Genomic DNA, 121,896 nt, shown 5'->3' with positions numbered 1-121,896 from the left:
CCTAACCACAGTCTGGATAAATAAACTTGTCTCTCCAATATCTTGTTAAATTGATCAACAATCTCTCACATTGGACTTTTCCTCAGAACAATGTCTTGGGAGATCAAAAGCTGCCTCAGAGTTTATGGATTGCCCTTCACTCCATCCAGAAACATAGGAACAGAAGTAGGTTATTCAGCCCCTTGAGCTGTTCTGCCAATTACAGTAATGAGATCATGGCTGATCTGTAGCCCAACTACATCTACCTGTCTTTGGCCCATACTCCTTAACGCGTTTGCTTAACAAAAAACATCTATCTCAGATTTAAAATTAACAACTGATTTAGATTCAGTTGCTGTTTGCAGAAGGAAGTTCCAAACTTTTATCACCCTTTGTGTGTAGAACTGCTATGTAACATCTCTCCTGAACTAAAACCCTTGCTCAGTCTTAAAGAAAGCTTCATTGTGTAAGTTATTTTTTCCACAACCCGGATAGCATACAAAGTAGAGTTATACACAGGACAGGGACAATTCTATCAATAGTGTTATTGCTAATCACCCTGTACAGATGCACCTCAGCTAGGACACTAACTCCGAGGAAGGGTCTAGGGCACTGCACAGTTTTAAAAGTTTGCAGTTCCAAATAAACCTAAAAATCTCACAACACCAGGTTATAGTCTAACAGGTTTAAGTGGAAGCACTAACTTTCGGAACGACGCTCCTTCATCAGGTGATTGTCCTGATGAAGGAGCGTCGCTCCGAAAGCTAGTGTGCTCCCACTTAAACCTGTTGGACTATAATTTGGTGTTGTGTGATTTTTAACTTTGTACACCCCATTCCAACACTGGCATCTCCGAATCATGCCAAATAAACCTGTTGGACTAGAACCCGGTGTCGTGTGATTTTTAACTTTGTACACCCCACTCCAACACCTCCACATCTTAAATTCCCGTGTTTGGGCTTTATACTTATGGCTCACTCCTTGATTCGTTGTGCTCTTTTGTTCGGCTTCCTGGTCAACGTCACAAGGGCTTATCTGCTCCTTTCGGGTTGACTGGGAAAAGGCATGGCGTTTTGGTTTCAGTCTCAGGGCAGAGTCCCGGGTTGAGCGCCGTGAGCTGGCATTCGGCTGAGCCCAGGGCGATTGGAATAGAGCAGCGTGCCCTCTGAAGTATGAAAGAGTGTGTCAGTTAAAGTCAGTGAGCGGGGGGGATTTAATGAGTCTTTGGAGGATTGGAGGCTGTGTTGACAAGTTCATTGGGAAGCTGTTCATGCCAGCAGCGGGACAGAGCGCCGCACTTAGAGCGGTAAGAAACGTGCGTTGTGGTTCTGAATACATATTTACATGATCATGTCGAGTTGGAGTGCGCGATAAGAAAATGCCCTCGACACAATTACTTCTTTATCTCGAAAACGACATGAAAAGCACAGGAATGACATTTGCCCAGTGCTTTAAGATAGCGAATGAAAAGAATAGGCCAGAGGTGGGAAGTGATTGATTAAAGCAAGCCAGCAGAGTTAATACACGGGGGTGGGAAGCTACCGACTGAGTTTGGGTTCCGAGAGAGAGTGTAGAGAAAAGGATTTCACCAGAGATTCTGCTTCATGTGTTCAGAACCCCCTTCTGGTTGTGATTCAGCAACACAAAGAGCGTAGGCAGCCGAGGCTAATTCTAATATGAGTATTAAGTAGCTGGAATATGGATTTCTAGGCTGAAGGTTATGCTAGCGGCTCTCCCAGCCCCACCACTCCGAGCAATGATTTAAAGAGGAATGTGTTTCCCCTGAGATTTTTATCCGCGACATTTTCAGCTTCCCCCCCTCCCTTATTTACAACCTGGTTTTAAATGTTCAATGAAAATGTGTTAAATTTGTGTAGGTTGCCAAGTGATTAAGTGAGGAGGAGGCGGTGATGACGGCAGCAACAATTGAAACTAGGATTTGTAAAACGAATCGGATAAAATCAGTGAGAACAGGCTTTGTTATTATTGACAGAATTCAACATCGGGTTAGCTCAATAACAAAATGGGCGAGAGGCCCTCTTTGAAGGTTGCCAAAATACGGGAAGGTGAATTTGAAATGTATTGGAAGGTGTCGGTGAACTCAGCAGAATCAACAAAGCAAGCTTGGTTATCTTGCCAAGTTGAAGTAAAAGTCAAAGTCTTGTTCAGTTCCGGCCTTGTTAGATTGCATCTCACATACTCCTCTCAGTTTGAAAACCTAAGTGCTGGAGAGACACAAAAGAGACCCACAAAGCCTGCTGATTTAGTTTTCTGATGTTAGTCAGCGTCAAACATAAGGTTTTTTTTCGGGGCGGGAGGAGGAATCTAAAAGGCAGGTTGAGTGAGTAAAGAGAATAGAAAAACTTAAGTTTAAATAGGGCATTAAAGTGGAACGGGTTTAAACTGATAAGACAAATTTGTAAATTGTGTTGGAACTTGTCAGCCTTGGTTTAGTCGGTAATATTTCCAGTTCTGACTGAGAAGTTAGGTTTAAGTTTCATTCCAAGTTTAACAGATTAGGTTGATATCTTAGTGCTGCGTTTTGGGTGGGTCATTTAAACTGAAGCCCCACCTACCCTACCAACTGGATCGAAGAGAAAATACGAGTACAATTTTTCAAGATCACAAAAACATTTCTCATTTGCTGCTGGAACAAGTGGGATTCTTTGAGGAAAAGTGGAATGCTATGATGGTGGAAGAGTTGGGACATGTCCTACCTTTGAATGGAAGTACTGAACTTTTATTTCTATTTACCTTATTGTTAAGCCTTTTGGTGCATGTGATTTTTAGGCATGTGCAAAGTGTGTGTGTGTAAGTACATTTGGTTAGCTGACATTGTGGTGGACTGCCTGCCAATTTGTAATTTATATTTGAGTTGAAAGCTTCCCATACAGTGAGCATTGGTATTCAAAATAGTCTTTCTGAATGAGAATCTGATCAGTGAAAGGAGCAGTTGTCATGTAATCTAACAGAAGAATTAACCTGCCCATCTGACCTTGAAGGTTTTAGTCTTTCTGAAGCTATTGCAAACAAATTGACATAACTGAGCCAAAGATGTTCCTGCTTTTACATGACTGCTTAGAATGTGTAGGCCTGTGACCAGAATGTGCCACAAGGATTGGTGTTGGGTCTGCTGCTTTTTGGCATTTATATAAATGATTTGAATGTGAACATAGGAGGTATAGTTAGTAGATTTGCAGGTGATAGTAAAATTGGTGGTGTAGTTTGTAGCGAAGAAGGTTACTTGATCAGATGGAGTTTAAGTTAGATAAATGTGAGATGCTGCATTTTGGTAGGGCAAATCAGGGCAGGACTTAATGGTAAGGTCCCAGGGAGTGTTGCCGAAGAGACCTTAGTGTGACGATTCATAGTTCGTTGAAAGTTGCACATAGACAGGATAGTGACGTGGTATGCTTGCCTTAATTGTCAGTGCTTTGATTACAGGAGTTGAGGTCATATTGCAGCTATACAGGACATTGGTTAGGCTATTATTGGAATGCTGTGTTCAATTCTAGTCTCACTGCTAGAGCAAAGATGTTGTGAAACTTGACAGGATTTAGAAAAGATTAATGAAGATGTTGCCAGGGTTTGAGGGTATGAGTTATAGGGATAGGCTGGGGCTATTTTCCCTGGAGTGTCAGAGGCTGAGGGGTGACCTTATGAAAAATGCATAAAGTCATAAGGAACATGGATAGGGTGAATAGCTCATGTTTTTTTCCCCCAGGGTAGTGGAGTCCAAAACTAAGGACATAGTTTAAGATGAAAGGATAAAGATGTTAAAAGGGGCAACTTTTAATGCAGAGGGAGGTTCATGTATGGAATAAACTACCAGAGTAAGTGGAGGTTGGTACGGTTATAACATTTTATATGGCATCTGAATGAGTACATGAATAGGAATGGTTTTGTGGGATATGGGCTAAATGCTGGCAAACGGGACTAGATTAATTTAGAATATGCGGTCGACATGGACAAGTTGGACCGTACATTTCTATGACTCTATGTAACTTGATATTTTTTAGCTTCAGTCAATATACAGTACAGAACTACATTAGACATTAAAGTTGTTAATATACTGGTTCCTGCATTCAAACTACACATTAGGAGGCCCTAGTGTCCATTCAGCACTAAATAGATTTGCAAACTTTGGCATAGATAAGATGTAAGATTGCAGGTGTTCACTTTTATCTGTTTGGTTACCCTTGTTATGGTTAGGGGCTTTGTGTTTATTCAACTTCAGTTGTCATCCTACTCTTTTTTTTGTAACATGGGCTAAGGCTCTGAATTGCAATGTTGTTGTTCCAAAGAAAGAAAAAAAGACTTGCGTTCGACAAGTTGTCAAATGGTGTCCCAAAATGATTTACATCCAATTAAGTTTTTTTTTGAAAAAGTGGTATAATCTCTGCAGTAGGAAACACAATTTAGGTACACGATCCTTTATCCGAAATCTGAATTTTTTTCTTGGAGAGGTCCTAGGGAGTGTTGCTGAACAAAGAGACAATGGAGTACAGGTTCATAGCTCCTTGAAAGTAGAGTTGCAGGTAGATAGGATAGTGAAGAAAGCATTTGGTATGTTTTCCATTATTGGTCAGAGTACTGAGTACAGGTGCTGGGAGGTCATGTTGTGGCTGTACAAGACATTGGTTAGGCCACTTTTGGAATATTGCGTGCAATTCTGGTCTCCATCTATTGGAAGAATGCTGTGAAATTTGAAAGGGTTCAGAAAAGATTTACAAGGATGTTGCCAGGGTTGGAGGATTTGAGCTATAGGGAGAGGTTGAATAGACTGGGGCTGTTTTCCCTGGAGCTCAGAGGCTGAGGAGTGATCTTTATAGAGGTTTATAAAATCATAAGGGGCATGGATAGGGTAAATAGACAAGTTTTTTTTTTCCCCCTGGGATGGGGGAGTCCAGAACTAGAGGGCATAGGTTTAAGGTGAGAGAGGAAAGGTATAAAAGAGACCTAAGGGGCAACGTTTTCACGCAGAGGATGGTGTGTGTGTGTGAATTGGGCTGCCAGAGGAAGTGGTGGAGGCTAGTACAATTGCAACATTTAAAAGGCATCTGGGTGGTATGGAAGTGTTTGGAGGGATATGGGCTGGGTGCTGGCAAGTGAGACTAGATTGGGTTGGGATATCTGATCAGCATGGGAAGAAAGTGAGGTCTGCAGATGCTGGAGATCAGAGCTGAAAATGTGTTGCTGGAAAAGCGCAGCAGGTCAGGCAGCATCCAGGGAACAGGAGAATCGACGTTTCGGGCATAAGCCCTTCTTCAGGAAACATGGACTCTGAGTGTGGAAGCGTCATTTTGGCATGAAAATAGGTGACCCAACTCCATACCTACTCAAACCAGTTACTCAGACGTGGCGTGGTGACACAGCCCAGCACTGGCAGACGCCAACTGTGTCTCGGTGCTCGTACTATTCACACGTGGATCTGTTGTTAGGTAATATTTTTTATTTCATTGTGAAAATGTCATTTATTCCAAAATCTGAAAAATTCCAAATTCTGAAAAATAACTGGCCCCATGGAGTTCGGATAAAGGATTGCGTGCCTGTAGCCAGTTTGTGCACAGTATATTTCTATATGATCTGAGAAACAAATTGCTAGCTAACATGTTTTAAGCATTCGTTGAGGGACAAGGATTGGGGTAAGCTCCCTGCTCTTCTTTAGATAGTGTCATTGGATCTTTAATGTCCACATGATATGGCAGGTCAAGTTTTGACTTAGTCTTATTTGAAAGATGAATGTTTATAGATTTTCTAAAAATATATTCGTTGATTTATCTTTTGAGTTTTACCCACACCCATCAAAATGTTTTTAAAAATGAGAGGTATTATTCTTTGAGTAAAAATGGAAAATACTCAAAATACTTTGCAGGTCTGTCAGCATTGTAAATATTTCAGGTCTCTGATTTTTTTTTCATGGCTTTTCTCAGTTGACATGGAAATTATGTTTTTTCTGATCTCTTGATTTGCCTCTGCTAACAGATATTAAATTAATTTTAACTTGACTTAATATCAATAAGTACATTTTAGTAGCTTTAAGGATACGCACTGCTTAAATATTTCTCCACCTTAGCAACAGAATAATAATCCACAGTGAAAGGTTACTTCCATGACCAGATCTGCTGAAGAGACTGATCACCACCAAGAAAATAAAGTTATTCAGTCCCCACTACGCCTGTCTGGATCATAAATTCATCTGGATGGAAAATATATTATTGGAAGTGTTTGGCCTGATCTCTCTTGATCAACTGACTGAAACTGCTGACATTATTAATGATTAACAACTGGTGGAGGCAGTCAAAAAGTTTAATGTGAGATTGGGTCAGTCTCTACTATGAGGGACTCCTTCTGGTAGTGTCCCTACCTCTGGACTAAGAGACACAGGTTCAAGTCCTCCTTACTCCAGAGGTGTATAATAGCACATCTTAACAGGTGAATTAGAAAAGTAGATTTTAAAAATGCTTCAACCTCTACCACAATATTGATTCTTGCATCTGCCTTATTTATTTGCAAATGGAGACTTTGGATGTCGCAGTCAGAAAGTTGCAAAGTATTATTTGATCTTAGATTTATTTAAGAAACTTATTTGCATTTCCAACACTTATCATGACAGTAAGTGCAGGAGTAACCTAAGCACTTGACGTTGCCATCCAATTTTTAATGCTGCTATCATTTTAGAACCGACCTTCTTAAATCAATATTAATCAGTTGCCAATGTAACTTTTGGGGTGCTTCATTGAATTTATATTTATAAAACTCTCATTGGAATAAAGTGTTCACAGCTAAAATTGCTTATTATGTTTGAAATAAAAATGTTAAGAGAAAAATTAGTGAAAGCATCACATCAATGATGCTACAATGAATTTGGGTGCTGCAGACATGAAGTCAGTGCACCCTGGCTCTGATTTTTGAACTGGAACTAAAATAAATATTTTTCAATTTGGATTTTTTTTGAAGTGGAGCTGTAGTGTTTTCTGTCTCTTCTTACTGTAACAAAAAAACTGTAATGAGTAAATGTCCGGTCCCCCTTCCGTAGGGAGTTGAGGTGTCCTAGTTAAGTTAGTTGGCCAGGTGGATGAGCATGTGGGTCAGATTAATAACAGCAGTGGGAATTTTGATAGTCATTTCAACTGAGGTAGAATAGGGATTGGCCACTTATCCTACCTGTATTTAGGGGGTAGGAGGGGGAATAAAGAATACTTTATGGGAGTCAATGAACAATCACTGGAGACAGGTGCACTATTGCAGTTACTGTAATAGTTCCTGATGAATGAAATCATCAAGGATTGATACTGGTAGCACACTAGGCATCAAATCAGGTTTTCCTATAGTAAGTTTTCTAATGGTGTCTACTGTTATTTGGATTTACTCCAACTGCCCTTCAGTTCAAATATTATTGCCTCCTAATTAGCTGAATTTGCAGGTTGATAAGTGAAGTAAGGTAAGCTGGGCATCTGGATCTTTATAAAGAGGGCAATCAATAAACTGTCTCTTTAACCAAGAGATCATTATTGGCTAATTATGGGCGGCACGGTGGCACGTTCTCCCCGTGTCTGCATGGGTTTCCTCCAGGTGCTCCGGTTTCCTCCCACAGTCCAAAAATGTGCAGGTTAGGTGAATTGGCCATGCTAAGTTGCCCGTAGTGTTAGGGGCAGGGGTAAATGTAGGGGAATGGGTCTGGGTGGGTTGCGCTTCGGCGGGTCGGTGTGGACTTGTTGGGCCGAAGGGCCTGTTTCCACACTGTAAGTAATCTAGTAAGTAATCTAATCTAGTAATTTGAAGATTGGAACATAAGCATCTCAAAGACACAGAAACAAATGTAAATTATACTGGGTGAATTTGACCAAAAACAAAACAAGTACAAACATAAAAAGAAACTTTGGATCCAGAGCAAGAGCAAAAAGATTCGGTGAAAATGATTTTTTAAAAACATTTGTAAAATTTCCAAAAATAGTTAATACCTGAAGAAATGAGATACTTGTCATTAATTTTCAGCCTGAGGCTGATTGGCAGTAATTGACTATGATGAAGGGCTTTTGCCCGAAACGTCGATTTTGCCGGTCCTCGGATGCTGCCTGAATTGCTGTGCTCTTCCAGCACCACTAATCCAGTAATTGACTATTATCATTCCTCTTTCTTTTAAAAAAAAGTGCAAATGTTCATAATAATCTGACTATTTTTTCCAGCAGGTTTAACATCTATCTGTTGTGCAACTGAGATTGTGTAAATCCAAACTACTTGAGTCAATGCGTAACACTGGTGTGAGATAAAAAGCAAAGTTTTTTTTCAGCTCAGTTTGAACAACAAATTTTGACCATTGGCGTTTGTTCCTCGCCTAAAGTTGTGATACAGATTATGCAGGAGCAGCATTGTTCATTTGACTGAATGTACAAATTAGAATCACAAGTAGCCGTTTGGCCCCTCAAACCAGCTGTGCCATTCAATCAGATTGTGGCTGATCGGTTCATGTTGTTGAATTTCACATTCTCATTACCTTTGATTCCCTTTCCAAACAAGAATCTGTCTAACTCTGCCTTAAAAATATTCAGTAATCTTGCCTCTGCTGAATTCTAAGGCACAGTTCCAAAGTCCTGAGAAAATTCTTCATATCTCTGTCTTGAATTTTGAAACAGTGTTCCCTGGTTCTGGACTTATCCACAAGAGGAAACATCCTTTCCATATCCACCTTGTCAAGACTATTCAGGATCTTATACACTTCAAGTATATCCCCATTGCTGTTGTAAACTCTGGCAGAAACTAGATAAAGCCTGCCCAACCTAGTCACCTAAAACAGCCCACTTATTCCAGGAAGCATTGAGCAAATGTCTTCTGAGCCACCACTAACATATGCAAACAATATGGCCCTTCATTCATTAGAATCACCCACTCCCTATGCATATTCGCCAAATGTCTTTAATATTTCACTGTTGTAGTGGCAGGAAAATGAATGGAGTCTGAGAGCAAAGAGTCTGGGCCCCACTAAACTCCCAACTGCACCACAGAAGACTTGTAATCCAAAACCAATCAACCCAGTCCAGTGCAGTTATAACACCGGCATCTACTTGACAATGTGGAAAATTGTCCTGTCCACTAAAAGTAGGACAAGTCAAATCCAGACAGTTACTCTCCCATCAATGTTCTCAAAATCCTCAGAAGCAACTGAATGTGCTTACTCAGCAACAAGTTGCTCACTGCTCAGTTGTATTCCACCAGGACCATAAAGTCTAAACAGGAACAAAAGAGCTGAATTACAGAGAAGTGAGAATGAGTTCCCCATATGTTAATACAGTAGCTGACCACTGTAGCATCAAATAGACTTTGTAAAATTGAAGTTAGTGGGAATAGGGGAGAAAAACTCTCTTTTCCTTGGTTGAAGTCATACCTAACAGAAAGGACAATAGTTGTGGTTTAGTCATGATTTGGAGATGCCGGTGTTGGACTGGGGTGTACAAAGTTAAAAATCATACAACACCAGGTTATAGTCCAACAGGTTTAATTAGAAGCACACTAGCTTTCGGAGCAACGCTCCTTCATCAGGTGATTGACCTGATGAAGGAGCGTCACTCCGAAAGCTAGTGTGCTTCCAATTAAACCTGTTGGACTATAACCTGATGTTGTGATTTTTAACTTTGTGGTTATAGTCACCTCTAAATCAGGTTATCACAGGATTTCTTCAGAGCAGTGTCTGTCACTCAACAATCTTTATTATTTGTTCTTTTGATGTGAGAGTCATTGGCAAGGTGGGCAGAATTCCCCGTTCCTAATAGCCATAGTGATAAATTGTCGACCTAAGTGAGTGATCAGGCTGTTTGAAAGGCATTGAAAAATCAACCATATTGATCTGTGTCTGGAGTCACATGTGTACCATTCTGACAGACTTCTTCCTGTGAAGGAGATATAGGTATTTATGAGAATATGTTAGTTTTGTAATCACCATTCATGAGACAAGTCTGCTATTCCAAATTTATTAATCCTTTAAATTTAAATTTCTTCAATCTGGTTTGAACTTCTGTCTCTGGAGCAGTGATCTTAACTTCAGGGTTGCTAGTTGAGCAATATTATAATTAGTACAGTCCATATCTTCAGCTGCTACGATAACTGCCTTCTCTCTACCATAAGGTGATAAATCTGTTGATGATTGCAAAGCTTCAGTTCTTCTCATAATGAAGCAGTACATACCTGCATGCAGCAAGATGTGAATAACATTCAGGCTTGAGCTGAGCCAACAAATTGCAAGTAACATTTGCTCCAGACAAATGCTAGGCAATGACTGTCTCCAACAAAATAGTATGTAACCATTGTCCCTTGATGTTCAATAATATTACCATTGCTGAATTCCCCAACGTCAGCATTTCGAAACTAATCTGGACTGGCCACGTTAAGTACGAGCAATTCTCACTTAACTCCTCATTGCTGTAAGGCGCAACTCAGGAATGAGCACTCTCCACTTGCTTGGATGAACGCCGCTTCAGTATTCAAAGCTTCACACCATTCATGACAGGTTGCTCCCAGGTTTAAGCATTCACTTCTTCCACAGCCTATATCTATCACCCGTAACATGATCTCCAGTGTTTTTTTAACTTGGGAATAAAAGTCAACTTTAAGAATTACTCCTTTTTCTGTTTGGATCCTGCAGGTATAAATGTAGGTATAGATATAAAACCGTCAGTTAAAGGCAGCATTTGTTTCTTTAAATATTATACTCAGCTGTTAAGCTAAAATTGTAAAGTAATTTTTGAAGTATTTCTACCATGTTTAGTCTGTTTTGATTTCCTAAAGTCAAATTCTTTGGGAAGTTAACATGCTATCTTAAAGCAAACCTTGTTTAAACAGACCCAACACAATTGCTACAAATATATTGTAGACCACTTTTTCACTTGAGTCTGATAACTTAATGATCACCACAGATTGTGTGATTCAGTTCAAAATGCAATTGCTATGCTGATTCACTTAATCACATATCTCTTCACATATTAACGAAATTGTGTTTTAATTGGTGTCTCTGGTAGAGTTACTGATTTTTGATTTTTGCCACTAGCAGTATGCCAACGTAACAACTGGTTAGGTTATCTGTCCTAACGTGTGGTTTTGTGCCCATGTGAAGGGACTTCGAATGATTTTTTTAATTGCAGCAAATTTGCTACAGTAATGCAAGTTGATTTTATTTTAAAGAAATAAGTTGAACAAGAATAGTTACCATGTGATATTTTAGGGCTATATATGTGAGCAAACTAAGTAAGAGTAGCAGCATATTTCACATTCACTTGCAACCTGATCCAATTTCCTGAGTAGTGTATCCTGCAACATAAGGTAGTAGAATCCACATATGCCAATTTCCTTTAGTTGTCTGTTTGGCAACGTAGATGCATTTGGAATCAACTGGAGGAGTATCTTTATCCTTAATTTAAAGTTTTAAAAACAAAGCTGATATACTTTAATGAGGATGAATTAAATTTAAAACAAATGTCGCCTTTTTTTAATATGGCTTTGGTTGCCATAGTGCTTTTTTAAAGAATTCTTTTGCAGGAAGCTATCTAATTAACAGAATTAAGTGTGAACATATTTAAATGCTCTATATTGCATCTTTTGACTGATATATAACATTTGTGAACTGAGAGGTGTTGAATAGGAAGCAGTTTTGCTAACATAGCATAGTTGCAAAAGAGTGGTTAATACTGTATTTAAATTTTGTGGTTAGAAGTAGACCAGATTTCTGCTAAATTGTCTTGACATTTAAGAACAGAGTGACTCAGATGTCTTGATTACATATCTGCAAAGATTAATACAATGGAAATTCTCAATGAATCATATACATTTCATATCTTTGGTATTTTCAAGATGTTTTTAGGAAATACAGGTGTAACTGGGAGTGGTTGTGCCAAGACTTGATTAGTGGTTGGGTTGGAGGGGTAGGGTCCAAAAAACATTTAAGTGCACTGAGATTGAAAATTTCTGGTTAAGTTAAAATTGAAAGAACTATAAGAACAAGGAGCAAGAGTAGGCGATTTGGTCTTCCTAGCCTGTTCAGCCATTCAGTAAGATCATGACAGATCTGATTGTTAACTTTTGAATTTGCATTTCCGCCTACTCTGGTCTTTGCTTAACAAGATTTTGCTCACATCTGCCTTTAAAAATATGAAAGGGCACAACTCCTACCACCTTCACAGGATAAGAGTTCTAAATACTCATGATCCTCTCGAGTGAGAGAAAGACTGTTGCATCCCAGTTATAACAATTTTTTAAATAGTAGCCCCTATTTCTTTCTTGATTCTCCTGCAAGAGGAAACATCATATCTTCATCCAACCTGACAAAATCCATGAGGACCAATCTTGTTTCAATCAAGTCACAGGCGGAAGTGGGTACTGTAGATGCTGGAGATTAGAGTCAAGATTAGAATGGTGCTGATGAAGGGCTTTTGCCCAAAACGTCAATTTTCCTGCTCCTCAGATGTTGCCTGACCTGCTGTACTTTTCCAGCACTACTCTAATCTTGACCTCAATCAAGTCATAACTAACTTGTTTCAATTTCAGTAGATATAAACCTAGCCTGTCCAACATTTGGCAAAAGACAACCTGTTCATACCAGGTATTGGTCTGGTGAACTTTTAGATCCTTCCTTTAAATAAGGTAATCAATACTGTACATAGTACACAAGATGGAGCTTTGCTATTCTGGCCACTATTTAGTCCAGCAATATGACATTAAATCCGCACAAGAAAGGTATTAAGACAGCTGACCAAAAGTTGGTCAAAGTGGCTGGTTTTAAGGAGAGTGTTACATGAGGAAACTGGTTAGAGATGACTAGATTGAAGGAGAGAATTCCAGGCCTAAACAGCTGAAATCTTGACTGCTACTGCTGGGTGGATTAAAATAGGCAACATAAAGAAAGGACATTGCAGGTCATTCATATTAAGTGTTGTATCCAGGGTATGGGAGAGGTCGGGGGTGTGGGAGGAGGGGAGCAGGTGGGGGGCAAGTGTTGAACCTTATTGGAAAGGCTTATATGTGGAGTTGTGGGGAAAAAGGGGATATATGATGTGACCACACATTCAATGACTTTAGAGAGCATAGGGAGGCTGGTGATAGTAGTTTTCCAGGGCAGAGAATTCAAGTTTCCTTTTGAAGGATGTGTACAACTTTGAAAGAATTTGAAGTATAGTGCCGAAGGACAGAAGAGAGAACTGTTCACAACGTTGGGCATCATGGTGGTCCAGTAAAGGAGATTAACTACTTCATGGGAATAGCAGGGGATTGATTGGTCTAGTGTGACCTTGGAGAGACGATGGGGAGAGAGAGTCATGCAACACGGAAACAGACCCTTTGGTCCGACTCGTCCATGCCAACCAGATATCCTAACCTAATCTAGTCTCATTTGCCAGCACGTGGCCCACATCGCACTAAACCCTTCCTATTCATGCATCCATCCAGATACTTTAAATGTTGTAATTGTACCAGCCTCCACCACTTTCTTATAATCACGCCACCATTTGCATGAAAACGTTGCTCCTTAGGTTCCTTTTTAAATTTTTCCCCTCTCACCCTAAACCTATGCCCTCTAGTTCTGGACTCCCCCACACTAGGGAAAAGGCCTTGCCTATTTACCCGATGTGTGCCCCTCATGATTTTATAAACCTCTATAAGGTCACCCCACAGCCTCTGATGTTCCAGAGATAAGAAAAACTCGAGTAAGATACTGTTGCAGTGCGAGAGCTTGGACATATCTGAACGTGGACTTTTAAAATTAGTTTCTCAGGCAATTTTTTAAACTTTTTTAGTTGCTGTGTGGGAAAGCTACATTTCAATAATCTTATAGTTAGAGAATAGTGTTTCAAAATGGAAGGTATGAGATGTTGTGGGGAGGACTGATCTTTAATGATTGTACAGTATAATTATGAAACTAATGAATGCACATTTATGCACAAGGATTTAGTTGATGAAGTATTTCTTGACACTTGGCAGTGGAGCAGTTAAAACCAGGAAATTCAATTGATTGCTTCTGTGTTTTTAGAAACAGGTACATAGCCAACCAGAAATGGGGAACTATGGCAGTCATTCTCTTGGGATTCCTGCTGGGAAAGGACCAAATCTTGTCGGATGTATTGATTTGATGGATGATCATACAATTCGGGTAAGGAGCTAGAAGTATACATAATAAAAACGTGCACAACTTACGTAACACGGTAAGGTTATACAGATTGGAAGAAATAGCAGCCAAAAGTATGCAAGCTTTCTCAGTTACTGAAGTGGCAGTCTACATATTAGAAATGAACAAAATAAATGTGAACAATGTCGGATAAAGTATATGCATATGAAAGGATTTTTACTTGAAACTACGTTAATAAAATATAATCTTTAAAAATGTGCCTTAATACTCCATACTGTTTCAACAATTCAGTCACATCTGATGAAAAGGAGGTAGCTTTTGGATTCGATTTCAGTAGAACAATACTTATAATTGCGTCACTCCATAGGAGTCAGGAAAGGGAGCCTTTTGGTTGACATTTTTTTCTTTCATTTCTCTCAAGCAGAGCATAGTAACCAGTTTGACAGCTCTACTGTCATCCTGACTTATTGGCTACCTTACCACAATATTGGAATAAAGCCCAGGATAATTTCACACCGTATAGCTCAGACCAATGCAAAGTATTGTATTTGGGGAGTCTAAGTCTTAGTTACTTAAACCTATTTCAACAAGAAACTACCATTTGGCTGCTCGAGGGGCCTTGCACATTTAAGTCCACCACTCAATTTGTAATCTACATTTGTAAGAACATCTTCACATACCTCATCAAATGTTTGTGTTTCCCTAATATTCTAAATTATTCAGTACTGCTGAAAAATACACATTTTGTTGAAGCTTTAGATCTTGCACTCATCAGGGTAATTCATAAAAAGTACTAAAGTAAAGAAAAGCTTGTTTATGAAGTCATGACATGGGGAAATAAAGAAGGATTTACTCTACAGAAGAGGTCAACTATCCATACTGAGGCCATATACGTGCTTTCGCATGAGACAAAATGCACTGTTCCCTTCAATTAGAGTCAGTATGGATGCTGTGGTGATCTTATTAACGCATTAAAGATTTGAAGGGGCTTGGTGGAGTAGTTGCTGAAAGCTTATTTCTCCTGGGGAAATCTAGAACTAAGGAAGACAGTTTCAATATAAAGAGCTCTCCTCTAATAAAGAACTGAGGAGTTTTTTTTCCCTGTGGGTTGTTAACCTTTGGAATTCACTACCCCAGAGTGCACTGGATTCTGGGTCTTTGGATATCTACAAGAATGAGTTAAAATTTTTTGATTGATGTGGGCGTCGAGGGATATGGAGATCATATTAAAGAGAGGAGTTAAGGCCACAATTGGATTGGATGATCTTATTGGACAGAAAGGCAGGCTTGAGAGACTGAATTGCCTACTCTACCTCCTATTTATTATGGCCTTATTATGCATTTATGAGCCTGCTATAATACCTACATTATCTGCACTAAAAATATTTAATTTGTGTTTTTAAGTAATTAGTTTACTTTCAGACTCCCTAGCTCATAGCTTTTTATATTTTACATATGCATTTTTCCAACAGGGGAATTTTTTACGCTTGTACTACCCATGTGAACCAAGTGGAAAGCAACAAGAGCCACTGTGGATTCCTAATCATGAATATTACTATGGGCTTGCTGATTTTCTTAAACATAATAGAAAATTTGTTGACTATATTTTAAACCATTTATATGGTAAGAAAAGATCTCCTCTGCTTCTTGCTTTGACCTTTTTTAAACAACCATAAAATGATGTTGCATATAAAGCTTCAATATTTGTTCACTTTACATTTTGTTGAAGTTTGTAATGACTTTTCTCACCAAACTGCATTGAGAAAATATCAACATTTGTGTCTGAAAAATGATTGACTGATCACAGTTTTGAGCTATTTCACCAAACTATGAACTTTTCAAACATCTAGACTTGAAACCACAAATTGCACGTCGAATGTTAGTACAGCAAACTTTTTATTTAAACAAGCACTCTTGATAAACCGGCAAAATTATATACCTGAAAAACTACAATCTACTACAAAGTCTGAGTATTCCTTCTGGAAATAAAGTATAATATGATGTGCATAACCCCTGTATTATGTTTCTATTACTGACATTTTTTTACATTTGATTTTAAAGGGGTGTGTTGATGTTTTTACATTTTATTTTGAAGCTTCACTTGGTCAGGTTTATTGTGGTTATGCGTACTCTTGATTATCCAGAATATTTGATCCATTGGCACACTCCTGGTCCCATAGATGTTGGTTCATAAAATGTTTGCTGTACTACTTTGAACTAATCTTTCACTGTTCAGAAAATAGAGTTCAGACTGCCAGTGAGGCTAGTAAAGATAGATTGATGTAGATTTAATCCACTATAAATGTTTCACAGTAGTGAACTGAAAACACCATCAAAAATCAAATGATTTGATATGTTGGCTTGAAGGGAGATGATTAGTTTCTTTAAAAGTACTATTCATCTTACCAATAGCACTTCCTCCTGTATTTGTCAAATTCTGAAGAGGAGTCACTGGACTTGAAACGTTAATTTCTCTCAACAGGTGTTGTCAGACCTGCTGAGTTTCTCCTGCACTTTGTACGATCATCCCTTTTGGAACAGCCTGTCTTTGTTTGTGGAGTAAAACAATGTACATGTCTGTTCAGAGTATGCAGTGTCAGCTCCTAATATTATCTCAGACATCCAGTACATGCATCCTTAAAGGTTAAAACAACCTACAAAACTCTCACTGCTGCATCTAATGTCAAAATAATTACAGCGTATCCATGCCTGTGTGTGGCCATAGGCTTGTTGCATTTTCAAAAAGTTTTCATAAAGTTTTCAAAAAATGAGCCTTTTTAAAGCACAGCTATTTCTTTTAGTAAAAGCCATTTTTAGTTCAAGCGTTTTCACGTGTAAGCTACGTTTTACATGAGCTTGAACCGTAAAACCATAAACCTATGACCTTACTTGTGCCCAGATTTGTGGAAAGCAAAGGAAGTGTTTACAACTAATCGCCCATGAACACAATATAACTTAAACCCCCATTTGCTTAATCAAGACAAAATTATTGAAAAATAACACAACCCTACAATGAAGTAGAGCTGGGTGTTGTCATCATGGATGTGAAGACAAATGCTGTACTTATCAGATGCTGCTTGTCAAGGGACAATACTTGGATGAGAAATAGGAGGATTTAAAGATGAATCCTTTTTTCATTTTTCCTATAAATTTGACCTCCATAGCATTGCTGTCATATGGTAAAATCTTGCACAGTTTGTTTTTGCAGGAAGTCTTGTGGCCTCTGAGCCAACTTCCCAAGATCTCACTGCAGGATTTGTTGGTAAAGGCAGGCCCACTCATTTACATGACCAAATTGATCAAGTATTCAAATTACATTAATGGCAAATAGTAAGAGGCAGGGACATTGATAGTCAGCCATGAAAATTGACACCTCTATCATCACCATTCCTAGCTGCAGACTGTGACCTGTATGTAAAAGTGTTATAGTGCCATAGCAATGTGGACTCCTTAGCAGCCAGTTGGCTCAATTGTTGAATGACCAACAGCTGTTGGATTTCCCCACTCCAGTTGGAGTGGATTTAGGACCTAGGTAAAAACAATGACTGCAGATGCTGGAAACCAGATTCTGGATTAGTGGTGGAGAGATAAGTTAGGCCTCCTCTAGTTTATCTCTCCATGCTTCAGGTTCTCTGCCTTTATTCCTGATGAAGGGCTTTTGCCCGCAATGTCGATTTTGCTGCTCCTTGGATGCTGCCTGAACTGCTGTGCATTTAGGACCTGCCTCTTTGTGTTACCTCTGGTGGAGATCATTGTGCTGTTAGTCAGACCTGGCTCTGAGATGAGAACTGAAGAATCCTTCTATATAGTGATGCAATAATTTTTGATCGCCATTGAGGAAAAGACTTTGAAATTTAATTGTGATTATTAACATTACATACTGCAGTGTGACATGTTCATTTGTTTTACTTCAGTGCTATGTGCAGAAAGTAGAATGTCAACTTCCTGCTTCAACTATGCCCCTACCCAAGTGGAGGCTCTCCCCTGTTTTATTTTTCCCTTGAAAAAATTTATAAATTCCTTTTCAGAAACCATGATTGTTGGAGCAGAAATCATTATAATGACAGATTGTTCTTGGAAAGGCTTCAGTGAATTTTCCTTTTCTGGTAATTGCTTTTGTGCTGCACTCCTTGATAAAAATGTTTTTTTTTTGTCTGTCAAAAGCTGCTCTGCAACTCATTAAATAGTTATCTGAGTGTAAGCACGTCTGTGGCTTTAACTGAAATTCTGTCTCTAGTGTATTATGGACTAGGCCAGACCATTCAAAACATTCTTAAGCAGGCAGCCCAGTCTATAACTTTGCAATTTGCTTCGGTAAATGTACAGTGAAAATTACCTGGACTAAGTTAGCTAGGTTGACTACCAGGTTTTAAAACAGACAAAAATTTATTCACAAAATTTCAGAATGAAACACAAAGAACAGAACAAAGAATGTCCACGGAACCCAGTCTATCCAAACTAGATTAATTATGATGTTCCGAAAATACACAACAATCCCAATACACAAACCCCTTAAACATAGAGTAAAACTGAAACAGAGGCTTTACAGGTCGATGTTAAAAAGTCTGAAGAAAGAGTTTAGCAGTCTTCACACAGTCCACTGCTGAACTCCTAACTAAAGTTCTGACCTGAAGTGCTCAGCTGGAAAGCTGGCCACACCCCCTTGACTTATACAGGCTATTTCTAAAACCATAAAAGCTTTGGCCTAAGGTCTCACCTGTTTACGTATAAACAAAAAGAGCTTTCATCTCTGTGCCAACCCAGCCATTTTGGAGCTTGGAGTATTTTACGACCCCCCTGAAAAGAATCAAGGACACAGTATCCTTGAGGAAAGGAGTAGCTTTTAAAAAACAGGACCAGTTTTGTGACAAGGATAAATACAGAAACATTCATTACCTATGTCATCCTAGCTCTTATCAAGTGTCCACAGTGTGGAAACGGGCCATTCGACCCACTGAGTTCACACCAGCCCTCTGAAGATCATCCCATTCAGACCTACCCTGTCCTGAAATTCGACTTTTCCCATACTTGATTCAACTAACTTGCACATCCCTGGACACTATGGCAATTTAGCATGACCAATCCATCTAACCTACACATCTTTGGACTGTGGCAGGATACTGGAGTACCTGGAGGAAACCCACGCAGACACTGATAGATTGCACAAACTCCAGAAACAGTCGCCTGAGGGTGAAATCGAGCCTGGGTCCCTGGCACTGTGAGGAGTGCCAACTTAAATTTTTCAAAAGAGCTTTGATAAGATTGCATGGTGTTCAAATATTTGGTCCAGTTAGCTAACAGTAGACCAAGAATCAGGATGCAGGTTGTTTTGGGTCGGCAAGCTGTAACTTGTGTTGTACCTTTGGGTTCAGTGCAGTTGTTTGCAATCTATTATTAATGTCTTGGATGAAGGGTAGCTAAATTTGTCAATGAAGCCAAGATAGGTAGGAAAGTATGTTAGGACAAGGAAGTAGAGTCTGTGAAGGGATATAAATAGGTCAAGTGTTTGTGGACTAATTGCCCCTTTGAAAGTAATGTGAGACAATATGAACTTCTTAATTTTGACAGGTGGAATTTAAAAAAAAAGTAGCATTTAAGTGGAGAGAGATTACAGAACTCTGCAATACTGCAGTATTTGGGTATCTTGTTAACGAATCACAAATTTTGCATGCAGGATGACAACTGGGATGTTGGCATTTATTGTGAGGGGAGTGGAATATAAAAGTAGGGGCATCTTACTGAATGTAATTTTGCTCGATAAGCTGGAAGGTTCATTTTTCAGACATCCAAAACTTACATCCAAAATCTCTACCTGAGCTACAAATCTTCTCCAAACTCACTAACATCTTACTGAAGTGATACAAGGCCTTGCAGAAACCACTTCCTGCGTGCTGTTTACAGCTTTCTGCCCATGATTTGGTAAAGGAGATAATGCTGAAAATGTGTTGCTGGAAAAGCGCAGCAGGTCAGGCAGCATCCAAGGAACAGGAGAATCGACGTTTCGGGCATAAGCCCTTCATTCCTGAAGAAGGGCTTATGCCCGAAACGTCGATTCTCCTGTTCCTTGGATGCTGCCTGACCTGCTGCGCTTTTCCAGCAACACACTTTCAGCTCTGATCTCCAGCATCTGCAGTCCTCACTTTCTCCTAAAGGAGATAATGCTCAAGCAATTCATTTTATTTTCCTATTAAGGTAGGTTGATTAGATTGGGCCTTTCTGCTAAATGCCAGATGAGAAGTGAGCTTACTGAAATCTGTAAGGTCTTGGAAGAACTTGATAGAGTGGATACCAGGAAAATGCTACTTGTGGGCCAGGCTAGAACGATAGATTGCACGTTAAAAATAATATCGCTATCTTTCTAAGACCGATCAGGATACTTTTTTTTTCCTGTGTAACCCTAAACGAGCTCTTCAGAAAACAGTGAGGCTCAGTGATTTGGGCTTATTCAAGACTAAGTTGAATGATTTTTGATAGAGAACGAAGTCTGGATGCATGGGCAGAGCAGACAAAAAGTGGATTGCAATCTCCAATCTAATCAGCTGTGATCTTATCAAATGGCCATTCTCCTTCCATTCTTATTCACTGTTTTCACTTTAAAACCAAAACTGAAGATTCTGTAGTTTGTTTCATCTTGTCTGCTCCAAGGACAAAATTAATAATCTGAATTGTTGACGTTGATGCTCAAATATTTCTTATTTGTCACTGTTTTATACAACAATGTGCTTGGAGTTATCTATAGCATGTATACTGTATCACAGAATACCAAATTTGTGAAGCTGTATTGAACCAGTTGGAAAATTTGAAAGTTAGTACGGGATTCAGTGGAAGCCCACAGAACAAGAAAGTGTTAAATTAGACTTAGTTAGATCAGGGAAGACAAAATTGGATTTAATTGGATCAGGGAAAACATATTGGGACTTGATTAGATCAGGATGAGTTCTTAGCAGTTTCTTACAAGGCAAGAATAGTAGTTTTGTGTTTCTAAAAGGGGAACTGGTTATAGAGGGAACATGTGACCTTTAAAATGATTGAATCATTTAAGTGAACAGCAGTGGGTAACCACAGTATTGGTTCCATGTGATGTGAAGTACTTCATTGAACAATCGCTGTTAACCACAGATCAGTTTCAAGTGCCATTGCCATAGAAATTAACAAATACAGTTATACCCAAACCGCACAAAACAAAGGTGTAAGAATGTGAGCCGTGATTGGGCAAGTGAAGCTGCTTTATAACATCTATGAATCTATCTTATGACGTCTATACAGATGCTGCCTTATGAAGCTGTCATGTCTTTGCAGTAGTACCATCCATGTAACTACCATGCTTCTGCAATAAGGACTTAAGAAGACATTGTGTACAGTAATTCCCATGCCTGGTTATTCCTAATATTGGGAAAGCTGAGTACCCAACACTTGACGGTGAAAGAACAAGTTTCATTAAGGCGGCCTTTGTGTGGAGCCGCAGGAGATGGGGGAGAATCTAAATGAGTACTTTGCATCAGTATTTACTGTGGAGAAGGACATGGAAGATATAGAATGTGGGGAAATAGATGGTGACATCTTGAAAAATGTCCATATTACAGAGGAGGAAGTGCAGGATGTCTTGAAATGCATAAAAGTGGAAAAATCCCCAGGACCTGATCAGGTGTACCCTAGAACTCTGGGAAGCAAGGGAAGTGATTGCTGGGCCCCTTGCTGAGAGATTTGTATCATCAATAGTCACAAGTGAGGCGCTGAAAGACTGGAGGTTGACTAACGTGGTGCCACTATTTAAGAAAAGTGGTAAGGGCAAGCCAGGAAACTATATAGACCATTGAGCCTGATGTCAGTGGTGGGCAAGTTGTTGGAGATGGTCCTGAGGGACAGGATGTACATGTATTTGGAAAAGCAAGGACTGATTAGCGATAGTCAACATGGCTTTGTGCATGGGATATCATGTCTCTCAAACCTGATTGAGTTTTTTTTGAATAAGTAACAAAGAGGATTGATGAGGGCAGAGTGGTAGATGTGGTCTATATGGACTTCAGTAAGGCATTCGACAAGGTTGCCTATGGGAGACTGGTTAGCAAGGTTAGATCTTATGGAATACAGGGAGAACTAGCCATTTGGAAACTGAACTGGCTCACAGGTTGAAGACAGAGAGTGGTGATAAAGGGTTATTTTTTTCAGACTAGAAGGTCTGTGACCAGTGGAGTGCTATGAGGGTCGGTGCTGAGTCCACTACTTTTTGTCATTTATATAAATTATTTGGATGTGAGCATAAGCGTTATAGTTAGTAAGTTTGCAGATTACACCAAAATTGGAGGTGCAGTGGGCAGCAAAGAAGATTACCTCAGATTACAATATCTTGATCAGATGGGCCAATAGGCAGAGAAGTGGCAGATGGAGTTTCATTTAGATTATTGTGAGGTGCTGCATTTTGGGAAAGCAAATCTTAGCAGGACTCAGACACTTAATGGTAAGGTCCTCGGGAATGTTGCTGAACAGAGACCTTCCAGTGCAGTTTCATAGCTCCTTGCAAGTGGAGTTGTGGGTAGGTAGGCTAGTGAAGAAAGCGTTTGGTATGCTTTCCTTTATTAGTCAGAGTATTGAGTACAGGAGTTGGGAGGTCATGTTGTGGCTGTACAGGGCATTGGTTAGGCTACTTTTAGAATATTGCATGCAATTCTGGTCTCCTTCCAATTGGAAGGATGTTGTGAAACTTGAAAGGGTTCAGAAAAGATTTACAAGGATGTTGCCAGGGTTGGAGGATTTGAGCTATAGGGAGAGGTTGAATAGGCTGGGACTGTTTTCCCTGGACTATCTGAGGCTGAGGGGTGACCTTTTATAAGGTTTATAAAATCATGAGGGGCATGGGTAGGATAAATAGACAAAGTCTTTTCCCTGGGGTGGGGGAGTCCAGAACTAGAGGGCATAAGTTTAGGGTGAGAGGGAAAGATATAAAAGAGACCTAAGGGGCAACTTTTTCACACAGAGTGTGGTACATGTATGGAATGAGCTGCCAGAGGAAGTGGTGGAAGCTGGTAAAATTGCAACATTTTAAAAGGCATCTGGATGGGCATATGAATAGGAAGAGTTTGGAGGAATATGGGCCGGGTGCTGGCAGGTGGGGCTAGATTGGGTTGGGATATCTGGTCGGCATGGACAAGTTGGACTGAAGAGTTTGTTTCCGTGCTGTACATCTTTGTAACTCTATATATAACATCACCAAGTTACTGGCATTATGTTATTGTTTTTGGTGAGCTACTTTAACCAAGTCCGTTGAGTTTGTTCATTGGAAATGAGGATTACAAAGTACCTGAGTGTAAGTTAAAGCAAGGGACTTTAAAACAAAAATAATTTCTCAAATTGAATGATTATGTTTTGCTCTGTTACATTAAACAACAAGGAATATATGATCAAACATTGCTGCGTGAACAGTAAAGTTGAATTATTTGTTTTCTTGACAGGGTCATACAGCATTCCTGCAGAATGGGATGCCCCATTTAAAACTGGAAGATATCCTTTAGTCATTTTCTCTCATGGCCTTGGAGCTTTCAGGTAAAGCTATTGTATTATAAGATCATTAATAAATGCACCATTAATTTCTAAAAAGCTTCATCCATTCATGAATAGGGAGAAACATAATCTGGGCACACAACAGTTAGACCAGTAACTTCTGATAAAAATTCAAGGTCAAAATAATGAGGTCTCGTGGATGGAAGGACAGTTTGCCACCTTCCATCTAAGTACACACTATTGTGAGAAACGCTTCATAATTTCTCCTGTCCTTGCCCCTCCCCATCCAGTCTCTATCTTGTTTCATTTGTATTCTGCAACTTCCAATTATGAATGAGAGATCTTCTTCTAAATTGTATGACATTATTGAATGGCTGATTAAAGATGTATCCAAGCAACCTGGAGTATCTAACCCACATCAATTTACAGTTCATCTTGCCACCGTAGCCTCTCCATGTGACTGAAATAATGAACTGAGTGTGAGGATTATTGGAAGAAACACACTTATTATTACCCTAATTCATCAGGATGCGAAGTCCTGATGGATTGGTGGGTATTACATAGAAATGTACAGCACAGAACAGGCCCTTTGGCCCACGATGTTGTGCCGAGGATTAATCCTAATGTAACATAAAATAACCTAACCTATGAACCCCTCAATTCACTGCTATCCATGTGCATGTCCAGCAGTTGCTTAAATGTCCCTAATGACTCTGCTTCCACCACCACCGCTGGCAACTCATTCCGTGCATTCACAACTCTCTGCGTAAAGAACCGTCCTCTGACGTACCTCTCTCCTAATGTCTTAAAACTATGACCCCCTTGTGCCAGTCAATCCTGCCCTGGGGAAAAGTCTCTGACTAACTCTTGACTCTGTCCATGTCTCTCATTACCCCGTATACCTCTATCAGGTCACCTCTCTTCCACCTTCTATCCAGAGAGAAAAGTCTGAGCTTAGTCAACCTTTCTTCATCAGGCAAGCCCTCCAGTCCAGACAGCATCATGGTAAACCTTGTTTGCACCCTCTCCAAAGCCCCTCTATCTTTCCTATCGTAGGGCGACCAGAACTGGACACAATATTCCAAGTGTGGTCTCACCAAGGTTTTGTAGAGCTGCAGCAAAACCTCGCAGCTCTTAAACTCGATCACCTTGTTAATTAAAGCCAAAACAACATATGCTTTCTTAACAACCCTATCCACTTTGGTGGCAACTTTGAGGGATCTATGTACTTGAACACCAAGATCCCTCTGTTCCTTCACACTGCCAAGAATCCTATCTTTAGTCCTATATTCAGCATTCGAGTTCGACTTCCAAAATGCATCACTTTGCATTTATCCAGGTTGAACTCCATCTGCCATTTCTCAGCCCAGCTCTGCATCCTGCCTATATCGCGCTGCAGCCTGCAATAGCCCTCGGTACTATCGACAACACCTCCAACCTTTGTCTCCTTGTATGACAAGAAGAAATTCTTTTAGCTGGCTGATCCTGTCCAAATCTGATATCTACTTGTGTGCATCCTTTCAGAGGAAAGAGTATGTGACCCAAATGTTAGAAATTTTGGATTCGATAAAAACAGTTTTTCTCAATTGGGAGGAGTTCTGAAGCATTCTATATTGATTTTAATAACTAATGAGTGAATTGATGCAATTCAAGAACTGAATTGCACTTGCTCAATGTAATCGATTAGATTTGAAGCTTCTTTGTGATGCTTCTTGATGCATGGCAGGGTATGATTATTCATTTCGCTTCATGGCGGGGTATGATATTCATGCACCAGACCTTTCTTTCAAGAAAACAGGCCTCCCAGTGCTACATGCTGAGGTCCAACTACTAGTCTATCAATTGGTCTGACCTTGGGTACAGAAAAGTGCTAAAACAGTGCTGTTAGGAAGGGAGTTCCATTTTGAGATGTGGCCAGATTTTGTAGCTGGAAAATTACAAATGGTTGGATTTGTGAAATGCACTGTACTTAAAACTTGTTTGACAGATAATACTTTGTAGTCACCCCATTTTAGAAAAGGGAGGATTTCAGCATTGGATTTTGAAACACAACCATAATTGCTACACAGTTATTCACTTCCTGAGTTTTTAAAAATATACGTCAATTACCATTGATTTCCCTTGTTAAGCAGGTAATGTCAATAACACGCATATGTTTCCATGTTTGTGATGCATAAAGAATCTGTTAACGGTCTATGGCTTATATCATCCTTCAACATCCGAACAGAGGCCAAATAACATTTTAATGTAAAAAGTATTGATGTAAATAATGGAAAAGCTTGGATTTCCATGGTTTATCCTCAAATACAGGAAGCATTTCACTGCACTGAGTTAAAGCATCCTAAACTAAGGAGGTAAGGATATATTGATCATCAAGAAAACAGTTTTAACCTTTTTCAACAATCCATCTCCCACATTTGACTTTCCACCAAATCCACATGGAAAGACATTCCAGGCCTATTTGTTTTAATATTCGGTCATGAGATGGGATCATCACTGGCAAGGCCAGCATTGTCATTGTGGATATAGTCAGCAGCACCAAAAGGAACAGGAGAGAGAGGAAGATCCATAGACAGTCACAAGCACCAAAGAACATGAGACAGGGGGAGTAGAAACCAGGTTAAATAACATGAAGAGAAGTGATAAACGTCTGAGTGCCACAAAAAAAATGTGAATTGATAGCCTGTTGAATAGTCTTGGGAATAGATCAACTCCAGTAATTTTAGAAAAACATTAATTTCTAAACCAACATAGGGAAAGAGAAATAATTTGCAGACACAAGAAAGGACATTGAGGGTGAACAATTCCCACTTCCAAGTAATATTCAGTGGGCACTGCTGGCTGGGCAAGTACTTATTGTCCATCCTACTTGTAAAGATGGTGGGGATCTGCCTTCTTGAGGCACAGCAGTCCATATGCTGTAGTTTGACCCATAATGCTGTTACGGAGAGTGTTACTGGATTTTAACCTAGCGACACTTCTGGTATGATTTATATTTCCATATATCTGCTGCCCTTGTCCTTCTAGATGGCAGTGGTCATGGGTTTGGAAGGAACTGTCTGAAAAGCCATGGTGCATTTCTGTCATGATTGATAGTTGATAGTATACTGCTGCTATTGAGTATCAGGTAAGGTAGGGAGGGGAATGAATGTTAGTGGATGTGAAGTGAAGAAAGCAGATTGCTTTGTCATCGATGGTGTTACGTTTCTTGAGTGTTATTGGAGCTGCACCCATCCAGACAAGTGGGAAAAATTCTATCACAGACCTGACTTATATCTTGAAGATGGTGGACAGGTTTTGGGAAGACAGGAAGTGAGTTACTTGCGACAAGATTCTTGGATTCTGACCTGCTTATGTAGCCATAGTATTTATATGGCTAGTCTAGTTCAGTTTCTCCTCAATGGTAACCTCCGAGTACATTGATAGTGGGGAAATTCAGCAATGTTAATGCCATTGAACATCAAGAAGTGATGGTTAGGGTCATTGATATTACAGATGGTCATTGCCTAGCATTTGCAAGGCACAAATGTTACTTGTCAACTTGATGGCAAACCTAGATCTTGTCCAGATTTCTCTATATTTAGGCATGGACTGCTTCATGATCTGGGGAGTCATGAATGGTTCTGATATTGTGTAATCTTCAGCATGCATCCCCACTTCTGACCTGATGACAGAGGGAAGGTTATTGATCAAGTACCTGAAAATGTTTGGGCCGAGGACAGTACACTGAAGATTTCATGCCGTGATATCCTAGAACTGAAATGACTGATCACCAACAACCATCACTATCTTCCTATTGGCCAGGGATGACACTAACCAGTGTTTAGTTTTTCCCCTTTATTCCAGTATTGCGCATGCGCTCTCTCTCTCTCTCTCTCTCTCTCTCTTTCTGTCTTGCTGAAAAAAGAGACCTTGGAGTACAGGTTCATAGCTCCTTGAACATAGAGTCCTGAAGCAGGTGTTTGGTATACTTTCCCTGATTGGTTGGAGCATTGAGTATAGGTGTTGGGTGGTCATGTTGCGGCAGTACAGGACATTAGTTCGGCCATTGTTGGAATATTGTGTGCAATTCTGGAAGGATGTTGTGAAACTTGAAAGGGTTCAGAAAAGACTTAAAAGAATGTTGCCAAGGTTAGTAGGTTTAAGCTATAGGGAGAGGCTGAATAGTCTGGGGCTGTTTTCCCTGGAGTGTCAGAGGCAGACAGGTGACCTTACAGAGGTATATAAAATCATGAGGCCCATGGATAGGGTAAATAGACAAATTCTTTTCCCTGGGGTCGGGGAGTCCAGAACTAGAGGGCTTAGGTTTAGGGTGAGAGGGGAAAGATTTAAAAGGGACCTAAGGGGCAACTTCTTCATTGAGAGGGTAGTGCGAGTATGGAATGAGCTGCCAAAGAAAGTGGTGGAGGCTGGTACAATTACAACATTTAGAATATAGAACATTACAGTGCAGTACAGGCCCTTCAGCCCTCCATGTGCACCACTCTGTGTAACCAATCTGAAGCCCATCTAACCTACACTACTCCATTTTCATCCATATATTTATCCAATGACCATTTAAATGCCCTTAAAGTTGGCATGTCTACTACTGTTGAAGGCAGTGCATTCCACGCCCCTACTACTGAGTAAAGAAACTACCTCTCACATCTGTCCTATATCTATCACCCCTCACTTTAAAGCTATGTCCCCTCATGGTAGCCATCGCCATCTGAGGAAAAAGGCTCTCACTGTTCACTCTATCTAACCCTGTGATTATCTTGTATGTCTCAATTAAGTCTCCTCTCAACCACCTTCTAACGAAAACAGCCTCAAGTACCGCAGCCTTTCCTCGTAAGACCTTCCCTCCATACCAGGCAACATCCTAGTAAATCTCTTTTAAGCCCTTTCCAAAGCTTCCACATCCTTCCTATATTGCTGTGACTATATGCACTACTCCCAAGTATGGCCACATCAGAGTTTTGTACAGCTGCAGCATGACCTCATGGTTCCGAAACTCAATCCCTCTACCAATAAAAGCTAACACATCGAATGCCGCCTTAACAACCCTATCAACCTGGGTGGCAACTTTCAAGGATCTATATACCTGGACACCGAAATCTCTCTGCTCATCTACACTAACAAGAATCTTACCATTAGCCCAGTACTCTGTATTCCTGTTACCCCTTCCAAAGTGAATTACCTCACCCTTTCCACATTAAAATCCATTTTCCACCTCTCAGCCCAGCTCTGCAGCTTATCTATGTCTCTCTGTAACCTACAACATCCTTCGTCACTATCCACAACTCTGCCGGCCTTAGTGTCATCTGCAAATTTACTAACCCATCCTTCTATGCCCTCATCTAGGTCATTTATATAAATGACCAACAACAGTGGACCCCAAACAGATCCTTGTGGTACCCCACTAGTAACTGAAGTCCCAGAATGAATATTTCCCACCAACCACCACCCTCTGTCTTCTTTCAGCTAGCAAATTTCTGATCCAAACTGCTAAATCACCCTCAATCCCATGCCACCCTATTTTTGCAATAGCCTACAATGGGGAACCTTATCAAATGCCTTGCCAAAATCCATATATGCCACATCAACCACTTTACCCTCATCCACCTGTTTGGTCACCTTCTCAAAGAACCGAATAAGGATTGCAAGGCATGACCTACCCTTCACAAAACCGTGTTCAGTGTCCCTAATCAACTTATTCCTCTCTAGATGATTTATAAATCCTATCTCTTATAACCCTCTCCAACACTTTACCCACAACTGAAGTAAGGCTCACAGGTCTATAATTTTCAGGGTTGTCTCTACTCCCCTTGAACAAGGGAACAACATTCGCTATCCTTCAGTCTTCTAGCACTATTTAAAAGGCTTCTGGATGGGTGTATAAATAAGAAAGGTCCAGAGGAATATGGGCCAAGTGCTGGCAAATGAGACTAGATTAATTTAGGATATCTGGTCGACATGGACGAGTTGGACCAAAGGGTCTGTTTACATGCTGTGACTTTGCCTTTGCCAAGGTGTGTTTTTGATATATTACTATATTGGAACAGCTGCTGTTTAGTAGTTAAATAATCTATTACTCTGATAAGCTTTCCATAGAGTTAAGTTATTCCAGTTTCTTTCTTCCTTTTGTATATATTTTATCTGGGGTTGAATAAAATATATTTTGCTTAAAGCCGAGTAGTGTGACCAATTGAATTACATATGGAACTTAGCCTGTTTCACTTGCCTTCAAATAAGATAAATGTTAGAATCGAGGCTATCTCCTTGATATATTTGTCGGGGGTTTGGTCTGGAACATAACACTGAGGCTCCTCAATGTCATATCTTAGTCAAATGCAGCATTAATATCAAAGGCTGTCAGTCTTGTCTCCCCTCTGGAATTCAGTTTGTTTGTCCATGTTTAAACCGAAGGTGTAATGAAGTCAGGAGCTGAGTAGTCCTGGCAGAACTCAAACTGGTGTCAGTGAGCAGGTTATTGCTGAGCAAGTGCTCCTTTATTGGCGTTGTTGATGACCCCTTCCATCACTTTACTGAGTAGACTGATGGGGTGGCAATTGGCCAGTTTGGATTTGTCTTGCTTTTTGTGTACAGGACATGCCTGAGCAACTATCATTGTTGTCAGGTTAAGGTTGTAGCTGCATTAAAACAGCTCGGCTAGAGCCCTGCTGATGGTATTGTGGTGGTATTGTCTGGGACATTTCTATGTGTGTGGTCTGATTTACATGAGCATGATTATATCAGGCTATTGCTTGAATAATCTGAAAGACAGCTCTCCCAATTTTGGTGCTAGCCCCTAGATGTTGGTAAGGGGACCATGCAAAGTCAAGAGGGCAGAGTATGCCATTGTCATTTGTAGCTAAGGCCACACATTCATCCAGTTTTGTTCCTTTTTTGATACTTGTTGATTTAAAACAACTGAGTGGCTTGCCTGCCATTTCAGAGGATGGTTGTGGGTCTAGAGTCACATGTAGGTGAAACCAGGTAAGGACAGCAGTTTTCCTTCAGTAAAGGATATTAGTGAATCAGATCAATTTTCACAACAATCTTCAATGGCATCATTTGCGTTTTAATTCCAAGTTTCTAAAATTGAAATTCAGTTCAAATTCTGCCATCTTCCATGGTAGGATTCAAACCCAGTTGTCCAAGACATTATCCAGTTCTCTGGATTAATCGTACAATGACGCATTCCACTACATCACAATCTCTGTGATACAACTGTTATGACTGAACATAGAAGTACCATAGAAGTGGATTATTAGGAGGAGGATTGGTCAGAGATGATGAAATACAGTCAGCCACTACATTTTTTAGATTACATTAGATTAGATTACATTACAGTGTGGAAACAGGCCCTTCGGCCCAACAAGTCCGCACCGACCCGCCGAAGCGAACCCACCCATACCCCTACATTTACCCCTTACCTAACACTAAGGGCAATTTAGCATGGCCAATTCGCCTGACCCTGCACATCTTTGGACTGTGGGAGGAAACCGGAGCACCCGGAGGAAACCCACGCCGACATGGGGAGAACGTGCAAACTCCACACAGTCAGTCGCCTGAGGCGGGAATTGAACCCGGGTCTCAGGCGCTGTGAGGCAGCAGTGCTAACCACTGTGCCACCGTGCCGCCCACCAAGGAAATCACTTTTTATTTTAACAGCATTGTCTCGGCACTGGGGTAAGTTGGAAACTAGATTTGAGGATTAAATAGTTTTGAAGAGAAAGCTGTGCAAGAGAACTCTTCGTAAATATCTGAGCATATTATGAAATAACATTGTCCTGTGGTCAGACGTGGGTGAGTATATGTTTGTGTGTAATTTGACTGAGTTGGCTGGATGGCTGGTTTGGGATGCAGAGTGGGGCCAACAGAATGGCTTCAGTTCCCACACTGGCTGAGGTTCGTATGAAGGACGCCCCTTCTCCATCTCTCCCCTTGCCTGAGGTGTGATGACCCTAAATCATTACCAGTCATCTCCCTCTGAGAGCAGCCTCATGATCTGCTGAGACTATGGTGTCTTTACCTTTTTACATGCGGATATGGGATTGGGTTTCTTGTATGAGCAGAGAAATTTGGAATCTATTGTGAATGTTTATCAAAGCAGACAACCTCATTCACAAACACACAAATAGTTATTCTTCCTTATTCAATTTTCACAAATAGTCAAAAGTCCTCAACCCATTGGACGAAAGGTTGCTTACCAGTGATACTTTACTGAATATCTTGAATCTGTTTTATTTTGGGGTGGATTCTGTTTTGCCATTATCCCATGTTGACTCTCTCCTTCAGACAATAATTAACTTCTGTGAAGATTAGTTTAGAAGATGGAGTACTCTTTAACTTAACCAATTCACCCTTTCATTCTCAAAAGTATCAAAATATCAAAAAAATCTAATTATCAAAATATTCCCAAATACAAATAGTAAATAGTCAAAGGAAACCATACTAATCAACTTTCTGCTACCTCAATACTGCACTTAAAATCAAAACACATTACCCAGGAATGCTTAGCTAGCCAGGCTTCACAGTTCTCTTGTTCATTGTTCACCTCTCACATCTTGGCAAAGGGTTGCTCATGTGCTCTTGCTCTCTGGGAGTTACGCTAGAGGGCTTTGACGACGCTTGGTTTTGTTCCTGAACTCTTATCGGCTTCAGTCCAATCAGACATCCACATCGTGTTGCAAAGCACCAATCTTCCTAGTGAGGTACCAGAACTACTTCCCTTCTCCTTGATTGGCCTGAGTCACCGCCACTGTGTTTGTGATTGTTAGCACATCGACTTGAGCAACTTTGAGTCTTCATTCGAGCTTTATCCCTTTCCAGCCCTAGCTAACAACCAGTTACCGGTGCCATCTACTTCTCACATTCTGAAGAAAAAAAGGATGCCAAATGACTAGGTTGTCCCCTCCAGACAATATTCTTTTTTAATCATTGAGATATTCAGATAACTCATTACTTTTTATCTAGACATCTGAGTTATTGGTCAATGCTATTATGAATCATGAAGCCTGACCATGCAGACTAATTTACGTCAGTATTTTGTTTTTGCACCTGTTGTGAAATGCTGTCACCTGGCTTGTCCAGAATATCCAAGTTTCTCCCTGGGGTAGATGGTCACAACTCTTGTCAATATCACTGATTCTCCAGAGATTAAGAACAGTACCAATTTCTTGAAGGAAATTTGTGTTGCACTATAATTAGAACATTCATACATGTCGTAATCATGACTAAATTACATTGGCTCTTTCTCTGTTCCCAACACCTGAAACTCCCTCCTTCCCCACCCCACCTCCGGCTCAAAGAAAGACTACCTGGAAGGTTCATCAATGAAACTGAGTCACTGTTCAGCAACAACTATTGTAATCGCTAGTTTTTTTTAACATTTAAAAAAAAAGCCAATTCATTGGACGGGAACTACAGAAGTCTTGAATTAACAGTACAGCCTGTCATATTCATTTCTAACATTTATACACTACTGACTGAACATTGCTGCTATGTGAGATGCATTTCCAAAATGTTGCTATTTACCTAACCTCTGGTTAATTACAAAGTGGGTTCAAGGTTCCTTTTTCATTCCACACAAATCAAACAAGTGAAAAGTAAGGAATGCTGCTGATGCCCCTCAGCCGGAATAATTTGCTGATGTGGACATGTTCTATTGTTAAGGAAAAAGACAAATTTCATGGGTCACTGCTAAACCAGTTAGGTAAGGGCATTAAACCTCAACAGTGCTTAAGCTAGTTGCCTTATATGTGTTGTCAGTTCTGGTATAATGAATGGCATGTAGACATGGTCAATAGTAGAATTGCAGAATCATCAACATGAAGCTGAGTTCAAGTTGAAAACAACGGTTAAAATTCTGTCTGTTCCCTGGCTGATGTATGTAATATTTTGCAGCAAACTGTAACTTTCCATATTCTGGTTTTAGTCATTGTCAATATGATTCTTAACTTAGTCATTTCAACATTTTACTTTCTGTAGTCTTTGCAATTCTATTATGAAATTGTGATCAACTGTGGTACCTGCCTCCTCCACTGATCAGCTAATTTAATTGTGGATGCAGTAGATTTTTGATTACAAAATCCGACATTATATGATTTGCCTTGTATGGGAAACACTTTGCTTTTATTGCATGAAGCATCTTGTTTGCACAATATCCAGTGGATAGGTATGAATTGGGTTGCTCATGAGTTGTTAAAAATTTTGTCAAGTGGATGAAAGCTGTGTCTTTTGTTATTATTAAGAACTGTTGTTTCTAGCCTTAACTATGGATTATGTTCCTCAGCTACATTATGTCTTTGGCTATTTTCTGTTTGCAATAATATCATGCAATACACTAATTAGGTGATTATCTTTTAATCTCGGTTTGCAAAGCACTATATGAATGTGTGCGTTTAGTCACAGGTAACTTAGCAGATCATTTGTTTTAAAATAAGATTGAACTGTTTTCTTAATTAACATGTATACACAAAAAAAAAGTCTTAATGACTGTTTAAAGATTTTCACCACACCCAAGTAGTAGGAGCAGAAATGTGAAAATGTATTAGAGATACATAAAGTGTACAGGTAATACTTTGTGCTTCCAACACCAAAGGAATAATGTTATAAACTTCATTTTCTCTAGATTAAGTAAATGTTGTGTTTATCAATGAATTATGCAATAAGGGTGGATAAAATATAATTCTCCTCTGGGTTTTAAAGTAGAGGATAAATAGATGTTTGGCTTCAATTCTGAAAAGGCAACTTCCCTTTTTTTAAAAAAGATAAGTCAGAAGTCACAGGACACCAGGTTATGGTCTAACAGGTTTATTTGAAATCTCAAGCTTTCGGAGCGATGCTGCTTCATCAGATGAAGTGAAGAGAAGCACACAGGCACAGAACTTATAGGCAGAGACTATAACCTGGTATCATGTGACTTCTGATCTTGTCCAATTCCGTCCAACACTGGCACCTCCACATCATGGCTTTCTTTTGCTGAAGTGTCAAAGAAAAGGATCAAATTAATTTGGTGGACTGAAGAAAGAATGTATGAAATTAAGCTAAGAGCTTTACAAGATACCTGTACTGTTACTTGATGTGGTGTTTACAAAATTGAAGTTTAATGACATACATATAACAAGACTGGGAGCCACTAGTGGTTTGAGTTCAGTTCAGAAGAACAGCTTCATATCATCATGAGATTAGATTAGTTTATGAAGTTTCCAAGCAGAGACATCGTGTAATTTTTATTCAAACTTTCAGAACTGAGTAGTATCTAGGTCATCAAAACTGAACAGAATCTGTTAAATAAGAAATTTAAAGAATTAAGACAGTACCACCTCACTGGGATTGAGTATTCATAAACTATATTGCAGGGGGAAAATTAACTTTTGTGTAATAAATTTAGGTTCTTCTGTAAAAGAGCTTTGGCAGTTTTGTACGAATATATTCAGTGACTAGCAACGGTAACTAACTTCAAAAAGTGATCTTGTGATCCATCAATTCAGTTTCACTCTGGGATCTGACTCATTCAGTATTCCCATCAGCTGTGATCATAACAATTGTCATCTTCAATGATCGTGATTGCCTGTTCACAATCTAAACACATGGTCCAAAAGCTTCTTACTGGAGGAAATATAAAGGATGCAGTTAACCCTGTATGTAAAAATAAAAATCTTCCAAGCTAAGTATTTGTTACTTTTCCACTCTTGGTCATTCTGAAGGGATGGGAATGTATATGTAGTCATTGCACATCACAAGTTGGAGGTTCAAACTTCTTATCATAGTTTTCATGTCAGCTGATTTGTAAATTGTTCCCTATCCTAACTGTAAAGTGTGATAACTAGACGGTACCTATTTCATGTTTATTTTTAAAAGTACATAATTGTGGAAAAATTACTGTTATTACATCAAGTGATAAACACAGATTGGCCACTGGGCTATGCTACTGTTGATGCTCTGGAAGATTTTCCCAACCTACGTTCTCCAATTGCAGCAGCATATTTGCCCGAGGGGTAGTTGACTAATTACTTCTTCAAGGAACCAAAACATTTTTCCAGCAGTTTTTCTTTTTTTTTGTTTATAATTTGAGGTTTAGTAATAATGAGCTGTAGATAATTTTGACTTGAAATGAATTAGTAATTGCCGATTATGAATTACAGGAACATGCACATATTAATGCAAATTCAAAGTATTTAATTGTTTCTTCCATTTAGTTTATTTTGGTCATGTGTACCTAAATATGTTTAACTTTCTGTGCCTATTTATTCCCCAATAACCTGCATAGCTATGATTCCTCAGCCTTATTGCTGTGTACTGTCAATTATGCCACTTTTTTCTCCAGAGCTTGATGTCAGGTGCTGTTTATTTCTGTCACTGTTATAAGACTAATGTTTCCAAAATAAAAATAATGTTTGTTTTTCCGTGGGCCTTCTGATGTTACTGTGAGTGAGAAGGAGAATCTCCCGAAATGTCATTCAGCATGTTTTAATGTGGCAGCAGCTGACATGGGTCACATGGATTGCAATGTTGTTTTACAGTCCTATGCTCCTGTGTGTATTCTTAAGAGCTATGAAACTGTAACTTCAGTTCAAACAAGTTGTTGCTGGAATGGCAAATCTTACAGCAAGCATCCTGTTCTGGATTTTTTTTAACCTCCCCTTTCAGATAACAAATTGCAAGGCCGCAAGTTTATCATGGCAAGGTAATGTTAATATTTCATTTCACTAATCTAGCCAATAACTTATCTTAATCAAAAGATTTTAAAGATAGAAATTAGTGTACCTAAGTTTTAATTGGATGCAGAAAGAGAAATTGGAGGAGGAACGAGAAAAAGGTAAGAAACAAAATTGAAAAGTTCAAACAAAGAGGAGACTGTAATTAAGTTGTATTTGGGAATCATTGCAAAAGCAATGAGTGAAAAGTGTGTGAAATATACGAACATTTTTGCTCCGATCCCAAAATTACTGAGTGAAATCCAGATATCAAAATAGCAATTTCTTATTTGAATTAAAGTTGCAATTTCATAGCTCTTCAGAATACACATAGGAGCATAGGACTGTAAAATACCATTGCAATCCATCTGACCCATGTCAGTTACTGCCACATTAAAACCTACTGAATAAATGTAAGTTTCCCCACTGAGCTGGAAGGTTCATTTTGAGGCATTTCATCGCCATACTAGGTAACATCATCAGTGAGCCTCTGGTGAAGCTTCTACCTAGTATGGTGATGTTACCTAGTATGGTGACAAAACATCTGAAAATGAACCTTCCAGCTCAGCGAGCAAATCTACATCCAGAACCTCAACCTGATCTACAAATCTACTCAAAACTCGCTATGCTGAATGAAATTTGTGAAGATTCTCCTGCTCAGTCTCACAGTAACATCAGAAGGCTCACAGACTTGCATCCTGAACTTCCAACATAAATATGAAATATGGATGACAAGACCAGATCAAAAATACTGAAAAGATGCATAACAAGTTTTGAAAAACTCTAGGAATAATTTACTACCTCAGAAAGAGATACTCCTCATTCCCTTTGAGCTTTAAAGTTGTTTCATCCAGGTCTCTAATCATTAACAAGATCGTTACAACATGAGCCAGCAGCAACTGAACTAAGTTCGATTTGCAACACAAGTCCAGCCAACACACATGATGCATTTCATTTTGATGGAGGGGCTCATGGTGAAGTTGGCATTTTTTGTTTTGTTTGGTTTTGTTGAAATAAACTGTGGAATAGCATGAATTTTCCAGCACTTTATGGAAAATTGGAACTCGTATTGTATCTGCGCTTCACCACTAATTGATGAGTGATTTATGAGAATTGTTAATAGATACTATAAATTTGGCAAAATTCTATCCAGTAATTTATGGGTCCATGTTTCTTGATGATCCACTATACAATACCAGCAACTTGTATTTTTTTATACCGCCTGTGATGTAATCAAACCTCTCGAGGTGCTTTATTTATATTACATGATTTGGTAATGAGCCACACAGAGAAATATCGGGGAGATGGTCAAGGAGTTGTTAGTCTTAAAGGGAAACTGAAAGGTACGGAGATTTGAGGAGGAATTCCCAGAACCAGAAAAGGTTAAAGCTGCAAGCTGGAGGAAGGAGGAGGAGGAAAAGTTCAAAAGGAAAGCGCTGTGATAGGATAGAAGACAGCTGAGATTGTATTACTTTGTCATAAGGAGAAAGTGAGGATGCAAATGCTGGAGATCAGAGCTGAAAATGTGTTGCTGGAAAAGCAGGTCCTTCAGGTATTCCTGAAGAAGGGCTCATGCCCGAAATGTCGATTCTCCTGCTCCTTGGATGCTGCCTGACCTGCTGCGCTTTTCCAGCAATACATTTTCAGCGCTTATTTTGTCATAAGACAGGAGCAGATGTAGGTCATTCAAACCATTGAGTCTGCCAAGTCATTCAATGAGATCATGGCTAATCTAGTAATCCTCAACTCCACTTCCCTGCCTTTTCCCCAGACCCCTTGATTCTTTGGTGTAATGAAAGAAGGTATAGTAATGGTAAAGAACAGGATTCAGCTAATAATTTTACCAGCTTCCCCAGATACTAACTTGTAGAGTCATAGAGACGTACAGCATGGAAACAGACCCTTCGGTCCAACCATTCCATGCCAACCAGATATTCCAACACAATCTAGTCCCACTTGCCAGCACCCGGCCCATATCCCTCCAAACCCTTCCTATTCATATACCCATCCAAATGCCTCTTAAATGTTGCAATTGTACCAGCCTCCTCCGCATCCTCTGGCAGCTCATTCCATATACGTACCACCCTCTGCGTGAAAACGTTGCCCCTTAGGTCTCTTTTATATCTTTCCCCTCTCACCCTAAACCTATGCCCTCTAGTTTTGGACTCGCAGACCGCAGGGAAAAGACTTTGTCTGTTTATTCTATCTATGCCCCTCATAATTTTGTAAACCTCTATAAGGTCACCCTTAAGCCTCCGACGCTCCAGGGAAAACAGCCCGAGCCTGTTCAGCCTCTCCCTGTAGCTCAGTTCCTCCAACCCTGGCAACATCCTTGTAAATCTTTTCTGAACCCTTTCAAGTTTTACAACATCTTTCTGATAGGAAGGAGACCAGAATTGCACGCAATATTCCAACAGTGGCCTAACCAGTGTCCTGTACAGCCGCAACATGACCTCCCAACTCCAGTACTCAATACTCTGGCCAATAAAGGAAAGCATACCAAATGCCGCCTTCGCCATCCTATCTACCTGCGACGCCACTTTCAAGGAGCTATGAACCTGCACTCCAAAGTCTCTTTGTCTTATGATTAACCTCATATTAGCAAACCAACAGAAGATATTAGAGTTGAGGGAGCAATATGAATTTTATCTTCAATTCAGCCTATTTTTTCCCTATCTTTTATCTCTAGGCACAGAGCAGACTATGCAGTCCTTCACGTTTGCTCCACGCAAATGAAATTACAACTGAGCTTTTAACCAATTCATTGATTCTAAAATTAATCTTATTTTTACTTTCTAAGAAAATTGCTGAGGAAAAATCTACTTTGTTCATTTCTCAGGGATGGGTCGGCTTCAGCCACCTACTACTATGAAGAGAAAGCGAAAGCAGTCAATAAAGTAGGAGAATCAACCTCCACTAGCAGTTCAGCACTTCCTTTAGATCAGTTACAGAGGAAATGGCTTTATTATAAGCCACTTAAAGAGGGAGAACAAGAATTTCCACTACGGAATGACCAGGTAAGGCATTGGGAAACTATTCTTGCATGTTGTACAAGATTACCTCTGTTGTGGAGATAGTAAACACACATCATGGCGATCCAGAGCACAACTACCTTTTTCATTTGGTAAAAAAAAGGTAACTACTTCATGGGTGTCTTGAAAGTCAAATTTTTCATTCGTGATTTTCTGAATTAAACCTATTACAGGTGGTTCTGGTATAACGTGCTTTTCAGCAGCACAATTTGGCTGTAACGTCACTGAAGAATTGGGGAGCAGTATTTTGGAGAACGCTTATTGCCTCCGTTGGCAATAGCGCGATTCTAGTGGGGATCAGTTCACACGCTCGTTCTGCACATGCATCAAAACGTGCACCAAAATCACCGTGCCGGTCTGCACGTGCACCGGTGTCTGTGCCATTCTGCATATGCACCAGTGTCCGTGCATGCTCGATGCCGGTGCTAGTCTTCATGCTGTTCTGCACAAGCGCCGAAGTCTATGCACCATTCTGTGCATGCACAATGTCTGCTACCGACAGAGTAGCTTTCTGTGAGAAGTATAGTATAGAGAGCACCTTTCTTAGGTATTTTAAGTGTACGGTGTTAAATTTACTTTTGTTTTATTAATAAATATGATTTCAACCTTCATTCAGGCTGTGTTATACCGAGCATTAGACTTTTGGATGATTTTTAAGCCATCGTGAGAGTTTTTTTTTGTTGGTCTGCCCCTAACCCCACTTTTCCCATAGGCCCCATTATTTATATTAAGTGAGCTTTCGCTGGAACACAGCTATGGCATTATAGGAGAACTACCTGTAATTTGCATTAATCTGGCCTGTTTGTAATCTGCCTTTGAGAGAACTTGGTCCAGGTCGCTTAACTAGCATTAATATTCTGGGATTTGGAGATACTGGAGTTGGACTGGAGTGTACAAAATTAAAAATCAGACAACACCAGGTTATAGTCCAACAGGTTTATTTGGAAGCACCAGCTTTCGAACAACCACCTGATGAAGGAGCAGTGCTCCAAAAACTAGTGCTTCCAAACAAACCTGTTGGACTATAACCTGGTGTTGTGTGATTTTTAACTTAATATTCTGGGAGTTATGAATGATGAGGTATGATTCATCAGATGCTAAAACAATGCAAATCAAATCACACCAGTGCAAATTCAAATAACTAATTTGAAGCATATTTAATAATACAGTTACTGCAGAATTTCTTTTATTATTCACTTGTGGGATGTTAACATCAGTAGCTAGGCTAGCAGTGATTGCTCATCCTGCAGTGAAGAAATTAACCACATTGCTGTGGGTCTGGAGTCATATGTAAGCCAGACCAGGAAGGACAGGTTTCCTTCCCGAAGCAACATCAGTGAACCAGATAAAGTATTATGACAATCAAATTTCACCATCTCCACAGTAGTGGCATTCAAACCCCATGTCTTAGAACATTGACCTGGGGATCTGGAATACTTGTCCACTATGTCACTGTCTCTCCATAATATATAAAAGTCCATTTGACTCATTACTATTCTTCTTTTGGAAATAGACTTCTGTTAATATTCTTCAACTGTGCAGTTTCATCTACAGTATCAAAGCTGAATGTTGTCTATGTACCAATCGCAATTTAGTGATAACCGACAAATCATGGATCCTGATATTTGTTAGTTTTAATTTTGTTTTGTAAAGCCAAAAGATAGTCATAAAAAGGCAACAAGCACTAGTATTAGCATTCTTCAAATAGACATGAGGCTTTGTAGCCTCAGGACTTTCGCCCCTTGGTTTTCACTTAAACAAGCAATTTTATCTTGTGACAACATATGGAAGTCCTAATTTTGCCTGATATTAAACTGGGGTGTGGTGCTGGGAAAGCACAGCCAGTCAGGCAGCACCCAAGAAGCAGGAGAGTCGATGTTTCGAGCATCAGCTCTTCATCAGGAAGTCCTCACTTTCTCCTATTAAACTGTTAAATTAACCATAAGAACTACAGTAGGTTAGCTGTCACAGAATATGGAGGGTAAACTCTTGGATGTCCAGTAGAGAGAGTTTATTCCTGAGGTGTTCACTGGTTACAAACAGTGTTTTCTGTGATCAGTTGATTAAAGCAATGGTGTTTAATTGGATACATTAAGGAAGCTACTACTGGTGACTTTTTTTTTTAAATTGGTGGAGATTAAATTTAAAGGGACACTGGCAGTTGAATTGTAGGGAAAAGCCATTTATGGGAGAGGATGTATAGTGGAAATTACAACAAAAGTTCTTGCTCCTGTAGCTGTTCAAAAGACTAACCTGCTGGGAGAAGTGTGATTTGAGAGCCAAAGCTTTCAGATATGGATATGCCTGTCAAAATGCTACTAATTTAAACAGGCTAGGTCAGTAGTTAATCGCACCAGAACATGCTCTTTCATGCCATTTTACTGAACGTGTGACAGAAGGTGACTGGAGTATTTCTAGAAAACCATCCAGCAGTAGTTAGGTAATCATCCTTCTCATGTTTGTGAAATTGGGCCTGTCATTGTGATTGGCTGTTTGAACCTATTTGACAATTGAAGGTTTTGCATACACGATATCTTCCCATGACTGTGTCGCCAAATACCAGACTAATGCCATTTACAAGTTTGCTGATGACACCACCATAGTTGGTCGAATCTCAGAGGGGGGCAAAACCGACTACAGACGGGAGGTGGAAGACCTGGAAAAATGGTGCACTGAGAATAACCTAGCTCTCAATGCCGGCAAAACCAAGGAACTCATTATTGACTTTCGGTGGGATGTTACTCATGCCCTGCTACACATTAACAGCACAGAGGTGGAACGAGTGGAGAGTGTCAAACTCCTGGCAGTGGTCATCAACAACAAGCTTTCTTGGACTCTTCATGTGGACACACTTGTTTCAAAAGCCCAACAATGTCTCCGCTTCCTCAGGCAGCTGAGGAAATTTGGCATGATGGCGAATACCCTTGCCAACTTTTATAGGTGCGCCATCGAGAGCATTTTGTCTGGATGTATCACTACCTGGTATGGCAACTATACCATTCACGACCAGAGACGGTTACGGAGAGTGGTGAACTCGGCCTGGACAATCACAAAGGCCAACCTCTCATCTATAGAATCCATCTAACAGGCCCGCTGTCAAGGAAAGGCCACCGGCATTCTCAAAGATCCATCCCACCCTGGCAATGCTTTTCTACAGCCTCTACCATTGGGAAGAAGGTACAGAAGCCTGAACAGCCGCATCAGCCAGTTTTGTAACAGTTTCTACCCTACTGTTGTTAGAATGCTGAATGGACTCACAAACATTTGCCTGTACCTGTGTTTTTGTTTTTGCTACTGTTTAACTATTATTTACTTATCTATGCTTCTTAACCAAGTGATCTGCCTGTATTGCTCACAAGACAAAGCTTTTCACTGTGCCTTGGTACACGTGACAATCGATTCAATTCAATTATGCTAAAGCAAAGAGTTTGCAACCTGTTATTACTTCCAAAGGTGTCATGGATCATACTGCTATGACAGATTTGTTCTGTCTGGTGTCTTTTCTCTGACTTTCTATATCTTTTGAGATGGGGAATTCATTTGTAGATCCATTAGTCTATTTAACCAGGAGAAATAATATGAAGCAGAAGAGCTGTTGTCACAAATATCCTACTCTTGATCTTGACACTTTCCCGATTGAAGTTCAACTTTCACAGCTACATATTCCACATTGAACCTGAGAATTGGTCTTCAGCCTTGAGTTGCTATTTTCTGGGGTTCTCAAACATTTCCACCAAAAAGCACAGAATCTTTTCTGGCCAACCACATTAGGATGCTGAGCTAGACCGAAGAAGAAGGTACATTTTAATATTCTGTATTTTTATTTTTGTATTTTTTTATTAGCTAAATTACAAATAGGGCCACTGAAATTAAAAAAAATTGAAAACTAAACCCTAGACAGTACCAACTCTTATGCAGCCATTCACATTAAATCTTGTATTTGCCCTGCATTAATAATTTTAATGAACTCCTCATGTCATTAATTTTTCAGTGAATAATACTAGTAGGCGGCATGGTGGCTCAGTGGTTAGCACTGCTGCCTCATAGCACCAGGGTCCCACATTCGATTCCAGCCTCGGGTGACTGTTTGTGTGGAGTTTGCACATTCTCCCCGTGTCTGCGTGGGTTTCCTCCGGATGCTCCAGTTTCCTCCCACAGTCCAAAGATGTGCAGGTTAGGTGAACTGGCCATGTTAAATTTCCCATAGTGTAAGGTGCATTAGTTAGAGGAAAATGAGTCTGGGTGGGTTACTCTTTGGAGGGTTGGTGTGGACTTGTTGGGCCGAAGGGCCTGTTTCCACACTGTAGGTAATCTAATCTAATAATTGTGCTTTTTTTAATTTGCCAAGACATTTGTCTTGATAAAAATTATTTCTTGATGTTGTTTAATTTCCTGAAACCATTTAAAATTAGTTAACATTCTCATTGATTAGTTTGTTGTTTTGTGATTTGTAGGTACATCAGAGAGCAGAAGAGTGCACCAAGGCCTTAAATCTGCTTACTGATATAAACATGGGAAAGCCAGTCAATAATATATTTCCAGTGAATTTTGATTTCACTAAAATGAAGGTATGAACAAGTTGTGCTATAAAGGGGGGGGGAGGGGGGGAGACGCATGGTCGAAATTTGTGATTTGAACATTTGGAATGTTTTTAAAATACAGTTTTTCCTTCAGATCCACCCGGTCCACTAATACCCTTTTGGAAAGGTAACCTGTTATAGTCACGCAGTCTGACCTACAGTTGTCTGATCCTATGTACGAGTAGGTTCCTATTCCATTACTTGGAGTAACGTCATTTCTGCTGAATTTCTTCTGGACTTATTAACAATTATGTTATTTATAGCTCCTAATACAGTCACCCTCACAAGTAGAAACACCTTCCCTACATCTGCGTTATCAAATACCTTTGTAATTTGAAGGCCCTCTATCAGGCGATCTCATAATCTGCTGTTTTCTTTTAAAAGAGAACTCTGCTCAGTGTTTCCTGATGAGCAACTCTTTTTTTTGTGCTTTTATGTCATTTTTCAAATGCCTCCGGGCAACTGGAGATGGTGAATAACATCTGGCTTTGTCATGGTACCCACATGGAGATGATTAATTTCTAATATTCTATTTTGCTTTTGGTCAATATGAATGAGGGGGCATATGCCCATTTCCTTTGGCAAGAACCTTTTTTGCATTCAGTGCCTGGCACTTTCAAATACTTAGTATAGACGGATTTAAAACAATTCTGATAATGATTTGTATATAAAATGGTAAATGAGCTATTGTCTTATGCACGCTTGAACTTGCAAATAATAATCTCTGTAGTGTCATACTGAACAATTGTATTGCAGCCTCCTATGTCCTAGAAAGCCACAAACATACAGATCTCTGATTTCTGTCATTTTGTATTAGACGTTCCATTGTTTTCATTGACTATTTTATATATATTTTGTTGCGCCTTCTTTCTTTGTATATATTTAATTTGCTAGATCTGTCATCTCCTTTGCTGCTTTATCCACACAATTTCTATCTTTTACTTTTAGGATTCACCTGTTTTGTAGCAAAACATGCAGAGCCATTTTGGGACCAACTTTGGAATGGCCAGGAAGTGATTTCTTTTGAGGACCATCTTTTAGGCTGCTCACCACTAAAATACATATATAAGGCTGGTCTAGAACAAACTCACTTGATATATCCCTTAAAATTGTTTACAAGATTTAAACTATTTATTATAGAACTGCAGTTTGTAAATCGATAGGCCTATTGAAATAACTCCAGAGGCTGGTATCCCATTACCAAGTCACTCTTTGTTTACACGTGGAAAGTCCTTGTCACTGATCCAGCTCCAAACAGAACTTCTGACATTCCTGTTTATATTTGTCAGCCAGAGCTCCCTGGTCCAATCAAGGAGCTCCTTTCTATTATTAAAGCAGAGAACTTAGATAAGTTCAAGTTAATCAGGCAGAAAGGGAAATCAGGTTTAACTAATTTATTGGAATCCTTTGAGAAAGTAACATGTGCTGTGCACAAAGGGGACCTGGTGGATGTATCGTACTTGGATTTCCAGAAGGCATTTCATAAGTGGTCACATCAAAGTTTATTGTGAAAGTAAAAGCTCATGGTGTAGGATGTAGCATATTGCCATGAATGGTAGATTGGCTGGCTAACCAGATGCAGAGAGCACTCACTAAATGGGCCTTTTTCAGGAGGTAAGGAGTGGCATACATGGGAATTAGTATCAAGACCTCAACTGTTCATAAGTTAGCTAACTAGGATGAAGGGACAGAAGGTATGGTTGCCAATTCTGCTAAAGAGACAAAGATAGATAGTAAACTTAAAAATGGTTGATTTGACCAATGGAACATAATGTAAATGTGCAGTTGTTCACTTTAGAACAATGACCAAAAAGGGTATTATGCAAATGGTTAGAGATTGGAGAACTCTGAGAGAGATTGGCTGTCCTACTGCATGAAGTACAATGTGTTGGTATACAGGTTATAACAAGTTGTTATTATTAAGAAAACAAATAGTGTTATCATTTTGGATACAAACCTTTGGCAGTGATGCTTCAGTTACACAGGACATTTGTGAAACCCCATTTTGAGTAGTGTGTGCAATATTTGTTCCTTTATTTACAAAAGGATAGAAATGTGGTGGGAAGGTTTACCAGACTAAAATCGGGTTGGGGAGGATTTTTCTGAGGAAAGGTTGAACAGGCTTGCTTGTATCCGCTGGAGTTTAGAGTAAGATCCTGAGGAGCCTTGCCAGGGTGAATGTGGAAAAGATTTTTCCTGTTACGAGAGAATCTGAAACCAGGATTCACTGTTTAAAATCGTCACCCAATTAAAAGCAGATGAAATGAAGTGTTTCTTTTCTGTCTAAGGGTTGAGAGTCTTTGGAACTTCTGCCTTGAAAAGATGACGGAAGCGGAGCCTTTGGATATTTTTAAGGCAGAGGTGGATAAATCCTTGGTGAGCAAGGGGGTGAAAGTTTATCAGAGTATGCAAGAATGTGGATTTCAGATTACAGTCAGATCAGCCATGACATCATTCAGTGGCAGAGCAGAGTTCAGGTGTTAAATGGCTTACTTCTTGTTTGCATATTCTGTTCAATAGTCTTATTGCTGTGTCCTGTCTTATACATGCTCATTCTTTTTCTTTGCATTCATTCTCCCTGTTTGCCTGCGGTCATTCCATTTGACCCGTCTTTATCCTTTGACTGTTCTTTCACACCATACCAATAAGCATGAATAGTTTAAAAGCTAGTTCCCTATATCCTTCCATACCTGCCCTCCATTGTCTTTACCTTTCTCAAACTGGTTTTGTACACAGACAAAACATTCAAGAATCTGTATTGCATTGTAAAATAGATTATTTCTATCGAAGACAAACAGTCAGGATCTATGGGTCACTGAATGATGTGTTCTGTATTTGTCAGGCCGAGTAGCAGTACACTTTGCAAGTCATCCATGTTTCACAATTTGTATGTGTGTTTACAGTAAATTGGGATCCCTGGTAAACCAGCTATTCTCCAAAGCGTTTGTGTAAGTTTTCAAAACAATCAAACAGTGATTCATGTTGGCTTCAGAAAATATGTTCGACACACCATTGTTCTGCCATTCTCACTTCAGATCACTTGGTCTGCGCTATCAACATCATTTCTCCCCCAGTACTCCACCCCTCACAATTACATAAATGATGCCCCTCCATACTTCAGTCAGCTCTGATGAAGAGTTGTTTAAATTCGAAACGTTAGCTTGCTGTCTGTCCATGGATGTGGCCTGACCTGCTGTGATTTGCAGCATTTTTTGTTTTCAGTACAGAAAATATGAAAATGCTGCTGAAATAGCTGCATATGCAATTGTTTATTACTATAACGTTGACTACATATTCAGCAGTTAGCTAACTGGAAGTGCTTGAAAGGGTTAGAAGCAAGAGAGAAACCCTTTTTGTTCAGAAGTACTTCCCTAATGATCTGAAACTGATACAGAAATCTAGCTTGAATTGCTTGGGCTGCATAAAAGTTTGTCAGATTCCAGAGTCCCCTTTGCTAGACCATTCCATGATGACGTCTAGAGTGGGTGAATCCATGGTTTCGTTGAAAATAACATTGGTCATAACCTTGAGCTGGCTGGAAAACCAGTTTCTGTGGAGTGTTGTGTAACTACGATAGTTCATGTTTTGCATTTGGAAACAACTTGGAAATTACCTTTGAAGGAAATTTACTTTGAATCAGATTGTTTAATCTAAGACATTTTCAAAAACAAAAATCTATTCTAAAATAGTAACATAATATTGCTTAAACTTTAAAAAAAAATGTTCACTTTTTTTTGTAGGATTCTCTCGATCTGCACAAAGTAGCTATCATGGGCCACTCATTTGGTGCAGCCACAGTTATTGATTCACTCAGCAAAGATGTTCGGTTTGGGTAAGTCATAATAAATCTGGTACAATATATGGTAAATGTTGATAGAAAATGTCTTGAGTATTCCAAAGTGATATGAACATCCTGCTACGTGCTGCATGCTAATAGACAGTTGCTACTTTAATTCAAGACTTGTAAAATTGCTTGTAAATGAAAACTGTCAGTGATATTGTGTGATTTAAACAGTGTGTCAAACTGACCAAACAGCTCACGAGATAAAAGCAAAATTATTCAGATACTGAAAGTCTGAAATGAAAATGGGAACTGAAAATGGGAACTGAAAATGGTAGAAATACGTAGTAAGTCAGATAGCAGCTGTCTAGAGAGTAACAGCTCTAACACTTTTAAGTCAATGACCTTCCACTGGAACTTAGCAACATTTTCCAATTTTTAGATTAGATTAGATTACTTACAGTGTGGAAACAGGCCCTTCGGCCCAACAAGTCCACACCGCCCCGCCGAAGCGCAACCCACCCATACCCCTACGTGTACCCCTTACCTAACACTACGGGCAATTTAGCATAGCCAATTCACCTGACCTGCACATCTTTGGACTGTGGGAGGAAACCGGAGCACCCGGAGGAAACCCACGCAGACACAGGGAGAACGTGCAAACTCCATACAGTCAGTCGCCTGAGGCGGGAATTGAACCCGGGTCTCTGGCGCTGTGAGGCAGCAGTGCTAACCACTGTGCCACCATGCCGCCCACTGCCACCGTGCCGCCCACATTTTCCAATTTTAGTTCAAAAATATTAGCAAATGTTTATAATAGATATGTGAAATAAAAACAAAATGCTGGAAAGATATAGCAGGTCAGATAACATCTGAAGGGAGAAGAAAGTTATGTAAATGTTAACCATCCATCAGAAATGTCCCAATTGTTCATTCCATTTGAAAATTGTACTCCACACTTTGGTTAGTCAGTATATTAAATTATCCATTCCCACAGCCACTTGTCAAAAAGTAAGAACTCTAACGGAAGTAAAGGAGAACCGCAGCCACAGATTACTTTCAAAGGAGTTATTCTTAGTTATCCCTAAATTGGCATCAACCAAAATCTTACTAAACAGCCATTGTTTGTAAATTGCAGTCTGAGGTTGAATTAGGTCTATTTTGCTCTTTCTACATTCAACTAACTTGGAAACATTCTTTATCAGGCGCCCTACCCAAGCTCTGTCTTGTTTGTCCTAAAATTTTGCTTTCCTTTTAGTCATGGGTTACTGGAGGGAACGATACAAATTTTCAATCTAATGTGTGACATTAGTCAGTACAGAAATATTTGGTAAATATTTCCACAAATATTGGATTGGATCGTCACATCACGTGTACCGAGGCACAGTGTTGTTAATGTTTGCCCTGTTTTATTCCAAAGTCCATTGTCACTTCAATCTTTTTAGAATTGAGGGCTTCTTTGAGGTGAAGCTTGCCCTGCCATCCTATACAATCATGGCTAATCAGATTAAGATGGCTAAACTCCCCTGTCATGCCAGCCCTCATCTCTAATTCACAGTCTCTCTACCTTCTCTTTAAATAGTTAGTTATCCAGCATCAGATTTATAATTGTATCTATCATCATGTTTTCAATGTTCCCTGATCTCCCAAGATGTGTGGGAAGTTGACACCAAGGTGCACTGTTTGGGTTGAGCACCATTGAGAAAGTGGATGAGAATTGGACCCAGATGGAAGAAGCAGTGGAAGAGTAAAGAGGGGAGAAGGGCGCAGGATTTTATAAGAGGAGTGGGATCACCTTCAGGAGCATTATGCTTGAAGGTGCTCCCACAAAAATACCATGAACATCAAAAAAAGGGTTTTAGAATAAGAGTAAAATTTTAAGGGAGAGAATTTGAAAGTAAATCCAACTGGATGAGATTGCCAAGGGAGAAAACGGAAGGATCACAATAAATTCAGCTTACTTTCATTGCAAACAGCCTTTTTATAAGGTAAAAACAATGACTGCAGATGCTGGAAACCAGATTCTGGATTAGTGGTGCTGGAAGAGCACAGCAGTTCAGGCAGCAACCGAGGAGCAGTAAAATCGGCGTTTCTGGCAAAAGCCTTTCATCAGGAATAAAGGCAGTGAGCCTGAAGCATGGAGAGATAACCGAGAGGAGGGTGGGGGTGGGGAGAAAGTAGCATAGAATACAATAGGTGAGTGGGGGAGGGGATGAAGGTGATAGGTCAGGGGCGGGGGGGAGGGTGGAGTGGATAGGTGGAAAAGAAGATAGGCAGATAGGACAAGTCATGGGGACAGTGCTGAGCTGGAAGTTTGGAACTAGGGTGAGGTGGGGGAAGGGGAAATGAGGAAACTGTTGAAGTCCACATTGATGCCCTGGGGTTGAGGTGTTCCAAGGCGGAAGATGAGGCGTTCTTCCTCCAGGCATCTGGTGGTGAGGGAGCAGCGGTGAAGGCGGCCCAGGACCTCCATGTCCTCCGGCAGAGTGGGACGGGGAGTTGAAATGTTGGGCCACGGGGCGGTTTGGTTGATTGGTGCGGGTGTCTCGGAGATGTTCCCTGAAGCGCTCTGCTAGGAGGCGTCCAGTCTCCCCAATGTAGAAGAGACCACATCGGGAGCAACGGATACAATAAATGATATTAGTGGATGTGCAGGTAAAACTTTGATGGATGTGGAAGGCTCCTTTAGGGCCTTGGATGGAGGTGAGGGAGGAGGTGTGGGAACAGGTTTTGCAGTTCCTGCGGTGGCAGGGGAAAGTGCCAGGATGGGAGGGTGGGTTGTAGGGGGGGGCGTGGACCTGACCAGGTAGTCACAGAGGGAACGGTCTTTGCGGAAGGCGGAAAGGGGTGGAGAGGGAAATATATCCCTGGTGGTGGGGTCTTTTTGGAGGTGGCGGGAATGTCGGTGGATGATTTGGTTTATGTGAAGGTTGGTAGGGTGGAAGGTGAGCACCAGGGGCGTTCTGTCCTTGTTTCGGTTGGAGGGTTGGGGTCTGAGGGTGGAGGTGCGGGATGTGGACAAGATGCATTGGAGGGCATCTTTAACCACGTGGGAAGGGAAATTGCGGTCTCTATAGAAGGAGGCCATCTGGTGTGTTCTGTGGTGGAACTGGTCCTCCTGGGAGCAGATGAGGCGGAGGAATTGGGAATACGGGATGGCATTTTTGCAAGAGGTAGGGTGGGAAGATGTGTAATCCAGGTAGCTGTGGGAGTCAGTGTAAAAAATGTAAAAAATGTCAGTGTCAAATCGGTCATCATTAATGGAGATGGAGAGGTCCAGGAAGGGGAGGGAGGTGTCATGGTCGAGGGGGCCGTAGGAAGAGGTGTAGAGGTCAGTGGGCCAGACTACCACTGTGCCCCCATTATCTGCTGGCTTGATGGTGAGGTTGGGATTGGAGCAGAGGGATTGGAGGGCTGCGCATTGTGAAGGTGAGAGGTTGGAGTGGGGAGTGGGGTAGACAGGTTGAGGCGGTTAATGTCCTGGCGGCAGTTGGAAATGAAGAGGTCGAGGGCAGGTAATAGGCCAGCGCGGGGTGTCCAGGTGGATGCAGTGTGTTGGAGGTGGGCGAAGGGGTCCTCGGAAGGTGGGCGGGAGTCCTGATTGTGAAAGTAAGCTCGGAGGCGGCGGAAGAAGTGTTCGACGTCACGGCGTGTATTATATTCATTGATGCGTGGACGGAGGGGGTTGAAGGTGAGTCCTTTGCTGAGGACTGATCGTTCGTCCTCAGTGAGGGGAAGGTCTGGAGGGATGGTGAAAACTCGGCAGGGCTGGGAGCTGGGATCTGGTGTGGGTGTGGAGCTGGGAGTGGGGGCGGAGCCAGTAACTGGAGTGGGTGTGATGGTGGGGGAATGGGGGTGGAGTCATGAGCAGGGGTGGTGTTCCCCTCAGGGTTCTGGGGGCCGGGAATGGTGACAGTGGGATATGTGGGGGGGGGGGTGTCAGCAGAATGCAGGTGAGTGGCATTGGTGGGGGTGGAAGTGGTGGCAGACATGGCAGTAGGGGTGGCGGAAGTCACTGAGCGTGTGACATCAGCGATGATGTGAGGGGCGGAAGTGATGTCACATGTGATGCATGAGGAATTGTGAGGGGTGGAAGTAGTTGTGGGAGTGGCCATGATGGGGGCAGAAGTGACATCATCAATCAGCGTGTGGGTGGCAGCCTGCACCAGCCACATGGCTAATGCCGTCCAAGCAGTTCCAGAGGCCGGGGGAATCTTCTGGAATGTTTGAGGAGCGCAGGTTATCTTTTCCACCTATCCACTCCACCCTCTCCTCCCTGACCTATCACCTTCATCCTCTCCCCCACTCACCCATTGTACTCTATGCTACTTTCTCCCCACCCCCACTCTCCTCTAGCTTATCTATCCACGCTTCAGACTCTCTGCCTTTATTCCTGATGAAGGGCTTTTGCCCGAAACGTCGATTTTACTGCTCCTTGGATGCTACCTGAACTGCTGTGCTCTTCCAGCACCACTAATCCAGCCTTTTTATAAGCCTAATAAAGAGACATCTGGTGGCAAAAGTTTGGAAATTCAGGATAATTCAGTAAATGAATTAAACACTATAGAATTTGTGGAAGCAGGCCCATTGAGTCCACACCGACCCCCTGAAGAGCATCCCACCCAAACCCACCTAATCCTGTAACCCTGTATTCCCCATGGCCAATCCACCTAACCTGCATATCTTTGGACTGTGGGAAGAAACCCATACAGACATGGGGAGAATGTGCAAACTCCACAAAGACTGTCTCAAGGATGGAGTCGAACCCACGTTCCTGGCGCTGTGAGGCAGCAGTGCTAGCCACTGTGTCGATGCAACTTTTCAAGCTGAGATATCTGGTTTGATTTGTTATTGTAACATGTACCTACAATGAAAAGTTTTGTGTTTTTTTTTGTGCAGTACAGGCAGATCATAACATTAAAACTGCATAAGGGTCATAGAACAGAGCAAGGGATATAATGTATCAGCTGCAGAGAAGGTGCATAAAAAATGAGATTAACATTAAATTTAAAATTAGAGGGGTTCATTCAGAAATCTGGCAACAGCAGGGCAGAGTCGCAACAGCAAATGCTTAATTAACAGAGCTACTATAACACCACTCGATGCATAACTGGTAAAATATTTAAATGTCTCTTTCTGAAATGCACAAGAACCAGTGCACTTTTAAACACAATCTTGTCTTCTAGTATGTTTTATACTGCTAACTAGATAATAAAGCTGTTAAATGATAGTTATGTTTTAAAATCCAGAATAATGCTCATTTCCAGGAACTCTTTGCATTGCTGTCTCATTTTTCAATCTCTGGCAACTGACTCAACATGGAAATGTTTTTCAAACCCACTGACTCCCACAGCTATCTGGACTACACCTCCCACTCCCCTCTCCTGTAAAAATGTGATCCCTTACTCCCAATGCCTCTGCCGTATCTGCTCCCAGCAGGAGCAATTCCACTCCATGACATCCCAGGTGGCCTCCTATTTCAGGGACCACAATTTCCCCTCCCATGTGGTTAGCAATGCCCTCCAGCACATCTCCACTTCCCACACCTCCGTCCTTGAACCCCACCCCTCCAACCGCAACAAGGGTAGAATTCCTTCCACTCCACTAATCTCCGGATACAGTGCATTATCCTTCACTATTTCTGCCACATACGATCAGACCCCACCAGCAGAGATATATTTCCCACCCCACCCCTATCTGTATTCTGCAGAGACTATCCCCTCTGTGACTCCCTCATTAGATCCACATTCCCCCACGAACCCACCCTCCACTCCCGGCACCTCCTCTTGCCGCCTCCAGAGGTATAAAATCTGTGTCCTCACCTCTGTCAAAGGCCCCAAAGGATCCTTCCACATCCAGCAGAGATTTTCCTGCACATCCAGACACCTCATCCATTACTCTCTGTGGCCTCCTCTACACTGGGGAGACAGGACGCCAACTTGCGGAATATTTCAGGGAACATCTCTGGGGGACACGCACCAAATAACCCCACTGCCCTGTGGCTGACCACTTCAATTCCCCTTCCAACTCCACCAAGGACATAGAATTCCTGGGCCAACTCCGCTGCCAAATCCAAGCCGCCCAAAAACTGGAGGAAGAACACCTCATCTTCTGACTTGGGACCCCTTAACAGCATCAACATTGATTTCACCAGTTTTCTCATCTCCCCTCAACCCACCTCATCACAGATCCAATCCAAAATTCGGCACCCCCCTCTCTAGAACTGTCCAATCTGGCTCTTCATCTTCCTTCCCACATAGCCACTTCACCCTCACCTCCGAGCTATCACAATCTGCATCTATCGCCTTCCCAGTCACCTACCCTACCCCCCCCCCCCCCCCCCCATTTATCTCTCAGCTCCTTTCTCCACCCCCCCACCACTTCCTGATGAAGGGCTTGTACCTGGAAATCTTGATTCTCCTGCTCCTCGGATGCTGCCTGACCTGCTGTGCTTTTCTAGCACCACACCTTCGACTCAGATCTCTAGTATCTGCAGTCCTCACTTTCTCGATACAGGAAAGTATCACTCTAGCAACCGACTTGAGCTAGCTGGTCAGAGCCCATTATTGTGCATGTATAAATAAAGGGTGACTTGGTGATGGGATGCCACCCTCTATGGAGTTACTTCAATGACCGTGATAATTTTCAACCAGTTTAAACTTCCCTGTTCCTGACTTGTCTACTTCCTTTTTCCTGTAGTATTTCATGCTATTAACTGCTTACCTTCCTGTACAATTGTACATCATGATTATCGCAAGGAGAGTGCTTGAGGCAAGAGTAATGTCAGAATGTTCAGTGAATCTTAAGAGCCAGTGCCTGGTCTCCTGTTTGTCACCCTTCTGAATCATTTAGACAGCAATATAGACTGTAATTTGGTCATATTCCTGAGCACAGAAATAGAATTATGAAAATTAGATGCAACGGCACAGAGGCTAAACTAGTTTTGCAGTTAAGCAGGGCATAAATTAAATACTATTGAATATAATTTGTCACATTAGTTAAATCAATGCCTCACATAAATATATACAGGAACATGGAAATTGGGAACAGGAGGTGGACTACTTGGCCTGCCCAGCCTGGATCACCTTTCAATACGGTCACAGCTGATCTGGTTGTGTCTGAGCTCCACTTTCTTGTCTGCTTCTCATTCCCTTCATCTTCTATTTCTCATCAGAAATATAACTCTGCCTTGAAGAAAGTCACTCTAACAACTCTCCTGGGAAATCTCCCCCACTCTTGTGCCCACCCACTCCTTGTTGTTAAAACAATGTCCCCTAGTTTTCCCCACAAGAGGAAACATCCTTCCAGTATTCACTTATAGTCCCTTACGATCTTACACATATCAGGAAGGTGACTTCTTATTCTTGTAAATTCCAATACGTATTGGCCTAATCTGTTCAACCATCCTTCATAAGATGAATCCTCTTATCCCATGAATACATTGAGTAAGCCCTCTTTGAACTGTTTCTGAAGCAATTGTATCTTTTTTGAAATAAGACCAAACTGCACCCAGTGCTCCAGATGTGATTTCACCAAGGCTCTGTTCAGATGCTGTAAACTTTCTGTATGTTTACATCTCATTTTCTCTCAAAAAAACAATGACTGTAGTGATTGGAACAAGGTTGGCCTGGTGAATCTGAGTATGAGTACCCTGATTGAGGCTGTTAAACTGGGCCAATCAGGGAGTCCTGTATCACTCTAGCAACCGACTTGAGCTAGCTGGTCAGAGCCCATTATTGTGCATGTATAAATAAAGGGTGACTTGGTGATGGGATGCCACCCTCTATGGAGTTATTTCAATGACCAACTACGATTTAATTAATTTGAATAAACTGGAACTTAGGAAGGTGTGTAAAATGATCTGTCACTTTCAATGTCCAGTTTGTGGGTAAACTATATTTTGAAGAAAAATTAACATATTAGGATTTATAGATCTTTAAAATACAAATAATGTAGGCACATTATGGTAAAATAATAGTGTGTTGATTGGACAACTTGAAGCTGGGTCACTCTGATTTTTTTTTTTGTTTAAAAATCAATCCAGAAATTTGTTTTTGAGGGGCAGTATTCTGGTTTAAATGTAATTTGGCTAAAACTGATGGCATGAGCTGCTGAATATGTTTTCGATAAATGTGGGATAATTAACAACTCTACACTACTTTACATAGATGTGGAGTGGCATTAGATGCTTGGATGTTCCCACTGGAGGATGAGGTATATACCAAGGTACAGAAGCCAATACTGTTCATCAACTCCGAAAAATTCCAGTGGGTTATTAATATCCTGAAAATGAAAAAACTTGATTCAAATGAAATACAGCGAAAAATGATTACAATCATGTGAGTAAATGTGTTGGTACTTGTTCACCATATCCATTCAATTCTGTGGCCATTCTAGGAGCTGGAGGTGAGGCACTTGCCAAGGGTTAGCCCTGTGCTAGGGTGTAAGTCATTATTTTATGGGGACTATGGTATTGAAGGTAAACATGGACATAAATGATCTCTTGACACGATATTCAGAGGAAAGCAGGGGAATCGTTCCAGTGTCCTAACCAAAACATAGCTGTTAGCCAACACTTCAATAATAGGTGAACATTTCTAATGAGCATTGCACTTCTGTTTGTGTCCCAGTTAACCACCTCAAAAGCCGTTAATGGTTGCAGTACTAAACCAAAGGAGAGGGCCAAAGGCTTGATGAAAGATATGGTTGGTCTTAACAGGTTGGTTTGGGCAGAGAATTGATAGCTGGGGCTAAGGTGGGCATAAGACAGAGCTGCTAATGATGGGACAGGCACAAATCTAGAAAAGAATTAGAAGTTTGCAGGGATAGAGACAGGTGGTCATTGTATGAGATCAGAGAGAGAGATGAGAATTAGGCTGTTTGAAGGATTTTAATTACATTTTAAATCTGAGAAAATGAACTGACTTTCATCGGTTAGGATAAGTATGATGTGCATACAAGCACTCTGTTGGTATATTACCACAGTTTCCTTTAATTCGGCTATTTGTTAAGAAATCTCACAGACAAATACTGAAGCAATAACTTTAACTTTATTGCATACAGTATCCAAATAAGACCCCTCAAGTAAGCAAGTTAAGCTTCATAAACCCAACCTACCTGTCATCCGATTAATGGTGGAATTTAGCTACGATTCCAACCAGCAGTGTCGATCTCTGAATGTCTCCAGGGTTCGATCCTTGTGCAGCATTGTTCTTTGAAGTTCTGATGCTGAAGAGACTTGGAGGTGAATTTTTATACCATTTTCTGTCCTTCAGGTTTATGGTGTGACATTATTCGTAATCCTTTAGATTTTTTTCATCCAGAATATTGACTACTCCTCCTGGAGCTGTCAAGTCTACAGCTTGCCACCTTCTCAGAAGTAGCTTCCCTGTTCCTTGTTATATTTGGTACTCAGTGTCTGTTTGAAGCACAGCCTGTCCTTTCATTAACTCCTTAAGGTCTTCAGGAGGGCACTCCCTTGTCCTTGTGGCATAAGGCAGCCCATTATCAATCAGATGTTAAAACAGTTTTGTTTATATAGCTTGAACTCCTCCTTTTCCCAGACATGGCTGATTGCTTTCGATCCCTGTATAACAGTTTGTCCTTGTCCCTTAACAGTTCATTCCAGACAGAGGTATTAATGCTGCTTTCAATCTATGAACAGATATTAAAAGTTCTGAAGTTTACACTATCATAGTGCAGACATGATTTAGTTGCATGAGTTAGCTATTCAGTCCTTCAAGCCTGATCCCCTATTTGCTTTGATCACATTGACCGGTTTGTGTGCACCAAATTCCACTTATCTCCATTAACCTTAGCTGCTTGTTAAGATTAGATTTTTTTTTTAAGATTACCCACAGTGTGGAAACAGGCCCTTCAGCCCAACAAGTCCACACCGACCCTCCAAAGTGTAACCCACCCAGACCCATTTCCCTCTGACTAATTGACCTAACACTATGGGGCAATTTAGCATGGCCAATTCACCTAACCTGCACATCATTAGATTGTGGGAGGAAACCGGAGGAAACCCACACAGACACGGGGAGAATGTGCAAACTCCACACACACAGTCACCCGAGGCTGGAATCGAACCTGGGATCCTGGTGCTGTGAGGCAGCAGTGCTAACCACTGAGCCACCGAAGGGACTCCATCTTCCTCCACCTTTTAAAAATAGTTGATAACCCCAACCCCTTCTTAGGCAAAAAGTTCCAAAAGGGCTCAACTCTGCGAGAAAGAAAATCACCTCATCTAGTCCTGGACTCTTCCACTAAATGTTCTTTCTAAATCCACCTTGGCAAGACCAATCAGGATCTCCTAAACTTTAATCAAATCACTCTTGTTGTTTTCTAATGGAAAATAAGCCCAACCTGTCCAATCTTCTCAACAGTCATTCATTTGAAATATTAATTTCCTCCAAACCAGGAGACTGAAACTAACACCGTATTTGAGATATGCTCTCACCAATGCCTTGAAGCATAAATCCTTCCTTTTATATGTTCATCTTCACTCATAATAAAGAATAACTTACCATTCATTACCTGCTGTAATCACTTGCTATACCTGCTTTCAATTTTTTGGGACTTGAGCACTAGAATACTTAGATCTCTCTGCACCTCGGAATTCTCCAGTCATTCACCATTTAAATAATACTGTTTTTTTTTAATTCCTCTTCCCAAAGAGAGCAACTTCACGTTTTCCTGCAATATACTGCATCTGCAAGGCTTTTGACCACTCGTATAACCTATATCTTTTTTCAATCTTGCTTACGTCTTCACAACATATTTTTCTAGCTTTTTTTGTCATCAACAAATTTTGAAACCCAAACTTTTGGCACCTCATCTAAGTCATTGATAAAAAGTGTAAAAAGTTGAGGGTTATGTACAGACCTCAACAGGACCCTGGTCAGCACATCTTGGCAAATTGAAAATGTTCCTTTTAGATATATTCCGTTTTCTGCCATCCAATTTTCTATCCAGGCTAGTATGTTAACCCTCTCGTGAACTCCTAAAATACTCAAAACCTTTTATGTGTAACTTTGACAAATGTATTCTGGAAATCCAGGAACAGTACATAAACAGGTTCCCCTTTATCTAAAGAGCATTATAACTTCAAAAATTTCAATAAATTGGTTCAACGCAATTTCTCTTCCACAAAAACAAGCTGACTATATCCAGTGCTAGACTGCATTGGTTCAACAAAGCAGCTTACCATCTTTTTCTCCAGCGTATTTAGGAATGGACAGTTGGTGGTGGCATTGCCTGTGACACACTCATCCCTAGAATGAATAGAGAAAAATGTGGCTATTTCTTAAAAGTACCTAGTTTTGTATTTGGATTGCAGACGGAATTTAATTTTTCTTTCTTTGTTTCTTTATAGGGGAACAGTACATCAGAGCTTCCCTGATTTCACATTTTTGACCGGCACTTTCCTTGGAAAGATATTTCGATTAAAAGGAACAATAGACCCCCAAATAGCTATTGATATTAGCAACAAAGCTTCTTTAGCATTCATGCAAAGACACTTGGGTGAGTAAATAAACTGATCTGCTTACATATTTCAATAATAAACACTTGTCTAATTTCGAGAATCGGAACAATTATAGTAGTAATTTTTTAATACTGAGGCAACACAATACTAAAGGTGAGACTGATGCAATCCTAGAAGACTATAGAAATATGCCTCTTTCTTTGAGTTTCAGATGTGTAGTCATCCTGAGTCAGTCTGAATCATTTTTTGATGAAATTGTGATTTCAATATTAATCAAATACTTCCCATTGGAACTAATGTTTTGAAGAAAATTGCAAAATGTTTAATGACAATGTACATTTTTAAAACAGTAGTCAGTTCTGCTATAATACATTAGTTTGATTCTCATGCACTCTCGTATTACAAGAAAATCGTGTAATAGCAGCACCATTTAAACTATTAGGACCAGAATCACATTATAACCAATACATAGGAACCTCGATTATCCGAATAGTACGGGAGGGAGTATTTTGTTCGGATAATCGAATGTTCGGATAATTGAGTGCCAGATAAGACAGTTTAACCAAGATTGCAATCTGGTTCAGATAATCTGAAATTCAGATAATCGAGGTTCCTCTGTACATGCCTTAAAACTACTTGCTTTAGAAACACATTTGTGTTAATGAAATGCACGTTATAACAGAACGACCTGTACCATAAAGTTCTGTCCTATTTAATGTATAGTGTGTATAATAAAGGTTGTATATCAGAAATTAGGTGAAATAGCTCAGGAAAGAACAGTTTCCCATTCTGAAGTTAATACTGATGTCCAGATGTGAATGTATCATTCTATATATGGATCTAACATTTCCCGTGTGACAGGAAGAAAATTTCCTTCTTATTCCATTCTTTCAGGATTTAATTGAATATCAAAATTCACTTTGCAGGTCTTGAGAAGGACTTTGATCAATGGGATCCCCTAATTGATGGGCAAGGAGAACACGTTATACCAGGCACAAATATTCAATTGCCTTCTGAGCCCAAGCAATGACTCATGAGTTCTGAATCCAAGCTATGAATGTTGAGTGTACTGTGGTAAAATAAAAATAACTATCAGTGTGAATGGATTTATCTGCACTGAACACTCGCATTGTGCAAAACATTTGCCTTATGAGATCTTTAAAATTAGAGTTTAAGGAATGTGTCCTCAGCCATAAAATACAATTTACCTCCAGAATTATTTCTGTAATTTTGTGTGTAAATCCATGCATCTTTTGCATGAATAATATAACATTCATGTACAGGTCTAATATTCTTCCAGGGCTCTAAAACAGTGGGGCTCCAAGTTGGAGTAACTCTTATTGATTGTCTCAATTTTAAAATTGAATTGTATTATACTGAGTTTTTAAGGGTTTCAATTATTGCATTCAGTATTTTGAAATTACATTGAACTATTTACAGGTATGATGCACATTAATTTAATCTGTATGTTTTCCTAAAACTACTGTTGTGATGAAGCTAAACGTTCACCTGTGATTAGAACTCATTAAGAAAAAAAATTCTTAAAACCAGAATTAGTGTATAACATAAGTTTTTGGAAACATAAATGATTATTTTATTCAGATTTTCCTTGGCTCGCTTGTATGCTAAAATTCATTTACAATGATTGTTTACATCTTTTGTGTCCTTTTTGCTGCTCTTAAAATTTTTGATCAAGGTCAGCTCCTTCCAAACACATCAGTGGCACTTTGTATTTGCTATTGACTGTCAAATACCAACCAATTTTCTCTTCATAACAAAAAAAACCCCAAAAGAACTAAGGATGCTGGAAATCCAAAATGGCTGGCAAATTTCAGCATGTCTGCCAGTATCTGTGGAAAGAAAGCAGAGTTAACATTTGGGTCCCGTTCTGAAGGGTGACTGGATATGAAACATTAGCACCATCTCCGGGAAATAGCAATGTTTCCTGTCCAGTGACCTTTCAGAACTGGACCCAAAATATAAAGTCTACTTTCTCTCCACAGACGCTGCTGAGTTTTCCTAGCTATTTATTTTTATAACCTTTTCTTCATTCTGTTGTAAAACGCGTCTGTGACAACCTATACAGTATCGAAACATGTGGCGCTGGAAAAAGTGCACTAAGGTCAGGTAGTGTCCAAAGAGCAGGAGAGTCGACGTTTCGGGCATAAGTTCTTCAGGAATGTGTACGTTCCTATACAGTGGCAACATTGTCTCTGATGTGCAAAATGATATGGAATATTTATAATCTATGAGTTGAATAGAAACACAATTTTTTTTTTCAGGGAATTTCTAACTGCATACACAACAATCTAATTCCAGATGCCAGTCTTTCACCCACAGAATGAAGATATTACTTTGGCTGCAGATAATGTACTCAGAATAACGTGCATAATTTGCACATTTGTTTTAAAATGCCAGTGTATGGAAGGGAGGAAACCTGGGTTTCAATTCCTGAAGAGATCAAATAGCTTCTTTGGCCTAATAATACAAAGATTCTACTTTCACTGCCACTTATAACCAATCACCCATGAAGTGTCAATCCATTGATTGGAACAGAATGAAAATCAGATATGAGAATGGTAGCTTAATGCACACCACCAGCTTAACAGCCCAGGTAGCATAAAGTATTAATGAGTTCATTCTGGAGTTAATGATTTAATGACTTCAATTTGGTAGCAGTCTCCTTTTTCACTTTTTGTATTGGTCCCCAAAATATTCTTCAGTCACCACCTATCTAGTAATTTCCTGTTTACTAATGATGTAATTATACTGTGTGCTGCCCTGCTGGTAAATAGAAGCCAACCCTTACAAAAGTATGAAGATGAACAGATCTTTCTAAGCATATTTACTACCATTTAGCTAGCAGTGTTTATAATGATAATGGTTAATCAAATTGTTGACCTTGATCTATAATCTTAACTAAGTTATAGGGAGTATTTGAAATACCTGACAATAAAAGTTAACTTTAAGCCTTAATCTTAAACTTCTTCAATTCATGTCAATCTGTACACTACACCACTTGTCTAGGAATTTTCCTAGATCCTCTGCTCAAGGGAAAGATGGGATTTTCATAGGAATTTTCCTGAAATCTACTACAATCTCAGTCAAAGGAACTCCAGGGAAAATAGTGCCCTCTTTACATTCTCAAAGATGGTACTGAGGCAATGGACATTATCTCTTTAAGATATAATTTGAACAGGTGAGGCAGAAAATTGATTATCAAGGAATGAGACCATCTGATCAATTAATTTGACAGCTCTCCTTTCTGCTACTCTGTCATCAAGCTTCCTCTCTAAGACTCTTCTTACATATGCCTGGATTTCTGGGGTTTTTTTCTCTTCCCTATTGCCCTTTCTGAGCTCACCTTTATATATAAAATCTACTGTCTCTTTCTCTCTCTTCCCAAGAGACCTCTGACCACCCAACTTTCTTAGCTGTCCAGTTACGTGATACTCTCTCAAGTAATGTTCCTCTCTCATTCATAACTGCTATTAACCTTTTTCCCTCAAATTTACCATCCCATTTCCAACCTCTCATTTCCTTAATTGTTGTTTTCACATCCTCTATCTGTCCCATTTTCTATTGACTTGCATGTTAAATCTCTCCAGTCAGGATTTTTCTCCCTGAGCACAGTACCAAGCATCTCTAAGACTCATAGAAACAGACCCATCGGTCCAACTCATCCATGCAAATGAATCTAGGCCCATTAAAGCATCTCAGGTTTACTGTGAAAGAGACAAAATCCATTATTGTTCTGTCCAGTAGCTTTTCACACAGTTGGTTGTACAGTCATTTAACACCTCTTCACTGAATAAACTGCATTCAACTGATTTTCTTATTTAGCTGCAACCAAAGAATTTTCCTAAAATTGATTTGCCATTCCTGCAGTAATTTCCAGTCTACTATGGTGATCAATTTGCCTCTTTGATATCACCCTCTTCAGAAAGTTTCCGAATGTACGCTAAAGAAAGAGCTCTACCTTGCCACCATCTCTAGTCCATTGCACTTATAAATTGGCAGACTCCAGTACTGGATTTTCAAATGTTTTCATCAAGTACTGATTTACCATTGTCTTTGGTCCATTCTACAAACTCTGAACCCTCGCAGCTGTCAGAAATGGAACCAGCCTTGGTGTCACATTTTACACGGGGATGAGCTTTTAACACGGAAACATTGCTTGGCTCGCTTGACCTTGGCACATCTTCAGCTGAAACCCTAATCAGTGCCTTTGTTACCTCCAAATATTCTGTTGTACTGTTCACCAGCCTTTCACAATCTACCGTGTGAAAACTTATAATCCAAAACTCTGCTCTAACTTGTAGTCAGTACCTTTAACCCATCACATTATGCTCGCTATTGTACACTAGCTCATAGTTAAGCGGCACTGACTTTAAAATTCTTGACCTTGTTTAGTCTTTGCCTGGTCTTGCCTGTATTTCTAATCTACAAACCCACATCACATATCTGTTCTCCAATATTCCTGATCTCCTAAGTACCCAATTTTAATTACTGTGCTATTGATGCCTGTGTTTCAAACTGGAATTGCCTCTTCTAAACTTCTACACTTCCCCCTTCTTTGACTAACCTTTTGTTTATCTGTCCTAGTATCCACCTTACGAGAGTTAGAGCTCATAAACAAAAATGACACTGTGAATTACCTTGGAATTTTTGATATCTGAAAGATGTTGTGCAAGCTGTAAATTCCTCTTAGGCCAAGAATATTAGTTATAAAATTATTGTTTTGACACGAATTTGAGTTTCAATGTACTAGTCTAGGTTCTTCAATTAGTGTTTCATTAATATTATCTTTGACAAAATTAGGATATATTTAAAATCTTTAACATTTGTCAGTGAAATGTGGTCTTGGTATGTCCCAAGCACAAAATGCTACATCATAATGCTACAAAGTGCTACGTTTTTCTCTTGTTCAATTAAACTTCTATTTTTTCAAGGTTTTGTGTTTTCTTTGTCATGGATTGCAAATTTAAATAATTTTACAAAGTACAGTTAACAAGGATGAATGTGACCAAAAGCAAAAGGGGCTGAAAACTGTGTGACAAGGACACATAGTGAAAAGTGGCAGAGCCATCATAGTGTGAGCAACTGGAAAGGTTTAGCGCACTTATGATCTGTAGTGAAATACAAATGCTTGTAGGCCACATCAGTATTCCCTTCATTTACGTATTTATGGGAGTGAAGGATATGCTATGGAGAGGAAACACAAAGACAGCACATGGATAGCCAGTGTATGGCTCAAAAAAGCAGAGAAATCTACCTGGTTGTCTGCCTCACTGAAGAATGGCACTGTGTTTAAAATGGAAACCACAGCATGAAGCATCTTCATGCAATGATCCTGTGTGTCATTTACCTGGAAATGTGCTGTTGGCTGCATTTTGCAAAGAATGACTGAACATTGATCTACAAAAGACATGACAGACCTCTAATGATTCAAATAACTGGATGAAAATGGAAATAAAAGATGACAATCAACGCTCTGAGTGTTGAGTTTCAGACTTTGGACTGTGCCAATTCAACACAGATGAAGAGTGGAAAGGTTGAAAGGCAGGGTGGCAATAGTAGGAGCCTGAGTGCTGTTTTCCCTTACATAGCAGATTCTTGCACCCTGGAGCTGCTCCCATTGGGTGACATTCCTGCAATCTGTTGGTGGGTAGATCAACTGTTACAAGAACCTGCATGTCTCTTTCAGCACTGATTGTTACAGCAGTTTGTATCTGCACAGCAACAAGATATGCAGGTATTAAAATGAGCACTGATTGTATGACCAAGATTCAAACTTACTGCAGTACTCAGCAATTGAGCAGCTTCTGTCTGGAAGCTGAGGCGTTGGCCACTGAGGCTGCTTCCAAGCTACATTCACAAGTACTTTATGGAGTTGCCCACCATTTTCACACTGTAAATACATGATTGGAAGGTCAACACAGAATCCTGTGCCACACTGGAGCTGGACACATCCCACACTCCTTGACTGCAACAGGTTCTGCGGAAGGTTCAATGCAACAAGCACCTCAGTGATGAAGGGGTTATGCCCAAAATGTCGATTCTCCTGCTCGGATGCTGCCTGACCTGCTTTTCCAGCACCACTTTCATTTCTGATCTCCAGCATCTGCAGTCCTCACTTTCTCATCTCAATTTTCATCCCTATTACACTGTCATGTACCCATGAGAGTCCTCTTTTTAGAATAACACATTTGTGGCCTCAACCCCTTGGAGCTGGCATGCACACCATACTTTCCATGTTACACATTCAGTGAGAGCCGACAGAATAGTACAGCAACAGGACGCCGTTCACACCGACTGCATCTGAAAAGGGCCAGTTTCAAGGCCAGTTATAACATGCTTTAATGAACTGTGATCTAATACCATTAATTTAAAGTCTGCTGTGGTGGTATATTGTAATATTACTGGACGTATAATCTAGATGACTGATCACAGAAGGATGGTGGAGGCATTTGTATGGGAATGAAGGTTCCAGTTAATTGAAACAGTCTGATTAGGGCAAATCCCTGGAGATAGGAGCATGACTCCATGTTGCAAGTGTATTTAGGACGCACCTAGTGTTCATTATGACTTATCACAATGTTATTATACAATAATCTGCCGTGCAGCCTGCCTAAACAACTAAACTGTCAATCAGGAATTAGCAATATACTAATGAAGAGCTTATGCTCGAAACATCGACGCTCCTGCTCCTTGGATGCTGCCTGACCGGCTGTGCTTTTGCAGCACCACACTTTTTAACAGTATAACTTGTAACACCTTAGTAATAGTTGCAGCGTTTTGGAAAAAATAAATGATCTCTTCTGAAAATAAAAGGGTGGTCCTCTTTACTCTTCAGACTTAGTAATATTCAGATACTTTAGATCAGCAGCGACCTTGGTGTCTGACAAGTGCCTACTGTGAGGCCAATAAACCAATATCCTGCAACATGTGAACAACCCCAATGTGGATCAGCCAGTGCTCAGGGTGAAGTAAAATGAAGCTGATTGTCCAGATGGCATGACTCGCACCAGGAATCTTTCTTCATGGCTCAAGAATCAGCCAGAATCAATGTGTGGAGTCATATTCTAATGGATCTTCAAGTATTAGGGTCACCTGTACGGTGTTAGTAATCCATTTGAGTCAGGAGCAAATTTAGCTGTAGCTATTAAATGCAGCCACAAAACTTGCATCCTGCATCTGCATTTGACTGCCATTCGGTGAGGGCAGACTGGTCAAATGAAACATTTCTCAGGGGGCTGCAGGTTTCATTACAGATCATTGCCGACATGCAGAGCATCAGAACAATACGTGAGATGGGCAGTCGTTGGGTGGACTGAACTGTAGGTTGTCTGCTGCCACCAATGGAATAGTGTTCTGTAATAATCTTAATAAGTCACAACAATAATTTCCTATTAGATAAAACATGATGCTAGCTAACCTTTTAAGCACCTTCGTGTTTTCTAATCTGATTATTGGAGGGTCAACTTTTGAATTTTAAACTAATTTATTCTTAAATTGTTCTTTTTTTTTCCCTTAAACAAAGGAGCACTGACCAATCTCCAGTCCTCTGGAAGCTTACCTGCGGCTAAAGAGAATGCAAAAGTATCTGTTAAATCCCCAGCTACTTCCTCCTTTGCCTCCCACACTATCCTGGGATAGGTCCCATCTGGCCCTGGGGACTTGTATATATTTCAAAAAAACCCAACACTCATTATGTTGAACCGCCTAACAGTATTCACACACTTTTTCCTAACGTCAACATCCCTTTGGTGAATATGGACATAAAGTTCTCATTAAGGATTTCCCTGCCATCCCACCCCCTATTTCCTCCACATACAACCTCCCTTCTTTTCCTTGAGAGGGTCTGCACTTTCTCTAGCTATCCTCTTGCTCCTAAAATAGGTACAAAATGCCTTGGGATTCTCCTCAACCTCACTGGACAAGGACATTTCATAGCCACTTTTAGCCCTTCTGACTCAGTTTTAACTCCTTCCAACTTTCTCTATGTTCTTCAATGACTTTCATTTTTAAATTTCTATTGACGTTAGATATGCCTCCTTTTTTGACTAAGCTGATGATTTCCCTTGTAATCCAAGTTTACCAAATCCTGTCATTCCTCTCCTTCATTTTCATGGGAACATACTTGTCCGGCACTCTAATAGACTGATCTTTAAAGGACTCCAACATGTCAGATGTGGATTTACCCTCAAACAGCAGCTCTCAATCCACATTTCCAATTCTTGCCTCATTCATTTATAATTGACCTCTTAATTTAACACCCTCATCAGAGGAAAAAGTGAGGACTGCAGATGCTGGAGATCAGAGCTGAAGAAGGGCTCATGCCTGAAACGTCGATTCTCCTGCTCCTTGGATGCTGCCTGACCTGCTGCGCTTTTCCAGCAACACATTTTCAACCCTCATCAGAGGTCTACTTCTTTGTAGCAAGTGTGGTATGTGTACAGGAAAATCAAGTATTTTTGTACACGTGTTTTTGAATTTGAACAAGTGGCATGTAAGGTTTGGGGGTCTGAAGGAATTTAATTATTTACTTCAAGTATTTTTGTAGAAGTGGAGATTTCTTTAAAACAGTGAGAGCATTTCCTAGAGAGTTATGGGTTTATTTTTACATTGTTGGCTTGTAAAATTGTGCATTAGGCTCCAATTTAGAAGGTCAGAATTGATTTATTTTTCTTTGGATTATGGGAAGTACCCATAAGACAAAAATATATATTTTTTAAGTTTGTTTGGACAAATTATTAGTATTCTTCAGTGAAGCTGGATGTGTAAAGCAGTTCACCTGCAAAAGGGAGATTATTTACATTTACTTAGAAAAAGGAATCTTAACTGTGGAAGGCATTTAGCAGAAGTTCTAGACCAGAAGTGTTTGATTAAAATTCTATATGGGGTTATTGGAATCTGAGAAAGTTTATGCTTAGTCACATGATGAATGAAGGAAGAGGCTGTCAAATTTTCATGAACAGAAACTGAAGCCACACATAGGTCAAACCATATGTGGAGTTGAGAAATTAATTCTGAAGATTGTAATGGGATGATGGTATTAATGCAATTGCATTTTTAAAATTTTTCAATAGCTGTAAAATGTGTTATCTAATTTAGTTTATTTTATTTCCTCTTCCTTTCTTTTGTGGAAGCTGTTTTATTGTTAAAACCAAATTTGCAACATTGCCTTTTTGTGTTTCAGTGGAAGACCACCTTACTAAAACTAAAAACAAAATTATCTGTTAAGCCAGATATATCAGTCTGACTCTGACTTGTCCATTAATAACACCAAATGGGATCATAACACAGTTCAAGAATCAACTTGGAAGCAATGCTTGGAAACATCTTAAAGGACCTGCAAACATCAGCATAGTTGGTAGCATTTCCTGAAACACTGTTGATACAAGAGCAGACTTTGACATCACTACTGAATACCGTCACAGTATTAGAATCCTATATCTGCACTTTGTTGCCATTTAGAAAAGGGTGTGGTATGATGCATGAATTTGTCAAATGAAGGAGCGTTTTCAGGAGGCTCAGGCTTTTACAGCAAGTCGTTGCTAATATCAGTAGCACTAGGACATCTGACCAAGCTGTCTGTTAAGATTGGCTAAGCTATACATTGATTTCTAAGGCTTGAGAAACCAAAAGGAATAGAGATGAGGACTGCAACAGCTGCTCCCTTGGTCTTGGGATTCTGGCTTAGGCATTGAGGGACTGTAAGGAGGTTCGTATTGAGACCAGCCTAATAATGCAAGTAGACGTGGACAAAAACAGCCAAAAAAAAACAAGCAATAGCAGTGTTTTTTGGCAAAACTAGAGATAGTGGCCTACAAAATTCAAAGATTTATAGGAAGGCAGGATATGTGAATGTAACCCTACAACCCCACACTGTATAATAACATTCTCCATCCCACCTCTCCCAATAGCCTGCTTCTCACTCATGTCAGACAAGAATGCAGAGCTGTAAGGAAATAAGTCAAAACAGTGACTGGAACTTTAGTAACATTGGTAGGATGGGCATCAAACAATGATTTATGATTACTTGGAAAATAATAGTTGGATTAGAGATAGCAAGGCTTTGAGAGGAGCAGGTTATGTCTCACAAACCTTGCTGAATTCTTTGAGGTGGTGAGAAAATACATTGAGATGAAGATAGAACAGTGCATGTGTCGTACATAGATTTAGCAAAGCGCTTGGTAAGGTTCCCCATGGTACGCTCATTCAAAAAGTGAGGCAGCATAGGATACAGGGAAATTTAGCTGTCTGGATTACAGAATTGGCTGGCCCATACAAGACAGAGGATGGTAGTAGATAGAAAGTATTCAGCCTCGAGCTTGGTGACCAGTGGTATTCCGCAGGGATCAGTTCTGGGATTTCTGCTCTTTGTGATTTTTATAAATGACTTTGACGAGGATATGGAAGAATGGGCTGATAAGTTCGCCAATGACACAAAGGTTGGTGTACTTGTGGATAGTGTGGAGGGCTGTTGTAGGTTGCAATGGGACGTTGACAGGATGTAGAACTGAACTGGTAAGTGGCAGATGGAGTTCAACCTGGAAAAGTGTCAAGTGATTCACTATGGAAGGTTGAATTTGAATGCAAAATAGTGTTAAAAGGCAGGATACTTGTGGAGGAACAGAGGGACCTTGCGGTCCATATGCACGGATCCCTGAAAGTTGCCAGCCACACTAATAGGGTTGTCAAGAAGGCATATGGGGTGTTTGCTTTCATTAGCAGAGTTTGAGTTTAAGAGCCACAATGTTATGCTGCAGCTCTTTAGAGCTGTGTTTAGACCACACTTGGAATATTGTATTCAGCTCTGGTTGCCTCATTATAGGATGGATGTGGAAGCTTTACGAGGATACTGCCTGGACTGGAGGGCATGTCTTATGAAGGAAGGTTGAGGAAGCTGTGGCTTTTCTCATTGGAGCGAAGGAGGATGAGAGGTGACTTGATAGAGGTGTACAAGTTGATGAGAGGCATAGATAGGGTGGATAGCCAGAGACTTTCCCATGGCAGACATGTCTATCATGAGGGGGCATAATTTCAAGGTGATTTGGAGCAAAGTTTAGGAGAGATGTCAGTGCCAGCAGGAATAGTAAAATATTAGGGACAGTTAAGCGACTCTTGGCGTAGGATAAAAGGCCAGCACAACAGAGAGCCAAAGGACCTGTACTGTGCTATGTTCTAACCAAACTCTGACCTTGGATTGTTGATAATTAAATTCAAGTGACTTTAAAATACTGTGTAACTTATCAAATAAATAAAGAATTTTACAAGAGATCATCTTACAGGAGTGCTAAACTCCATCAAGCTTGGATTTGGCTGAGGATACTTTTTAATATGGTCAGCCTAGTTTCTTGGTGTATTCACTACACTCCCTCAGTTTTAAGCACACAATATTAATGGAGTTAATTAACTGAACTTGATAAACTTTAGCTAATGGACACAATTAATAAGACTAATTTTTAATTCCAGAATTAAGTGAATCAAATTCTCCAAGTTTGTTATGATTCATGTTGTCACAGCATTAGCCTGGGCCATTCGCTTGGTAAATTCAAAAGGTAACTCATAAGGTAGCTTACACAAGTCAATACGTGCTTAATTGTAACTTATCACTTCACCTTACACCCTGATGTCTTACTACGCAACGAGTGCCCCTACTGTTAAACTAGAGGTAAAAGATAGCTTTGTTTAATGAAACTTGTGTTACTACTGTCATGACTACCTACAAATAGTGCATCTGAAGGAGAAAGACATGAGGGTGGAAGGGCAACTGGGCAATTAATGCACTTCAAAGTCATTGAACGACTGTTTTAGTATAGTGCAATAATCACCTTTCATTCTGGATACTTCTTACCAAAAGACCATTAAACACCAAGGAAATCAACATTATTGCTGTTGACTAGGACATTGTACTCTTAAAAGAAAATTTGCTCCCTCCAGCAAATTTCTTTTTAGCCAACCAAATGCTCAAAACCAGTGATGCTACATAATAGACTAAACAAACATTTTAACCACAAAACTGAAGAATCATTTGGATTTGTCAATAACTTTTATACACATCACAATCATGTTTTCTCATTACGTGCTTAATTCATAATCAGGTCTGGCATTCCAAATCATGTAATTGGGAAAATGGAGAATAATAATCTGATGACTTTTCCATAAACTGTTGTGCAAGAAAATGGATGGACAACATAAAGCAACTTCTAAACATCAACATGTTAAAATTTCAAGCTGCAAAAAAAATGTCTGCGTAAACAAGCTTTTATTTGTCATTTCAGCTGAACACATTTTCAACAGTTTGCAGTGTACATTAAAAGTATTTTGATGACTACTATTGGAAAAATCCTGTTTGTTTCTGGTAGTAATAGTTGACTTGTATTATAATCCATAATTCAGAGTTTGTGAAAGGACGTTTTCTAGAACCAGGGGTGATTATACTTTTGGCTGTGACGTACATATAGAAATAATTTTAAGACATTGACAGACTTGCATACTGATCAGATTTCAGCAAGATTCTTTACAATTTTTGCTTAATAGATTTATCATATTTTACAACTTCAAGTATCTATGCTCACCATTACAGATGAAATATGGTAAATTTCAACTGACTGGTACCAGCAGTAATCTTTAAATTCAAAATCTATCCAACAGGCCATACACCTGTGAATAACATAACCTCTACCACACCATTCCCTCCCTCCCTCTCCAACCCCCACCAACAGCATCACTCAGAAATTTAGACAACTTCATGGCAAGTAAGAGAAAACCTTGGGTTTTGCTGTGAATTGTATGCAAGCTTCAACCCCAAATTTAAAACATTGACTGAAGTACTGTAACATCCCAAAACAAAGATCACCTATTACTCTTTTAGGTACCTGATCAATCATAAACATAGTATAGAGTGGTTTCAGTTTTAAGGACTGGAGATTGATTCCAGAGTCTACAGTATTCTTCTCCAAAGAATCTTTAAAATCAGTTGGGCAGGTGGGGGCTAAATGAAAAGCTAATTTCACTATTTGTAGCCATGGTGTTTTTTAATAAGGAATAATCAGATAGTTCTTTACAAATCTTCTCTAAAGATCTCTGATGTCATTATTTAAGACAAGTCACAGATTCTCCTTTAGATGTGCCCTGTACGATGAAGCAGCTATCAGTTTCTACATTCTTGTTTGACAAATTTCCACGTCCACTTCATTTTTCTGATGCTGCAAGTGCAGCAATAGGCATCAATTGGTGTTTTTGGTTTTGATCAATGAAGTGTTTGAGCGATGCAATTTCTGATTCGGTAGAAAGTAGCACAGTATCAGTGACCTTGATACTGGCATCAATCAATTGTTCTTTATCTGATTCAACACTATCAGCAGTTGTTGCCACATGTGAACATCGCATTTGATCATCATCTTTTTCACAGTGAACCTCAAAACCAACCATTTTCTTTTGGGAGACATCAGTACAGGGATTTGAATAGCTTGACCCAGTGCTCTGGTTTTCTTTCTCACTTTGAGCATCCACACAAATATCATGATCAGCTTGAAGTATCAATGATGATGATTCTAATAAAGAAACAAAAATGAACAAGGAAAAGTCAAAACTTTGCTTTTGAACTCAGGAAGCTTTGGGACAGCATTAACAACATGGTGGCAATCTTCAAGCTATGACCGCAATAAGGGTCACAAGTGGATAACAGTTATGTTGCAAAAGGACACTGGTCAAAAACCAGTTTTAACTGTTCATCCTTCTGGCCCCAAATATCTTCAACTGGATAAACCAAAAACCTGCTGGTCAAAATAAAATATACTTGTTACAAATTTAGCAACCAGCCACATGTATATTACCCTGCAATTACCAATAATAGAATGATGAAGAATGCTTTAAAATAGCCTAGTTACAGCCGCTCGGTCGGTTGTGGAAAGAAATGTCCTAATTATTAACAGACCTAATTTCCATACAGCAATCAACTCAAAAATCTTGACACATTTGCTTTATGTATTCATTTGAAGCCCAATTGAAATCATCTAAATATTTGTGGTCTACCATACTGCATCACATCAAGGTCGCGGAGATGATTTACACCCTGCGTTTATCAGAAAAATTGTGCCGACTGAGAAAGGGACATTTGAGATATCAGGCAAGAGTTTTTTGAAAGATAAACTAAGAAAACAGAAAGAACCGGAGACCCAAATATTGAATACATTATGCAACAGTAGTCAAAGCTTGCAATTGAAGCAGATATAACAGATTAAAATCAAATTTCAAAATAGAACTTTAGCTTTGATTAACAGACCTGGAAATTATGAGACCAGATGAAGGACAGCATGAACATAAACGCTTCTTGATTGCTGCTACACACTCAAAATGCAAGACTAAGGTGGAAGGAAATTAAAGCTACTGTCTGAGGTCCAGCTAGTCTCAATCCAAGAGTAGAGGTCAAAATAGGGCAGGAGAGCACTTAAAAAAAACAAAAAATTGTACGTATTGGGATTAATTTATTTTACATATTTGCTATTTCATACAAGCATAAAAGGACAGCCATCTAGTAGGGAAATATTTTTCAATACAGGTACTTCTTTTTTAAACCATCTTTGCCCAGGCAAAAATAAGATGGCTCAAATAGCCATGTGGCATACAAGGTCATTCATGTTTCATGCCTTAATGTATTGACCTACCTAAGAGAATGTTGGAGCATCTAAAGTTAGTATGGCTGTGTGTAACGGCTCCTAAATTGATTCATTCATTATAAGTTAGATCAATTTTAAAACAAGTAGCTTTGATGATTCATCAAACTGCAGTTAGGTTGTTGCAATAATCAATAAATGTCTTTGTTAATCACTGTGTAGTGTGTCTAGACTGAAGATAAAGAAACAAAGCATCAACTCTTGCATGGACAATCTAGCGTTTGAAAGCCAAGACAAGCACAGAAATTGACCCTTCAGTGCACTCGCCTATGCCAACTACATATCCTAACGTAATCTGGTTCCCTTTGCCAGCAGCTGGCCCATAACCCTCTAAACCCTTCTCATTCATATACTCATCCAGTCTCCTCCACTTGCAACTCATTCCATGCATGTACCACCCACTGCGTCTTAGGTCTCTTTTACATCTTTCTCCTCTCACCCTAAACCTATGTCCTCTAGTTCTGGACTGCCCCACCCCAGGGAAAAGACTTTTGTCTATTTATCCTATCATGTCCCTCATGATTTTATAAACCTCTATAAAGGTCACCCATCAGCCTCCTACGCTCCAGAGAAAACAGCCCCAGCCTATTCAACCTCTCCCTATAGCTAAAATCCTCGAACCCTAGCAATATCCTTGTAAATCTTTTCTGAACCCTTTCAGGTTTTACAACATCCTTCTGAAGGAGACCAGAATGGCACGCAATATTCCAAAAGTGGCCTAACCAATGTCCTGTACAGTGGCAACATGACCTCCCCAACCACTTTACTCAATGGTCTGACCAATAAAAGAAAGCATACCAAATGCCTTCTTCACTATCCTATCTAGCCGCAACTCTATTTTCAAGGAACTATGAACCTGCATTCCAAGGTTTCTTTGTTCAGCAACACCCCCAGAACCTTACCACTAAGTGTACAAGTCCTGCTCTGATTTGATTTTCCAAAATGCAGCACATCACATTTATCGAAATTAAACTCCATTTGCCACTCCTCACCCCATTGGCCCATCTGATCATAGAGATATTTTCATTTAGCTTGACTGTATGTACCAGATAGGCGTTAGGAAACCAGTTTAAATTGAAACTCCATTCTGACCCAAATTGAATTGAAATGATCAAAGTCTTGACAGGAAATAACAATCTTAACTCTTCCAGTATACCCACCTGATATGAATCACTATATTGCTTTATTTCCTTTCAAATCTCGACTCACCAAGAGCTTGTTCAAGTGTGCCTTTGGAAAAATTGAAGAAATACATGTGCAAAAGACACAAATATCTGGTCCAAACCACAACAGTGCTACTGATTTTATTTCATTAGAGTAACCACAAAAAGCAAACAAACAATTCATCCATAAAGGTTTTCTTCGAATGCACCTTTACATCTTCAATAGTTATTTCAAACAGAGAAGTTCCTCCAACAATAAAAAAATCCAGTTATCACCAAGTTCACTTTATTTATAGCACTTTTACCACAGTCACACCAAAATTGCAACTCATTTTTTTATTCAATGCCCACCCTTATAATCCCACAACCTTCAACATTCCCTAAATGAGTCAAAAATCTTACAAAGCAAAAACAGTAGAAAGTTCGGAATCAAATACCATTCCCTTTGTAAAAGGGACTTTGATTAGAATCTAACTAACTAGTAACTGGTGGTCAAAGAACTGCAACCCCTTAGCAATAATCCATTAGACAGACACCAGGAATGAAACATCAGCACAAGGATCAGATACAACCGACTTCCATTTCCTTCCCACCAAATGAAATTCATTCTCCTAACAGTTAAACTAAGAAGAAGACAAACCATTACTCACCTTTTGCTAAACTGACAGATTTTAAAACGTTTTCTTGAAACAATAGTAAAATACAAGGATATTTACCAGATAGGACTTTAGCATCCTAGTTTTATACAAAATCAAAGACATCACTATGAATTCCAGGCTACCACTGATACAGATGATATCAGTCACTAATCAGTCCAGATATCTGCCTTTATGCGGTCGACTCCCAATTAGACCATAAGACATAGGAGCGGAAGTAAGGCCATTCGGCCCATTGAGTCCACTCCGCCATTCAATCATGGCTGATGAGCATTTCAACTCCACTTACCCGCATTCTCCCCGTAGTCCTTAATTCCTTGTGACATCAAGAATTTATCAATTTCTGCCTTGAAGACATTTAGCGTCCCAACCTCCACTGCACTCTGTGGCAATGAATTCCACAGGCCCACCACTCTCTGGCTGAAGAAATGTCTCTGTATTTCTGTTCTGAATTTACCCCCTCTAATTCTAAAGCTGTGTCCACGGGTCCTAATCTCCTCGCCTAACGGAAACAATTTCCTAGCGTCCACCCTCTCCAAGCCATGTATTATCTTGTAAGTTTCTATTAGATCTCCCCTTAATCTTCTAAACTCCAATGAATACAATCCCAGGATCCTCAGCTGTTCCTCGTATGTTAGACCTACCATTCCAGGGATCATCTGTGTGAATCTCCGCTGGACACGCTCCAGTGCCAGTATGTCCTTCCTGAGGTGTGGGGACCAAAACCGGACACAGTACTCCAAAGGGGGCCTAACCAGAGCTTTATAAAGTCTCAGTAGCACAACAGTGCTTTTATATTCCAACCCTCTTGAGATAATTGACAACATTGCATTCGCTTTCTTAATCACGGACTCAACCTGCATGTTTACCTTTAGAGAATCCTCAACTAGCACTCCCAGATCCCTCTGTACTTTGGCTTTACGAATTTTCTCACCATTTAGAAAAGTAGTCCATGCTTCTATTCTTTTTTCCAAAGTGCAAGACCTCGCATTTACTCACACTGAATTCAATCAGCCGTTTCCTGGACCACTTTCCCAAACTGTCTAGATCCTTCTGCAGCCTCCCCACTACCTGCCTGTCCACCTAACTTTGTATCATCAGCAAATTTCACTAGAATGCCCCCAGTCCCTTCATCCAGATCATTAATATATAATGTGAACAGCTGTGGCCCCAACACTGAATCCTGCGGGACACCGCTTGTCACTGGCTGCCATTCCGAAAAAGAACCTTTTATCCCAACTCTCTGCCTTCTGTCAGACAGCCAATCCTCAATCCATACTAGCAGCTCACCTCGAACACCATGGGCCCTCACCTTGCTCAGCAGCCTCCCGTGTGGCACCTTATCAAAGGCCTTTTGGAAGTCTAGATAGACCACATCCACTGGGTTTCCCTGGTCTAACCTACTTGTTACCTCTTCAAAGAATTCCAACAGGTTTGTCAGGCACGACCTCCCCTACTAAATCCATGTTGACTTGTTCTAATCCGACCCTGCTCTTCCAAGAATTTGGAAACCTCATCCTTAATGATGGATTCTAGAATTTTACCAATAACCGAGGTTAGGCTAATTGGCCTATAATTTTCCATAGCTGGAAATGTGTTGCTGGAAAAGCGCAGCAGGTCAGGCAGCATCCAGGGAACAGGAGAATCGACGTTTCAGGCATAAGCCCTTCTTCAGGAATGAAGAAGGGCTTATGCCATTCCTGAAGGGCTTATGCCCGAAACGTCGATTCTCTTGTTCCCTGGATGCTGCCTGACCTGCTGCGCTTTTCCAGCAACACATTTCCAGCTCTGATCTCCAGCATCTGCAGACCTCACTTTCTCCTATAATTTTCCATCTTTTGTCTTGATCCTTTCTTGAACAAGGGGGTTACAACAGGGATCTTCCAATCATTCGGGACTTTCCCTGACTCCAGTGACTTTTGAAAGATCTCAACCAACGTCTCCGCTATTTCCTCAGCCACCTCCCTCAGAACTCTAGGATGTAACCCATCAGGGCCAGGAGATTTATCAATTTTAAGACCTTTTTGCTTTTCTAGCACTTTCTCTTTTGTAATAGCAACCATACTCAGCCCCCTGACTCCCTTTAATTGTTGGGATATTACTCATGTCTTCCACTGTGAAGACTGACGCAAAGTACTTAAGTTCTCCTACTATTTCCTTATCTCGCACCACTAGGCTTCCAGCATCAGTTTGAAGTGGCCCAATGTCTACGCTTGCCTGTCATTTGTTTCTTATGTATTGAAAGAAACTTTTACTATCATTTCTAATATTACTGGCTAGCCTACCTTCATATTTGATCCTCTCCTTCCTTATTTCTCTCTTTGTTATCCTGTTTGTTTTTGTAGCCTTCCCAATCTTCTGATTTCCCAGTGCTCTTGGCCACTTTATAGGCTCTCTCTTTCTCGTTCATAGATTTCCTGACTTCCTTTGTCAGCCACGGCTGTCTAATCCCTCCCCGGATAATCTTTCTTTTCTTGGGGATGAACCTCTGTACTGTGTCCTCAATTTTACCCACAAACTCCTGCCATTTTTGTCTACTGTCTTCCCCACTAGGCTTCCAGTCTATTTTCGTCAGTTCCTCTCTCATGCCCTCATAATTATCTTTATTTAACTGTAACACCATTACATCCGATTTTGCCTTCTCTCTTTCAAACTGCATACTGAACTCTACCATATTATAGTCACTGCTTCCTAAGTGTTCCCTTACTTTAAGATTTTTTCTAAAGTCTGGTTCATTACATAGCACTAGGTCCAGAATAGCCTGCTCCCTTGTGGGCTCCATGACAAGCTGTTCCAAAAAGCCATCCTGTAAGCATTCCATGAATTCCCTTTCTTTGGATCCACTGACAACATTATTTACCTAGTCCACCTGCATATTGAAGTCTCCCATGATCACTGTGACCTTGCCTTTCGGACATGTCTTCTCTATTTCCCGGTACATGTTGCGCCCCTGGTCCTGACCACTTAGGAGGTCTGTACATAACTCCCACTATGGTTTTTTTTACCTTTGTCGTTCCTCAATTCCACCCACACAGACTCCACATCATCCGACGCCATGTCATTCAGCACCATAGATTTAATTTTGTTCTTAACAAGGCAACCCCGCCCCCTCTGCCCACCTCCCTGTCTTTTCGATAAGTTGAAAACCCTTGTATGTTTAACAGCCATGTTTAATTGTCTCATGGTTATTTCGATGGTAGATTTTCAATTAAAATGACACATCCCTTGTTACATTTTGCATGTGTTTCTATGTGTCTTCAAAAGACGATAGATTTCAAAATGGAGACACAATTGCGTGTTGCTTTACTCACCAACAATACGAACATTCAAATCAAAGTAAAGTTTAGACTGGTAAAATTTAGCAAGGATAGTCAAAAAAGATCCAAGCCAGATTTCCTGCCATGTCATGTACAGGATTAAAACACAAGATCATAAAGGGTAAAAGAAGCTTAAAAGGTAGCAAATTATGTAGAACAGACTTTCTAATGTGGATACTGAAACAACATCCCGTTTTCAAGAAAGAACTACATTTTCCTATTAATTAGATGCATGACAGAACTTATCCTTAAAACACAGGTTTGAGAAAGAATGGCACAGCACAAGAACATGTCCTTCAGCCCACCATATCTGTGCCCTGATGCCGTTCTAAACTAATCCCATCCCACCTAGAATGACTGCTGATTCATAATTCCACATGGGGCGTATCTAATTAATACATTAGATTTAAATTCTCAAATAAGCCATAAGGTGTCAAATGGGAGCTACACCTGGATGATTTAATGAAATTTTGCCTCTCTCCAAACATCTAATAGAGACATGCAAGTTCAGTGAATTTCAACATCCATTTTAGCATGGGTGATTCATAGGAAAACAAAAAAAAAGGGTAATTTCTTCAATCCTTGCCTAAGAATATTAGGAGAGCTTTCATTCAGTCAGAAAACAAGAACAGTTTAACTCACAAGTGAAAATCTTGAGATAAGAAAGAAATGATTACTCTCCTGTAGAAGGGTTGGTTATGATCAGAAACATCACTGGTCAAAATTGCATTTACTATGATCGTTGTTAGTGTCCATGGACTGTACACAATAATTCTACCTATTGGTTGAAACTTAGCCTAGCTACCATATTGATTAATAATTAATTAGTGCCCTTTCTGGGAGGCTGAAGGAGAACACATGATGGCAACATAGAAGATTGTTATCCAGTTCAGATAATGCTTTTCAACACTTAGTAATAGTAGGGCTCAATAACATCAATCACAAAATCATGAGATACAGGATTTGTTTATTGCACATTTACATAGCACAGAAATACTAACAAATACTTTCCAACTGTAATACAAAATGTGACCTGGAAATAGTAGATAAGTCAAAGACAATTGAGGATGAATGAAAGCTAGGAATATTTTAATGCAGCCAAGTCAGAGAGAATATCTAGGGCAGACTTGAAATTTGTAATAATCAGCCAGTCAACCAGTGGTCCACAGTGAAACAAAATTTCCAATATACAAAACCCATTTTGGTCACTTGGAGGCATGAGTGACAACTTGGCCACAAACTGGAAAAAATATATAAAATGTTATGTCACACTGGCATGTTGTAAATTGTGGAATGCCACAAGGTTGAATGCATCACCAAAGCAGTATCACTGACTTAGACAAAAAGAAAGAGACCAGATGCAGTATGACCAAGCTTGCTGACAACAATATTGAGAGGAGGAACTGCAAAAAGGTACATTGGCAGTTTAACTGCATGGGCAAATTGAAATATAATGTAGGAAACTGTACAATGGTCTACTTCTTTGGACTAGAAATGCAAAATACTGTACAGTGTAAAAGGCGACTTTTCGATACCAACTTTTTCTTCAACCAGAAGTCACTGGGTTAACATTTACACTCACGTGTGAGGGGTTAATATACATGACTGATTTGGACCTAACTGAAGTCCCAACAGATTGTAATGAATGGTAATAATCAAAATGAACCTTGGTAATTTACAAATAATAATAATGTTATTCATAATGGTTTATCATTAATTAAAGACAAAAACATACTAAAAACATTTATTTACTGGCACACTTAATATATTAGGCAATGTTACAATATCAAGATCCTGTGAATAACCAAGAGTTTACAACGAAACAAAAATCAATACCGTCTCCAGGGTTATATTTTGAGTTACCTTTACACAGACTATATGAAATGTTATGGGTTTTTTCAGTCAAGGATAGCAAATAGATTTTTACACAAATATGCATGGTATTTTTATAAAGTGAAACTATCATGCTGATATTCAGAGGATGATAAAGATTTGGTGACTATGTAAACAAATCACAAAGTAGACAGCAAGCATTTAGGAAGGCAATTTGTATGTTTGCTTCTATTGCAAAAGTAAATGGTAAAGAACTCATATCAATTAAAATTTGCTTTAGTGAAACCACATGTAGAAGGTTGTGCCGTTTTGATCTCGTTAAGCAAATACTGCTGCTTAGGAAGTAATGCAAGAAATTACTAGAACAATGATTATCTTATGAGGTGAGATAGTGGAAAATAATTTTAAATTTTCTGTAGTTTAGAAGAATTTGGTGATCTGTAATTTGAGAGCTTGACAGAGCAAACATCAATCAGCTGTTTCCCCCTTGTTAGTGAGTTTCAAACAATGGATCATAGTCACAGAATAAAGGAATTGAGCAATTATAATTGGAATAAGGAGGAAAGTCGTTTCTCGGGTTTTGAATCTTTTTTTTCTTCATCAAGGGTAAGGATACTCAGTCATCATGCACACTCAAGAGGAGAACAATAGATGTTAGCTGGGAATCTCAACTGTGAAGGATCTCAAAATGTGAAGTCAAAAACCTAGTTTCTACCTTGTTACGTTCTGTCCTTGTTACGGTTGGAGGGGTTGGAGACCATACAGAACCTCATCACCTCAGGAGATCTCCCACCCACAGCTTCCAACCTCATACTCCGGGAACCCCGCACTGCCCGGTTCTACCTCCTTCCTGAGATCCACAAGCCTGACCACCCTGGCCGACCCACTGTCTCAGCATGCTCATGCCCCACTGAACTCATCTCTACCTACCTCGACACTGTCCTATTCCCCCTAGTCCAGGAACTCCCCGCATACGTTCAAGACACCATCCACGCCCTGCACCTCCTCCAACACATCCGTTTCCCTGGCCCTCAACGCCTCATCTTCACCATGGATATCCAATCCCTCTACACCTCCACCTGCCATGACCAGGGCCTCCAAGCCCTCCGTTCTTTCCTCTCCAGACATCCCCAACAGTACCCTTCCACCTCCGCCCTCAGACCACACCCCTCCAACCGTAACAAGGACAGAATGCCCTTGGTGCTCACCTTCTACCCTACCAACCTTCGCATAAACCAAATCATCCGCCAACATTTCCGCCATCTCCAAAAAGACCCCACCACCAGGGATATATTTCCCTCCCCACCCCTTTCCACCTTCCGCAAAGACCGTTCCCTCCGTGACTATCTGGTCAGGTCCACGCCCCCCTACAACCCACCCTCCCATCCTGGCACCTTCCCCTGCCACCGCAGGAACTGTAAAACCTGCACCCACACCTCCTCCCTCACCTCTATCCAAGGCCCTAAAGGAGCCTTCCACATCCAAAGTTTTACCTGCACATCCACGAATATCATTTATTGTATCCGTTGCCCCCGATGCGGTCTCCTCTACATTGGGGAGACTGGGCGCCTCCTAGCAGAGTGCTTTAGGGAACATCTCCGGGACACCCGCACCAATCAACCACACCGCCCCGTGGCCCAACATTTCAATTCCCCCCCCCCCCCACTCTGCCGAGGACATGGAGGTCCTGAGCCTCCTTCACCGCCGCTCCCTCACCACCAGACACCTGGAGGAAGAACGCCTCATCTTCCGCCTCGGAACACTTCAACCCCAGGGCATCAATGTGGACTTCAACAGTTTCCTCATTTCCCCTTCCCCCACCTCACCCTAGTTCCAAACTTCCAGCTCAGCACTGTCCCCATGACTTGTCCGGACTTGTCCTACCTGCCTATCTCCTTTTCCACCTATCCACTCCACCCTCTCCTCCCTGACCTATCACCTTCATCTCCTCCCCCACTCACCTATTGTACTCTATATGCTCCTTTCTCCCCACCCCCACCCTCCTCTAGCTCATCTCTCCACGCTTCAGGTTCTCTGCCTTTATTCCTGATGAAGCGCTTTTGCCCGAAACGTCGATTTCGCTGCTACTTGGATGCTGCCTGAACTGCTGTGCTCTTCCAGCACCACTAATCCAGAATCTGGTTCCAGCATCTGCAGTCATTGTTTTTACATCTAAAAAATTGCAGGGCCCCAGCAGAGACTTTTTTTTAAAACCTATAACCACAGGTTAAGTGGAAGAGGACTGGAGGGTAGCTACTATTGTGCCTTCACTTAAGAAAGGCTGTATGGAGAAGCCTGGAAACTACAAACCTGAGTCTAATATCATTGATGGCAAAGTTGTTGAAGGTGATTCTGAAAAACGAGACGTATTTGGAGAGGTGAGGACAGATTTAGAATAGTCAGCATGGTTGTGTGCGAGGAAAATTGTCTCTCACAAATTTGATTTAATTTTTTTCAGCAAGTATCCAAAGAATTAATGACGACTGTGGTAGGCATTGTTTACATGGATTTTAGTAAAGCTTTTGAGAAGGTTCTGCATGGTGGACTAATTAGAAAAGTTAATCACGTGGAATTCAGGGACAGCTTGCCAACTGGATACAAAATTGGCTTGACAGGAAGAAAGAGGGTGGTGGTGGAGGGTTTTTCTGGGACTGGAGGCCTGTGACCAGGTGTTCCACAGGGATCAGTACTGAATCCTTCAGCAGGTGGATAACCATCTGATGAAGGAGCAGCGCTCCAAAAGCTAGTGTTTCCAAATAAACCTATTGGGCTATAACCTGGTGTTTTTTTTTAAACTTTGTACACCACAGTCCAACACCAGCTCTTCCAAATCAGGTCGGTCAAACAAACAAACAAAGTTGGATAGGAATATAGGAGCTGAAAATGTGTTGCTGGAAAAGCGCAGGTCAGGCAGCATCCAGGGAACAGGAGAATCGACGTTTCGGGCATAAGCCCTTCTTCAGGAATGAGGAAAGTGTGTCCAGCAGGCTAAGATAAAAGGTAGGGAGGAGGGACTTGGGGGAGGGGCGTCGGAAATGCGATAGGTGGAAAGAGGTCAAGGTGAGGGTGATAGGTCAGACTGGGGTGGGGGCATAGAGGTCAGGAAGAAGATTGCAGGTTAGGAAGACGGTGCTGAGTTCGATGGATTTGACTGAGACAAAGTGGGGGGAGGGGAAATGAGGAAACTGGTGAAATCAGAGTTATAGGAGACAGGTTAGTAAATCTGTGGATGACACCAAAATTGGTGATATAGAGGACAGTGAACACACTTAAATGAGATTACAAAGAGACCTGATCAATTGGGTCAATGGATGGAGGAGTGTAGATGGAGTTTAATTTGGATAAATGAGTTTTTGCATTTTGGTAAAACGAACAAGGCAAGACTTATACAATTTATGGTATGCTCTTGTTGGTATTGTAGAATAAAGACCTAGGGCTCAGGTAAAAATTCTTTGAAATTTGCATATGTAGACAGGTGGTTAAAGTCGCATTTAGCACATGTGCCTTCATTGCACAGACCATGGAGTATAGGAGCTGAGATGTCATGTTGAGGTTGTACAAGACATTGGTGAGGCCTGTTCTGGGGTAATGTGTACAGTTCTGGTCACCCTTGCTACAGGAAAGATATTATTAAATTAGAGGGGCTTCAGAATGTTGTCACAAATGGAGGGTTTGAGTTGTAAAGATAGGCTGGGGCTTATTTCCCAGTGAAGTGTAGGAGGTTGAGGGGTGACCTTATAGAAGTTTATAAAATCACGAGAGGCAGAGATAAGGTGAACAGCAAAAGTCTTTTCCCTAGGATGGGAAAGTTCAGAACTGGGGAACATATTTTTAAGGTGTAAAGAGAAAGATTTAAAAAGAATGAGAGGGGCAAACTTTTTTTTTTGCACAGAGTGGTTCACGCATGGAATGAACTACGAGAGGTGGTGAATGCAGATACAATTACAGTTACAATATTTAAGAGACATCTGGTTAAGTACTGAATAGGGAAGGCTTGGAGGGATGTGGGCCAAACGCAGGCAACAGGGACTAGTTTGGTTTGGGAACATGGTCAGTGCAGACTAATTGGACTGAAGGGTCACACAGAGTAAGACTGGATACAGACTAAGATTCTATTCTTGAACATTTAGCTGAAATCAATACCAAATCAAAGGCCAACATAATGAGACCAAAACTGCCTTGTCACAAGTAGAAGAATGAAGGTATCAAACAATTATAAACTAAAATCCTTTGGAGTTAATGCATTTGAAGGTTTTTTAATTTGCATTCAGCAATTTATCTTATAGGTTAAGGTCAGGTTTGGACTAATGCAAATAGGAATTCTGACATGAAATTATCAAGGAACACAAAGTCAAATAGTAAAGTGTTTTACAGGTACATCAATAAATAAGATTGTGATAGGAAAAAGGCAATTAAGGGATAGACAGAATAATAGCCCAGTAACAAAGATAGTAGGAATATTAATAATTTGATTTAGTTACTTACCTATAGATTAGAACAAATCAATGGGATTGCAAGTGGATGAAATGAGTATTGAGACAAGGGCAGTTAAACTAAAAAAGCGCAATGAAACAAATAAACAAACTCAAAAGAAAGCTTATGGGCTAGATGAATTCCACTTACATACTTTTAAAGAATCTTGGAAAGAGTTCACGAGGCAGAAATATATTTAATCATTTTTAGATTAACGTGTATGCCAAAGGACTAATGGATAGCTAATGGAGTCCCTATATCTAAAGGGGGAGCGAGCATGTCCAAGGAATTAGAGGTTAGTTAACCTAACACCGGTGGCAAGGAAATTAATGGGATTACTATTAAAGGAGAAAACAAAAGCACAGAAATGAGAAATACTGAAAAGTTAAAATGGATTTTAAAAATGAAAAATCACAATCACTATCCTGACTGAACTTTTGGTATAAGTGTACAAGGAGGCTGGGGGGCGCAGGGAGATGGTGAGATGGGACAGGCAGGCAGATATATACAGCACAGAAACAGACCCTTCAGTCCAACTTGTCCATACCATCCAGATATCCTACATAAATTAACAAATAATAAAATACACCAACTAATACAGATTCAAGTACATAAAGAAAATTTCAGATTTTACATCATACAATCTACAAAAACAATTAGTGCTTTGCAAAATTGCATGTTGTTCACTGATAAGTACTTTCAAATGCAGAAACATAAGTAAAAACCATCAGGAAATTATTGAAAACTTTACATACCTTTCTCCATGCCAGTAAATGGATCTTTCAAAGGAATGTCTTTCTCTTTTATAGCACTTTCTTCAGTTATTGCTATCTGTAATCCTAAGGGAAAAACATTGAAAGTACCAACCATTCATTATACCAAAACTAATTAGTTTTCAAAATCATAGATGCAATGTTTGCAAAAATCTTTTTATCAAATAGTTTATACCTTAGCAACAGCTAGGTAAAACAGACCATATGTCCTACTAAACCTTGTAGCCCCATTAATGCCTCAGTGTGACTTCAATTCAGCAAAAGATTAGTCCAAAAAAAAAAGGAATATTTATTTCACTAGGAAGCTCGTCATCCCGTTAAGTAAACCCGAACCAGGACATCAGTCAAACTCTCTGTATTTAAACTATTTTGCATTTAAGGCATAGCAGTTTTGCTCACTTTATGACGAGCACGGTGTGTTAACAGTAATGGTAAGCCCGCGATTCTGGGAATTGACCTTGTGAACTTACCTTGCACTCCCTCAACAGCCAGAATGTCCTTCCTCAAATTTGGAGACCAGAACTGCACAAAGTAGTCCAGGTGCAGTCTCACCAGGACCCTATACAGCTGCAGAAGGACCTCTTTGCTCCTATACTCAATTCCTCTTGTTATGAAGCCAGCATACCATTAGCTTTCTTCACTGCCTGCAGTATCTGCATACCTAACTTGACTCCATTTAGATAGCATCCTGCTCTTGCCACCAAAGTGGATAACCACACATTTATCCACATTAAACTGCATCTGCCATGCATCCGTCCACTCACCTAGTCTGTCCAAGTCACCCTGTATTCTCATAACATCCTCTTCACATTTCACCATGCCACCCAGCCTCGTATTATCAGCAAATCTGCTAATGTATATTGTAAACAGCTGCGTCCCCAGCACCGAACATTGTGGTACCCCACTGGTCACAGCCTGCCATTCCAAAAGGGACCGGTTTATCACTACTCTTTGCTTCGTGTCAGCCAGCCAGCCAATTTTCAATCCGAGTCAGTATTTTGGAACCAATACCATGTCCCCTAATTTTGTTCACCAATCTATGTGGGACTTTATTAAAGGCTTTCTGAAAATCCAGGTACACTCCATCCACTGGCTCTCCCTTATCCAGCTTCATAGTTACATCCTCAAAAAAAATTCAAGATTTAGTCAAGCATGATTCCCCCTTCGTAAATCCATCCTGACTCTGACCTATCCTGTTACTGCTATCCAAATTTTAGATTAGATTACTTACAGTGTGGAAACAGGCCCTTCAGCCCAACAAGTTCACACCAACCTGCCGAAGTGCAACCCACCCAGACCCATTCCCCTACATTTACCCCTTCACCTAACACCACGGGCAATTTAGCATGGCCAATTCACCTAACCTGCACATTTTTGGACTGTGGGAAGAAACCGGAGCACCCGGAGGAAACCCACGCAGACTCCACAGTCAGTCGCCTGAGGCAGGAATTGAACCCGGGTCCCTGGTGCTGAGGCAGCAGTGCTAACCACTGTGCCACCGTGCTGCCCACAATGTAAATGAGTCGTAATTTCATCTTTTATAATGAACTCCAGCATCTTTCTAAATACCTCAAAAAAAAACGCGGACTTTGTGTGGATCCGCGGAAAATGGGGGAGATTCTAAATGCGTATTTTGCATCAGTATTTACTGCGGAAAAGGATATGGAAGATATAGACTGTAGGGAAATAGATGATGATATCTTGCAAAATGTCCATATTACAGAGGAGGAAGTGCTGGAAGTTTTGAAATGCGTAAAGGTGGATAAATCCCCAGGACCTGATCAGGTGTACCCTAGAACTCTCTGGGAAGCAAGAGAAATGAGTGCTGGTCCTCTTGCTGAGATATTTGTATCATCGATAGTCACAGGTGAGGTGCTGGATGACTGAAGATGGGTAATGTGGTGCCACCGTTTAAGAAATGTGGTAAGGACAAGCCAGGGAACTATAGACCAGTGAGCCTGACATCGGTGGTGGACAAGTTGTTGGAGGAAATCCTGAGGGACAGGTGTGTGTATTCGGAAAGGCAGGGACTGATTAGGGATAGTCAACACGGCTTTGTGCTTGTGAAAATGTCTCACAAATTTGACTGAGTTTTTTGAAGTAACAAAGAGGATTGATGAGGGCAGAGCGGTAGATGTGATCTATATTGACTTCATTATGGCGTACGACAAGGTTTCCCCATGGGAGACTGATTAGCAAGGTTAGGTCTCTCAGAATACAGGGAGAACTAGCCATTTGGATACAGAACTGGCTCAAAGGTAGATGACAGAGGGTGGTGGTGGAGGTGGAGGGTTTTTCAGACTGGAGGCCTGTGACCAGTGGACCACAAGGATCGGTGCTGGGTCCTCTACTTTTTGTCATTTATATAAATGACTTCAATGCGAACATAAGGAAGTACAGTTAATAAAGTGTGCAGACAACAAAGAGGGTTACCTCAGATTGCAATGGGATCTTGACCAGATGGGCCAATGGGCTGAGAAGTGGCAGATGGAGTTTAATTCATATAAATGAGAGATGCTGCATTTTGGGAAAGCAAATCTTAGAAGGACTTATACACTTAATGATAAGGTCCTAGGGAGTATTGCTGAACAAAGAGACCTTGGAGTGCAAGTTCATAGCTCCTTGAAGGTGGAGTCGCAAGTAAATAGGATAGTGAAGGCGGTATTTGGTATGCTTTCCTTTATTGGTCAGAGTATTGAGTACAGGAGTTGGGAGGTCATGTTGCGGCTGTACATTGGTTAGGCCACTGTTGGAATATTGCGTGCAATTCTGGTCTCCTTCCTATCGGAAGGATGTTGTGTAACTTAAAAGGGTTCAGAAAGGATTTACAAGGATATTGCCAGGGCTGGAGAATTTGAGCTGTAGGGAGAGGCTGAACAGGCTGGGGCTGTTTTCCCCTGGAGTGGAGGCCAAGGTTTACAAAATTATGAGGGGCATGGATAGGGTAAATAGACAAAGTCTTTTCCCTGGGGTCGGGGAGTCTAGAACTAGAGGGTATAGGTTTAAGATGAGAGGGGAAAGATATGAAAGAGATCTACGGGGCAACGTTTTCACAGAGAGGGTGGTACGAGTATGAAATGAGCTGCCAAAGGATGTGGTGGAGGCTGGTACAATTGCAACATTTAAGAGGCATTTGGATGGGTATATGAAAAGGAAGGGTTTAGAGGGATATGGGCTGGGTGCTGGCAGGTGGGACTAGGTTGGGTTGGGATATCTGGTCGGCATGGATGAGTTGGACCGAAGGGTCTGCTTCCATGCTGTACATTTCTGACTATCTTTCCACCACTGACATCAGGCTAACAGGTCTATAATTCCCTGTTTTCTCTCCATCCATTCTTGAAAAGTGGGACATTAGCAATCGTCTAATCCGCAGGTACTGATCCCGAGTCTATAGAACATTAGAGCCACCTCAAGTACCCAGGGACACAGACCATCAGTTCCTAGGGACTTAGCTTTCAGATCTAACAGTCTATCCAACACCATTTCCTGCCTAATATAAATTCCCTTCAGTTCATCCATTACCCGAGATTCTTCTGCATCTTCTACATCTGGGAGAGTGGATCGGTCTTCACTGGGGAAGACACAAGCAAAGTACCTATTCAATCCGGAGGAGGAAGTGAGGACTGCAGATGGAGATCAGAGTTGAAAGAGGTGTTGCTGGAAAAGCGCAGGTCAGGCAGCATCCAAGGAGCAGGAGAATCGACGTTTCAGGCATAAGCCCTTCTTCAGGAATGAGGAATACCTATTCAATCCATCTGCCATTTCCTTGTTCCTCATAATAAATTCACCCATTTGTGTCTTCAAGGGCCCAATTTTAGTCTTAAACCTTTTTTTTTCTTTTCATATACCTAAAAATGTTTTTGCTATCCTCCTTTATATTTTTGGCCAGTTTGCCTTCATCTCTCATTTTCTCTCTGCATCTTGCCTTTTTAAGTCATCGTCTGTTGCTCTGTGAAAGTTTCCCAGTTCTCTGGCTTCCCACTCAGCTTTGCTAGGTTATACTTCTTTTATTTTTATATAGTCCTTAACTTCCCTAGTCAGCCACAGCCACCCCTACCTCCCCTTAGGATCTTTCTTCCTCTTTGGAATGATCCGATCCACCACCTTCTGCATTATATCCAGAAATACCTGCCATGGTTGCCCCACTGCCATCCCTGCTAGAGTATTGAACTATTAAACTTTGGCCAGCTCTTCCCTCAAAGCTCTATAGTTCCCTTTGTTCAAGTACAATATTGACACACCCGATTCTCCTCCTCAAATTGAAGATTAAAACTTATCATATTATGGTCACACCTCCTAATGATTCCTTTACTTCGAGATTCCTGATCAAATCCGGTTTGTTGCACAACACCAGATCCAGAATTGCCTTCTTCCTGGTAGGCTCCAATACAAGCTGTTTTAAGAATCCATCTAGGAGGCACTCCACAAACTTCCATTCTTGGGGTCCAGTACCATCCTGATTCTCCCAGTCTAGCTGCACGTTGAAATCCCCTATAACTGTAGCATTACCTTTGCAACACGCCAATTTCAACTCCTTACTCAACTTACACCCTACATCCTGACTACTGTTTGGGGGCCCGTAGATAACTCCCATTAGAGTCTTTTTACCCTTTGAAATTCTCAGGGCTATCCATACTGACTCTACACCTCAGACCACAATACAGGCAAAAACTCAACCAAGAGACCCTTTCGTGGGTTGAGGTGCAGTGCTGATCGGAGGAGGCAGAGGATCAAGTGCGATGCTGTCTGGAATTGGCCGATTTGGCCTTATTCAAACAGTCCACATGTACCTTGGACGAGCATGCTACCACAGTCACAGACTTTACTAGCAAGTGTGTGGAGGACCACATACCAAGCAAGTCAATCCAGGTGTTCCCCAACAGGAAACCCTGGATGAATCAGGACATACAGAACCTGCTAAAAACCAGGAGTGAGGCCTTCAGATCAGGAGACCCATTCAAATATAAGGAATCCAAATATAACCTTCGCAGGGCCATTAGGACTGAATGATATCACAGGTTCTAAAAAGAGACAGTGCAAGATAGCAGGCGATGACACATCTCTCCCAGATCGTCTCAATGCCTTCTATGCTCGCTTTAAGCAGAATTTCAGCACAGAGGTAACACCTATTCCGACAAGTACTGATGAATCTATCCCAATAGTCACTGCAAAGGTCAGATCAGGTTTTCCTTCATGTGAATCTAAGGAAAGCAACGGGTCCAGACAGAGTACCAGGCTGTGCACTCAGAGCATGCGCAGGTCAACTGGCAGAGGTCTTCAGACATCTTCCACCTCTCCCTGCAGCAGGCCACTGCCCCTGCCCGTTGCAAGAGAGCCAACATCATCCCTGTGCCTAAGGCGACTCATGCAACATGTCTCAATGACTACCACCCAGTGGCCCTAATGTTGGTGGTCATTAAGTGCTTTGAAAGGCTGGTGATGGCATTAAATCAACTCCAGTCTCCCTACTACTCTTGACCCACTCCAATTTGCCTATCAGACCAACAGATCCACATCAGATGCCATATCATTTGCCATTCACTCCTCCAGAGAACATCTCGACACCAAGAACAGCGACGTAAGAGTCCTACTCATTGAAGCCTGAACTATAATCAACATTATCCCATCAAGACTGATTACTAAACTTAATGATCTCGGACTAAGTCCCACTCTCTGCAACTGGATCTTCAGTTTCCTGACCCACAGCCAACAATCAGTGAAGATTGGGGACAATATTACATGCTCACTAACACTCAACACTGGAGCCCCCCGCCCCCAGGGATGCGTACTCAACTACCTACTGTACTCACTGTATACCCATGAGCGTGTCACCAAATACCAGACAATGCCATTTACAAGTTTGCTGATGATACCACCATAGTCGATCAAATCTCAGATGGCGACGAAACAGACGACAGGTGGAAGACCTGGAAAAATGTTGCACCGAGAACAACCTAGCTCTCACTGCCAGCAAAACCAAGGAATGCATTATTGACTTTCAGCAGGATGTTACTCATGCTCCACTACACATTAACAGCACAGAGGGGACACGAGTGGAGTGCCAAACTCCTGGGAGTGGTCATCAACAATCTTTCTTTTACTCCTCACTTGGATGGACCTGCTACAAACACCCAACGTCTCTTCTTCCTCAGGCAGCTGAGCAAATAAGCTCACCAACTTTTATAGGCGCGCCAGAGAGCATTCTATCTGGATGTATCACTACCTATTATGGCCATTCAAGATCAGAGATGGCTACAGAGCGGTGAACGCGGTGCGCACAATCACAAAGGCCAACCTCCCATCTATAGAATCCATCTACCACCGCTGTCAAGGAAAGGCTGCCAGCATTCTCAAAGATCCATCCCATCCCGGCAATGCTTTTCTACAACCTCTACCATCGGGGAGAAGGTACAGAAGCCTGAGCACACGCACCAGCCAGTTTCGAAACAGTTTCTATCAGACTGTTGTTAGAATACTGAATGGACTTAAACTCTTAACGCTCGCTGTACCCGAGTTTTGGTTTTTTGCCACTGTTTAGCTATCATTTCCTTATCTATGCTATTTAACTATGTGATGTGCCTGTCTTTCTCGCAAAACAAAACTTTTCATTGTGCCTCAGTACACATGACAATAAATTCAATTCAAGAGTTTTATTTTTATCGTCTTCTGGGTAGATATTCAATGTAGCAGTTTTAACTATGGAGTAAGTGGAAAAAAAATTAGGTATGCGGTATAAGAATGAATATGGAGTACGGAATGCCACAAATCTATAGTGATCAGGATTAAACTGAAGGTTCTTTCAACTTAATTAATTGGTCAGAATTTGACTTTAAAAAAAAAGTTACCAACGGCTGCAAGAGAAAACTGTAAAGGAAACAATGACTATTGATTTTTTAGGCTAGGATGGAAACTTCTATTTAATTACAACATGGTTGCCAGAAAGTACCAGAAACAGTAATGTGCTACAAGGCACAAAACATGTAAAAAGACGCAGGTTTAAAGTGCTTCCAAAAGTAATTGCACTGCATGTAGACAGGTTTGGACAACGTAATTTTAACTGAACACAATAAATGAAATAGGATTTTAAAGATTACATTTTTAAAACTACAGCTAGCAACCAATCACAAATAATAATTTTCACTTTCAACAGTTTACCATATTACAGATTTTGCATCCAGCTGGTCAAAGCCCCCTTTCAAAGTTTCTATGTTGCACATGAAAATATACAACATGAATAGGCCAATAATCCCCTTTTAGGTGGGTGAGCCTCTTAAGACATGAATGGTTTGCAGATATCATTAAAACATCCCAAAGTATCTCACCTAAAAATCTATTATCTGATCAGTTCTGATATAAAGTAGCAACTGTATTATGCACACGTTTTTACAAAATACAATAGGAAGCATTGCAAATTGCAGTTAATATATTTGAAAATTCTGAATTATAAAGTAACCATTAACTAACCAAGCAAAATACTGAAGACAAAGACTACGTTATATATGCTCAATTACGAAAGGGAAGCCATTAGACTAGCGATTTAGTTAATTGTTATATCAACGTAGGCAGTACAGAATGTTTATAATATGGCAAAAAAAGGACCAGGTAATTAACACTGTCTCCCTCTCCAATAGTGAATTTGAAGAATATGACAACAGTTTTCTGAATATGAAGTTTTACTTTTTTTAAAAAAAGCAAGATCAACTGCTCAATTACTGAAGGTATGTGCTATTAGAGACCTGAGCTCAGCAGCAGTTAGGTCTAGTAATAGTTACAGGGAGAAAGTGAGGTCTGCAGATGCTGGAGATCAGAGATGGAAATGTGTTGCTGGAAAAGCGCAGCAGGTCAGGCAGCATCTAGGGAACAGGAGAATCGACGTTTCGGGCATTAGCCCTTCTTCAGGAGTCCTGAAGAAGGGCTGATGCCCGAAACGTCGATTCTCCTGTTCCCTAGATGCTGCCTGACCTGCTGCGCTTTTCCAGCAACACATTTCCATAATAGTTACAGGGAGTCAAGTGTAGAGGTCATAAGGTGGGAAACCCTAAAGGTATTGATAATTCAACCAGTCTCACTACCTGTTGCATTAACATAGGACTAGGAGTCTCAGTGAACGTGAATTATAATAGAAATACAGCGGTTTTTGAACCAACCTGCACATTAAAGGCAGATTTCCTGGACTACTGGACATAGTTTTGATCCCCTTATCTAAAGATGAACGTGTCACTGACTATGTAATGGAGGTGCACTAGATTAATCCTTGGATTGTCCAGATTGAATTAAAAAGGAAGGGGGAAGTTGCTACAGGGCATGACAGGGAGGATGTGGATAAGATTTTTCCATCATCTGGAGCATCCAAACAATAGGACCTAAATGCAGGATGAGGCAGGCCAATTATGAGAGGAGATGGAATTTATTCACTCAAAAGGTGGTGAACCTTTAGAATTTTTTCCTCAGAGTGCTGTGAAAACTATCACTGAATTCCATGTTAACACACTCAATACAAGTCGGGAAACTAACAGCATCAAGGAATGTAGAGCTACAGCAGAAAAAAAAGCGTTGTGATTAATGATCAGCTATGATCTAAGTGTACATTAGAGCAGACTTGATAATGTCAGGAGTAAGCCATCCAACCCCATGCTCCTACTTCAAAGGTTTAAGCTTTCCACTTGGCCAAAAGCTACCAGTGAGAGGGAGTAACATCCCACCAATATCCATTTCAAAACAGGTAACATTTGAAGCATAACAAGACTTAGGACTCCTAGTTTAGGATTCCCTTAAGATTAACCGGACGGTTCAGTTGGCAGCTTGGGAGGCAAATGTAATGTTGGTGTTCTTTTCAAGAGGTCTAGCATATAACAGCAGGGATGCCTTGCTGAGGCTCCATAAGGCGCTGGTCAGACCGCATTTCAAATATTATGAGCAGTTGTGTCCCCAGTATGTAAGGAAAGATATGCTGGCCTTGAAGATTGTCCAGAGGTGGTTTACAGGAATGATCCTGGGACTGAAGAACTTGTCATTTGAAGAGTTGAGGACTGAGTCTGTATCTGGAGTTTAGAGGCTTTTTTTTTGGGGGGGGGGTACTCTGACTGAAACTTACAGAATACGGAGAGGCCTGGATAGAGTGGCCACGGAGATGATGTTCCCACCAGCATACACAGCCTCAGTGAAAGCACGATACCGTTCAAGTGACATAAGGAGGAATCTTTTCAGCTAGAGGGTAGTGAATCTGTAGAACTCATTGCCAAAGAATGCCAAGTCATTGAGTCTATTTGAGACCATGATTAAGGAGATGATCATGGATTACAGAGTGAATGGGGTTGAGAAACATATCAAATATTATCAAAGGGTGGAGCAGATTAGATGGGTTGAATAGTCAAATTCTACTTCTATCTCTTATGGTTGATGTCTACCATTCACAAATATCACCTGCTAGTAACACCACTGATCAAGGTTTACACTCTTGATAGCCAGAAGGTAGAAGTAGGAGAGCGACTGGAAATAGAGGATGACGAAACAACGGTTTAAAATACAAACAAATTAAGCAAAGTGATAAAGCACTTAAATCCAAGCTGATTTTTGGAAAACAACTTTCAATTTTATGATTTAAGTAATTTAAAATTTCCCAAAAGTAATTCACAAAAATAGTTGAATAGATTTTTCAAGATTAGAAATGGAAGAGGACGATCACTTAAAAGGGCAAAGTGGGAATTTGCTGATGAAAATTCTATTAACCATAATGGCTAAAGTCAAGTCCAATCTGGACCCTTGCACGCTTCTCAAAGGGACTAAAAAAAAATACAAGATTTTAAATCAAATGGTTATAATTAATAACCTAAAAGACATGATAAACTAGCCATTCAATACAGCCAACCCATGCCAAAACTCAAAAATAGTTTAGAACACTTTATTCATTAACATGAAGCAGATGTTACCAGATGTGCAAAAATATTGGCCTATCTCCAGCTGTGAGAAGTTGGTGAGTTGCCTTCTTGAACCAATGTAATCCGTAAGGTGTTGGGATACTCCGATGTTTGGAAGGGTGTTCCAGGTTTTTGGCTTGGATGGTCTGCAGAAAAACTTCCAGACAGTGATATTCCCATATATCCATTCTAAATGGCTGTTATCTTTAATTTGGAATGTACAGTCAGAGCAGCCTACAGCCATACATCTTGCATAAAACAAACACTGTTGTCACTGTGTATCAGTGAAGTGAGAGTGTGATTGGCACATCATCCACAGCCTTTGACAATAAGCAGGCTGCTTGGTCTGGGGTGGCTCCCAGCTGAGTGATATTGGCTCTGCACTTAACCAGACAAGTGGACAACATTCTATTTACAATTCAAACTTGCGCCTTTAGATGATTGACAAGTTATCACTGCAGAATTCTTAGCCTCTGACTTGCTCTCCTCGCCATATTTATGTTTGGAAATTTGTGTCAGTTTAAAACTAAACTTTCCTGCCATTTACAGTGTAATATTAGAAGAGGAGATTTAATTTAACTGCTGTTACAGCACTAATTAGTTTTCCAAATTTCAAGCATATGAAACAAAGAATAGTCACAATAATTAGAGATCAAATGTCCTACTGAATTAGCATCAACTTAGTTGTTGCCAAATTATTATCAATGCACTATTTGGAAAAATACAAAGTTTTGTTCTTACCAAAACAAGATAAACTACTCCTCAGCTGAAGGCAGGCAAGGGGAGCACGAGTCGTTTTGGTGTCACCACTGTGATCATTGGCCAAACTGGGTTCGGTCAGGTGATTGACAGAATTCCTGGACTCTAAGCCAGCAACACTGAAGGAATGGCAGTTCAGCCCATTTCAACAAGATCATAGTTGATCAGATATAGTAAACTCCACTTTCCTATCCTTTTCCATAATCCTTGATACATACTCAGCCTTGAATATAGTGACTTAGCATCAGTCTTCTGTAGTAAATTACAGAAATTCATTACCCTCAGAAGAAATCTCTCATCGGTCTTATGAATGACCCCTTTTCTGACATGGTCTTCTGATCCTAGACACTACCACAAAAGGAAAACTGTTTCACACCTACCCTGTCAAGTCCCCCAAGAATCTTGTATGGTTCAAGAAAGATTGCCTTCGTGTTCTATATTCCGACAAGTACAGGCACAACCTACTCAACCTCTCTTCATAACACAACATTTCTATACTGAGCATCAGCTTAGTGAACGTTTTCTGGACTACCTCCAATGTCTTAGATAAGTACCCTGATAGTGTTTCAGAGTATTCTGGCTAAAGTCTGACTCATGGTTGTCTAGTCTTAACACAAACATCCCTACTTTTATACCTCTATTCCCTTTGAAATACAGATCAACATTCCATTTGCCTTCCCTGTTACGTGCTAAAACTGATGCCAGCTTTTCATGATTCAAAGACAAGGACTCCCAAATCCTCCATTCGGTAGCTTTCTGCAATGTCTCTCTAACTAACCATTACTCAGCTTCTCTATTATCCCTGGCAAAGTGCATAACCTCACAAACCCCCACATTATATTGCACCTGTCAAGTTTTTGTCCACTCAATTAACTGCTCTATAAATTCCTTTGAAGATTGTCATCCTCACCACTTGCCTTCCTACCTGCCTCATCTGCAAACTTGGCTCTTATACATTCATTTTCCTCACCAGTCATTTTTGTAGTAAAATTATAGCTATAGCACTGATCCATATGGCATTCTAATAGTTACACAGATTGCTATCTTGAGAATACCACGCCTTTAGCCAAACTCTCATCTATTAGTCAATCCTTTATCCAAGCTAATATTACTACTTTCAACATTAAAGACTCGTATTTAGTAGGTGAACTTGTGCTAACTTAACAATACCTTCTAAAAATCCAAACATATCCATTTTGCCCCCTTTATCTACCTTAAAGAATTTTAATCAATTTGTTCGGCATGATTTCCTCTTCACAAAGCTAGCTGACTCCGCTTGATCAAGCTAACCGCATGCTTTTTTGCATTCTTCCTCTTTGAACAAAGGTAAGATGCTGCCAATTCTCCAATCCCCTGGAATTTTGTTCCAGAATGCAAGGATTCCTGGAAGATTACTATGATCGCATTCACTACTGTCTCCATAGGTGCCTATTTACATATCCTAGGCTACATGCCATCAGGTCCAGAAAACTTGTTGATCTTTAGCCAAAAGGAAAATGCTCCATCTCCTGGTGTTCACTGGCATGTGGTGTATTTTTAAATATACACATATTATATCACTCAAATGCAACACAAGTTAAAATTTTTAAAACATAGTTCCCAGAAAGTGCATCAAAATCAAATCTGATTCAGGTGTTTAAAGCTTACTTCCAAAATGTTTGTTAAAATTCTGACCACTTCTAGGTTTAAAGAGTTCTTACCCACCTGTCTCAAATTGGTCCTCCGTTTCACTGGTATTCACCTGGAGCTCTGATACATTTTGATCATAGTAGTCATCATCGTCATCATGGGAGATGAGAATACGGGTCATGGAATCATCACCAATCTCCTCTGTGAAGGGTTGATTCTGTTGGCAGTTAAAAATTTCTTCATACAAATCAATACTCTGCACAGAGGCCTGCAGATGTTCACTTGCTTCAAATGGTCCTTGTGCTTCAAGATCTGCATCTTCAATCTGGTTGCTTAAAGAGTATTGATCCATACAAGGCTGTGTTGAAAGCATTCCTTCATCTGGACCCGAAGAGACAGAATCTTCAAAATTGCCAACCACAACTGTCTCAATAGTATCTTCAGTGGGAATTGAAGACAATGCAGCAGGTTCATGAGTTTTTGAAGTATTTTGTCCGAGTCCTTCATTACCTATACCATCCACTATTGAAGATGCCGGAATATTTGGAATATTAATTAGGAATTCATTATTCCCTTCTGGTATATTTACAGGTGGATTAAGACATTTTTCTTCGTCATTGTGCAAACTGCTAAAATTACCAAAGTTTCCTGAATTTGGTACTTCAGAACATGCTCCATTTGTTGAAGTTATAGCCTGCATACGTTTATCTTCTCGATTCAAACCACCAGGGCTAGACAGCAGAGGAGTTAACTGACCAGTACATAATGAATCTTTATCATATACCTGGCAGTTTTTGCCATATTTTTCAACATGTGGATTCCACAAGTGCCTTACTATATCATTGATTACACCACCAACATACTGAATTTGGACAAATAATAAAGACGGTAAACTGGTGTCTTTACATTCATTTGCTACCACAGTAATTTTTAACAACTGATCTGAAAGACGAAGGAGAGCATCTACAGCACCATCTTTCCAAGAACCTTTAGATAAATCATATCCAGAAAGGCAACATGGAAAAGACTGCGTGGGAATCTTTAGTAACTCTTTGGGCATTTTTTTCATTTGTTCTATTCCAACATCATCTTCATTCCCATAATCAACATATTGTAGAGATATTATGTTTCCTTTTACTTTTTTTACTTCAGCTCGGTACCACTGCCCATCTTCACAATATTTACAAAAACAGCTGTCGTCAACTGAAATGTCAGAGAGTAATTCCCTATTGGTAACACCAAGTACTCCAACTTCTTGCATTTTTCTAGATAACATTTGAACTTCAGGGGATGAATACTGACACCAGAAATAACTAGGACTTTCTGCGGCAGTTATATATCCTTCAATGGTCTGACCCACTAAAGGAAGTTTCTTGATGTATCGTCCATAACTGGTTCTGTCAGATACACACACATTTGGCTTTTCAACACCCAATCCTGAGGATATCAGTGTGCTGCTCACAATTTTATCCAAGTGATCGTACAATGTCACGTCCAATACATTATCTTCAGAAATACTAATCACTTTAACAGTCACAGTTTTGTGCAAAACCAAAGCTTTAAAGAATTCAATGGTTTCTTTAGACCAGCTATTTCCATCAACTGGAAACAAGCCATGCAACTTACATTCATAAGTTAGTGTAAATGCAGGAGTTACTTCCTTTGTGTCTTCATTGTTTACTTCTTCCCTTATGCCTTCCTTTAGAAAGAGTACTTCAACACCTCTATTACAAACTTGCACAATTTCACAAGTAGCCCAGTTATTATTTGCTTTACTTTTCACCATACACAGAACACCAGCTTTGGGAGCTGAATCATCCTTAGATATTAAATTATGGCAGTTATCTTTCATTTTCTCAATTGCTTCAGTAAATATGCCATCACTTGTTGTTTTAAACTGACACCAAAACTGCTGAGGAGAGTTTACTGCAGAGACATGTGCAAGAAGCTTTGAAGCAGATCTTACATCACTTATGGGGCATTCAGTGGGATCAGAACACTGTGTACCATTTCTAAATGCAAAGTTATTCAACAAATCAACTACTGATCCCTGGTCATCATGAAGATTAACCTCCCACAGTTGCCCACACGGTTGTATAAATTCACACATTATTCCAGTTTTATTTGTTCTTTTTATGAATTCAGAGACAGCTTCCTCTTTATTTTCTCTTAAACTTGAATCCTGAAATCCTGCAAGAAAGCATGGTATACTAAGCCGGTGGACTTCCAAGCAGTCTTTAGGAAGAGGAAAAACTTTTGATGCATCCACCGTTGCAGTATTACCATAATCTATATACTCAACAGAAACAGTATCACCATGAACTTGAGTTATAACAGCTCTGTACTGAGACCCATCTTCAGGAAATTCTGCACATACTACATTACCAATCTGAAAGCTTCCCACTTTGCTGTCATTCATATTGCTTGCATTCAACTTTTCTTCCATTGCAGTTACTTTGTCTTCATTTTGGAGAAGCTGAACAAAGAAGTGTGATGGACTGATAACATGCGAGACAGATACCTCACTTTTAAATCCACTACTTAATGTCATCAGTGGGAGGTCTGTCAACTTAGGCCAAGTTATATCCAAGTCAGAGTTCTTTTTGATGGAGTTTTCAGCCAAAATGCTATCTAATTTGTGATCGATAATTTCCATAGCAGATTTTACATCCAAATATTCTTTTGTATTCTTGGTATACATTTTGTTGTGAACACCTTTCTTTATCCCAGTCTCCTCAGTCTGTGTAATAACTTCTGTTCTGTTTTTCCACCTGTCCTGCTTGCATGTGATAGTCACCTTCTCGGTTTCTCGATTATCACCTTGGTCCTCAACTGCACGTCTTTTAAGAGGGGATTGGTCATGGTCACTCTTCAAGTATGGGGAGCAAGACTTTTCATTTTTGTTTTTTTGCCTACCAGCATTTCCATTTATTTTGATTTCACTGACATTCTGCAGGCATAACTGTTCTTTAATCTTTGCATTAATTTGTATGTTCCCATCATATAATTCAACAATCAGTTTTCCATCAGTTTCTTTTGCTACAACTACAGCTTTTAAAGGCTTATCCATCACAGCCTTTTTAAACCAGATAATAATGTCAAGTGATAGGTCCACTGGTATATCAGATAAACCACATTTAATTGCTTGCATGGGTAAAAATTTAACATCTTTTGCACTGTTGGGTATTGGAAGCAATTCATCTTTATCAATATCTAATTTATTGCCATAGTCTACAAAAGAGACCCGAATTCTATCTTGCATAGGCCATGCCAAAGCACGATACCACCGATTATCAGTATATTTTGCAAGACAGATAGGATCAATCCCCTGCGTAAAAGTATACCCCTGCATCTTAGAAGACAGTTTATTAACCTTGTCGGCAAGTTTATCCAGTATGCCGAGATTTCTACCAAGTAAACAGTAGAACTTTGTTGGGCTTGCAACATGGCTCACATACATTTCTTCTTCACTACCAATTTTCACGTCATGAGTTGAATAGTAATAGGTATAAAGGCTTACTGATGGGGCAAGAATACTAGGTGATCCTACAAACTTGGCTAAGCCTCGCTCAATAAGTAACTGGCAAGCACTCTGAAAAGGGGTATTCAAATCTACAACATTGCACAGCCCTTTGCCTTCTACAACAGTCAATGCATATACTGTGCATTTGAGCTCCATGTACAAGCTTAAGGCATTATCAATAAATTCCTGAAATGCAGCAATTGAATCTTCATTCCACATGAATGGATCAGGACCCATGGGCTGAATGATGTTATAAAGACTGCACCTAAATGCCTGACCTTTGAAAAGGAGGAATTCTGGTTTTATTAGACGCAATTCACTTATCGGCACTCTCTCTCTATTCCCAAAATCAATGTACAGTACATCCACTTCTATCGCAGTCACTTTCCCAAGGATTAGTGCTCTGTACCACTTTCCATCTTCAGAGTACCGTACAATACAAGCAGATTGACCAGGCTGAAAACTATCTTCATGCGTATTATAATATTCCTGTATTTTACTCATTAGTATTTTCAACTCATGTGTATTTTTAGTCATTTGACACCAAAAGTCACCAGGTTCATCAATGTAAGATACTTGTACATCCACAGTGCTTCCCACTTTAAGATATTCTTGTTTATAGGGAGACTCCATAATTACAGATTCCAAGTGGGTTGCTGTGCCACCTTCAAATTCACTTTGACTGGAAAATAATGTGGTTACAGAATCACTTAAGGCTGCTGTCAACGCCCCACAGTACTCTGTAAATGGTTTAATTTTTTCAGGAGTCATTGGTCTTTGTTCCAATTTCTCTTTGTTACTTCTGCCATGTGTATGCACAATTTCTTCAGATGAATGAGAAACATATAAATGGCCCAACAAATCCAAGTTCTTTGAATTGAAATTTGAAATTTTAAGTTCTTTGCGATCAGCATAACCAGCCAGCAAGATTAACTTATTCACACTGGGTTCTCCTTCATCTTCTACATCTAGAAGTTCAATCAAGTACTTGTCCATTTCCTTCTCTAAAACGTGAACCACCAGATGCTTTTCAAACACTGCCTTTTCAAAATAGGCAATAGCTTCTCGACTCCAGCTCCCATCTTTTGGTGTGAGATCAGCAAGGCAGCACTTCACTGCCAAGGCAGGTAATTTTCTATACTCTGGAAGCAAGACCTTAACATCATGCCAGTCAACGACTTCCATATTCCCATAATCAATGAAGAATACCCTGAAGTGGCCATCAAGAATCTCAGTAATAACAGCTCTATAAAATAAGTTGTCAGCCTTGAACTTAGCGCAACATAACAAACCAGGTTCGGGTTTTTTCACTAATCCTTCATTTCGACCCACGTTTGCATATTTCTTGGCAATGCTGTTCATGAGCTTTTCAAATTCGCTGGCTGTTTCCATGGTTCGTATCCAAAACTCTGAAGGATCTTTCACAAATTCGACTAGAACATCATAAAACGCGTTGAGCTTGAGATTGGCGTTCTTCAGCAGAGAGACGCGATCCTTGGTCTTGGAGGAGATTCCCTCGGTCCTCCGGTCCCCTATGAGATAGTCGCCGCCGCACTGGAGCGCGCTGGGCTTCTGAGTGTCGGGCCAGACCCTGACCTGTTCGCAGTAGCCGGTCAGCAGGCTCTCGGCCTGGGCGTTGAAAGCCGCGTTGACGGAGGAGCCATCCTCCTGGCGCAGGGTGACGAAGTAGACGTTCTCCACCGAGCTGTAGTACTCCACCTTCGCCTGCAGCACCCGGCGCAGGATCAGCGACTTGAGCAGCTCGATGTGGCGCGGCGACCAGCCACGGCCGTAGTCGGAGGCGTCGCGCAGCGCGAACGGGTAGGTGACCACCGGCATTTTGAAGTAGCCGGGGCTGAGCTTGCGGACGGCGCGGGCCGGCACCACCTCGCGGTCGCCGTAGTCGACGTAGAAGACCTCGAGCACGCCGTCGGCCAGCGTCTGCTGCACGAGCGCGCGGTACCAGCGGCCGTCGGCGCTCTTGGCGGCGCAGGGCGAGCCGAGGCGGCGCGGGGCGTCCAGAGCTGCCCCTGGAGCCGGGCCTGCTGCTGGCGCCGCGGCCACCGCGCGACTGTTGTCATAGTAACGGTGCATGCTGTCGTGCAGCCGCTCGAGTTCCGGGCAGTGGCAGCGCAGTTGGCAGAAGAAGCGGTCCGGGTAGCGCACGTGGGTCACCCGCACCGTCACCGTCTCGTCCACCTGCAGCAGCGGGTAGAAGTAGTTGAGGCTGTAGCCCGCCTCGCTGGGCTGGTGACCCGCCGGGCCCGAGGCGGAGGGCGCTTCGCTCGTGGAACCGGCACCGCCTCCGAGCGGCACCGGGACGCGCTCTTTCCTGAAGAGCGACGACGACGGCGGCGGGGGGACGGTGGCGACGGTCCCGCCCGCTCCGCAAGGCCGCGAGGTGGACATCTCCACCATCAGCCGGAAGGCGGCCGGGTCGATGGGCCGGGCCAGGCCCAGCTCGCACAGCTGTCTCGACACCCGCGCCACCTCGATCAGCACCAGGCGGTTAGGCAGCACGGCCTCCACCTGCGCCTCCAGGGTGCGGCCTTGCAGGGTCCGGAAGAAGGAGAGCGCCCCCGGCGACCAGGTGGTCGCGCCGCCGCCGCCGCCATCCTCCGGTATCCTCTGCTGTTCCGCTTCCTCCGGCTCCTCTTGGTCGTCCTCGGCGGCGGAGGACGAGGAGGAAGCGGCGGCGAGGTGATGGCGGCGGCTGTTGTTGTTGTTGTTGGTGGTGCCGCCTCCGTCTCCGGCCCCGGCCGCCGGCACCAGGTTGGCCAGGATGCAGCAGACCACCTCGGGCGGCAGCTGGAAAAACTCCTTCTTACCTCGGTCCAGGCTTCGGGCTCGCACCGGCAGCGCCCGGCCTTCGTCCAGGGTGAAGACGGTGTAATCGTCGCCCACGCGGCTCAGCACGCGGGCCCGGTGCCACTCGCCGCCCGTGTCCACCAGGCATCGCTCGTTGGTCTCCAGCGGAGGGGCCGGCTGGGCGCCTCGCCCGCTGCCGACGCCCAGCCGGGCCGCCTTGGCCCAGCTCTGTATGTCGCTGTGCAGCCTCTGGTACTCCGGTTGCCTCTCCCGCTGCTGGAAGCGGCCCCACAGCTTGGCCAGCACCGAGCCGGGCCGGGGGGTGTCCACCCGGGTCACCCGGAAAGCGAGGCAGGCGCCCGCCGGCGGCAGCCCGGCGGTCGAGCACATCGTGTTGCGACCGCGATGCACGGCTCCTTGTGCCGTCTCGTCCCGGTCCTGTCCTGTTCAATTGTTTTTCTTCGCCAACGGGCAGAGCCCCATTCACGAGCCTGGGGCCGTTAATCTTTGAATTCGATTGGAACCCGGCATCATGGCGCCCACAATCGAGCGGCTTTTTCAAAAGTGGCGGCGGAACGTGCTTCGGTTGACTCTCCTGCGCATTCGACGCTGCGCATGCGCCAACCTGGTTCCGCTCACTTGACGCCTGCGAGGGAACGGGTAGAGGAAGAGAGGAATGGTAGTGTTGACTCTTGACATCTTTATTTTTTTTTACAAAACCAAATATTTTATTATTTATAATTTTTAGCATTATTCTGTTGGAAAGAACGGACTAATGTTTCGGGAGTTTCCGGTGAATTACTTAGATCCGACAGTTGATTCCCCCCTTTCATGAGATGGACTGCACCGTGTTGGCGAATCACGTGTTCTAGGACCGCACATGCGCGACATGGCGTGAGTGTGCCCGCGTGATCCTTTGTGATGTCATCGCTTCCGGGATAGCTCTGAACCGGGAACATGTTGCAATACAAACATCACTCTGACTCTGTATCTGATTGGAGAGCCAGCCTTCTGAGTCTTTGTTCATGTTTTACTTTCGGTGTCTCATGTTTGTTTTCATTTTAAAACAGGTCTCACTGCTGCAGTTGTGTGCAAATACGGACCATCAGCATTTCTTATCAGACTGGGAGCAGTACTTGGGCTAAGATATCATAGCCAATATCCAAAGAGATGTGATCTTGCCTGTTCGCCTGGTAATGTCTGGTCCCACGAAGCAGGCGACTGACTTAGCCTTTTCTTACATTTCCAACTGGAAAGCATCAGACCTTTTAATGGCAAATGTATTCTGCAAGGGTAGACAGTTTAGCAAATAAACATGTAGGTAATCCTAGCAGGCAGGAACAGGAAAGCATGCCATTCTACCAGTCCTGAAGAAGGGCTTATGCCCGAAACGTCGATTCTCCTGCTCCTTGGATGCTGCCTGACCTGCGCTTTTCCAGCAACACATTTTCAGCTCTGATCTCCAGCATCTGCAGTCCTCACTTTCTCCTACAAGTGTTAGTTCTCCAGATAGAGTTGTTAGCTCGGCGCACCCGAATACTTTCATGTTTGTGATACTTCAATTGTTTAAGGAATGTGAATATTTGGTGTCTGTACATTCACGATTGATCATTATATTTGCAAGTTTCCACACAATCAGATTAAAACAAACAAAAGAACCCTGCCTCTCCATGCTCCCTTTTGGTGATCACAGTAATATATTGTAATATAAGGGTAGGACTTCTGGAAGAATATGGCAGTTGGACAGGGAAGCAACATTGCTAATAGGTTCAAAAACATAAGTTGCTTGAAAACTCAGCAGGTCCAGCAGCAACTGTGGAGAGAAATCAGAGTTAAAGTTTTGGGCCCAGTGACCCTTCCTCAGACTGATGGTAGCAAGGAAAATATGTGTTTATAATCAGAACATAGAGAAGGGTTAAGGAGTAAACAATAGTTGGGGGAGGGGAATAGAGCCTAAAGAGAGAGAAGATAACAATCTGGCTAGGAGGGTGAATAGCTATTAATGGGGACTTTTAATGGCTAACATTGGGTTTTAATAGCAGACTATGTGATAACAAGGCTTGGTGTGTGGGGGTAGGAGCAAAGACATGGGAGAATTCAGGCCCTACAGTTAATGAACTTGCTATTGAGTCCAAAAGGCTACTCACCCTCCTCAAGTGGGCATTGGATGATTATTTCGTTGGAAATGGTGTACAGGAATAAAGGGGAAAAGCAGGAGATTGGCACTACAAAATAGAGCCATTGCAGGCACCATAACAATTCTGTGACTATACCCATATAAAGCACAATACTGTGGATTCTGGAAATCTGAAGCAAACACAGAACATGCTGGAGAAACTCAAAAGATCTGAAGAAGAGTCATACCAGACTCGAAAAATAAAGTCTGCTTCTCTCTCTACAGGTGCTGAATTATTCCAGCATTTTCTATGTTTGTTTCTTATACTCATGTCTTATGCTTCCTCTAATGCTATTGTTTATGCTGGTGTTTCGGATAAATGATGGATTTGACACAGTCTGCAATGAAGTGTGCAGATCGGTTGGTGGTGTGAGCTTGCCTCTCTTCGCTTGAGAAAACCTTGAAGGAATCAAAGAAGTGTAAGATTTGCAGAGGATGTCGAAAGAATGGCTGCAGGAATAGCTAACATGAGATGCCATTATAAATGTCATGAAGTTTTGCAACTATAGATCAATCTGTTACAGCATCAAAGTTGGAACTATCTTTCATCACATATTGGACTGGCACTGGCACCAAAATCTTTTTCCAACATTGGCAGTACAAATGTTGCTGCTGTTGGAGGTGGATGCAAGGCATACTACCCTATTTGTAATTCCTATGAACCCTCACCAGAGTGTGGAGGTGCCGGTGGTGGACTGGAGTGGACAAGGTCAGAAGTCACATAACACCAGGCTGTAGTCCAACAGATTTATTTGAAATAACAAGCTTTTGGTGCACTGCTCCTTCAGGTGATGTCTGACCACTCTTTCATATGCCACATGTTCTTCATTCCTGAAGAAAGGCATATGCCCGAAATGTCGATTCTCCCGCTCCTTGGATGCTGCCTGACCTGTGCTTTTCCAGCAGCACATGTTTGTAAGGTAGTGGAAGAGTGGCTTGAGCACTTGGGGGTTGTGTTGCCTTGCAATCAGTGTGCTTTTGATTGAGGCGAAAGTGGGTACTGCAGATGCTGGAGATTAGAGTTAAGATTAGAGTAGTGCTGGAAAAGCACAACAGGTCAGGCAGCATCTGAGAAGCAGGAAAATCGATGTATTGGGCCAAAGCCCTTCATCAGGACTTTGATGAAGCCGTAATGAAGGGCTTTGGCTAGAAATGTCAATTTATAGGACATAGAAGAATACAGCGCAGTACAGGCCCTTTGGCCCTCGATGTTGCGCCGATCCAAGCCCACCTACCTACACTAGCCCACTATCCTCCATATGCCTATCCAATGCCCGCTTAAATGCCCATAAAGAGGGAGAGTCCACCACTGCTACTGGCAGGGCATTCCATGAACTCACGACTCGCTGAGTAAAGAACCTACCCCTAACATCTGTCCTATACCTACCACCCCTTAATTTAAAGCTATGCCCCCTCGTAATAGCTGACTCCATATGTGGAAAAAGGTTCTCACGGTCAACCCTATCTAAACCCCTATCTTTACCTGCTCCTCGGATGCAGCCTGACCTGCTATGCATTTCCAGCACCACTCTATCTATGCTTTTGATTGAATCAGTCATGGTGTGTGTATGTTGTTGGGTTAACTCCAAGGGATGCCAGCCACAATAATCTGCAACTGCTTTGACCCTTTCTCTCCCTTCACTCAACCAAGAGTGACAATACTCCTGCAGTCTGCCAACACTATTTAAATGCACTTGATGTTAGCTAAATTACTTAGTTTTCATAGGGGACATTGCAAAGCTACACTAAAATTAATCCTGTCAGATTCCTAGCAGTTTAGTAAATCCAGATTTATAGGATGTTTTAAATTCAAAGTCAAAAAGTGTGCCGCTGGAAAAGCATAGCTGGTCAGGCAGCATCTGAGGAGCAGGAGAGTCAACGTTTCAAACATAAGCTCTTCATCATATAACTAATTAAATAAAGTAATGCAAAGCAAAATTTAGCAAACTATTTGTGTTTGATAGAAATATAATTGTAGGAAAACCCTGATTGAACATTCCCTAGAAAAATAAAATCTTATGTAACATGTTCATCAATGCTTTTAGTTTTTGACATTGACTCCAAAAGCACAAGTGCCTGTGTCTGCCATCTACTTTTTGCTATCAGTTAGCTCATTTGGCTAGTTTGTGATGCAGTGACACGAATGGTGTAGATTCAAATCTTACATTGGCTAAGATTAGCATAAAGGAATCCCTTCTCAATGTCTCCCCTCCCCACCTCAGGTGCAGTAATCCTCAGATTAAATTGCCACCAGTTGTCTCTCTAATGTGAGCAGCCTAATGGTCTGGTACACTATGGTGACTTTACCTTGTTGCAGGTTTGCTTAGCTCAGTTGCTTGGATAGCTGGCTTGCAATGCAGAGTGATGCCAACAATTCAAGTCCCACACCGGCTAAGGTTATCATGAAGTCCATCATCTTTCTCAACCTCTCCTTTCCCTTGAGGCATAATGAGCCTCAGGTTAAACCATCGCCAGTCATCTCTTTCTCAGACATATGTGCCAACATCAACTGATCCTGAAAGACTAGGAAAAACATACTCTGGTCTGCCTGAAACTTGTAGATCTTCAAGTGCGAAGAGTTGTCCTTGACTGAGTATTGCAGACTGACACATTCCAAGGTCCAGAACTGTGGGTCAAGGGATGCACTAAAAGTTGGGACAACTGCTGCCATGGGGAAAGGCCACCATCTAAGGTCTTTCTGCCATAATGTAACAGGGGACTGTTAGCTTACAGAATGTTGAGCAACTACATGGATCGGTAGAATGATGATGACATTATCTTTATGGGCATTATACTTGTATGGAGATGTATAAATTTCTTGTCATATTTAGTGAATGTTCCAATTTTCCATTTGGATTGAGGCACCCAAAGGTGCAATGTGCTGAACTGAAAAATGTTGAGCAACTACATGGATCGGTAGAACGATGGTGACATTATCTTTTGTATTGGTCAGTAAACATGGGTGGTAAGGGTGTGGACTGCCCTACCTGCCAATGTGGTCAACTCAGCCACATTAGGGAGATTTAAACAATCCTTGGATAAGCACATGGATGGTGATGGGATAGCGTAGGGGGACGAGCTGAGAATAGTTCACAGGTCAGTGCAACATCAAGGGCCGAAGGGCCTGTGGGCGCTGTATTGTTCTATATTCTATGTAAAAGGGGGCAGTGTACCTCAATCTAGAAAATACAATACTCAGTACTATTATATATTGTAAACTTGAAGAGTTGTACTTAAATATAAATATTTTAATATAATTTTCCTCAACTATATCACAAAAGAAAATTGTAGAATAGACCATATTCCTCAATTGGCAACATATCATTATCCAGCATGAAACCCACCTTGCCAATCGACAGATGCATGAAAGAAGCAGTGAGTTGACCAAACTGGACTTCTCACATGATTCTACCACAAATTTCGTGTCAGTCCACATCATTCAGGCTCCTATAAGATTCCACTCTAAGTAATTTTCTCAATATAAAATATGACGAAAGCGTATTGTTAAACATAAAGAAATTAACAAGAATTCCAAAGTAAGAGTGTGAATAGTTCTCAATATAACCAGCATGGAAATCATTATAATCACATTTTTGGACTTGCCAACATGGTTTCTAATCTAAGTTTAATTAATTGCTGCTGTCCCAGTTCATCTTTGTAACCATTCGTCATCCAGCTTTTGGCTGAAGGCTATTATGATGGAGTCATCATTCTTGGCACTGCTACTATTTGAAAAGACAGGTATATTAGACTAGTTAGACTCTATTTCAGACCATGCTTTCTTATGCTCTGAGATAAACCATACAATGGTTTGAAAAACTCTAATAAAAGCATGTACTTCTTCCTGTCATGACAGATAATTCATCTTAATCAAGTGCAGTTTTCTTTCTATCATGGAATCAAAGAAGAGGCTTTTAAAACAGGTGGCCTGCTTTTAAAAGGAACATCATTCATTTTGTCTTTGTTCAGGTTATGCAAACGTATTTCATATATATTCTCTCGTGTCTGCCAAGTCACCAAAAATAATTCACATGAAATTCAAACCAAGCATAGAAAACTTTGAAATGAATAGTAGTATTCAAGACGTGATGGAATCAAGGACTATCTTGTGCATTATTTTAACCCTGTTTTTGCAAGCCAAACACATGTAGGATCAGCCTGGCCAATGCATCTATCTTGCCTACATTCGCCATACAAAGGACAGACTGTGTCAAATCTTACATAGAATCTATGGCCAAGAAACAGGCCCCTCAGTCACCACAATCCTTACTTGTGTTGATATACCATACAGGCTCTTCCTAATTATCTCCTCGCACTCTACCCTTATGCTTTCTCGTGCATGAATCAAACATTACACAAGTATATCTTGATTTGGAGATGCCAGTGTTGGACTGGTGTGTACAAAGTTTAAAATCACACAACACCAGGTCATAGTCCAACAGGTTTCTGACATTTGTTATCAGACTTTGAATGGTCCTCTTTAATGTTAATATTGATCGGTCTCTGCACCTTCTCAGCAGCTGTAACATTGTATCCTGCACTCTGTTCTTTTACCCTGATGCACTTGTGCCATATGCTCTGCCTGTAAATCATGTAAGACAACACTTTTCACTGCACAGGTACCTTGGTACATGTGACAGTAACAAATCAAATCAAGTATCCCATGTGGCAGTGAGTTCCGCATTCTCTTGATTTTTAATGTAAAGTAATTCCTTCTTAGTTATTTCCTTTGGTCTATGAATGCCCATCTGATATTTACTATCCTATTATTTGGTCACAACCACAACAGCCATCAGTTTCCCGGCACATTCCACCTACTATTATCTACAAGAAGTACTGAGGGAGGATATTCCAGAAATACATCCAGGGAAGTTATTTGGGCGGAACTGAGAAATAAGAAAGGGATGATAACCTTATTGGGATTGTATTATAGACCCCCTAATTGTCGAGGACTTTCTTTTTAAATTCCTGCCTAACTCTCTGTAATCTCCCTTCAGAATCTCAGCCTTTTCCCTTCTGATGTCGTTGGTTCCAATGTGGACAATGACCTCTTTCTGGCCCCTCTCCCCCGTGAGGACATTCTGCACCCTCTCTGAGACACCCTTGATCCTGGCAACAGGGAAGCAACACACCATTCTGCTTTTTCGCTGCTGGCCACAGAAACGTCTGTCTGTACCTCGAACTAGAGAATCCCCTAATACAACTGATCACTGGGAACCCGACGTACCCCTCATTGCATTAGAGCCAATACCAGAAACTTGGCTGTTCGTGCTACGTTCCCCTGAGAATCCATCACCCCTACATTTTCCAAAACAGCATACCTGTTTGAAATGGGTATATCCACAAAAGACTCCTGCACTAGCCGTCTGCCTCTCTTACCTTTCCTGGAGTTAACCCATCTATGTGACTGTATCTGAGAATTTCCTCCCTTCCTATAACTGCCATCCATCACATACTGTTGCTGTTGCAAATAACTCATTGCTTCTAGTTGTCTCTCTAACCAATCCATTAGATCTGATAAGATTCGCAGCCAGCAGCATTTATGACAGATATAATCCGCAGTAACCCTTAAATTCTCTTTAAACTCCCACATCTGAGGGGTGGCACTGCTGCCTTACAGTGCCAGAGACCTGGGTTCAATTCCTGCCCCAGGCAACTGTCTGTGTGGAGTTTGCACGTTCTCCCTGTGTCTGCATGGGTTTTCTCCGGGTGCTCCGGTTTCCTCCCACAGTCCAAACAAAATGAGCAGGTTAGGTGAATTGGCCATGCTAAATTGCCCGTAGTGTTTGGTGTAGGGGAATGGGTCTGGGTGGGTTGCTCTTTGGAGGGTTGGTGTGGACTTGTTGGGCCGAAGGGCCTGTTTCCACACAGTAATCTAATCTGACAAGAAGTACATATCACTCTATTAAAGGCCATTTTTACTCCTTCACAATCTACAGACCCAGAAAATAACACCATCTTATTCCTCTACAAACACTGCCCCAGGTTAAATTAATAGTTATGGCTTATATTTTAAGTTTAATCAAGAGACATATCTCCAAAAACATATAATCAAGAAATAACCTACTCTACTCCCTACTGCAGATTCTCTGTAGGCCACACTTAAAACAGCAATTAACTTATCTAATTTTTTGCTGTGAACTTCGCCCAACAGTTCCTTCAAGATCAGTTGTGAATTTCACTGTTTGATCATTTTCCCAGATGCACTCTGATGTCCAGCGAAACCCAAATTCAAACACCAAAGGCAGTAACTGTGCAGGTTCTCTCCCTCCTGCAATGACCTCACCATGTGCTTCCTTTGTCTGTTCTTCTCCCTTTTAAAACTGCTGTTGTTTTGACTTTTTTTTCCAAAGTTCCAAAACAATGCAATAGCATATTAAACAGTAATTGCTGCTCCTCCAATTCGAGGAAATCACCTCCAGCACCTAAAATACCTCAAAAAAAGGAGCAGCTGTTCCAGCCAGAAATTTTTCCTGTCCTCCATCTTGGATTACCCAGAATGTTCTCTGTGGGCAAATTTCCTCTGTGGAGGGAATCCTGAGGGACAGGATGTACATGTATTTGGAAAAGCAAGGACTGATTAGGGATAGTCAACATGGCTGTATGCATGGGAAATCATGTCTCACAAATTTGATTGAGTTTTTTGAAGAAGTAGCAAAGAGGATTGATGAGGGCAGAGCGGTAGATGTGATCTATATGGACTTCAGTAAGGCATTCGACAAGGTTTCCCATGGGAGACTGGTTAGCAGTGTTAGATCTCATGAAATACAGGGAGAACTAGCCAATTGGATACAGAACTGGCTCAAAGGTAGAAGACAGAGGGTGCTGTTGGAGGGTTGTTTTTCAAACTGGAGGCCTGTGACCAGTGGAATGCAACAAGGATCGTTTCAGTGTCCATTATTTTTCATCATTTATATAAATGATTTGGATGTGAGCATAAGAGATATAGTTAGCAAGTTTGCTGATGACACCAAAATTGTTAGATTACAACAGGATCTTGTTCAGATGGGCCAGAAGTGGCAGGTGGAGTTTAATTTAGATAAATGTGAGGATCTGCATTTTGGGAAAGTAGATCTTAGCAGGATTTATACACTTAATGCTAAGGTCCTTGGGAGCGTTGCTGAACAAAGAGACCTTGGAGTGCAGATTCATAGCTCCTTGAGTCGCAGGTAGGTAGGATAGTGAAAAGCACATGGCTTGCTTTCCTCTATTGGTCAGAGTATTGAGTACAGGAGTTGGGAGGCCATGTTGCAGCTGTACAGAACATTAGTTAGACCACTGTTGGAATATTGCATGCAATACTGGTCTCCTTCCTATCGGAAAGATGTGAAACTTGAAAGGGTTCAGAAAAGATTTACAAGGATGTTGCCAGGGTTGGAAGATTTGAGCTATAGGGAGAAGCTGATTAGGCTGGGACTGTTTTCCCTGGAGCATTGAAGGCTGAGGGGTGATCTTTTATAAGGTTTATAAAATCATGAGGGGCATGGATAGGTAAATAGGCAAAGTCTTTTCCCTGGGGTGGAGGAGTCCAGAATTAGACGGCATAGGTTTAGGGTGAGAGGGGAAAGATATAAAAGAGACCTAAGGGGCAATGTTTTCACTCAGAGGGTAGTACGTGTATGGGGCAAGCTGCCAGAGGAAGTGGTGGAGGCTAATACAATTGCAGCATTGAAAAGGCATCTTGATGGGTATATGAATAGGAAGGGTTTGGAGGAATATGGACCGGGTGCTGGCAGGTGGGACTAGATTGGGTTGGGATATCTGGTCGGGATGAACGAGTTGGACCAAAGGATCTGTTTCCGTGCTGTACATCTCTCTGACTCTAATTAACACTAAGCACCTGATCTATGAGGAGGTTGCGGCGATTCTATGGATCTTAAAAGTACTACCAGGAACCAGATGTGGAGAACTAACTCCCATTTCTGACAGAATTTATTTGTGCCAGCCGCTCAATGGTATCAGTATAATTCACACAGGAGAAAACCCCAAATTCAGCCAGGACATTTTGGCTGTTGTAAGGGACTTAATTTGTAAGTGGGAGGCACAAATTGATGTAACCATTTTTAAAGGGTGCATAAGTTCAGTTTTAAGTGAGGTTTGATTAGATCTCACATTCTTTAAAAAGGAGAAAAGGCTTAAGCTGTCAATGAGAGTTAAAAAAAACTCTGTTTGACTGCCTTGATTGACAGACCATCTGGTGTAGATTTGAAAGAAACATAACCATCTGGTTGTGCTGTTACAATAGAGTTCTTGATTGACATTCTCCCAGGCGGTGTTTTTATTATGAATGCCTGTTTGATTTATAAGAAGCTACAATTACCTCAGCAGATGATTCATGGTTGACAGTTTAAACAGATTGACAGCTTAAAAAGGCATTAAATGATTAGTTGCCTTTGATGTGGAGTCTCCTTGGATGTTTGATTGTATTTTAAGAGATTAAGCACTTGAGGAGATTTAAAAGCACTGAATGAGTATCATGATTGGGAGATTTTATGCTATTAATTACTATTTTTTCATTTCTTTAATGCATTCAGTCATTGACGGGGGCATCAGTTGGCTAGCCCAGCATTCATTATTCATCCCTAATTTACTTGAGAAGGTGGGGACAGGAGGGATTTTGGAGTGTGGGATGGGGCAGGGGCCAGTGGTGGCTGGTGCACTGAATGTGCTATTAGGAAGAAGTTCCAGGCTGAGGAACCATTTCACAGGTTGGAAGAAGGTTTTTCCTGAAGTTTTCGAGGAGAAAGTGAGGTCTGCAGATGCTGGAGATCAAAGTTGAAACTTTATTGCTGGAACAGCACAGCAGGTCAGGCAGCATCCAGGGAACAGGAGATTCGACGTTTCGGGCACAGGCCCTTCTTCAGGAATGAGCAGAGAGTGTTCAGCAGGAGAAGATAAAAGGTAGGGAGGAGGGACTTGGAGGAGGGGCGTTGGAAATGTGATAGGTGGAAAGAGGTCAAGGTGAGGGTGATAGGTCGGAGTAGGATGGAGGCGGAGAGGTCAAGAAGAAGACTGCAGGTCAGGAAGGCGGTGCCGGGCTGGAGGGATTCGGCTGAGACAAGGTGGGGGGAGGGGGGATGAAGAAACTGGTGAAGTCCAAGTTCATCCCCTGTGGTTGGAGGGTTCCCAGTCGGAAGATAAGACGCTCCTCCTCCGACCGTCGCGTTGTTGTGGTTTGGCGGTGGATGAGTCCAATGACCTGCATATCCTCGGTGGAGTGGGAGGGGGAGTTGAAATGCTGTGCTACAGGGTGGTTGGGTTGGTTCGTCCGGGTGGCCCAGAGGTGCTCTCTGAATCGCTCCGCAAGTAGGCGGCCTGTCTCCTCAATATAGAGGAGGCCACACTGGCTGCAGCGGATGCAGTAGATGATGTGGGTGGAGGTGCAGGTGAATCTGTGGCGGATATGGAAGTTTCCCACACCGCCGCACCGCACCGCCCGTTTCTACCTCCTGCCCAAAATCCACAAACCTGACTGCCCCGGACGACCCATCGTCTCAGCCTGCTCTTGCCCAACCGAACTCTTCTCGGCATACCTCGACACGGTCCTGTCCCCATTAGTCCAAGAACTCCCCACCTACGTTCGTGACACCACCCACGCCCTCCACCTCCTCCAGGATTTCCGCTTCCCTGGTCCCCAACGCCTCATCTTCACCATGGACATCCAGTCCCTGTACACCTCCATCCCCCATCACGAAGGACTCAAAGCACTCCGCTTCTTCCTTTCCCGCCGTACCACCCAGTACCCTTCCACCGACACCCTCCTTCGACTGACCGAACTGGTCCTCACCCTGAACAACTTTTCTTTCCAATCCTCCCACTTTCTCCAAACAAAAGGAGTAGCCATGGGCACCCGCATGGGCCCCAGCTATGCCTGCCTCTTCGTAGGGTATGTGGAACAATCCATCTTCCGCAACTACACTGGCCCCACCCCCCATCTTTTCCTTCGCTACATTGATGACTGTATCGGCGCTACCTCGTGCTCCCACGAGGAGGTTGAACAGTTCATCCACTACACTAACACCTTCCACCCCGACCTCAAATTCACCTGGACAGTCTCGGACTCCTCCCTCCCCTTCCTAGACCTTTCTGTTTCTATCTCAGGCGACCGAATCAACACGGACATCTACTACAAACCAACCGACTCCCACAGCTACCTGGACTACACCTCCTCCCATCCTGCGCCCTGTAAAAACGCCATCCCATTCTCCCAATTCCTTCATCTCCGCCGCATCTGCTCCCAGGAGGACCAGTTCAAAATACGTACAACACAGATGGCCTCCTTCTTCAAGGACCGCAATTTCCCCCCCGACGTGGTCGACGGTGCCCTCCACCGCATCTCCTCCACTTCCCGCTCCTCCGCCCTTGAGCCCCGCCCCTCCAACCGCCACCAGGACAGAACCCCACTGGTCCTCACCTACCACCCCACCAATCTCCATGTACAGCGCATCATCCGCCGTCACTTCCGCCACCTCCAAACAGACCCCAGCACCAAGGATATATTTCCCTCCCCTCCCCTATCAGCTTTCCGTAGAGACCACTCCCTCCGCGACTCCCTTGTCAGATCCACAACCCCCACCGACCCAACCTCCACTCCCGGCACCTTCCCTTGCAACCGCAGGAGGTGCAACACTTGCGCCCACACCTCCCCCCTCACTTCTCTCCAAGGCCCCAAAGGAAACTTCCATATCCGCCACAGATTCACCTGCACCTCCACCCACATCATCTACTGCATCCGCTGCAGCCGGTGTGGCCTCCTCTATATTGGGGAGACAGGCCGCCTACTTGCGGAGCGATTCAGAGAGCACCTCTGGGCCACCCGGACGAACCAACCCAACCACCCTGTAGCACAGCATTTCAACTCCCCCTCCCACTCCACCAAGGATATGCAGGTCATTGGACTCATCCACTGCCAAACCACAACAACGCGACGGTCGGAGGAGGAGCGTCTTATCTTCCGACTGGGAACCCTCCAACCACAGGGGATGAACTTGGACTTCACCAGTTTCTTCATCCCCCCTCCCCCCACCTTGTCTCAGCCGAATCCCTCCAGCCCGGCACCGCCTTCCTGACCTGCAGTCTTCTTCTTGACCTCCCCGCCTCCATCCTACTCCGACCTATCACCCTCACCTTGACCTCTTTCCACCTATCACATTTCCAACGCCCCTCCTCCAAGTCCCTCCTCCCTACCTTTTATCTTCTCCTGCTGAACACTCTCTGCTCATTCCTGAAGAAGGGCCTGTGCCCGAAACGTCGAATCTCCTGTTCCCTGGATGCTGCCTGACCTGCTGTGCTGTTCCAGCAATAAAGTTTCAACTTTTCCTGAAGTTTCCCGGGGGTTTGTTTGGGGCCCTTGTTTTTCCTGATTATATGGAGTTGATTGAGATCATGGTACTTGGGGACAATTTCAAAGTGTGCAGATGACACAAAACTTGGGAAAATTGTAACCTCTGAGGTGCAGAACTGCATAAGGGCATTTAAACATTTAAGTGGGCATATAGGTGGCTAATGAAATGCAATGTAGAGAAGTGAGAGGTAATGCACCTTCAAACAAAGAACATAGAGAGAGAGAGAGTACAAAATAAAATGTATTCGTTTAAAAGGGTGTACAGGAGCAGAGAGACCTGGGTGCATATGTGCATAAATTATTAAAAGTGGCAGAACAGATAGAGAGAGATATTTAAAAAGCATACAGTATTCTACGCTTCATAAATAAGAACATAGAGTTCAATAGCAGGGAGCTATTGATGAACTTATAATAGAGATTAGTTAGGCAATTCTGGATATCATACTGTAGGGAGGGTGTGAGAAGAGTGGTTCTAGGGATGATACACTTCAGTTATGAAGAAAATTTGGAGACGTTGGAACTGTTTACCCTAAAGAGAACAAAGCTAAGAGGATATTTATTGGATGTTTTCAAAATTATGAAGAATCTAGACAAAGTGGTTTAGTGGAAAACTGGCTACTTTCGTATGAACCAAGAACCAATGAGCACTGTTTTAAATTGTTTTGCAAAAGAAACAAATGCCAGTGAGAAAATACTTTTCACACACTAAGTGGTTCGGGTTTGGAATGTTTGGAAGCATGTGGCGGCATGTTAAAGAGAGAGAGAGAGCATGAAATGATTTTTAAAATAGAAACAATGCTGTTGATTATGAGAAACGTCAGGAGATTGGCCCTGGGATAAATGCTCAGAGAGCCAATGCAGACAGATAGTCTGAATGGCCTTCTGTACCGTAACAATTCTGTGAACTTCAGATTCAGTGATTTAATTTCCTTTTACGTATTAGAGGTTAAAGGTTTTGAAGCTGCTACTGAAGATGAGCTGCTGCAGTGTATTTTGCAGGTGATACACACTCTGTGTGTTGGTGGTAGAGGATGACAATGCTGAATGTGATGGATGCTGTGGTATTTTCCTTAAGGTGTTTCTTGGTAACTTGAGGCATTTGGCACCTCTTCCAGTAAATGATAAGGGAAAGTGTTGTTTGAGGTCATTCACTGACATCAATCCTCCTACCTCTTGTGCCTACCAAATGACTAGTGATGGAGGATTCACCACTATAGAATATTTGCAGAAGACGCACTGTTATTAGATAACAAGAAGGTTTATTGCATGATAGCAATAAGTACAACTGCATTTGGTCAGGTGTAATTATTTTGGGAACGGGAACAGATATATCTACTGCCTCCAAAAACTAGAGTGTAAACCATTGACCCCATATGCACTCTTTGTGACATCAATTGGTTGAGTGAAGCTGAAATAACATGGACATGACTCCTTCAGAAACATTATCTTATACATCATCTTCCAACCACATTTTTCTTCATACTTAACCCATTATATTAGCATGTACGTAACAATATTGCCCTTACCATTACCCCATTTCCCAATTCTCTGACTTCGCAAATGCACTTTTTACACTTTTCTCAGAATATGCTATTTTCAGATTTGGAAGAAAGGTAGATGTTTCACTTGAGGGCTATTGACCTTTATTCTGATTTTGAAACATTTCTCTGCTGAAGAATTTTTTAACTCTTGAGTAGCCTTCCAAGGATACTGTTCTTTGTAGGTCCTTTTGCTTTACTTAGAGGAATTTGATCTCCTGAATTTCCTGTACAGAGGAATTCCTCTTTGCTAACTCAGGTAGTTATTCCTTAACAACATCTAGTGGACCTTTTTTTTTCTCCTGAATGTCCATCTTAAAAGACAGCAGCTCTTTTGAAACAATTGCTTTTTTCTTTGTGGCTCCCTGGATTTCGTGATTAGGCAATCTCGTTAAATTGGAAGAGGTAATCTACATTTTACAATATCTTGGACATGCACATCAGGAATTTTCATTTTCATGACCACTTCCTGAATTTGTAGATATTGACCTGCCTCCCATGATAAGATACATGCCAGGTATGATCAGGATGGATGTCAACAGTCACCAATTGTGGTTATTTGACACTTTGAAGTAAACTTCTTCAGATCTTCAGTCATATCAATGAAAGACGGATGTTTATTCAGTAGTAATTGTCACTGACATTGATTGATGCATTATATGTAAAGAAGATAGATAATCATGATCATATAGAGTCATACAGCACAGAAACAGGCCCTTTGGCCCAACTCACCTGTGCCAGGTGTGCCATCATCTGTAAATATGAGAGCATAACTTTAAGGTGAGAGAGGAAAGATTTATGAGGGACCTGAGAGGCAACCTTTTTACACAGATGATACTGTACATATGGAAAGAATTGCCACATAAAGTGGCAGAAAAATTACAACATTTAAAATAATTTTGGACTGGTATATGGATAAGAAAGGTTTAGAGGGATATAGACTAAACACAAGCACATGGCAATAAGTTCAGTTTAGGAAACCGAGTCAGCTCAGACAAATTGGACCAGAGGGCCTGTTTCTGTGCTGTATGACTCTATGACTATACATGATCATGATTATCTATCTTCTTTACATTTAAGAGAGCATAAGAGGGTTTGGTTCAGAAAAAGAAGGAAGCATATGTAAAGGTAGAGACTGGATAGATCGAGTGAAGCCTTAAAGAGTATAAAGGCAGTCGGAGTATACTTAAGAGGGAAATCAGGAGAGCAAAAAGGGGACATGAAATAGCTTTGGCAAATAGAGTTAAGGAGAATCCAAAGGGTTTTTTTACTAATATATTAAGGACTAGGGAGAGAATAGGGCCCCTCAAAGATCAGGGAACAGGAGAATCGACGTTTCGGGCACAAGCCCTTCTTCAGGAATGAGGAAAGTTTGTCCAGCAGGCTAAGATAAAAGGTAGGGAGGAGGGACCTGGGGGAGGGGCGTCGGAAATGTGATAGGTGGAAAGAGGTCAAGGTGAGGGTGATAGGTCAGACTGGGGTGGGGGCGGAGAGGTCAGGAAGAAGATTGCAGGTTAGGAAGGCGGTGCTGAATTCGATGGATTTGACTGAGACAAGGTGGGGGGAGGGGAAATGAGGAAACTGGTGAAATCCGAGTTCATCCCTTGTGGTTGGAGGGTTCCTAGGCGGAAGATGAGGCGCTCTTCCTCCAACCGTCGTAGTAGGTGAGGACCAGGACAGAACCCCACTGGTCCTCACCTACCACCCCACCAATCTCCATGTACAGCGCATCATCCGCCGTCATTTCCGCCACCTCCAAACGGACCCCACCACCAAGGATATATTTCCCTCCCCTCCCCTATCAGCATTCCGTAAAGACCACTCCCTCCGTGACTCCCTCGTCTGATCCACACCTCCCCCCAACCCAACCTCCACTCCCGGCACCTTCCCCTGCAACCACAGGAGGCGCAAGACTTGCGCACACACCTCTCCCCTCACCTCCCTCCAAGGCCCCAAAGGAAACTTCCATATTCGCCACAGATTCACCTGCACCTCCACACACATCATCTATTGCATCCTCTGCACCCGATGTGGCCTCCTCTATATTGGGGAGACAGGCCGGCTACTTGCGGAGCGTTTCAGAGAACACCTCTGGGACACCCAGACCAACCAACCCAACCACCCTGTGGCTCAACACTTCAACTCCCCC

General features: G+C 41.3%; 2 protein-coding genes across 2 annotated transcripts; one reads left to right on the top strand and one right to left on the bottom strand.

Annotated features, from left to right (window-relative positions):
* The first annotated feature begins 1,033 nt into the window (after nucleotides 1-1,033).
* On the top strand, nucleotides 1,034-64,105 carry LOC122540884 (platelet-activating factor acetylhydrolase). The gene is made up of 10 exons (XM_087975814.1): nucleotides 1,034-1,285; nucleotides 13,991-14,110; nucleotides 15,559-15,709; nucleotides 23,536-23,626; nucleotides 39,110-39,287; nucleotides 43,757-43,870; nucleotides 47,623-47,714; nucleotides 55,832-56,002; nucleotides 59,041-59,189; nucleotides 60,078-64,105. Exons 1-10 carry the CDS (start codon nucleotides 1,196-1,198, stop codon nucleotides 60,179-60,181), a joined length of 1,260 nt encoding a protein of 419 aa, XP_087831940.1. The 5' UTR covers nucleotides 1,034-1,195; the 3' UTR covers nucleotides 60,182-64,105.
* Nucleotides 64,106-71,179: 7,074 nt separating this feature from the next.
* Nucleotides 71,180-105,194, bottom strand: tdrd6a (tudor domain containing 6a). Its single transcript, XM_043677073.2, has 3 exons — nucleotides 98,434-105,194; nucleotides 86,036-86,119; nucleotides 71,180-72,716 (listed from the first exon to the last, which is right to left on the bottom strand). Exons 1-3 carry the CDS (start codon nucleotides 105,077-105,079, stop codon nucleotides 72,355-72,357), a joined length of 7,092 nt encoding a protein of 2,363 aa, XP_043533008.2. The 5' UTR covers nucleotides 105,080-105,194; the 3' UTR covers nucleotides 71,180-72,354.
* Nucleotides 105,195-121,896: the final 16,702 nt, after the last annotated feature.

Source organism: Chiloscyllium plagiosum, unplaced genomic scaffold (genome assembly GCF_037043375.1).
Source record: "Chiloscyllium plagiosum isolate Xiang-an unplaced genomic scaffold, Cpla_swu_hap1 HiC_scaffold_3, whole genome shotgun sequence".
NCBI classification, from domain to species: Eukaryota; Metazoa; Chordata; class Chondrichthyes; order Orectolobiformes; family Hemiscylliidae; genus Chiloscyllium; species Chiloscyllium plagiosum.
Note: the sequence above shows the minus strand (reverse complement) of the source record. Positions and strands in the feature narration are given on the sequence as shown.

What these genes read in the sequence shown, in the direction of transcription:
- tdrd6a (XM_043677073.2), bottom strand. Translation starts at nt 105,079, where the DNA reads ATGTGCTCGACCGCCGGGCTGCCGCCGGCGGGCGCCTGCCTCGCTTTC. An exon ending in GGAGGACCAATTTGAGACAG is followed by an intron (nt 86,120 to 98,433) that starts GTGGGTAAGAAC and finishes TTTTTCCCTTAG; the next exon opens with GATTACAGATAGCAATAACT. An exon ending in ATTTACTGGCATGGAGAAAG is followed by an intron (nt 72,717 to 86,035) that starts GTATGTAAAGTT and finishes TTTCTTTATTAG; the next exon opens with AATCATCATCATTGATACTT.
- LOC122540884 (XM_087975814.1), top strand. Translation starts at nt 1,196, where the DNA reads ATGAGTCTTTGGAGGATTGGAGGCTGTGTTGACAAGTTCATTGGGAAG. An exon ending in CATGGCCTTGGAGCTTTCAG is followed by an intron (nt 23,627 to 39,109) that starts GTAAAGCTATTG and finishes TTCATTTCTCAG; the next exon opens with GGATGGGTCGGCTTCAGCCA. An exon ending in AGCAAAGATGTTCGGTTTGG is followed by an intron (nt 47,715 to 55,831) that starts GTAAGTCATAAT and finishes TACTTTACATAG; the next exon opens with ATGTGGAGTGGCATTAGATG.